The sequence below is a fragment of the Brachyistius frenatus genome, unplaced genomic scaffold, assembly GCF_029030835.1.
Source record: "Brachyistius frenatus isolate BFR_SWC_R1_liver_20210118 unplaced genomic scaffold, ASM2903083v1 Contig_4, whole genome shotgun sequence".
Lineage (NCBI taxonomy): Eukaryota > Metazoa > Chordata > Actinopteri > Embiotocidae > Brachyistius > Brachyistius frenatus.
Window position 1 is genome coordinate 4,958,998 of NW_027210603.1, and position 144,179 is coordinate 5,103,176.

Consider the following 144,179-nt stretch of genomic DNA (forward strand, 5'->3'; position numbering starts at 1 on the left):
TCTTTAATGAGGAAATTTGCATCTTCCATTAAACTGATGTATGTGTGCATACATCACATTATAGAATATTACATACGAGCTGGAGGAGTAAATTTGTGAAGTTCTGCCTCCCACATAAACTACTGCTCGGGAAGATCAATTGGTCTGCCTTGGGCCGTCTTTGGCATTTCCTCCTTTCTGAACATCACTTGAATAGTGCAGAAGTTATCACTCAGTTACAGTTAGTTGGTGTGTAAAATAGAAGCAAGTCATGTGAATCGGTTGGGTTATATTAGAAAATGTTGCTTCTTCATCGTCTCTCCGCCACATCACTACCATCATCATCAGCTAGTACAATGAGATAAAGAAAAGCCATATCAGGTAATGTATAAACCAGAGTACAAACAAGCTAGTAAACAGTGTGAATCTAATTAAAAGATAATGCCAGCCGTTTTGTCACAAATGTTTCCACTGCTATGGGCTCTCTATCTGTTGAGGACTGTTGCTCTCTGCTTGCAGGCTGTATCTTTAGTTACGCTGCTATCTCCACTTTCTCACCCCGGACTATATCTCCCTGACTTGGTGGTATTTCTGCTGGTCGTCATGCTTGACTGTGCTGACCTAGTATTTCTCTCTCTCGAAGATCAAATGCCCTGTTTAGTGTCTCGTACTGCACACGTTTCAGAATATTCATCTTGAAGCAAATGGGACCTAAAATTGGTCATATAGACTGAAGGTTTACATTCAGCAGGTTCGATGGAGATTTGGTTTACTGCTTTCCCCAGTGGGGGAAAAAATAACAAAATTGTATGTCTTTTTTTTCTTGCATAGTCTTCCTCAACATGGAAACTAGTGAGAGAAATACAGTACATTACAATTCTCTGTCTGGAAAGCCTGTGTTTTGCACCCCACTGAATATGCCTCCAGACTTTCATTCTCTTTGAGGATGGCTAGACTTTACGCAAACATGTCTTTGCTTGGAGGATGATATTTCTGACAGGAGGATTGACCAGCCCTATCTCCAGAGCTGCAACTGCACATTCAGAATGAACATCACCCCACAAACCGGCCACTGGAGGGAAACTTGAAAGAACAGGAGGGAGAGCACTGACGCACCTCTGAAGATGGTTTAGCATCGACCACTGACAGCCGACTTCAAAGAGCCAGTTATGAACATGACAGGCAGCCAGCGCAACAGCCTTTGAATCCAGTGCACATTTTTATCAAGAATTTATGGTCTATTTAGAGGTGATTTTTTTTTATTTTTTTTTGCAGCAGCACTGGGAATTTGATTTGATTGTACATTTCATCGCTGACACGGTAACTCTCGCAAGTCTCCTCTTGATGCTTATATATATATATATATATATATGGGACTTGCATTTTCTTGAGTGTGTGATGTTATTCCACATGGCAGCTGTTGATATTAGTGCTTTTGATTCCCAAAGAGTTCTAAAGAAGTGCTGCACAGAAAAACCCCCAAGGCACAAGTTGTTTATTTGCGCAGATATATATTAATCCAATCAATTTTCCTCAACTCACACCTTGTGGTGAATTGTAATGGAGCAGATGGGTACAGACTAAACTCAAAAAAACAAATCCAATGCTTCAAGACAAAATCTCGGTAAGTTCAATGGACAGACATGATTTGGTATTTATGCATTCAGAGTACCTGCAGTTTCATGGTGTGATGCTCATTTGCATTTCAGCATTGCTGATGAGGAAATGGTGGTGAAAATGATCAGTTCAGTAAAAGTCTAGTACATTAACACAGAGACCCCCAAACTTTTCAGGTGATGTGAAGCTGAGGACAAGATTTTCCCAAATACAACATCCCACCACAAAAGCTAAGTAACAACAACAAATGGCTACTGTTTCTACATCGAAGAATACATTTACATCTTATGCTAGAAGTGGCACCATTGGCAGCTCAGCTGCTGACTCAGGTATTGTCACTGTCCTCAACTGTTTTTTGGACCTTATAGCCATTTCAAAATTCCCCTCACTGCACTTGGTAAAATCAAAGTCCAAATCCGACCGAATCAAGCTAACGTTAGTGTTAGCTCTGTTAGATGTGAAGAGATGTCACCCTCCGTGATTAGGCACAGGCACAGGCACATTTTATTTATAATATATTTAAGTAATGAACAACACATTTTTTCATCACTGTAATGTTTGTATGTTAAAGAACTGTTGGAATGCAATTGTTGGGCATTTCAGCAAGACTCTTGCATACCAGCAGGTGTAGCACCGCATACCGCCAATCATACACAAACCACAATTTGGGAATCATGACATTAACATTTCAGCTGTAAAAAAAATATACACTAAATTGAATTTGAGTGACACATACCAAACATTTTGCCCAAAACTAAGTGGAGTAGGTAGAGAAATAGACTTAAAAGAAGAAAGGTGTACAATTATGTTTTCTTAGTACATATTTCATTTACTCCATATCCACATTTCATTTTGCTTATTGTTGATGACAAGTTAAACAATATACAATTAAAATACTGATGCAGAATATTGTGTAACCTTTACAATCAAGTTTCTGATTAATGTGTACTGTCCTCCTCAGACTAAAGTCACTCTCAAGATCACTGGTGGTGTATCAAATTCTTTCACTAAAAACTGAATATCAACCCCCAAGACATGGTCACACAGTCTTGTTTGTATGAGGAGGTGCTGATACGTCTGAGTGTGAGGCCATGCGTGAGTGCTTATGTGTGTGTGTGTGTGCTCAAGCATGTGCACTTTCGTGTGTTGTGGTGTCATCCCACCCTGGAAAATGACTTATTAAAATGAAATTACGCAGTGCCCTGACCCATGGCAAACGGCATGAGCCGCAATTTGTCTAGCAGTTGAGCTGTGAATAAAATCTGATTGGCAATAATTTGGCTTCGCTGTTGATGTAGCATCTCGTCCTCCACATCTTGTACCTCCCTCCTTCCCCCCCATCCTCTCACTGCCCCTCTTCGCCTTACCATAGTTGTGTTGATCTAAGGGTGAAATATTACTAATATAATGATCCCGGGTCATTGAGCAGAGCAGTGTGATGATGCCAAGTGGGTGATTGGGGGGTTAGGAAAGGGTTATATGAAGCAGGAAGAGCTGATGGTAATGCTAAATGCCAAGACTGACTACTGATCTCAAGTAAAAGGCTGACTGGCTGGCTGTGTGTGAGTGTGTGTGTGTGTGTGTGTGTGTGTGTGTGTGTGTGGGGGGGGTTGCTCAGAGTGTGTATGTGAGAATGGGAGTGTAAAGCTACACAGGCTGACCAGAGTGCACTTGGCTATTTAAGCAGTTGTCTTATCCCCTCTTTTTATGTCATATCATTGTGTGTTTTGTGAGTGCATTCGTAAGTGTGTGAATACACTTCATGCGTCTGCGTGTTGTTATGAGGACCGGCCCATTTGTTTTATAAAGGTTATTTGCTATGGTCATCTCTTTTAGCCTGAAATGGAAAACAATTATGGGCAGCACTTTCCAATTTATCTCATTTGTCCAGTTTAATAAATGTCTTTTTGTCCTTATGAAAATACACAAACATACTCAGAGGAAAATAGAACTCTGTCTATATGACAGAGGGAAGGATAGAGGTGTGTAATGGAGGCACGGTGTTAAAGACCTTGGTGCAGTGGTGGCCTTGGACAGGTTGATGTAGTTCCAGCAATGAGCAGCTCATAAAAAGTGCTATCCGTAGGCCTTAGGAAGATATTCTATCTCTCTGCTGCTAACGGCACAGCCTAAAATCACCTGCTCCATCAAAGTCAGGCCCCCCTCTACAACATAAAATGCACCAAGAAAACAGCAGGAGAAACAATAAGACTGTGTGTGTGTGCATACTGTATTTGTGGGGAGACATCAACTTTATTTAGCAGGAAGACTTGGATGCTCTGTACAAAGCAGGAGATTATGGAAGAACAGGAATTCTAGAAATTATTCAAATCCTTGATTTTCACGTCTGCACATTTTTGCGCCTCCTCACTCCAGTTGGGGGACTCGCAGAGCCCACCTCTGTATTTGTAAAAATAATAACTGTAATAGCAGCCCTATTTTTCAATTTGTTTTAATACATTTTTTCTCATCTGCTGATCTTTTTAAAAGCTAATCTGCAGAAAAGTATTGAAGTAGCAACCTTTGTCTTTGCCATAAATTTGTAATATGATCATAACGCATTGTTAATACACGAAAGTAAAAGTGTGTTACAAATATATATATACGCCAAAAAGTCAGTCATAGAGAAGGTGCCGTACAGGGAGATGATTTTCAAATATTTGAATAGTCATTAAAATATAAAAAAAAATGTATTAGTGTATGCAACCCTGGTTCCTGGTTATAATGTGTTACTCCTGTCAGCAGGTGGCGGTAATGCACCTAAAGCTGTCTGTGAACGGCCATTATTAAACCAGATAAGGCGAAGAAGAACCGTTCCTACCAAACTCCGGAGTTTTGAAGGTAAAACTGTGGTGCCGGGAGATTCGATACCACGATGCAAACAGGAGAAACATACAAGTACGTTTACAGGTGACAGAGAGGTCTTGGTGGAACAATTTAATTGAGATGCAGTTAAAACTCTACAGGTACAGTTAGTCTACCACAGCTAAGGTGTAAAGAGTGAAGCACCGAGCAGATGGTGATCATTACACTGATCAATAATCAATTGCTTCAAGAAATAAGTTTGATGTTGCATGTGCAGTGCAAACAACAGCCCTTACGAGAAAGATAAAACTAAAGGGGATAGTCGATTGATAGTTGATTAGTTCCTAACAAATAGTATTATCAAATAGTATTTTTGCTTTAAACGCCCATTTAAAGACTACTGTCAATGTTAGAGTTAATGTCTTTTTTATTTCACTGTATAGTACAGCTTATGTCAATAAGACCCCAAACAGAAGTAATGCCAGAAGTAGTGCGTTCTCTATACTTCTGAAATGCGTATCTCATCAGTAAAAAGCCATGAAGCCAATTCTTTTCAAATTACTAGAATTCATGAACAATTAAGAAAATAAAACAATGAAGTATTTTTTTTTTCATTTGCTGAGGAGCGTCACAGTCTCCCAGTCCTGTAAAATCACTGAATATATATATATAAAAAATAGGAGTCAAATTATATCATACCCCAGCACTAAAAGGGGAATCCCAATAAGAAAGACAAACACAAGCAAATCAGTAAAAGTAAATATGGAAAATTATGTCACAACAAGAACAACAAGCCAGCATTAGCACAGTGGTACATTCTGTAAATCCACAGATTCTCTGTTTATGTGGGCTCCTGAGAACGCTGTCAGACTAATGGTAACACATGGGCAGAAGTCCTACAGTACCAATTAAGTACGCAAAACATTAAAAGAAAAAAAGAAGAAGAAACCCTAAAGCAGTGTAGTGGAACATAAACCAACATAAATACAGACAGTAAATAAACACACACACACACACACACACACACACACACACACACACACACACACACACACACACACACACAGTCAGTACATAAACAACACAAATGCACAGAGATATATAGATATTTACATTTCACATGAATTCAGAGCAAAGCATCACCAATGTAGTTATCTATTATCAAATTCAGATATCCATGGACATTATCGAGCTTCAAAACAACATTCTTGGTCATACAACATGTATAAGCTTCTTTTCCTGCTTCTGTTTTAAGTTGAGATGTTTTATCTTTTTCTGGAATGCCTTTGGGCAACACAGCAGGAAGAGGAGAGAGCAGATGCATGCGGTTTACAACATCACCAACAATGAATTCACCAAAAACTGTTTTCCTTAGCCACTGTGTGCCCTGTTGTAAGAAAAATGATGCGCAGATGTAAATGTTGGTTGAAATCAAAGTGCTTAGTAACATTGTGACATCTCGGTGGAAAAAGTTCCTCCTACGTGCCTCCTAAAATGTTCTTTATCTTAATTCGGCACATTGGACAGGTTGGATCTAAGCAAAACTCAACCCACGTAACGACTCCTTTGATCGAGCCTCCTGAGAAGGGAGAAGAAATCATTTTGACCTGCGGTTAATTTCCGTGTCTCTATATATTGTGATGTTTGGAGAGGTTCATAACACTAATAGCTGTAAAAGCAACAGAATAATCACAGTGCATTATTATAACCATCACAATCATCACTGTCAAGTGGCAGTTACTCCTGGGAATAAACTTTCCCATCAACAGTTGATATCTCTGCTGACCTACATGCACAAATGACTTGTTTCAAAGCTCTGGAAACTCATCACCTTAAATTAACACATCATGTTCTTAAATGTCTTCTTTCTACTCTAGACCATTTTCACTGACAGTAACTATTTAGTGGTGAACCTCTTGACTTGCTTTAAGGTCGTGCTGTGTTCATCTGTCACATGACAATGGGAGTACTTTGTGTCTCCTCTTGAGTCTTCCTCCAGAGACGGAGAACTTAAATTCCCTCTCCGAGCTAATAGAAATTTAACTCTGCCCATAAGTCCACTGAGTCCCACAGGCTCGACACTAGGCAAGGCCCTGGAGGAAATATCTCCAGATGTCATTTACTTTACTGTTCTCTTCTTATCTCTTTCATTTCGGCCTCCTTCCCTGCTCCCATATCTTTTCATGATGTTTGCTGTCATTGGCAGTGGCTGGAGTGGCCACGTTGTGGAAATATTGATTCCCCCCCCCCCCCCCTTTTTTTTTTTTTTTTTTTTTTTTTTTCCCCTGCCACCTTCTTCTCCTTCCCTGTATACTGTATCTGAGTCTCTGGGTTGACACATGACCAACCCACTTCACTGGCAGCTCATCCTGCTTCATTCTTTAGCTCCTTCCCTGTTTTTGTTCTTCTGTCTCCTGATTCCCCCCCCCCCCCCGAGACTTGATTCCGACACTGTGTTGTGGCTTCACTGTCTTTGAAAGCGCTCTCCATTATGGGGTAGCTTAGAGTTGGAGGTGTAGCAGAGTTGGGAGGAGATTCTCTCTGCCATCACTTCACTGTATACTTTCCTATATCCATCAAAGCAGCAGAAGCCTGTGTTCAGGCACTTGGCTCTCTGTCGACCTCAGCCACTGACTGCTCATTCGCCCTGACAACACACAAACAACTATAAACTTTTACGATTAGTGAGGTCACTTCAAAGTGAAATGCCTTTTTTTTAGAGCATGTTGACACAGATCTCCTGTTTGCACGAGAAAACACCACAATTCCCAACCTTTGTTCCAAGTACTAAGCAACGGAAGCTTGTAGCAATCATTTTCTGCAAATATTGGCTGTGTGGAGTACCCTTCTGTACAATATGGCTTTTTATCACATATTAAAAAAAATACTCCTTGAAATTTAGGAATTGTAAGTAATGCAGGTAGTTTTGTGGCTTTACTTTTGGGTGAATGGTCTGATGAAGGCTAAAGAAGTCTGTAAACACCTGGTGGCACGTGTATGTGGGTGTAACCAACAATGCTACCAGCATTTTGCTGCTCTGCTCAGATAAAGCAGTGATCACAGGTCAGGTCAGGTCTTCTATTGACTCAGTCAGCAGAAAATGACCTCACATGTTGAAAGCTCTTAAAATGTTTTCCTGAGCACGTGTTATTTGTTCACAGCTTTTAGGATGTTTGGGAAGACGTGTGCACAGAACAGTATTGTTTGGTTGACTGAGGGTGTTTTCCACATTAATTATGTGAATAAATGTCCATTCGAGAACTTGCTACTGCAAATATTTGGAGACGTGGTTGTACGAGGCAAAACTGAAGAATGTAGTAATCCTCTTGACATGACAGGAAAGAAAATCGGATTCTCCAAACTGATTTTGAACATTTGAAATTGTTCCCATCAGATGAACATCTTAAGGGCAGCTGACTCACTCCAAATTTGATTGTTACATGTGCAATATTTGAGAACTGCTTTCTGGTTTGACATTTAGAAACTACAGAACATAACTGCTGCGTTAGAAGATCAAAAAACTTATTTAAGGTTCCTTTGCTGTGACATATGGACGTAAAATTATGCACAGTCGACATTCTACATGTGGGAAACTCATTTATCAAACAGACACACACTGGTGTTTCCTCTGATCTCCGGGTCGTCGGATTAGACGCGTGGATACGTTTTGTGACGCACATATCAATTCGTGGCATGTATATATATATATATATACTGTATATAGCAAGCTGAAAGGTAATTTTGAGTTTGAAGAGGTCTGAGTGAGCTCTGCCAACTAATGCCAAATAGTTGCTCTGCCTCTGTGTTTACGATAGTAGGCCGTTTTCAGACATTTCAGACATTTTGACTTGTGATTGTAGTGAAAGCACAGATGTTTGAATGATGGCTCAGTTCCATTAAGTGTCCCAGTAAGTCATGACAGGGCACCAACATGCACAGAAGCAGGACATCCCTCAGGTGGAATGCAGCCATTTTTAATACACCTTTGCGTTTCCTACAATAACAAGTCAAAATGTCGGCTATGTAAAAGGTCTACAGGTGATTTTAATGCGAATGCATTTTTGTGCATAAATGGGCACCAAGTGAGCCGACTGTAAATTACAGCTGTCAGTCAATGAACACTTTACAGACATAAAAAATGTGTACAGCCCTTCAAATCTTATACATACAAAAATCCTTTTCAAAAGGACCAAACCTACACTAATTAGAGTCATCAAATGCTGTGACTGTGACCAGAATGACTGTTTGAAAAAAAATCTCAACTAACTCTACACCTGCAGAGAAGAACCTTTTGAACAGGAGTCATTAGGAACTGGGGATTTTGAGGTTTTCAAGGTACTTCCGTGTTGGCTACCTCCTCAAGCCGCTTGTTCATGGGTAATGTAAGAGCTTTGGAACAGTGGTGTAAGGTCCACTTTACTGTCCGTTTTAAAAGTAGGACAAAAGGACGCTGGCAGCACGTTGTACGGTCTCTCACTGCCTGAACTAAATTATTTTATAACGCTACAGGCAAGATGAACAACATCATGTAGTTCACATGCAAAATAAAGAACGCTAGTCTAACCAAAGTAGACTTCGACTGTCGACACTTGGGCCAATGCAACCAACCTTTTCCATGCTTGAAGATACATATCAGTCGCTGTAACCGCTTTGTTTGATTACTAATGCATCGTGACAATAAAGGCTCCCCACCAAGCAGATGCCCATAGTCTGCTACTGAAGAGGACATTAGCATTGTAGCTTTACTAGCTCACATTAGCAGTAAACAAATGCACCTGTCTCTGTTTACCATCTCTGCTATATTGCCTCTGACAACACACCGACGCCAAGTCATAAACACAGAGGAGGAGCAATTCATCTTTATTGCTTGCAATCATTCTAAACATCCACACGGGCTATCCGTCCATGTAAGACAGGTAGGGTGGTAGCCAAATAATACGTTCCCCACCACCCCCCCTCCAGTGACTCGACTTCATCATTTCACTGGAGGGATCTCATTGGTCTGCAGTCGGAAAGTATGTCAAGTTTACCATGCAGGTTTGTAGTAGGGGTTTTGTCTTGCTGTCCAAGTTGGCGATGCATCTAATATGTTAACAGCAGGTGCTCTGCTACGTTAGTTACAGTACTTTTGTGATATATTGGCTTTTATTAGCAAGCATGATTAAAGTCAGCCAGGAGGGGGAGCGGGCAGGTGCTGGGCTGATGAGCAGAGTGACAGTGTTAATAGACTGAGGCTCCAGGGAGGTGGCCCCCGTTTGCAGCACCAATCCGTCTTGATTTCTGCACATTGCCTTCTTCAATTACACTAAGTGTTTAGCTCTAGTCACCGGCAACCTGGGCATGGCAAGACCGTCGCTGGGGATAGTGGAGCACACCGTACATTATGCACAGTACATTATGCATGAAAATTAGAAAAATACAAGCCAGTCGTGAGACTCTTTCGAAATATATACCAGGTCACGCTCAAACTTTTTTCTTGCTGGATTGTTAGTAGGTGTGACTACTGTTGCCTGATTGGATATGAAGTGCTCGCCTGTAATCTGTAGCTGCTGCTTCACTATCTCTAAGATGTGTCCGGCTCTTCGCTTTTCGCTCAGCGAGAGGAGAGATGATGCAGAGATAAGACATTGAGGGATACTCTCTCTTCACAGGAGCACAGAGGGAATTAAAGGTGTCCTCTCCCATCTGGAAAAAAACCCGTTATTATCTTCATCACCTAGCCCCTTCACCTGACACCACGCAGCACCTTAACTCAAGATAAGACCTAATCTGGACTCTTGCAATGTCTTTATTTATTTGTGTCAAGGTTATGAGCTACAGAACACATCGTCCCCATTCAATCAAAAACTGACAACACCGACTTGGATGAAAAGAAAAAAATAAATTGATGTTTTCGATGTATAATGTGTGTCTATAATAAGGTTCCTGTTCAAAAAGCAAACACCAACACGCTGTTTACTTTCAAAGAGCCTCTCGAATTCAGGTTATTGACTTTTGCAAAGTGAAAGCAAGGGGAATGCAACTGCACATTAATTGGGACATGCTGTAGGAGCCAAATTCTCCAGTGAAGCTAATGTAAATGAAGCTTATATTCTCCGGGAGACCGAATGAGGAAAAGCAAAGGGGCTTTTGATGATTCTTTGTTCAAAAAAACAAATGATGTCCCCGTGTTTGTCCTGAAACAACAAACAACAAGAGAGCAAGTGTGTGCGGAAACATACATTCTCCCAAGTAACGATACACATGAACTGAAATGGCCTAAGCAGCGCATCACATTCTTCCTGAGAGTGACTGTGTATTCCTCCTCAGGAGAGTGGCTTGTTATGGTGAATGCTGATGACAGGCAGTGAATCTAAATTCCTATAGATTGTTTCTGTAACCTTTCTCAACTGAGGAATAACAGAGACGTGATCCCAGCACCACTGCTCTTTAGATTGCTCCCTTGCTGTCGCTTGACACGAATAAGACAGTGGCGCCTGGGATGTGGCACAGCTTACCTCTGCATTGAGTAGGGAGGGGGTGGGGGCAGGGGTGCCATCTTTTGACCCCCTGATGCATTTCAGAAAAGGTCAAGCTGACAGTCGTCATCTCATCAATCCGCCGTTGTGACTCTGTCAATCTTCCTTGGGATCCCTTTTTGGAGGTGAGGAGACTTTGAGAACAAATTGCCCCATCCTGATTCTCCACCGCCCAGCCTCGGTTTGCCTTAGAGAAATAGCCCGTGGGGGTGTGTGGGTGTGTGGGTGACCTTCGTGACCACCTTATCTCGCGGAAAGGTCACAGCGAGGCCCCTTGAAAACCAGACGGGTGGGGAGGATCGATCTGGAGGCTTTCTTTTATTTATCTCGGTAGACACGCTGCTGCTGGTGTTCTTCCAGGCCAATGGTGAGGGGGAGAGATAACGATCTATTAGTGTTGCAGATATCCTCCTCCTTACCTCTCTCTCCCTGCAGCCCCCACTCTGTCCCTCGCTTTTCTTGTCAGACACCCTAACTCTATAGAAGCCCCTGGCCTCGGGCCAGAGGCATTTGGAAGGAAGGAAACTTGGAGGTCATCAGAATGGGGTGGTTGACATCCTGGGGTCAACATGATCAAACCATGTCGTTGCTTAATACAGTGTATGGACGGGTGAGAAATCAGGCCCCCCTCATAGAAACTGCAGAGCTATTAGAACTGAAGCAGCCAAAAGAGGTGGGGAGAGAGGAGAAGAGCATCACATACACTTTTCTATCCCGTCCCTTTGACTTTTGCGGTGCAGTGTATTAATGGCCTGCTCTTATCACCATTTATCATTTGAGCAGTGCAATATATAGGAAGTGGTTGCATCAGTAGAGGGAAAACAAAGGCGAGATAGAGACGTTCGGCGGTGAGATGAGTGTGTTGCTGAAAGCTCGGGATGATTTAATTAAAGAGTTTTCTCTCCAACTGTTTTCAGGTCTGTGCTCTGTTTAAAGATGGAGAATGAAACAAATGACTCATTGACATTGCTGCTGACTCACGCATAGCTCAAGATGTCGTAAGCCTCTAACGCTGATAGCGTTCATGCGGTAATCATGTTGTGCAGCACACGCATACAGACCCATAGCGAGTTGACTTTTATTTACCAAAACAGCGCTGTTGCACACAGCACTTCTGCGTGTCGTAAAATCGCCCCGCCCAAACATGCTTTGAATATTTCTCCATTACCCCACCATCATGGTCAATTAGGCCCCAACTTTCTCCGCCTTTTATCTCCATAACCAGGGTCCTCATCTGCGGCTTGTGTCACAGGGCCTGCAGATAAATAATTCAGCGGAAGGGAGGGAGGGGGACGGAAAATTTACAGCTCCCGTCTTAGCCAGCCAGGCTGTAAATTCTGAATGAGGGGGAACAGGAGAATATAGTAGGGGAGAAGAGAAAGGGGGGATAAGGGGGAGAGAGATGAGGGAGGAGAAGGGCTGTGGGGAAGTGGTCCCCCGGGGGCCATAGTCTCACACAGGCAACATCATAAAGTCACCATTAGAATGCTGTATTTATAACAGTGGGTTTGCCCCGGGCTGTGGCTGCGATACAGAGTCCCCCACCCCACCACACACACACACACACACACACACACACACACACACACACACACACACACACACACACACACACACACACACACACACACACACACACACACACACACACACACACACACACACACACACACACACACTCACTCACTTACTCTACACACACTCTACACAGCACCCATATCCACATGATAATGTCATTTTCCTCAGTATTAGTAGAGTCTCTCCATAAAACACACACTGTGTCCTTCTCCTGGCACCGCTGTCCCTATATATGGTGTTCAGCAGGGCGCCAGCATCACAGAATATCAATGGCTTAATGAGGCGAGGGCTCTTTCTGATGTGCCGCAACATTGACTCTTTGGGGGGAACACGGCGAGTGGAAACGACTCTGTGAAGAGATAACAACGCCCCCCGATGGACTGCTGGCCAGCTCGGAGCATGCTCAGTAGTGCCTGACATAATGGCCGCCTGTAATGATACAAAACATCTCAGTCAACAAAGATCCTTTCCCTCTTTTTTATACACTATTTTATAACATTTCAAAGGCTAATGAGCATTTTAGCTTCTTGTTGATGATCTCATAAATCTCACACATTTTAATAAAGAGAAAATGCCAGCGTTTACACTTCTTGGATCATTTATTGCGTCATTTTTGACTATTTGCATTATCCCTGGGCAATTTGCTGCTCTGTTACTATGATCTGAATCCGATCCATTAAGTAGACATTGTTAGGGACATGACCACTCATGAGTTCATGCAAAATATTCCTGAAAAAAATTGTCAGCCGATACACATGATAGAATATGTCCACAGTAATTGTCCATAGTAAGAATTATAGTGTTGTCAGCAAATTGACTTGTTTTTTTTATAAAGTCGGATTACTGCCCACAAAGTCCAAAGAGAACATTTGTAAAACAAAATGAAAGCTGATGGTTTGACTGATCGATTCCTGTATGTCCTCAAAGTGACATTGATGTCTCTCTATCGCATATCTAACTTTAATAAGCCTTTGTGACTTTGAATAATGGCTCTATGAACGGCGAGCCTTTAAACAGCACTATAGAGTCAGATGTTTCAGAGGAAAGCCAAAGGTGTAAGCAAAAATATTCAGTGGAACCAGTAAACACAGCACATTGAGCGCACCGACTCCCCTGTGCCTTTTCATAGTGTGTTGAAAAGCAATAAGAGGAGGTACAGTACCTTTTGTTTATCTGTCCCACTCATGCGTTTATTGTCAGACCTTGTTTAGGAATATAATTTCCTTTAACTGGCCTTTTGCTTTCCCGGCACCTTTCAGGCGCTTTCATGTCAGCGGTCTACAGTGGGGCCGCTGCCTCGGAATAAACTCCTTTTATTTAAAGCTAGCCAGAGGGGTCAGAGAGCCTGATCTGTCATTGGCAGTGTAATAAACAGAGTAAGAGAGTTCCACATAAACACCTCCAACCAATATGAACAGCCCACTACAGGAAATGAAAATGTGGCCATATGTGGCCATAGGACGTTAACCCTTTACCATTCTGGACGGTGGTGGAAAATGAGAATCCAGTGTCTCGCTGAATGCCTCCGTATCCTTTGTCTGGGTTACTGTATGGGGCATTTCCTGAGGGCGTCTGAACATGCATTAATTGGTTGTCATGGAGAGATACAGCTAAAAGTGGACGGGATGGCAGTGTCAAATCCCTTTTAATGAGAGAATAAAACAGTCTCCCATTGAAGGCAGATAGGGAGAACCGTATTGACCTGCGGTGGTGGTCCTGAATAACCAGTTGTCTCCCTCAATCGATCAGAACACAATGAGAGACAACACGGAAGGAAGCATGGCATGATTTGTGAGTGACTCAGAAGGTCAGAACACGTGTACAATGCAGTGACTCCTCCTTCGTCACATCTCTATCATTTTGTTTTTAATACCCCACACACGCACTCGACTCTTCAGTTTTCCCCGTCGTGACAGTGTCCTTTCTGTGGCATCGCTCCGGCCGTTCATCCATGCACGGTCATTAAGCTCAACGCCGCACGATTCTCAATGAGGCAGCGCCAGCAGCCGAGTTGACCCTTGGAGGGCACCGCTCTGACTTGCTCCTCTTTCTCCGTCGTCTTCTTCTGTTCTCACTCATCTTATTCCCCACAGTCTCCCTGTCAAAGGGCCAAAGCATTGGCTGCTTGTTGCGCATGCTAACACCCCAGTCTGAAAGATAGGACAGAGAGCTAGAGAGAGAAGGAGACAGACCGAGGCCGAGACGGTTATAGCTATGGCCGCCAACCACCGACAGACTTCGAGAGTTGAGTGAATAAATGCCCTGTCTATTTGGGACAGGGTGCACTCACTCTCGCAAACCAGCACGCATGCATAAAACCCAAAGGGGTCGGGGGCCGGGGAGCGGAGAAATCCTCTGCAGAGAGATTGATAACGCCCCCCGCTTCAAACAGCGGACAATCCAAGCAAGCCCAATGTGACTTTTAAAAACCCCAATGAATAGTGCATGGAGACGGGTCAAGGGCAAGATGGGTTGAGGGAGGGCGAAGGAGTTTTTCTTATCAATCAGGGAGTCATCGGGGGAATGCGAGAAGACAAGCGCCAAGCTGGGCTGCTTGGGGGTGGGGTGGTGGTGGTGGTGGTAGGATAAAGCTCCTTTGATAGCTGTGAAATGGAGAAACAGATGCAGAGAGGTGGAAAGAGCATTATAGCTGGGGATAGTAAATACCCTAGGGCAGGGGTGGGCAAACTACGGCCCGCGGGCCACATCCGGCCCGTTGGTCTTTTTAATCTGGCCCGCTGAAGATTGGTACAGAATTGCCCAAATCAAATCATATCATATCACAATTATGACTGCATTCATTTGACCTTGTCCTGTAATACCTGGCGGTCCACCAGGTGGCGCACTAGGCGCAGTGATACATTGACTTGATTTTGCGGAGGCCAGGCTGCTCTCTGTTGTTACTCTGCTGCTGCTCTGAACACATCTGCAACAATGAACGGGCCAAAGAAAAGAAAAGTCGACAGCGAGCGCCGAGTGTTTAATAAGGAACGGACGACTAAATACTTTTTCACTGAAGTCCGGTTGAAGGCTGTGTGTCTTATTTGCCAAGAAACCGTTGCAGTTTTAAAGGAATACAACATCAGCCGTCACTTTTCCACCAAGCATGCTAATTGCGCGAACAACCAGTCAACGCAAGAACGGACGGCGACCGCTCAGAGGTCGGCAGATAGTTTGCAGGATCAGCAAAACACCTTTAATAAAGAATCAAGCACGAAAGCAAGTTATTTGCTGGCATTCAAATCAGCATAGACCAGCAAGCCTATCTCCGAAGGGGAGTTTCTCAAAGAGTGCGTGGTAGAGACAGCAGGCATCTTGTGTCCTGAGAGCAAGAACAAATTAGAAAACATGAGCTCATCACGCAGGACGGTGACTCGCCGTCTTGAGCTGATTGACGAAGACTTGGCTAGCAAGCTAAACAAAAAAGCGGAGTCATGATATTCATGATATTCCTTGGCACTGGACGAAAGCAATGACATAAAGGACACCGTTCAGCTTTTAATTTTTATCAGAGGGATTAATGACAATTTTGAGATAACAGAGGAGTTTTTGGCCGTGGAACCCCTGAAGGGGAAAACGCGGGGAGAGGACTCGTATGACGGCGTGTCGGGGGTCATCGAGAGGCTCCAGCTACCTTGGAGTACGCTCGCCAACGTTACCACAGACGGATCGCCAAATCTGACTGGAAAAAACGTCGGGTTGCTGAAAAGAATCCAGGAGGGGTGAAAGAGGACAACCCTGAGCAGGAGGTCATTTTCTTACACTGCATAATCCACCAGGAAGCACTGTGTAAATCCGTCCTGCAGCTCGACCACGTAGTGAAGCCAGTTGTAAAAGTGGTTAACTTTATTGGAGCGAGGGGACTTCACCATCGTCAGGTTATTAAGTTTCTTGAAGAAAATGACGCTGATCACCAGGACTTGCTTCACCACTCCAATGTCCGCTGGTTAAGTTTGGGGAAAGTATGTCAACGAGTGTTGGAGCTCAAACAGGAGATTATCTCATTTTTGGAGCTACTTGAGAAAGCTGACGATTTTCCTGAGCTGAGTGACACAGATTGTCTTTGTGATTTATCTTTTGCTGAGGACGTACTGACACACATGAATGAGCTGAACGTGAAGCTACAAGGGAAAGACCAGTTTGTCCATGAAATGTACACAAACGTCAGAGCCTTCAAAACCAAGCTAGCTTTATTCTCAAAGCAAATGTCAAACAAGTCATTCGCTCATTTCCCCACGCTGGCTACGCTGAAAGACGTCCTCGACATGAAGACATACAGGAAATCACTGGACGACCTGCACGGAGAATTCTGCCATCGGTTCTCTGATTTTAGAAAAATTGACAAGTCCCTTCCGCTGGTGTCATGTCCCTTCAGCTGGTGTCCTGTCTCTTCAGCTGGTGTCGTGTCCCTTCACACAAGACCCTGAAACGGCGCCACAGGAGTTGCAGTTGGAACTGATTGATCTCCAATGTGACACCGTCTTAAAGGAGAAGTTCAACTCTCTTAAACTGGATGAGTTTTATGCTTCATTAAAGCAGCCAAATTTCCAAACATCCAGAAGATGGCACAGAAGATGCTGGTGTTGTTTGGCTCTACGTACGTGTGTGAACAGACTTTTAGTGTGATGAACACCAACAAAGCACCTCACAGATCCCAGTTGAGTGATGAACACCTCAGATCTGTTCTGAGAATTGCCACAACAAAACTAACACCAGACTTCGATGCTCTGGCAAAGAAGGGTGATCAACAACACTGTTCCCACTAAAAGTGAATGTAAGTATTAACACTGTAATGCCTTTTTTATGTTTCTGTTTGATATGTTTGATATGTATGCATCTGGTGCTGGCCCGGCCCGTCTGTCAAATTTTAAAAGTCAATGTGGCCCCTGAGCCAAAAAGTTTGCCCACCCCTGCCCTAGGGTATTGGGCCTTTTAGGTTTAGTTAATCTGTTTTTAGAGGTGAGGAAAAAGCAGAATGTATCATGTCTGAGGCCATTTATCAAATTCTGTCTAATGGATAGCTTGTTTTCAGTTCATGGGAGACAGTGGTCAGTGGGTTTTTTTCTTTTTTGTGGCTTAAAGATTGTACAAAATATTGCTGGTATCTCAGCATAGAGTTATATGCTTAGGTCTGGAAAGATTGCATGAAAAACATTCTATATATTTCAATATTCCTGGATACTGTTCCAACAGTTTTACAAGAGACATCCTATCCTGATGACCCATTGTGAAAAGAACAAACTTCTGAGCCACTGACTTTGATAAACGTGATTGAAAATTATGTCTTCTATTCATAGGACAGCTGAAAAGAATAACAGGTGGGAAGGGCTTTTATAATGGCAAATCAATATAGAGAATCTACAGCACAGTTCAGCCTAAATGCCACCCTGCACTTTGGCCCCTTATCAGCACCCAATCACAGGCAATCAAGTTCTTTTAAAGGCTGATTTAACCCTGATGAGCCCTAAGCTGGATGAACCTCACACACAGACAGCACCAGTCACTCTGACACACACACACACACACACACACACACACACACACACACACACACACACACACACACACACACACACACACACACACACACACACACACACACACACACACACACACACACACACACACACACACACACACACACACACACACACACACACACACGCGTGCACAACACTCCCTGCAATATTGCAGCAGAGATTAAAGCCACATGAAAGGGGTAGAGACAAAGGTGACGTCTCCTCTTTTGAAATGGCAAGAGGGTGGCTTGACATGAAGTGAGTGGGTGAGTGCCTGGGTGAACAAAAGGCTGGCGCTGTGTGAGAAAAGGGCAGAGGCGGGAGCAGGGCAGCAGTGGTGGGGGGGGCAGGCCTTTAATTAAAAGGATTATATTGAGGTGCACAGTGCTGCAGAGGAGCTGTCCACTGGGCCCAGATTGACTACAGTAATGGAACCTATCCCTGTCGGAGCAGAGAGAGAAAGAGAGAGAGCGAGAGAGGAAGAGAGGAGGTGGAAATGCGGCACCGAAAGGGGTCAAGAAATTATGGAAGAATGGTTTTAGAAAAAGTAAACATTAAGAATAAATGTGTGTAATGAGGGATCATCAACTGGAATTGGAAGATGGGAGCTTAAAGTCATAAATATACAAGGTCATAAAGAATAATAACAATGAATGAACTATGGCATTAAATTAGAAGTTCTCGTAGATTAAAGTCATTACAGATATGCTTCCGGCCAAGTGAGAGTTTCCCTCTTTAATGTAAATGAATGCTAAGTTTGGCATATCCATCCAGTGCCTCTGCTTCTCATTAATTTTTATCTCTGCAGATATAATGAAGTCATAATAGCGGGGAGTCTGATGAGTTGTCAATTAGAAACTTGAATGATCCCTGTACTGAAATAAAAAAAGAGAAGAGGTTATTGATTCTCCTCCTCTGTATAACTCAGTGCTAACCATCACCTGCCTGCTTTCACTCCTTCTCACGTGTCTGCCCTTCATTTACATTTTGATTATATGCTGCAAAGAGCAACTTTAAAAAAAAGCCCATGACATTAAAAATGGGTATAAACTTCCTATAACCGCGTTGTCAGTTTATATTGTGTAGCATCAGATTATAACATGCAATAAAAATCAACATAACAGAGCAGCTCGAGAATTGTATTGTCACACATGGCCACGTGCAAACTTTCCAGCGCGGAGATAAGTCCCCTGTGTCTGCCTCTGACTATATTTGTGTTATCATCCCAATCCGTTGTGTTGTGTGCAACTGCATGACTTCCCGCTGCTGCTGACCAAGATTAACATTATCTCTGACCACCCTGCCAGAAAACCAGACACTGCAGTAAATGAATTAGATAGAGGCAAGACAGAAAAAGTAGAACTTTTTGGCACCTGCTGTCTGTAACATTCCTAGGTTGGCTGTTTTCATAATGTTTATGCTGTATCTCACACACGTATAAACCATCAGCCTGACAAAGCAAAGTACACCAAGTTCATTACTGAAACTGTCATTTTCTTGTTGAGTTCAGTTCCACTAAACAAAACATACCAATGTTTTCCGTGTTTCAGCCTATTTTTATTTTTTTTATAATTAATGCACACCTTACATTACTGTTGACATTTATAATACATACGTACACATACAAAACATATCTTTATTACACAGTCTACAATCTGATACAAAAATTGCAGCTAAATGATGCAACATGAGGGAATTTGATACATTTGAATATTACATTGATCAGGATTTGAATTATTTTTTATTAAGCGCACTAAATCTGGAATGGTCCAGATTTTATGCCCACTAGGAAACACATGCAATTGCACATTGTATAACCACAAAAGGAAACTTTTTTTTAAACCTAAAATACAACTCAGGTATTGGCTTACCTTAATTGTCTTTGACTTATTATATTCAGTAAAACTGTAAGGGGACAGACACCTGTAAATAAAGCTAGATGTAGTCTTTTAGCAGTGATAGGACAGATTGTGTTTGGTGATTCCCACTCAAGTGTGAGTTGAATTAATTTATACATATTTAAAAAAAAATAATAATCATATTTGTATACATTTCCTGTACGAGTTCTTTAAGGAAGTGAGTTTGACGAGAGAAGGCAGAAAGAGTGATGAAGTTGCACTTGGACTATATGCTCCTTCTCTGTAAACAGTTTGTCTGTGTTTTTGCAGTGCTGTTTTCCCTGCACTTAAAATGAGAGCAATTCATATGCAGCATTATACCCAATAAAAATCTAGGACAGCATGTGCCATGATCTGCAGTGAAGTCAGAGGGAAGTGGGAAAGCAAGCTGTCTGTTTGTGGCAGATTTTGTGACAAAATTAAAGACTGTAAATGTAACGCAAACATTTCGGCCAGCGCTTTACATGGTAGTCCTGACGTTTTTTTAGGTCTTTGAATCTCAGAGTGGCCATATGCAGGTATGTGACTAGAAAGCTTAGTAAGGCACCATGAGTGGAGAGAATTCTACACTCAAGCAGACATATTATAAGTCCAGGAGATACAGATTTATCTTAAAAGATCAGTCTTTAAAAGCTGCATAATTTTTTTTTATCCCAATTTCATGCAGAATTTAGGTCAGACTTATGTTTGTTGTCCCAGAATCTCTGACTCTTGTTATTTTTTAGAAGTATCAGTAAATTTAAAAACCTCCTACAAACAAAGGTGTTTCAGAGTTTTTATTTTGGTCACCATTGGTTTCCACTCATTTCCTTCTGATACATAAGAAAATCAACCTTCTTTAAATAGTTTGTATAATTGTCTTTTTTATTGCCACCTAACAGAGGGGAAAAGAACTAATGTAAAAACAGCATTCATTAGTGAGATGACTCACAGAGTCTCAGTGAGTGCTTGGATAACGCTGTGATATGGGCAATATGTTATGATATATGTCAGCAGTAAATACATTGGCCTTAAGTGTTTTCCAAATTATGGTGTACAGCTAACATATTGTGGAGCCTTTTTTTATGGCAACATCACATCTGTGGCTCTCAGACTGGCATATTTTCACACTTTTCTTTAGTCAAACTGTGTATCTTATTACAGCAGTATCAATACAGAGCATGACACAAATAATGGGGTTTTGAATGGCTGAGGTGTTGTCCTGATAAAAGTTTTTCACCAGAGCCATAAATCCATTGAGTATTACATCTTTTGGCTTTTTCTATATAAAACTTCACAGAGTGGACTTTTTTTTTCCATTCAGTGTTGCAGCTGTGCGGCAGAGACTACAGCATACTGGCCATACAACAATAGTGACTTAATATCAAATTATGTGTAACATCTTTTATATTTTAAACGGTTGTATGCAAAAAGGCAAACCAGGCACAGACCGGAACATACTGTGCTATATCATTCATGAAAAGGTGTATAGATTTAACCGAGTTTACACCTGACCTGAAAATGTTCTCTTCATTTAAATTTTTTTTTCATTAAATTCAAATTAATTTAAGAAAAAGTGGAATATCTTTATGATTGACATGTTTTTATGTGCTGTGATATTTTATGGATAAATAAATACTCTTTATATGTTGTAGAAAATGAGTGGAGTAAGGATATTTTGTTGTCAGAGAATGAAGGAAGTGAATTCTAACTTCTAATGGGAGCATTATACAATCTGAAAAGTGCTCAAAAGTTGCTTATGTATTGGCCTAGCATTGCGGAAAAGGCACTCCTCGAGTGAGTGTGCCTGAAGACGTATGAAATGAATTTCATACCTTTTTCCCCTCCCTCATTTGCCCAGCGTTTTTTAGCCGGTCTCCTCTGCTCAAGCTATGTGTCTCACCATTACAGAGCTAATCCATCCATGACAATGTTCAATTTCCTCTGGGGAATATGGAGTGCGGTGGGGAAAATTTGCAACCCTGTGGCCCGTCTAAGTACCATTAACGACAGTGGCCACGTCCCTCTGAGCCCGAGCTTTGTCTGTCTCATTTGAATTGAGTGGTTTGATTTGGAAATCTGGCAACGCTGTTATACAATCTTCTATTACAGGCACTTTTTTTTTTTATATGATAAAGATAAGCAAAAAAACCTCACTGTTACCAAGACATTAGGAAGCATTTCCCATTTGCATTGTCACTGAAAGCATTTTTTGTTCCAAGGTAATTTAATGCTCATTGAAACCACACCTGGAAAATGTAGGGTTGCTTTTCTTTCCTACACTTTATATGCTTAGATATATGTAGAATTGAAGTGGTAAAAATAATTAGAACGTCCATGGTTTTAAAACTTTGTTTTGAAAGACATGTTGGGTTGGGAAGGCAATCCCTCCAGGATTTTTGTGAGTATTTTTGTGATTATTTTTGTGATTGTTGTGATTGAAAATGCTTGATTTTTCAGCAGCTTTTTTTTTTTTTTTTAAAAAAAGGTATTTAATTTTCAGAGTTTTGAGTCCATTTTTAGCAGTAGTCTCAGATACTAATCATCCATCCATCCATCCATTTTTCTCTGCTTATCCGGGATCGAGTCGCGGTGGCAGCAGGCCAAGCAAGTTAGCCCAGACTTCCCTCTCCTCTGCAACATTTTCCAGCTCATCCTTGGGGATTCCAGGGCGTTCCCAGGCCAGATGGGATATATAATCTCTCCAGTGTGTTCTGGGTCTGCACCCAGTTAGGTGTGCCGGAAAACCTCCACTGGGAGGCACCGAGGAGGATCCTGATCAGATGCCCGAACCACCTCAGCTGACTCCTTTCGACACAAAGAAGTAGCGGCTCTACTCTGAGCTCCATCCTGATGTCCAAGCTCCTTACCTCGTCTCTAAGGCTGAGCCCGGCCACCCAACGGAGGAAATCCATTTCAGCTGCTTGTAGCCGCGATCTCGTTCTATACTAATCAGTTTTTTATATTTGAATATTTAAATATCATAACCCATTCGAACTAAAATATATATTTTTACTTTTAACACAGTGGAAGTGGCTACTCTATCTTGGCATTTGAAGGGATTTGAACCCTCACATGATCCACAGCGTCCGCATCATTATCTGAGGTTTCATTAAGGTTTCATGACATTGATGTTGGAAAAAGATGCCACGGAAACTTATGAAGACACAAACGAAGCGCTCTCGGGGCGGTTCGGTGAATGCTTCTATAGTAACTTGTAGTTTCCTGGGTCTGTACCAGAAATGTAGTGAATGCTGTTGAGGTTTATAGTCGGCATCTCTTCAGGACTGGCACTGAACAGTTTGAGTGATATCAGCTTAGCTAGAGGAGACTGCTTTTAACAATCACTGCACATTACCTAAATGACATAAACAAAACCTGACCGCAGCGTACAGTAACTCAGCACCTGATTGGCAAATAATGGTTTGGTGTCAGAGGGCAGTGGGACGTCTGTGTATTTGATTGTACTGCTACTGGAGCAGGTTTAATCAGTGAAGTTATGTTGTTTTATGGTCATACCATGCATCTATGGTTTGTACATGCTGTATTCTCTGACCACTTGGAATGAGCTGCTCAAAAACGGTCCTGGTGGCTTGTGAGCAATGTCTTGGAGACCCCAGGTCTACAGCCCCAATCCTGTAGTGTTTTAGTGTTTTTATTGCCCTAATATAACGGCAATATTTCAAACCAATATAGTGCTGCCTTTCAATTGCTTCCAAAATGTGCATCTGTCTGGCCCTCGGTGTGTCTGCTCAATACACTATTGACAGACCAATCATTCCACAATCATGCTCAGCACACCATCTTTATTACTGATTATTGACCAGGTCATCAACGCCTGCATGTCACCTCACACTGACATTAGGTTCCAGGAGAGAAAGAGAGAACCTGCAGCGAGAGAGAAGCTGGGAATCTGTCAGCACTCTGATGAGCTGATCTACTGCTGGGTTTTGGATTGCTAAGCCACTGACCTACAGGTGGCAATTAAATGTCAAGACATTTGGATTCCAATTCTGGTCTGTTGCTGAGTCACGTAAGTCATGCGGTAAATTCAGATATGTGTCAAAAACGCTAGATAGTTTAGATCAGATCTAAGTTGTTGCCTGCATCAGGTCCCCAACCTGCCCTTTACTTATCTACCGCACAGTGGCCAAGAGACCGACTCCTGCAGTGAGAGGTACTTCAAGAAACTTTTTTGGCAGTGGACCCAGTCAGTATGTCTCTTTCACTGTTTGATGGGCAAATGTTTTAAAAATTCCCAACTGGAGAATTCACATTTTATTATAGATTACTGGACTTGGAGTTTATTAATAGATTTTCATTCCAATACGTAGAGTGCAGAAAACAGACATATTTGATGTTTTAAAATATTAGCTACCCCAAATCTTTAAAAAAACATGATTTTTTATTGATCCCTCATAGTACCTATCATTGAAAATAGCACATTATATGTGCTTCACAAGAGTATACATTATGATACTGGCCAGCTATTATCAATAACAGGTTTCATTTGGAATATCTGGCACTATTTTTTGGCCTAGTGAAAACCAACATAGAAAAATATGTTGGTGCTGATTTTTCTTTTCATTTTCTCAGTTGCTGTTTGCCAGCTCCATAAACTGTAATATAATTACAATTTATAGAATATAGTGTACTAATCTTTACAGAATAGGGATTCATGCAGTCAGTATACAAGGAATCAACATGCGTAGTCACTTCATAGTAACATGACATTATTTAAGGCATCAATCAAACCGTGACTTCAAACTAACATTGCCAATTAGAGTTCATAAGAAGACAGCAAAACATTGCATTGTCAACCAATGTGCACACAAAAATCAAGAAATTCAAGTTTCTCAGTCCTGGACAACAAAGTCCTGCTTTCTTCATTAATTTATTGCATTTTTTGATGTGATAATTAATTTATTATTATACCTAGGCTAGTTGAGCGCTCTCCAATTAAACAAAACTACCAAAACAAGGATAACCAGTTTTTATACATCTTCATTTATTGAACTGCTCCTTTAGGATAACTCTGTTAACTATAGTATGAGGTATTATACTTAAATCATACTTCAGTTAAAAGCGTTTCAGTGAATGTATGTTTTCAGGCCGTTATGAACAGTTTATTTTTGCAGTGTTGCTAATATAACACAGAATACCTCAGTGTTTACTGCAGTGTAGCACACGTGGCCATTAATTTGAATAAACAGACTTGGAAAACACACACACACACACACACACACACACACACACACACACACACACACACACACACACACACACACACACACACACACACACACACACACACAGGCATATTTCAGTTATTGATGTTGTGTGTTTTTCCATTCTCATCACATATCATTTGTGTGTTGTTGGTGATATAAGCTGAATGTCAATGAGAATGTGTGAGACATCCTGACATCTACAGCATCTCCAAGGTCAGTATCTGAATCAGCGGCCCACTTCAGTCAGAGTGAATCCATCAAGCCTCTTCTGGAAGGAAGATCCATGACACTACGTAACTATTTGTTTCTGTCAGTCAAACAAGGCACCTTTGAATCAATGTTCGCACACTAACCTTCCTTTAATTTACCTGCGTGACAGAGGAGTGTCTGTTCAAGAGATGTTTTGCACCAAATATTTTGAAGAGCACACTCTCATCCCCCGAAAGACTCAAAGGTGGCCTTTAAAGGTTGTAGTTTACTCCTTTTACTCCGTTTAAAGCTATTACAATTAGAGCCTGGCTGATATTTAAGCCGGCAGACTTTATCAACTGAGACTGGCCTATGACACATACAGTATCAGTGTCGGCGTACATGACACATGTATCTGTCTGCTCTTTGCATCGAACTTTCAAACTTTATCTGACCATTGATTATTGATCTATGGATGGACAGCCTGCTCTGTACTTGGCTCTTAAATCCCTGTGCATAGCAATAGGAGACTTCTGATATGCTTTACCTAGCAGAGTTTGCACTGAACCTGATTTTTGTTTATTTCTTGAAGTTGCACGCAGAACTTTTTTACCACTTTACTCGTGTTTGCATGTTTTACCTTTGCCTTTTGTTATTTATTGGTGGTTTACAAATAGCTTTTATGTACTTTACTGCCAGTAAAAAAACAAGGGAAATAAGGCAAGTAGATAGTAGCATAAACATTTATTTTTACTTTTATAAAAGTATGTATATAGATATCTATAGATATCTATAGATCTATAGATATAGATATATAGTGTGAAAAAGTGTTTGCCCCCTTCCTGATTTCCAATTTTTTTGCATGTCTGTCACACTTAAATGTTTCAGATCATCAAACAAATTTAAATATTAGTCAAAGATAACACAAGTAAACACAAAATGCAGTTCTTAAATGAAGGTTTTTATTATTAAGTGAGAAAAAAAATCCAAACCCACATGGCCCTGTGTGAAAAAGTGTTTGCCCCCTCCTGTTAAAACATAACTTAACTGTGGTTTGTCACACCTGAGTTCCATTTCTCTAGCCACACCCAGGCCTGATTACTGCCACACCTGTTCTCAATCAAGAAATCACTTAAATAGGACCTGCCTGACAAAGTGAAGTAGACCAAAAGATCCTCAAAAGATAGACACCATGCCGAGATCCAAAGAAATTCAGGAACAAATAAGAAAGAAAGTAATTGAGATATATAATTTTCCTGCTAGTCTGCTCTGCAGGAGGCGAATGCTTGATTCTAAAAAGATAGATTATTGGTTGAGTCTACCCAATGGGGTATTGAACATCTATAAAATAATTCATTTTTGGTGCATGTGAATTTTATTTTTAATATCAATGACTTTCATTGTAAATACTTCACATCTCCAGTGCAGAATACTAAAAAACAGCATGATCTGATCATTTATAAGACAAAGTGAGGGGATTTAATTATGAATTCAAACTGTAAGCAATGTGAAGTGATAAATGTAATGCACCGAATGGAAACTAAACGTTGGCTCCACATATACCATGGTGTGCACACTGTTTCTTTTCTATGATACTGCGTAGCTCATAAGTTAGAACATTTCTCCTGGAACTAAACAGCAGAGAGACAAACTGCACAATGATGTGGTGAAATGTGATGAGGTGTCTAGTAACAAATGGTAGATTGTGTCCAAGTGATTAATGGAGAAACTTTTCCAACAGCATGATGGCACCCATGGTGATCTTACTGGGAAATAGGGACATTTTCTAGTTCACAGCTGGACGGCCTGCGCTCATGTAAAACTCCTTTGGATGCTTCCTCAAACAAAAACTCTGCCAGCTCACTTAGATGCTTCATTCTTTGTGCATGCTGACAGTACTCTTTATCAATGTCGTACTGATATCAACGCCAACATTTTATATTAAGGTGGATTTTTACTGGAACATTGACGCTTGCCTTCAGCCTTTAATGACTAGAAGCTCTGTGAAAATCTGATGTGTTCAGTTGAAAGGAATTTAATCACTTTTGATTATCAAAAGATAATTTTGATAAAAATCTACACGCTACATGTACATCCAACTTGTAAATATTACAAGCCTCAGGGTTTGTAAAGACTGATATTTGATAGCAGTGAAGACTCTGTGGTCTCCTAGAAAGAAAAATAATGCTTTAAAAAAACCCCGTTAAAGCAGCATTCTACCCAAGATTGATGAAAATGGGTAGGCAGAGTTTGATGCCACCAAATAATGAGGAAAAAAAATGCATGCTGGCAACTACAACTAATTAGTGTGGAACACCAGGATTATGAGTGATATAAAATGCATTAAGTGCCAGCAGAGTAATTTGTGATGTAAGACAGTTTGCAACTTTAAGGCCTGCCTGTTGGGACCTGCTGGGGAATAAATGGAATGCATGTTTGCATACATTACTGTTGTAAAGTTTTAACGGCACAGTGCTGAACTGATTACACATTGGCTACTGCAAGAGAGCAGCCATTAGCATTGTTCTGCATCTGTCAGAAACTCTTATCCAAAAGCCAGCAGTCAGGTGGATACTTGTTCTTCAGATCCTCAGAGAGCCATCGCCAACCACTTTACTGTCTACACAGGTCATTGAATGTGTCACACAAGGCTTTAAGTTTTTGGCCTTGAAAGATGGTTGCGATCAATAAGGTGTCACCTGGTCGTTTAGGGAGGAGGGAGATCTGAATGTGAGAACCTGAACTTCTGGACGAGGCAAAGCCCTCTCCTCTCTTAATTCCTCTGCCACTACTGCTGGGTGCCAACATGTGTTGCTGCATACATTATCTCTGTGAAATATTCAGTGACAAATGGATTCTCAATCTGTGCTATTTGTATGAAGCCACAGATGAAGTCCACAATGGCTTTGACCTTGTGTCATGCTCGAGCCCCCCACACAGACTCCCTACTTTTTTGTTTACTGTATGCTCGACCGGAGGATTTACTGCAGGGGCAAAGAGTAATTGTGCATATAATGTCAAGGACTGTTGTCAGTGTCCATACATCATACCCACATATGGTATACCTGGCCATGTTAAATATACATGCTCCTATGAAATATACATGACCGTGTTATGCATACAAAGCCCAGGGCTGTAGCCGCGATGATTAGAAACCCCGAAAGCTGGAATTCACCTACAGAACCACGATGATAACATCTGTGACCGTCTTCATCCTTTTCACCTATTTCCATGCGACATTATCAAGCCTGATGTTACATGAAACAAAAATCCACCTGCTATAAATGTCATATACATTCAAAAAAAAAAAGTCATGCAAATCTACATTCAGTTTTCGTAGAGAAAAAAAAGGTAGTACCTACGGCTTCTTTTTTAGCTTATAAGGTCACCATTTGTATGAATTGATTTAAGCAAAGATTTTATGGAACAAAATGTTTTTAAATGTACGTTTAGAAAATGAACTTAAATGCCAGTGTTGTCATGGACAACGCCTGAGGACAAAAGCTACGGTTTGCAAAGAATCGTTAAAGGCAAAAAAAATGAAAAAAACAACAACAACAACAACAATACTGATTTATAATTTTTAGACTGTATTAAAACCTGAGAATCAGAATTTAAAGGTTGATGATCATGTTTCATTCTCTGTGTTTCTCCTGTGTCTGACACCTCAACACAAAGAGTTAATTTGTTGAGCAGCAGGGAATGTATGCGAGAGTGTTTGTGGAAAAAGGGTTCCCTATTATCGGAATGAGAGTGCTAATAAAACACAGGAGCTGCCGGGGTCCAGAGGTCAGATGCACATGTAATGAATGGAGAAATTTAACTCATCCAATTATAGGGAGCCAAGGCAAAAATCCATACTGTTACTCTGGGCAGAGTGCCCAAATGCAAAACTAATAATGTCAAGCAAAGCCCCAGCTTTGTGTAATGCGAGTGTGCGTGGACTGTAGGAGCGTGTGTGTGTGTGTGTGTGTGTGTGTGTGTGTGTGTGTGTGTGTGTGTGTGTGTGTGTGTGTGTGTGTGTGTGTGTGTGTGTGTGTGTGTGTGTGTGTGTGTGTGTGTGTGTGTGTGTGTGTGTGCAGAGTTCTCACATCGGGTGCTCGCATGCAGCAGTACAAAAGATTTACAATGAAGTGAGAGTGAGCAGGATGTGTGCAGCGGAGAGGTGAAGGTGTTTTATAGAATGTTTGTGTACGAGTGCATACACACCGACACTTGTATTTTTGTGAGTTCAATTTCTGCAGCAGCTGCTTAGAGGAGCTTCTCATTTGGATGCTTGAATTTGTCCTGTGGTACGGTGCAAACTAAACTCAGGTCAATAAGCAGGAGTGTAATAACAGCTGACGGGTTATCTTAGCTGCTGCAGAATTTGGCCGTAGCTGCCATGAAATTTAACTCACAGGCTCCATGAATCTTACAGTTTATGTAAAACTGGGGAAGATTATGACAATTCTGTTGACAGTTATCAATCTGTCTGTCAGGCATGTACAATTACTCATTCATCTAACTGTCAGATTAAAAATCTGATGCAAGTTCAGTTGATGCAAAACATGTTAGTAATTATGTTCTTTAGCTTTGTCTTGGTGCCAATGTTTTACATTCACAATACAGAGACGTGCGCAGACCTTTGACTGAATGACCGCCCATGTAAACAAAGGCTCAAAAAGGGCAAGCTCGTTATTGAGGAGACACTTTGATTAAATGAGCAGCCCGCTGATTAAATGATTACATTTCTTTGTCTTGAGAAGGAAAGGGGGGGAAGAGAGAGGAATTAAAATCACACTCTGATTCAGTTTTTCTCCCCATTTTTATTTTTATTTTTTTTAATTGGGAGCCATACCCCCTTGGAGGCAAAGTCATTAGGCCTTATACATAACCATCGCTGCCACATTAAAATCACATTACACAACAACGATAATCATTGCATTCAATTACACATGGTAATAAATACCCGACGCCATCTCCAGTAAATCCATTAGCCTGGGAGACCCACACACACACACACACACACACACACACACACACACACACACACACACACACACACACACACACACACACACACACACACACACACACACACACGCACGCACGCGCACAAACAGGGCAGGAGACGGCAGCCATTAGGACATCTCTGTGTTTTTGGACCCTTTGGTTCTCCGTTGTGACATCAGTTGTTTACACTGTGTGAACGGAGCATACGGTGTTGTCACAGAGATGTTTACAGTCACATTAGGCATTCATGGCACATACGCTGTCAGAGCCCTGCTTTTTCATAACACACAACACGGAGAAGAGTGTCAGAAATCGAATAATAAAAGACCTGATTCAACAAAGGTCAACAGCTGGAATTTAAGCGAAGTATACAACAGGCTTCAGTCCACTAATCCCTCAGGAGAACATCAGATAAGTATCATTTACTGCAGCTCCACAGCAAATTTCTGTTACATTACTCTCAGTATGTGCTGTACATCCATCAATCAAATGACAAGAGACGAAAACAACCACCTAACGCACATGGTTTTCGTTACAAGTCATTTACAGATGTGTAAATGTGAAGTGTGTGGAGTGCGGCGAACACACGTGGATGGTTGCTGTGCACATTTTTGCGTTTTTAGCAAGGAGAAACTGACACTGTTAGAATAGGAAAGCCTAACATGAGAAGCCTGTTGTACTGTCTATGTGGGGAAAAACACTTCAAAACACGCACACACAAACACACACACACGCTCTACTCGTTGCATTTCATTTTAATATCTCCTACCCTGAACCGCTCAATATTCTCCCTCCACCCCCTCGCCTTAACAAAGCTCATCCTACACCTCTGCACCGCTCTCTCTCCATCCCCTCTTTGCTTGATGGCAGCCTCACTTGTAATTAACTGTTATGTGGGGGATTGATTGCGGACAGCTTAGCATTGACCAGCTTCATTATGGAGTCCCTTCAAAGTGGGATTCTGGGCCTGCCAATACTCCTGAGTTTATTTCAGCAAAGGGATCAATAGCTAGCGCATTAAAAGCTTTATTTGGGCTTTGTCCGCCCCTTGAGTACCTTTGCCCTGGTTGCTCTGTGGATCTTTCTGGTACCACCATGATGGCTGCTTCGACCTTTCAGGGGCGGAAAGGCGGCATGACCAATGGCGGCTTATGCTGCATTATGTAGCAGGTGTGGAATCTCGGAGTGGGTGAAAATAAAAAAAATCTATCAAGCTTGCAGTTTGCTTGGCTTCATGTGCAGTGTGTGGTGTACTTTCTTTCGTGGATATTCAGGGGATTACTTTGATGTAGGCTGATAAACATTTCATCTGCAAGTCAGACAAAATCTCAGCTGAGAGTTATGTACTGTACTCTATAACTGCAGATATTTCGAAATAATTTTTTTGCACTTTTCCAGATGTTGCGATATGTGGCAGTTAGTCACTGCGGTGCAGACGCCCTGCAATGTTTCCACTCTGCCAGTGGAGTACAACGGCAGCAGCCCGGCACTCTGTTTCAAAGCTTACTCTACAAACAGCATGCTACAGCGCTCCTCCATGAAAGCATATACACATTGAGGTATCTGGGGACTTTCCCTCTGAGATGCACGCACAAACACACATGCAAACACACACACACACACACACACACACACACACACACACACACACACACACACACACACACACACACACACACACACACACACACACACACACACACACACACACACACACACACACACACACACGGGGTGGGCCTCTGATGAGATATTATTTTGTCATTTAGCATGCTGTGTTACAAGATGTATCTCCCCTGCCAAAGCGTCAGCAGCAACCCCAGCTCTGTCCTTGTCTGGTGTTTCCCTCAAGGCTACTACACACCGCCGAGGAGCCACACACCCTGGGAGATGGAGAGAGCATGGCTGCCATGTTATAAATGACTCCAAGAATCTTCTTTCTTCCTTGCTCTCTTGCTTGTACACTTGCTTTGTCCCCCCCCCCCCACACACACACACACACCCCTTGACATACACATACCACGCTGGCTGGCACGCAAACACCAACCCACCAGTTACACAGATATTCTCTGTGGGTGCCACGCAGATAGAAATGATGACCTTCCCCTGAAGCATTTGTTCTTTACCTCCCGACTCTCTGAAATGAATCTCACCAGTGAAATACCAGGTTTTCCTTGTCCTCTGCTTTACCCTGTGAAAATAATTCTCGCACAGCAGTATAGCTTGTGCCTCCATGACTGGATATTCTCTCATTAGGAGCTCTTCTTTCAGCTCCTGTTAAGTAACATTCTTTAGAAAGTGAGATATTGTGCCTTCTAAGTCCTACTGTAGCTCACCGCTGGTCCCTCTGTGCCTTTACAGAACTAATGGCCTGCAGACTCAGCAATGGGGCGGCAGAAAGATGAATAAAAAAAAAGAAAGAAAAGAAAACACAAACGTACCCCACTGATACTCTGAACAGCGGTGACACTTAAATAATAAGTAGTGCTTAGCGCTTTAAAGATATTTTTTCCTGGCTGCGTGGGGCTGAGGTCAACTCATTAGTAGTGGGAAAAACAAAGAGAGCACATAGACACCATTGCACACACAAACACAGGGACATGAAGCTCATAAGAAAGTGTCACTTTATTGCCTCGCCTATAATCTCAGATTACATGTTTAATTAAAATAAGTGTCACATTACGGCAGCAATTGCAATATGATGATTTTGTAATACTGTAATTTCTGTGGTTTATTTTTACAAGACTGTGGTTGTGAAAAATGTTGAAAACTTTAAAAAAAAAACAATAGTTAACGACAGTATGAATCTGCAGTGGAGAGTCCTGATGCTGTCAACTGCTTTTAAATCTTTACAAAGGCCACAGTATTACCTGACGTCCCCACAGAGCATCCTCTGCTGGGCTTAGAAGTGCATATCAAAAGGAAGGTATCCTTGGGAGGACGATATTAAAAACTCAAAAGAGAAAAGATCACTTAGATATGTGCAACAGTGTGCCGGAGGGCAGCCAGTGGGTTTTAGTTGTTAATGGTTTCTTCATGCTTGACACATTTCAAAACAAAACAACTAATGTTTCCCAGATCAGGCCAGCAGGACAACATTAGCAGGGAAAGATCTAACAGTCAGATAGGAAAGGAGATTAATTACAACATGCCCTCAACACGTACTGCGATGATTCACAAAACTGGATCAAAAAGTGTGCTTGCGAGGCCACCAAAGGGTATTTGTGGGTCCCTGCTCACTCGGAAGTACTGAAAGATAAATGCTTAAATAATAGCAGATTTTTGAAAATAATAGCACCGTGGGTTTTTAATTTGGAGTTTAGATATGCAGGAAAACCTGTAGACAGAATTTGATGAGGAGAACCATCTGTTCCAATAATCAGCAAGCCTTCACCACACGGTTCACCAAAATAGTAAAAAAGCAAAACAAGGCTCAGGAAAGCAGTGTTTGCCAAAAAGATATGCGCTTGGAAGATAATCAATCTTTAAAGTTTGTTTAATCAATTCAGACCTATACATACTTGATAGGCTGAAATAATTCAACACAAATCGCCCGTTTTCCGGACTGGAGAAGTGTCAATATTCATAAGCAGTCTGTTCTTGCTCTTATAAGATCTCGGGATGGGAGGAGGACTGTCAAAACACCCTCACGTCAAGATGAAACACAGAAAAGATTTCTATTCAATTCTGACGTTTCATTAATGAATAATTTTCCCCATGCATAAATATTAATAGATAAAATTAATTAGCTAAATCATTGATGTGGAGGAAAATCAACAGGGAAGCACTACAACTCAACTATGTGCATTCTGATCTCATTTAATGATATTCCTTACTAATTAATTTGAGCATTTTAACATGTTTGCACTGGTTTAGTGTTCAGACTTCTATACAGTAACGTACAATGAACATACTCTGTTCTGCTTTGTAGATGTGCAGTTTTTCTTGCTTAGTTGTCACTTTTAATAATTTTCATCAGTTAGTGTAAATAATCTATCACTGGAGAGAAATATGACCATGTTAGAAGTACAAAGGTCTAATCACACCATAAAGCAGCAAAGTGAAATGAATGTGTATATGTGCAAATAGCAGGTTCTGGAAGCTTGACGACATAATGACAACTCATATGGCTTGTTTAGCTGCTGTAGCTGCTGTAGCGGCTAAGTTCATAGCTGGCCAGGCTTTCTAGTCTTTCTGTTTTCTCTCTGCGGTTCCGTTGACTGCTCCCTGACATGTTGTTTTCCATCTTTCACTATTTTGTTCACTACTGCATGCCATTTTGTTCAATAAAAAAGTTATTAAAGAGGGAATATATAACTGAGATGGTTTATGGTCAACTTCCGTCTAATAAATGCTTAAAAACTATTACTCTCTTGTGGAGCAGTTAGTATTCAGACAGGAGCATTAGCACCACCAACTCTCTTGGCGACTCAGCCGATGTGACATATCCTCAGCACTGTGTAGAGGATTGTGGTTGAGAACAGCCAATAGAAGAATACTGAGCTGCATACTGCAAAATACCACTGGATGTAGCAGGATTTTTTTTTTGGACATGCTGCATTTAACATATTGGAGCATACTAAATCTTCTTCTGACATACTAAATAGTAGGGTAGCATGGATGTTGTAACGCACAGCTTGTAAGTGAACTACAGTGTCACGTTTTGCCTCACCCAGGCGTGAAAAGTACACGCATGCATAAAAAAACTAAAGTCGACATGGATTTCTTTTAAGTAGTGCAAGTAAGTTACTTATGTGATGTAATGTATTTAACCTACGACCTGTATGTTAAGTAACACACGTAATGTATGTAATGTTACTTACGGAAAAATATTTATTTTTACTCGAAGCATGTTTTTCCCTCAACCCTAACCACATGGTTTTGGTGCATACAATGAAGGAAATTGTGACAGTTTCACATTTAACCCACTCCATGATTTTTTTCCTAAACCGTTCCACATGTTTTTTGGGTGCCTAACTTCTCAGGCCTGAGTCGAGCAAAACGTGACACTGTCATTTTCCAGTAGACTGATGTGTGTAGTACATGCCTTGGTGTGATATCAGGTTGGTTTAGATGACTCGCTATTGATAAATGGTGCAAATTTGTGTCTCTAAACTTCACCAACATTTAGCTAAATGCAAAAAAATTCTCTTTGTCACAATTACTGTGGAGACTATTGACATTAAATATAACTGACACAACGTTTTGCCATTTTCAATCACAGTATGACCTCAAGAGCAGGAATGCATCACCTAAATTGGCTAAATCTTAATGCAACCAGTGTCTCTTATGAAGCTATTAAAAATATTACAATGTCACAGAACTGCTGACTGAGTTTGTCAAAGTATTTTACATAGATGAGCTTAGACACGCACCAAATGAGCTGTCGTCTCCCCCTAAAATTGCTAATAGGTCTATCATTAAAGACTACTCTGTTGACCTTTTAAAATGCTGGCTCCCAAGTCCTTATTTTAAATCCCCTGTTTATTGAATTGGCAGCTTCTTTTAAATGCCCCCTTAAAAGGAGCAGCACATAGATTTTTTTTGGCCTCTCACATCCTTTTCTCCTCCCCTTGGCTACCACTCACCCCTGAACTCAGCATTGGCACCATGGGAAATACTAGAGAATTAATGGTGTCCACAAATGAGGCAACCTGCCGTGTGTTACTATCCTGCTTGACATCCCAACACACAGTACAGTACATACACTTAAATTAATTCATGCAGGTGCCTGTATGTATTGTACAAACGCACACATAGAAGCTTCTGAAGACCTCAATGAGCTTTTGACCAAAAGCTCTTATACATTAAACAACAGTCTCTTTCATTGTTCTGCCTTCACCACCTCCCCCGCATCCTCTGATAAACACTGCTGAGGCTCAGTTGGAGGCTGAGGGCTCCACATATGACACTTGAAAATACAGAGGTGAGAGACATGTATATGTTATTGACAGAATAATGAAGTGCAGATAAATAGTTATATAAATGCGTCACGGACAAGAGAGTGTTTTCCACTGAAATGTTTTCACGATGAGTTGATGACGAGTAAAAATCAACCCATGACACCCTTATATACAGAAGGGTAAGATACAGCCTGCACAAACACACATGCACATGAATACATAGATTCCTGCCTGTAAATGCTTCTACACAACTAGACAAACATATAACCTTGTTCATGTTCTTCACATACTGCAAATTTTACAGCCTTCAATGGAAAAAAAGATAACAAATCTTAACCTATTTCATAGATTGACATACAGCATGGTACAGCCTGTTCTTTGGATGTCACTGTAGGCTTTGGTAAACACAGGATAATGATACCTTGCGTGTTCTGACACACATCCACCTGCCAGACAAGGGTTCACTTTTACTTGTGCACGCCCTTCCACCTGCCCATTTATCACGTCTCCCTGCACCGTGTGTCGACCGTTTCACTAATGATGCCAATTAATTGAAAACATCAGCGCATCGCAAAGATTAACACTCCCCAGTACGGGAGAGGATGTAGGGAGGAAGGGAAGGTGTGAGGCTCGGGCGTGGATATCAAAGCCTAAACAACAGATCCACAGTTTGCCTTCTTGTGATTAACAGCGAACATGGGTTAAACCGTGATGTGATCAAAGACTACAACTTTACTGTGTGCATCTACTTCTACTGTGTGTCTTCAGTACTTGGGGCTGTGATGTCTTGGGATTTGTCATGTTTCTCTAACATGTGAATTTCCTGTCATTTATGGAGCTGAGTTTCAAGCCTCCAAAACTTTCTCAAAAATGTAGCATTCCCTCAGATTACCCTTAAAATATATGCAGACCCACACTTACTGGAAACACACACACAGCATTACGGAGACAGAGAGAGGAAGCGAGAGGGCAGGCTCACTCCCAGGCTTGGCGGTGTGGCACATGCCTGGCAGACAGAGATGACGATAGCAGGGGAAGCTTCCAGCCTCCGAGCCTCCGTATCAGCCAGGTGTCCATGGAGGAGATATGGCGAGGGTGAGGCAGGAGTGGGAGGGGGACTGTCAGAGCCCTGGGAGGATACTGGGCGGTGGGAGATGAAGACGCCAGTTACAGAAACAGAAATGAACAGGCGCATATGCTGCTGCTGGATCTAGATGACAGCTTATGTCGAGGCTGCAAAATCAATCCTTTTAATAATATTAAAAACAGAGAATCCCAAACTTTTTCAGGCTAGACTTTTTTTTTTCCTGAAGCCTACACTGAGCACATCATAAATATAACATGAAAACTGTTGCAGAACATGTCTTTCTTTTTAAACCCTTCACAACGTTAGCTCTGTCTTTCTATTTGCAATGACAAGGCTTACAATGGCCCAACTGAATGTTCTATTAAAGCAAACGGTATTATTTCTACCCATCACTTAGGCCTATTTAATTTGTGTCATTTGTGATAACTTGCATTGACATTTTGGCATCAACGGCTTAATCTTTTAGCAAGAAGTTCTTCAGCAAATGGACAAGGAGTTAGAAGCATAGTTGAACCGTGTGCACTGATGTTTGGGGCATTCTTGAGTTCACACAGCTCTTCTTCATGTATATGTTGATGTATCCCCCACACTTCCATCGCAGAAGGTTTACGCCCATGCTCCAGTTGTTGAATTGTAGAAATATCTAACATTATAGTCTTCCGTTGCTGCTCTTAATTAAGGCAAAGTCAGTACAGCTGTAATCCTATTTTCTTTCCTAGTGTGATTGACATTGACTGATTAAGGCTGCCTTCAAAATATACCCTCGTTCCCTGTGTAGGCCACTACATAGGGCATCAGCCATTTTGTAGTGCTGTTCGAAATCTCAACGGTAAATTCCGTTCACTATATAGTGCACTTAAAGTATCCCACAATGCATCATGAAAAGTAGTGTCCATCCGATGGTCCCTCACCCAAGCGCTGAATCCCATCATGCACTGCGCTGAAAGAAACCCTGGAAGGCGGAGAGGAGCAGAGTGAGCTGTACTGATGTAAGTCAATCTTCTCTTTAACTTTCGTTGATATGTCGATCTGTTTTTTAATGGTTTCTTAGCTGTGTAATAAGTTGTGACTTTGTACGCATCTATGAAGGTGTGTTTATTACGACACAGCCGCTAACGTTAGCTAGCTCTGCTTAGTACAGCACCTGTTGGCAGCGCCGCTACGTTAAAACTAGATAGACCCCAATTTTTGTTTAATGTGTGCGTAGCGAAATTACAATAAACTGACACACGATGGAGAAATATCGACTGACGGTACATTTGAATCTCTTCAGGGACCGATGACGATGCGGCTAAACTGACTTACCTGAGGGAAGGAGGCAGCGTTTCTCCGGCAGCTGATCTGTCTCCGCAGCTGGATCGAAGTTCATGTAAAGGAGGATCTTATTTGAAATTGTTTAACTTACAGAAGTTACATTACATGTTATCTCTTGACTAAACCGCCGTGTGTCAACGTTGCTAATAATCCTGGCAGCCTTGTTGGTTGTTTTTCAGTCTACCTGTTGCTTGTTAATACATGAAGTAGAGCTGAAAGAGACGGAGCTCACAGGAGTGGTGAATCCTGTCAAAGCAGCCGAGGAGAAAACGTATAAAAGTTCTGTACACTGAGATGGTTGTTCACGCTGTAGTAAAGTTATTAAAACAGATACCGTGGTGTCATGATATGAAATATGTACTGAAACTATGTATTACACTGTTGTAATCAGTAGGTGACTGTAAAATGCCCCCCAGTTAAATATATTCTGGTCTGAATCATTGATCCTTTATCTGACTGCTTTGTGCCCTGACCACAGCTCTGACATATCAATAACATATTGATAAATAAAGTTATTATTATTGATGTATATTGATATCTCACATCTTATTGATTGGAATATTTCCCCTGTTTAAATCACCTACTGGTTGTCATAGTTTGTTGTATATGATGTGAAAACTATTATAAGATTATACAAATATTTCCGCTGGAGTAGAGTACACGTATAACAGGCATGAGACAAATCTACAATTTGTAGTGCAAAAATGTGTTTAACTGAAGCAGAACAGCGCATCATAACACAGCACACTACTTAAACAATCAGGGGAAATACACTCATTATAATATGTATTTATCACAGGAATGCATGCTGTTATTGATTTATTGTCTCATGGACGTTCCACCAGATGAGGTCGATCAGGTACGTTTTCATTGTGCAACCGTAATGACGTCATTAAAGGTGCGGCCAAATTGACCCATGTAGTGTCCGAAATTGTGTTTTTCAGTTGGTCAAGTCGCTCACTATATAGTGCCCCACATAGAAGTTACCTATGTAGGGAGTAGGGGTTTGGAACGAGTGTACATTTCGAACACAGCCTTAGTCTTTGTCATTTGTAGACTAAACTTAAATCACAGGTTTGTCACAGCGTATCATAATTTCTAATGGTTTAATGCTAGGGTGCTTTTTTGCACAAATGTGGATATTGTGGTTGTATGCACCCTAACCATTACTCTACCAGGCCACTCAATGGCCCACATCTTCTACAGTTCACCCTTTTTGCTCTTCATCAAGCAGCTGTTCCAGCAAAAATAAATGTATACATGCAGAGGAACATTGTTTCAAACTTGCTTGTGAACATCGCAAGCTTTGGGAAAAAAAAACTGTTTAGCTGATCAAACGATGCACCATACTTGCGACCTGTGAATGCACACGAGTTATCCTTCTAACTCAAAAATGTATCTGCAGTTTGCAATTGACAATCATTACTGATACTGGGGATTCTGGCACAATTTGCGATCTGCACAAAAGCCCAGTTCACAAACCATTCTTGTGAAATAGATCCAGAAACACAACTTCAAACTAAAGCTAAACTTACTCTTTACCTGCTGTCTACCTATAAATTGGCCATATACTATTTGCCATATTAACTTTGAGGTGATAATATGTCAGTGCTGTGCAGCTTTTTGTGCTGCCCCCCAAAAACTGTTATTCGTTTCAAATTGAACTAAATTCCTTTTGTTTTCTTCACAAGTCTAGCAGTATTTATTTAAAATATACTGTAGCTATTGCTGACACACTTCCATCAGTTTTGATTTTCATGTTTTGCTTTGATATATAGTGAAATAAATAAGAGAAAAGTTTTTCCTTTGGTAAAGAACGCTTTCACCAGTCCTCCAGTGTTCCAGCGTGCTGCATTGTTTACAAATCTTTTCTTGCCCAGCTTGCCAGCTGCTCCAACCAACCCAATTACTGAGTAAAACCCTGGCTTAGTCTTCCCAGAGTTCTGTACTGCATCCTGCATCCCATCTCAAACCCCAGAGAGCTTCCTCTCGGCTCTCCACCAATGTCATTTACACCTCCCGCTCCACCCTGGCTTAGGTTGCAGTCCCACTGCTATATAATGCCAACTACAGACCCCCTGCTGACCAGAAACACACGATACACAAGCAAAACTGGCTTCTTAGAAAATGGAGATGGCGAATATGACGCAGCAAGACATCTCATTAGAGCAGTAGAAGCTTTTCTGCTGGTGTTTACCTTGACTCAGATCATCAGACGAGGGGAGATTGCTTGAGCTGGGCTCCATCTTTTTTGCTGAACAGGAGGGGAGAGAGAATTGTAGAGGAAAAAAAAGGAGCGAAAACAGAAAGGAGGGAAGCTGGGTTGAGTGAGAGCAGACAGTGGAGCCAGGAGAGATCTGCAGAGAGGCACTGTAGTGGGGTCGACAGGAAATGAAGTTGCACCTGGAGCAAGGGAAGGAAGAAGTTAACGTGAAGATGGGTTAGGTGTGGGGGCAGGTGGGAGGTGACAAAGCCATTGAAGCTGAGCAGAGGTTGAGTGGGGTTGAAGCCACACTGTAAGCCCTTCTTTCCCCTGAGACAGGCAGAGGTAGAGGGCCGGGATGGGACTGGGTTGCAGGGAAGGACCCGGGGCCATTTCATTACAGAAAGTGTCTGTCCAGAAGATGGGAAAAGGATTATCCTCCAAACAGGATTTATTGGAGGGGATAATTCATTGGCTGAACCCACAGTGGGAAAGTGCCATATAGGTTGAGGTTACAATATCGCTTCATTCACAGCTCCCAACTGCCTGATTTTCAGCAATGTATGTGTTTGTGTGCGAGTTTGTTCAGAGACGAGTAAGAGCATTTGTGGAGAGGTGGATGAGTGGGTGTGTCAGCACGAGTTTGTTTGCGTGTGGTCAGCTCTGTGATCACGGTAATACAGAAGAGTTGAGTTGCCACTGTCACATGATGAGTTCTTCCTCTGACTGGTCACATTATGAGGCACCAAGAGACTGTTTTTGCTGATTTAACAGATAGTAGAAATAATGAAAGCAAAATACCTGTCACAATCACTTGGGCGCACATCCCAAATGCAAAGAAACAAAATGTACTTTTCTACATTCATGAGCAATATGTAAATTCCTATTGTATTCCTCCATTCACAGTCTGTTAGGAAACAGCTGAGGTGTGAAAAACTAGAAAACAAAATATGAATTGGGACTCATTTTCTGTCTTTGGGCCTGCAGGGCACTTGACAAAACAATGATGGAGACATGCAGGAACACCAGAGAGATTTGCATTTAACAAACTGATGTCTCCTGGCCTGTCATGTTATATTAATGCTGGAGGAAGATTGCCACATTCTGGCCCCTTTTAATGCGGTAATAAGACAACTGCCTCCACAAAGAAGTGCTTTCATTTGCTGGCTAACTGAAGAGGAGGACGGAAGATGACAGGTCTGAGCAGTCTGGCAGCTGGGAAAGACATCTTTACATCTCTATAATGGTCACATTTACAGCATGACCACTTCCGCCATCCTCGGTAATAGCGCTCGCTTTGTCCACCAGCAAACTGGATTGACCGGCAATGTTTTGTGCGATGTTTCCACTCCATTCACGCTCATGTGTGCATCACAAAACCAGGACATTTGCATTTTCCTCTTGCCCTTTCATATTTTTCTGAGGATTGCAAAAATGAGTCTGAAATCATTCCCTTAAAAGGCCGTTGATTGGGGTGCCGGGGTCTGTAATTTGCAATTAACGAACGGGCTCTGGAATTTGATTTGGGTCAAGGTCCTCATTTGCATACTTCCTGACTAGTAGAGAGACTTCAGGGGTGCTCTGTCTTGATGACAGTGTCTCGTTGTCTGATTTATGTTCAGCAGTCATGGTGGGGGGAAAAAAAAAAGCCAAGCAGTGCTGCCGAGCTCCGCATCAATGTGCTTCTTGTGACTCGTCACGCTCTTGCAGTTAATGAATTCTGAGCGCGAGCTGTGATTTCTATTGGTTCATCTCAATTGCCTGTTAATGGCAGGGTCATTAGGCCAGGGAAATAGCGAAGTCCACCTCCAGTCTCCAGGGGTGGTTACTGCAGGCAGACAGTGCTGTGAGGTGTGACCTGTTGAGATGGTTACCAGTGGGGATTATTTTGACCTGGGTGGTGGCGCAGGCACTGATGTCTTATGTTTATATAAGCAATGTGGTCCCAAGCCTGGTGCACTTGCTTTGACTTCTAATGTTACATTTACTCAACAGTAGAATAATAAAAAAAATTTTTAAAAAAATCACAATGTCCAACCAATGTTCAGTTACTTGTCTGTCTCTTTGTCTCTTTGATTTCAATTTAAACATTTAAAACCTATAAAATACTTACTGTAGTCTTTTTAATTTTTTCCCCACTATCATAATGAAATATGGACTTCACTTGACAGTCATGTTAGGTTTTTTTTGCTTGATAGTTAACACCCTAATGCTTCTGTGGTAGTTAACATACAATCATTTACCTTACAGACCCTTATGTATCTGTACAACCTGGTTGGGTCAGTGGTTAACTCTTCAAGGATTTAACTAAAACCCTCTTCTTTATTTCCTATTTACTGAATGTAAAATGTAACAGTTTGGTGCAATGCCTAGTTTAAGCCCCTTTTCCACTGCTGTTCCCATTTCGGCTCAACTCTAATCTCGCTTTTTTTGGTTCTCCATTAGGCATGAGTTGCGCATTGTACCTATTACTTGGTACCATTTTTTGTATTACCTCCGTTAAGGTTACATAAAAGGTGAAGTGAAAACACTGCCGGCCATTGATTGGTCAGAGACTCTTCACACTCCCTATGTCACTTTGGTCCTCCTGCAAAACCGCCCCATTATTAGACTTAGACTTAATTAATCCCACAGTGGGGAAATTTAGTCCTCACAGCAGCATAAAAACACAAAAAGGTGCACACAATAAGAAACAATTTCCAAATATGTCTACAGAAAATGAGATAGATAAAAATAATTATTTTAGAAAAAAATAAGAGCAATGAATAAATACACACACACACACACACACACACACACACACACACACACACACACACACACACACACACACACACACACACACACACACACACACACACACAATATATATACACGAAAACAAATTTGCTTGGCTTAACTAGCCAAGCGACAATATCATCCGTAACTTTTAAAATTCACCGGACTACTATTAATGGCAGCCTGCTACCCTTCAGCAGTCTTTGGTTTTGCTGCCTTCAGCCTCTTCTGAAACAAAATATGTCCTCTTCCTCTGACAAACATCCACATATGAACAGCATCGCCCTGCACATCCTCCATCGGTAATGTAAAAATGACGTCACGTCAGTTTAATGTGGCGTTGCTATCGTAACTGCGGCACATGGAGGGGATACTATCTGCATTAGAAAACATAATCCATAAAAGTACCTGATACCAAAAGTGACTGAAGCGAGTAGAGTGGATCAGAGTAGAACTAGTAGTGGTAAAGGGGCTTCAAACAAAGTGTGGGATGATGAAGACAGTCTGAAAGGGTAAGCATTTGCAGCTTAAACATATCATGAAAAATTTTCAACCAACTGTTACCTGTTCATCAGCACTGACTGTTGAACACCATGTAAATTTGCAGTAAAAATCACCAGTAGACATTTTGAGCTGTTCGCATGACAGCATGTTTTTTGACGCGCTCCTGCACACCCATCCACATTCTGCCATGCCCGTAAGCAAACTGTCAGGTGTAATTCTTCTTTGTGACAGAACTATGAAGTCTCGTGTCAAGATGCTTGAAGTAGAGCAGGTTAAAAGAGAGATCTGCTCCCATGCCGATAATCTATGGGCCTGTATTTGAAGTGCGCTCAGACCCTGCTGATGGAGTAAGTTGCTCACAGTAGGGGGTAGGACAGTAAGTTGCTGCCCTTGGGAACCACTGGCTTTCATACCGTTGACTGCCTGCTGCATTTATCTCCTACATCCCCTAGTTTCTTTTGAGAGATTAACAAAAAGGAAGAAAAACACAAGTTATGGCCTCAAAATTTGCATCTATATAGTATGTCGCATCTATATAGTATGTCGCATTAAAATACAGTTTGGGTCATCGCTTGTCTGCAGTGGGTGGGATTGAAAGGGTTTCTTACCAACACACCCCACAGTATTACATTGTTTTGCATTTCATATACTACTAATATTGAATTTGAATATTTTTAATTAGATTCTCGGACTAGGTTTTTTTTTCATAATTTGCTAATTTGAGATATTTTTCTTTTGTTCATTCAGTCCAAACTTAATAGACTTCTTCTTAAAAGTGCTTCTTCTTTACTGCAATTCTGTACAGCATTAACTCCTGTGACCTGGACAATAATTGCAGCTAAGATACTGTTAAAGTTTATACAGTAGCCGACTGCGTGTTGCTCTGGCTTTGGTATTTACAGCTCTATTTCCCCATAGTTCATTACTGCTCACTGTATCCGCGGAGTGTGTTTAGTCAGGGAGCCTGTGGCTTGACAGTCCCCAGGGTGGAGTGTGTTTGTTTAGGGCCACTGCTCTGCTCGGACACTGAGATGCAGATGGTGCGGGGAGCCGGCCCTGGAGTGCCTTTGGACACGCTCTGGCAGAGTGCAGGGTCATGTTCTCTCGCTGACTACAAGACAGGAAATCCATTTAATTACCTGTGAAGCAGAAGACGGGGTTGTGGGGGGCTGACAGAGGAGGACTGTGTACCCTGAGCACTCTGCCAGGGAGAGGGGGGGAGAAAACGAGGAGGGAGAGGGGGCGGGGAGGGGGGGTAGCAGTGGGGAAGGAAATGGAAACAAGGGAGCAGGGATACTGTAAAGAGAGCAAGGAGGGAAGAAAGCAAGCAGAATGGTAGTTACTTTCAAATTCCTCCAACATCCTCAGTAGTTAACCTAATTGATCCCTCTCCTCCTCTTCTCACCTACCCTTGCTTCCTTGAGCGCATCCTATATTGGACAGGCTCTGTCCATCTTCATCTATTTCTCGCATGCACCTTTTCACAACTCTTTTTCTCTTCTGTCCCATTAAGTCTTCCTGTCACCCGAAAATATCATTTATTTCAGCTTCTTTTTGTTTCCTCTCATTGTCCCTGGAAACTTCTACTCTTGTTTAATTTGTCCCCGGTCTCTTTCTTTCTCTCCTTAAGCCCATTTGCTTTGTCTTCCCTTATATGCCCTCCCGGGAACTAAATCATCCCCTGCAGCAGACATGTTTTCACATTTTTGCTGCCTTGTGGACCAGAGGCTCAATGCCCAATGGGATGATGCTTGCAAGATGAACTGTGGTGAGAGGAAACTATACACAGCCACTGTGCTGCTACACAAGGTCAACAATAAGATGTCTCGGGTAATAATGCTTGATCCAACTAGTTTAACATAGTGGAAGTAAACTGCTACAGCTACCGTTCGTAGCTAATAATCTTTGTTCATGCTGGTGTGCCATCACATTCAAGCAAAGGGTCACTGAACAGCTGTCATGTTGTGAACATACAACTTACTTCTGCAAAATATATGTTTGGATGTGAATGGAAAGGAAAGACGGGAGCAAATTCATGTAGACCGGGGGTCTCCAACCCGTAGCTCGCAAGCTACCAGTCGCTCGCAACACGTTTCTTAGAAGCTCACCAAAGGTTCGAACAATATGCAGTGTTTCCCACACATAGACCTACTTATGCGGTCTCTCCAGTTATATTGCCGGCCGTCGAAGTGTATTTGGCGATACATTTTGGCCTTTCTCCTTTATTTATTTTCATGAGCTGCAGAGATCAGAGGACAGAAATGCAGCAGAGACCCTCACACTTAGCTGAAAAGAAGCGAGTGTCATAAATTAGGTAAATGACAAATACAATATTTTTGGCTGGGGCCAGAGCTATGAAGCGAGTGTCTGAGTGAGTGAGCGATCAAAGTTACACCGCAGGCCAGCTGAATGCTCAACTTTTCAAATTAAAAGAAAGAAAAGACTGAATGCATAACATGCATGTGAACTGCAGACGATGAGAATGTGAAGGGAATAGATGTGATACAGTGATATGTGGACATTGTTTTGTTTGTAAGTGAGTAGTTTGATGACAAAAAAATAAAATGCATTCAGAAAAAAGCATGCACATGCTGTTGAATTTACATTGTTATGATACAAAATGTGTTTATCAATTTGGGACAGCACAGTGGTGCAGTGGTTGGCACTGTTGCCTCAGCGAGAATGTTCCGGGTTCAATCCCGGGCCTGGGCCTTTCTGTGTGGAGCATGTTCTCCCTGTGCCTGCGTGGCTTCTCTGGCTTCCTCCCACTATCTAAATACATGCATGTCAGGTTAATTGGTGATTCTGAAAAAAGAAAAGAAAATTGAGACTGTGAATGAGACTATTTCTGTCACTGATCAAAGATAGTATTGTTTGTATGCCTAAAAATAACAAGAGGCCTAAAGACAATTAACTTTTTGATTTTGAGTTTCAGCTTAGTGTGAATGGTCTTTGTTTCTGTTTGTCTCTGTGTTGGCCCTGTGATGGAATGGCGACCTGTTCAGGGTGAACCCTGCCTTTGCCCAAAGTGAGCTGGGATAGACTCTGTGACCCTGTTCAGGATAAAGTGGGTAATGGATGGAGTATCCATTTGTTATTGTTTACAAAAAAGAAGCGTATTTAGCTGGTTTGTGTGGTGCTCAGCTGTGAATAAATGTCACTAAACATGAGCAGCTCTCGGACACTTTCCTTTTGTCAAAGTAGCTCTCAGGAAAAAAGGAGACCCCTGTTATTGACAGTCAAAAGACAAAATAAAAGGACGCACATCCATATCTTCATTATTTGTATTGATCTAACCAAAAAGCTTTCAATGAACACTGTCCGTTAGTTTACTTCCTGCAGTACACAGTCTCACCAATTGCCTGGTTTGAATGTCTTCATGTTGTGGTGGCATCGTGACTGTCCAAGTAATATGTCGAGAATGGCAACACGAGGCTTTTCTGACCGAAGCCCAGACCTGTCACATTAGAGGAAGAGCTTGGCCCCAAGCCAAGTCCTGGAAAATTCACCGTGACACCCTCTTGACTGGTTCTATCCTCAGATCTGTCCCTCCAAATGGCAGAAGAGAGGCGTACGGTATCAGAAAACATTAATGTTCTCTTGCACATTTTCACACCAGGAAACTTGAAAATGACTGAATATATCTCTAACACCAAAGAAAGATGACGTAAAGTAGAAAAAAACAAAACAAAGTCCCTTCTGGCTTGAGAATTACACGACAAATCCATGAACAGATGAACAGAATTTTTTCTCACAAAGCAAATGACTGAAAATCCCTGCGAGGCTTTTCATATGAAAGTCTCAGCTAATGTTGGCAGGTTTGGATGAGCATGACTGCACCCATAAAGAAGAAAAATATATCAGCAGATGCTAAATTTTATGTACAAAAATGATGAAAATCCCTGAAAAACATTCCTGGTTTGTAATATTTTTGTGACTGATCAAAGATAGAATACGTTGTATGACTAAAAATAACAGGTGGTCTGATGGCAATTAACATTTTACAGTAATTTTCAGCTTTGTGTGAATTTTAAACATTACTGGAACATTGAATATTACACATATTTGAATAGTCACAGAATATGCATGGGAATGTTAAAGACATGCCAGTATGAGATATGACATAGAAGGAAGAAAATATATTTAAAATTTTTGAATCATTAATTGGTTTAATGTAACTTACTTAGTTAGACGGGAAGTCTGTATTTCTTTAAGTCCTTCATTGCATGACAAGAAAACGGTACAACATAGGTTTTACTTTCAAAGGTGTGGCCATCAGTTCTTTCAGCTAAAATAATATTATATTCAGAAAAGTATGAAAAATCACTAAAAATAGTTCTATAAACACAAGTGATCAAAGAATCATACAGGTTATAAGCAACCTTAGGAATTATACTTACTGCTTTGTTTGAAGGTAAAACTTCAAGTGAACTTGAAATAGTCTTGGACAGACGTACCACACAGAAGTGCAACAGGTCAGAGTTGAAATAAGAAGTTGGCAAACTGCACAGATGTATTACAAGAAGTGGATAACCACTTTGAATGAAACTAAAATGTTTCTCACCCATTTTTCCATGTGTGAATTACACAATGTGAAGCTGATTTCAGTGTATGTTGGTTTGTTTTTTACAACAGTGGTTTAGGGTCCATGTTTTCCAACCAAATTAAAGCTGTGGTGGCAGTTTTCTGGAGAAAGTGAAATACATCCCTCCTCCTGCAAGCCTCCCGTCTCTGTCCTAAGCCCCTCCTACTAGACGAGCATGGGCGCATTCACGTGCTTCTTTCACACAGACATGCTGTTCTTCGTCTCCAGATCCACGTTTGGTTGTGTGAAGTGGAGGTGTTGGTTTGGTCGTAGATTTTTTTCCCCCTCTCTCATCGATCCCTGTGTTGTTCTCTTCGTGGCTTTTGTGTGGGTCTTCCAAGATATGTGACGTCTGTCGCTCGGGCCTCCAGTTGTGTGGATGGAGGAGCCGTTAGCGTCTCTCTTGAATGACCTATGATTGGCCTAAACTCCCCGCCACTGGCTATGAATTACAGTGCTAAAGTCTAGTTTTCTCTTAGGCTACTTAAAATACAAGATGCTGAAAGGTTATGATGGATTTTTTTGACCAATGATGCCAAAACAACCTGATTGATTAAACAAAACGCCACATGCTAAAACCTTTGGAGCAATCAGGCTAGATCAAAACAAGATTCACGTTCATGTACTAAAGTTTTGGGATTCCACTTATTAACAGTTCAGGTAGAAGACAGACATCCATTAAGGGATGCTTTTGTAATATTCTTCTTCTCAATACCATTAAGATCAGCAATGAGAATACACAATACGTCCTTAGAAGAGATGGCAAAAGCATCAATGAAAAATCATCATGCTCCATTAGCTGTTATGCTCTGTGGAGCCATTCGACAGCTTGAGTGGGTGGGATGCAGCGTTCCACTGATCAGCCCATCTTCGTTATCCCCACTGAAGCACAAATAAAGACAAATTTGATTGATAATATGTTGCTGTAGCAGGTCTGAGCTACTGTGGGGTTCCGTTGAGACAGATGACACACTGAGGCAACACGTTTGGTCTATGCTTCTTTTATTTGGTAAATCACTCCTTCATAACCGGGGACGGCGCTCTCCTGTTCCGCCTCCAAGCATCTGGGTTCCGGGCTGCTTCTCCTCCCCTCTCACCAGGTCCTGCTTACTTATATAAGGGCAGACCCAATTTTCCCCGATTCAGAACAGCTGTGTCAATTATCCTCCTCCAGCACCGTTCCCTGAACCACTCCTCCCACTCTCTACCCCCTGCAGCTGAGCTAAACCACACCCCGCCACCACATACCCCCACCGCCCGACTTAGGCCGGGGTGCCATCCGGCCTAACCTGCTCCCCCCCTCCCTCCAGAGAGCGGGAGAGGAAGTCGGCCACAGTCATCTGCGCCCCCGGCCTATGGATCACCTTGAAGTTAAAAGGCTGTAACGCCAGATACCACCGAGTGATCTGGGCATTGGTATCCTTCATGCGGTGGAGCCACTGCAGCGGAGCGTGGTCCGAACAGAGGGTGAATGAGCGTCCCAGCAGGTAGTACCGCAGGAAGTCGACCGCCCACCGGATGGCCAGGCACTCCTTCTCCACTGTGCTGTACCTGGCCTCCCTCTCCGATAACTTCCAGCTGATGTACACAACAGGGCGGTCCACCCCCCGCACCTGCTGGGACAAAACGGCCCTCAGCCCTCTGTTCGACGCATCAGTCTGCAGAGTAAAGGGGAGAGAAAAGTTAGGGGTGTGGAGAAGTGGTCCACAGAGAGCCTGTTTTACCTTCTCAACCGCCCGCTGGCACTGGTCCGTCCACTGGACCGGATCTGAGGCACCTTTCCGGGTCAGGTTGGTCCAGGGGCTGGTCAGTTCCGCAAAGCCCGGGATAAACCGTCTGTAATACCCCGCCAGCCCCAAAAACCGCCTCACCTCTTTTTTTTTTTATCTTGGGCTGCGGACAGGCTGCGATAGCCGCCGTCTTGTCCACCCAAGTGGTACCCCAGATACCGTACCTCCCTCCGTCCAACTGCACATTTCCCTGGGTTGGCGGTGAGCCCAGCCTGCCTCAGGGACTCCAGCACTGCGCTCACCTGCTGCACATGCTCCGCTCAGGTGGTGCTGTGGATGATGACATCATCCAGGTAGGCGGCTGCATATGCAGCATGCGGACGCAGCACCCGGTCCATGAGGCGTTGGAAAGTGGCCGGGGCACCGAACAACCCAAAGGGAAGTGTGGTGAATTGGTATAATCCAAACGGAGTGGAGAAGGCCGTTTTTTCCTTGGACTCTGGCGAGAGAGGAATCTGCCAGTAGCCCTTGGTTAAATCCAGTGTCGTGAAGAAACGTGCAGTGCCCAGTCGGTCCAGGAGTTCGTCGACCCGGGGCATTGGGTACGCATCAAATTGTGACACATCATTCACCCTGCGATAGTCCACACAGAACCGTATAGATCCATCTTTCTTGACAACAAGAACAATGGGGCTACACCAGGCACTGTTGGACTCTTCTATTACCCCCATCTCCAGCATAGCAGCCAATTCCCTCTGAACAATTTTTCTCTTGTGTTCAGGTAACCTGTAGGGTCGTGACCGCACCGTCACGCCCGGAGACGTCTCAATGTTGTGCACTATGAGGTGCGTGCGTCCTGGCAGGAGGGAGAACACATCAGCAAACTGCTTCTGCAACTTGGCCACGTCTGTTCTCTGGGTCCCGGAGAGATGAGCGTCAAAAGGGAGCGAGGCAGGATTGGTGGACTTTGGAACCTCTGGCCCCAGCTCCTCTCTCTCAGATACTGCGGACACCAGAGAAACAGGCTCTGCCTCTCTCCATATTTTGAGGAGGTTGAGGTGGTAGAGCTGTGTAGCTCCGCCCCTGTCAGATCGCACCACTTCATAGTCGACATCCCCTACTCGTCGTGTGACCACAAAGGGCCCTTGCCACTTGGCGAGGAGTTTTGAGCTGGAAGAAGGAAGCAATACAAGTACCTTTTCTCCCGGTGTGAATTGCCTCAGCTTAGCCCCTCTGTTGTACAGCCGTCGTTGACGTTCCTGGGCCTGGAGCAAATTCTGACGTGACATCTGACCCAGTGTGTGGAGTTTTGCTCGCAGGTCCATGACGTACTGAATTTCATTTTTCCCTGGGCTCGGACCATCCTCCCAGTTTTCCTTAAGCAGGTCGAGCACCCCTCGTGGTTTCCTGCCAAACAACAGTTCAAAGGGAGAAAATCCCGTAGAGGCCTGGGGCACCTCCTGCACTGCAAACAACAGAGGATCAAGCCATTTATCCCAATTACGTCCATCGTCGTGTATAAATTTACGAATCATGGACTTAGTCTTATTCAGACGCTCCACAAGCCCGTCAGTCTGTGGGTGATAAACACTGGTCCGAATAGACTTAATACCCAGTAATCCATAAAGTTCTCTCAGTGTTCGTGACATGAACTGGGTTCTCTGGTCAGTCAGAATCTCTTTCGGGATTCCCACTCAGGAGATGACCTGAAACAGAGCCTGCGCAACACTTTTTGCCGAAATGCTGTGCAACGGCACTGCCTCGGGATATCGCATTGCGTAATCCACTAGGACTAACACAAAGCGATATCCGCGTGCGCTCTGGTGAAATGGCCCGATGAGGTCCATGCCAATATGGTCAAATGGGACCTCCATCAAGGGTAGCGGATGTAACGGCGCCCTCGGAATGGCCGGCTGGTTTACCAGCTGACACTCCGGGCAAGATGCACACCAACGGTGCACATCCCCCCCGGATGCCTGGCCAGTAAAACCGGGCCATTATTCGGTTCAGAGTTTTATCATATCCCATGTGGCCAGCCATCGGGTCATAGTGATCCGCCTGGAAAATCATTTCCCGACGGCTTTTTGGCACCAACAACTGGGTGTTTTCTTGACCTGTTTGAGTGTCACGACTCACTCTATACAGTCTGTCCCTAATCAATGAGAAGTGCGGGCATGACGGTGCTGCGTCAGGGCGCACCGGCTGACCATCAATCTTTATCACTTGGTCAAAGGCGAAGCGTAGAGTATCATCAAGTGGAAAATCCTCCATGGAGCGTAATTCAGGAACTGGGGGAGTCTCCACAGGAGTCTCCGCTGGTTCCCTCTCCCTTTCGGCAGCGTCGGACGACCTCGCGTCACCGCTGAGTGCAGCACACATCCTGCATGTCCCTGCCAGTCGTGAACGCACCCCCGTGCTCTGCCCCATTCACCTATGAAACCCAGGCCAATCCGTCCCCAAGATTAGGGGGTGCGTAAGGCGGGAGCTAACTGCTACCTTCACTTTATGCTTTTTTCCCCCCGTATCTAATTTCTACGGCCACCACCGGATAATCGTGAACATCCCCATGCACACACTTAATTCTTACTCATGATGCCTCCACCGATGCCCCGGGCCGAACCAGGATCTGGTGGATCAGCGACTGCCTGCAGCCCGAATCCACCATCGCCTAGTGTGTACCCTCCTGGATCCTTACCAGAACGCGATACGTCGCTCCTGGACTGGGGGAGGATGTTGGAGGCCCGGCAACCCGAACCGTCTGTCCCACCTCCATCAATGGGCACTCCCTCCAGTAGTGTCAGGGCTGCCCACACCTCCAACAGTCCTGCCCTGGCGGTTGAGACCTCTCCTGTAGGGAGAGAAGTGTGCCGGGGCTGGCTGCTCCCGAGGACTCGGGGAACCGGGGGGATGTTAGTGCCCGTGGCAGGACCCGGGCTGCCCCAGGCTGTGGGAGTCTCCTCCGTGGTGCAGGAATCGGTCGGGCTGCCGCCGGTGGCCGACCCCCATCCCCCTGCCCCCCGGGATGGACCGCGAGGTGGTCTTCGGCCAGGGTGATGGCGGCCTCCAGCGTCGCCGGGCGATGGCAGCGGACCCATGCCGCGGTCCGGGCCGGCAGCCCTTCCATGAATTGTTCAGTCACAATTTTGTCCACCACCGCCGGCGCTCCTCCAGCATTCTTTGGCTGCAGCCACCGGATCACCGAGTCCCTCAGCCGCTGAGCGTAGGCGAATGGCCGGTCTCCGGCCCCCAGCTTAGCTTCCCGGAAGTTCCTTCGATGGTCTTCAGGGGACAAGCCTAGCCGGTCCATAATGGCCCTCTTCACGTCCCCGTAGACATGTCTGGCCCCGGGTGGCAGCCCCAGGGCCGCCGTCTGCGCCTCCCCTGCCAGGAGAGGAAGGAGCCGCACTGCCCACTCTGCCTCCGCCGTTACCTCAAACATTTCGAGGAAGGACTGTACCTTGTCCACCGGCGTCATCTTATGCATCGCCACCCCCATAAATGGCACTGGCACTGATGGGCCCCCCGTAGCCCGGCCCGCGAGCTGTTTCCAGATGCGGGTCTGACGCTCCGCTTGTGCCTGCAGCGTCCCCAGCAGCTGCCGTTTTGCCTCCGCTTGATCGCGCTGCATCGCCGCAATCCCATTTAGCATTTGTCCCAGCGCTATGATCGGCTGCATCGGTGTCTCGCCCTGGTGTCCGCCTGTCTCCATGTCCCGGGTTTCGGCACCAGTGTAGCAGGTCTGAGCTACTGTGGGGTTCCGTTGAGACAGATGACACGCTGAGGCAACACGTTTGGTCTATGCTTCTTTTAGTTGGTAAATCACTCCTTCATAACCGGGGACGGCGCTCTCCTGTTCTGCCTCAGAGCATCTGGGCTGCTTCTCCTCCCCTCTCACCAGGTCCTGCTTACTTATATAAGGGCAGATCCAATTTTCCCCGATTCAGAACAGCTGTGTCAATTATCCTCCTCCAGGTTCCCTGAACCACTCCTCCCACTCTCTACCCCCTGCAGCTGAGCTAACCACACCCCGCCACCACAGTTGCCTTTGGAGAAGATGTAATAATTTGATATGAGTGACAGGCCGAACAGGCTTGTGATTCATTGTAAATGTGCTGCTCGTGTAATCTGAGCGTGATCACATACTCGAGTGGAGAAGCAGGGATATTCGTGGACGCTATTTGGGTTGTTGGTGATCGCAGACAATAGGTTGTTTATCTATGAGGAGGAAGAAGTGCGGAGCACGGAGGAACGAGGTGAAGCACTGAGCGAGCTGAGGAAATTTTATTTAGCAGTAGTCTGCATGCACTGGGGAGGTCACAACTCACTCTGTGTTTGGATAAGTGATTCGCCATGCAGTACCACAGACAGGGTGCACTACTGACAGCAGGGTGTATCGTGCTCTGAAGTAACCTTGTTGTTCGAAGCTCTCACCGTAGATGTAATGCACCTCTGTCCACCCCCTCCCTCCTTTCCTCCCTCCCGCCTCGCTCACCCCCTCCCAACCCTGCACCTCCCCTTATTCCTCTTGTCTTCTCTCCTCTAACCCTTCGTTCCTTTCCTCCTTCCTGGTGGGTCAGCCAGCTAACGATCTGGCCGACTAAAGATCCCCAGAGACTCAGTTCAGCTGCAGTTCAGGCCATGACTGGGTGAGAGAACGAATGACAGGAAGAGACAGAGTAAAGGAATGAAAAGTATTCATCAACCTCTGATGATTTGTCTTTCTGGCCTTTTGCGGTGTAATAGTTGTTTTCTTGCCAAATTGCAGAAAACGTTGTCTGTCAGCTCTGATGCTCCGTTCAAAGTTTGAAGCATTCATCTATGTTTTTTAACCTGAATATTTGCATCCTAAGATAAGATGAGAGCTCACTCCACCTTTTACAATTATTATTACACTGGCACGTCATCCTTCCTTCCCACCTAAAACATTTAGCGAGAATATAGTTGTAAACTATTAAAGGTAACTTTACCATTTCTGAGAAAACATAGGTGATATTAAAGTATTGATTTCAAACATTAGTACCATTCTGACTTCATCACAGTACACTTACTGACGTAGTTATTTTTATATGCCTCTAGGATCAACAGTGAAATTATGTGGCAGGTGCTCCACATGACATTACAATTTATTGGTAAATTAAAAAAAATATATAAATAAAACAAGCAGCTTTGTCCCTATGCCTATTTCCCTGCTTGTGAATCAAACAGCACGCGTTTCCTATCCGACGGTCTAAACAAAAGCTAAACATTCCGCTGGTGAGGTGCATTGTGGTCTATAAATCACTCACAGGGAGCACAGATACTATGCAAGGTGTTTGGAGATGATAGTTGGCTCGTGGGATCAGCAGAGCGTGAACCTGAGCTGGTGAGAGATGTGGAGTCGTGACACTCCTGTCCTCAGCCACCTCTGCGGATGTGGATATGTGCGTGTGTGTGTGTGTGTGTGTGTGTGTGTGTGTGTGTGTGTGTGTGTGTGTGTGTGTGTGTGTGTGTGTGTGTGTGTGTGTGTGTGTGTGTGTGTGTGTGTGTGTGTGTGTGTGTGTGTGTGTGTGTGTGTGTGTGTGTGTTCAGTGGTGGTGGTGTGTGTGTATGGTGTCGTGGCAGGTGGCTGGCTGCCTGTGGCAGGTGAGGAAACTGTTACCTCCAACTTTGCACTTCAGGCACTAGAGTATGCATCTCAATGTTTGCAAGTGCTTCTGTGGAAAGTACATAAGCTTTTCCGGGTGTCACAGGGCAGCAAAGTTCAGACAGCCAGACAGTCCAACCCACACTGTCTAATGACATTGTCTTAATACATGTATGTCTAAATATTACATAGAACATGCTTTTCGATATGAGGAATCCTTAATGCGGCACATGACCTTGCATATGTCTCAGTAACTTGACGGCTGGTTGGTGATAGTGTGTGTAAGACCTACCTAATGACACCGGGGATTGGAGAACTCTTTCTCCGTGTCGATCCAGAAGGAAGCCAGCCGAGCTCATCATGTTGAAAATAATTAATAATGCATTTAATAAATAGCTCCTGAGCCAGTGATGTACCCTCACCATCTGCTCCAGTATAATTCTCTCCCTTTATTAGTGCTAGGTAGCCATTAGATCACTGTGGAGATGACATAATAATGCATGGCATCATTCACATGCTATTTGTCTCTTCAAATTCCAATCTGGAGATTGTACTCTTTCCAGCTCTCTTATCAGCTGAGTGATTTGGAACAATTAGGAAAGAGCTCCAGTCACATATTTGTTAATCGAACCATTTTAATAGAGGTCCTGCAATTATACAGCGAGTTACTGTGAATATACAGAGAATGTTGTGCTTATTTGTATTGTATTGCTATTTGGTCAGATATGTTGATATAGAATGTAGCTCAGTATGTGTTAGTCTGAAGGTTATCTTGATGAAGCTGTCTGCCAAATAAATGTAATGTTCCTCAGATGTGCATCAGAATAAAGGTCCCCGCCGGCACAGTAATCCAATATGTTTTTGCTCAGCTAAAAGCATATTTTTGCAGCTCTGACAGAGCTACTTGATCTAACATGAATCATTTAATGTATGCACTTTGGTTTGAAGGCTAACATTGATTTTAAGTTCCCAGCAAAAGGCCAAAATGTGATTGAAAGTGAAACTTAGTGAGTAGTGTCGAGCTGCATCAGGGTGCTCAGTTTGCGTACTTAATGTGCTGCTCTTGTGGTTGTGTTTAATGTTGAATAACTGTCTCTGGGCACCTGCTGTCAGACTATATTCCTCTTATTAGCCTTGCTGGTCATTGTTGCCCTTTAAAGAGACAACACATATGACATTCTGCTTAATAAAAATCTTTGAATTATGTTTACCTAAGAGGATTTATTCAGAGATTTTCTGGAAAATAAATCTTTAAAAATGTGAAACATGCGGCTAAGGTCATATTTAAAGATGTGAAGCATGCGGCCGAGGTCATTGATTTTACTTTGCAGACATCGGCCTCCAATCTTGAACCTCAACATTTCCACAAGGCCATACATCCACAACTCAGCCCTGACAGCTTCACACAAACCTTGCCACTCCTGCTTGACGTAGAATTCCACAGAAACCAAGGTGTTGGCTGATGTCAGTTGAGCGAGGTGAACTTTTCTTCTTGAAAGTTGAGTGCCGACACAGTTTTGACTTGCATATCACAAGCGATGCCAATCAGTTCATCAGTGGGTTTTGCTTACTCCCTCAGAGCCTTTTGTTTCTGTCTTCGTGTTCGTGGTAAAAGCAGGAATCTGAAAGGTCTAGCTTGGTGCTCTCTGCATCAGGGAGCAGTCAGTCACTTTAGATTAGACTATGGATGGCAGGTCAAGGAGAACAAAAACTGTCTCTACAGGAGACCTAGAAGAATACATCGCACATGTATAAGCAGAGCTGCACAAGAGCCACAGGAAAATGGCTTTTCAATTAAAGTGGATAGATTCTTCCATACATGCTGTAAAGGTTGTAATAAACAGAAAACACATTTAATGGTTGAGTAAGAAAATATTTTAAGTAATGTTTACCTTTTTTGAACATTGAAGTCTTCTTTTAGATGAAAATTCCTCCGAATATTTTCTAAAAAATGTTTTTGATTAGGTTCATGGTAACTTCTGAGGCCACACTAAAACATGATTGGCAGTCAGCGGCCGTTGAAATAGAAGTTTATAGAAATGTAATAAGACGATTGGGGAAAAAAAAAATCACCTCTGACTTTCTACACCTCTTTGAAGTTCAGAAAATCAATGCGCTGGTGAAGCTGTGAATGCCGTGTTCTGGTGAATGATTTATATCATTTCTCAAACAAAGAAAGTGCTAGAATCCTCTTGCCAGCACTTCCTCTCTGCCTCTTTGAAAGCTTATGCCTTTGTAGCTTGTGCAACAATATGTGCGTCCAGAATATGTGTGCCATAAATTAAGGTTGACTGGACAAAGCTGGGATTCTGCCCTTGTGCTACAAAAGGGTATTATTGTGTGGCAGAGAGGCGGAGGAAAAGCGAAGTCATCTGCATCTGGATGGAGGAAGAGGGGGCTCTAGCATTCAGCCTGAGCCCCTCTGTGGCTGCTGAGGCCAGGCCTGCTGCTGCAGATAGACTTGTTCCAGCTTGTAGCCCTCCCTGGCTCCTTACCCTGCCTCAGCCCAGGAACAGATGGGGAGAGGAGAGCAAAGGAGGAGAGGGAGGGAAATAGCTCCCTTCTCCGAGCCTAGCACAAGCATTATGCATGCGTGTATACTGTTAGTTTACTGTACACCCAACACAGTTTAGTGTGATGGCCCTCATGTGGATGTGTTGAAGCTGATGGAGAATGAGAAAGGAGCTAAGACAGAGTCCAAGAAGGCTGCTCATGTTTCTGCAAAGAACGAGTTTGAAAATTTGGGAAATGCACTACTTACTCAGGATGAGAGTTTGATGAGAAAATCAATGCAACAGTCTTCTCTGTTACTGGCAGAATCTAGGCGGGTTATTCATCAGACTGTTTCAGCAGTTCTGTAAACTCTGGGCTCCAGGAGGATCAAGCTGGGACAGAGCTTTGCCATCCGTGGCAACTATTGGATTTTCTTCACTTCTTCTTGATGATTCTCGCTCCTATAGGAGGTCTACATTTACAAAAAAATCTTTCATTTGTTGTACAACCTTACTCTAGAGCAGGGGGTCCAGCTCGGCCTGCCGGATGACTTTGCTAAGTGTGAAAATTACAGAAAGACATAAATTGCATTTCTATGAGAATATGGAGGTTTATGAGTACAATTTTTTTAATCGATCCAGTAATTGCTTCAAAAACAGCGTAAATGTGACGTCTTTACTGGTCTGGCCCACTTGAGATCAAAGTGGGCAGTATGTGGCCCCTTAACTAAAATGAGTTTGACACCCCTGCTCTAGAGCATAACAACATTAATGCAAGAACTGACTTAACTGGAAATACATGTACTTGATCTGGTACAACCTAGTTCATTTTCCAAATTCTCAATTGCATCTCTGAATTGAGAAATTAGTGTGATTTCAACGTGCTGTAGGCAGGCGTGTTGTCATGATGTTGGAGAACCAAAGTGCCATCACGCCACAGTTCAGGTCATTTGTGCTCAATGTTTTCTCTCAGATGCCTCAGAACGTCACAGTTGAACTTAGTGTTCTCAGTCTGACCCTGTGGGATGAATTAATGGCGCACAACCCAACGCATGTTAAAGAAAACCCACCTGGTTGCGCTCCTGACCTGATGCGACTGATTTTAGTAGACTTTCTTTTGCATAACACACTATAACTTACCAAAATGGTATTTAAACATTAAAGTAACCTTCACGTTTGTAGCAGACAACAGAAGATGGAAAAAAAATACATAAACTTAAACATTTCCCATTTTTCATAAACACAACAAAATACTGTCTGGACTTGGTGGTTATATTCAGCCTTTTTGCCTCGTAATTAATCGTGAAATATTGTCGGCTTTTAAAACTCAGGTCCACTATATTGCATAATTTGATTAACATTAAAATGCTTCAAAATTGAAAACTGATTAATTTGCTCATTTAACATATTCAATAATAATAACTTATCAAGTTAACTGATTCTGTATTAAGTTTTGTGGCTACGGCGCAGAATGTGTGCCCTCTTTTGACCGGCCACCACTACCTGTAACACCATATAAAAGTACTGTGTATCATATTTACTCTTTTTTAACTTCTTAGATGATATAAATAAACAAGATATAAGATGTCAATCACTGATGTGTTGATTGTAGTTGACTTCTTTTATCCCTTGAGCAGAGCCTGTGTAGCTGTTTCCCATTGTTTCCATTGTTACTGCAGACATGAGATTTTTGTTTTGTTTTCATCTAACTCTTAGGATGTCCCAAACTACTGATCTTTTCCGTGAAGATTCTGCTAACAGTCAGTCATCCTAAAATTTGCCCCTCTTCCTTACATTCCTCATACTGGTCCCTTTTGTCTTGTTGTGACCACCTCTAATGGGCCAAATGACCTCTAGTTCTCCTAACTCTCCTTCATTACACTCAAGCTGCTGGTTATTGGACTGGGGAGAGCTCGAGATGGTAATGTGCCATGGCACAAGGGGCACAACTGATGACATTAAACTCTCAGATCAAACCCTTGTGAGCCTGTTGGAGCCAGAAATCATAAACAGAAAACCATTTGCATATTTGAAAACCATTTACATATTTGAAACTGAAAACCAATCACCAACACACGCCATTTTTCAGTCACCAATAAAACCTTCGGTAAATGAACTGTTTAACATCACAGCTTTTCAGTGTAATGGATGAAGTTCTGTGTTTGCTGCACATTTCAAGGCATGAAACTGTGGACATAATGAAGCCATAATGCAAAACTGAGGAGTCCAGGCACTCTGTCTGTGTCTAAGTTGATGTGCCATGGTGTGCTCAGGAATAATAATGATGTAAAGGGATAATCATTCATAATGCAGTTCAGAGACTACAAAGACTCGGTCCCTTTGGAAGAGTCATGAGCAGGGAAAGCTGGAAGGAAAAAAAACAGAGAGGAACAACACCACCTGGAGTTTTGCATGCGACCGAATGTGCTGCAAAGAGTTGCGCTGTGTCAGGTGAGAAAGCCAAAGAATGATGCATGTTGAAGCAAATTGATCGTATCTGAAAGGACTCTGAAAACTTTAGCCCAGATCAAAGCTCACACCAAGGCACTCAGATCACCTAGTGAAAAGGCAGAGCGGCAGGGGGGAGAAAGAAAAGAAGGGGAGTGTCTTGTCCTGTCTAATTATACATTTCAGACAGTTCGCCACCAATTATCTCCCCTTCAGTAGCATCTGCCCTTCGCATGACCGCAAAGCTAATGTGTGGCAAGTCCAGCGTTGGGTTGGAAACTCAAGCTTAATGTATGGTAAGCTGCTGGAATTTCCCCAATATCTGATGATGAGGTATTCAAGGTGAGCCTTAGTCTGTACACTTAATTGATGAAGTTTTATCATATCTACAAACACTAACAACTATGCCCTTTGTGATTCTGACAACCTCCAGCACTGTGTGGCTGTCAGAGGTGTTCTTCTCTCAAGGCCAATTTCATGTCACTTGCTACAGAAAGCAACAGTCCAGTCACAGGCTTCTGTTTGCCTCGTGGGGACGATCAGGTACATTAGTCTAGAGGTGGTGTGTTTCAGTCGTTGGAGTGACCACTGTTTTTGCTCAAGACTTTTGCTCTTTTCTGTGTTAGAGGCAGTGACGTAGTCCACTGCCTTCATGCAGGTTCCCCAAACTCCCTGCAGCTGTTTCAGAAGCTGCACATAACAAAACATCAAAACAAAGTTCTGGAAAACTGACAAAGCATTGCTAAAAATGTGACTGGTGTACATGGAGGTGTACAGATCTTAAATGTCATGATCAAATTGTGTGATTAGAACAATGGCTTTTGCAATTTGGATTGCTTAAACTACAAAACAAGTATTTCTTATTTTTGATCCACACTTCTGTTAGGAACCAGAATCTGCCAAAGGAGAAACAGCCGACAGGACAATGTGAGCAGTGACAAAAACACTCCACAACCGATCAGGGATCATGTTGATTTAAATGATTAGATGTCTGTTTATAACATAACTGAAAGAGCTCATTGCAATCAGACATATTGCTGGCTAAATAGTGGATTTTTGGCATCTTGATTTTCATTGTAATACAGTTACAACATAATTTTTTTCAAATATCAAAGTTATTCTGATACAAAAAACACAAACTTTGGCCAAAAAACCTCCACCCTCTGTACACAGCTTATTGCTTCTGTTTCGCTTATTTTAAAACTGCGTAGATGCCATGTGCTCCTTTTAATAACCTACAATCTCCCATGTCTTCCTTAATTTTGCAATGATTAGAATAAGTTTATTAGTGTCAGATAGCATTTTTATATCAGGTTGGATTTCCCTAAACCATATCTGAATACAGGTGAATCACACCTTGCAACCTTGGATGGGTGGATCACACAGAGATCTTTACTTTATCAGGTTATAGCTTCCAGCAGGTATCACAGTTGATTTAACTGACAAACAGTTTCTGGGTATACCAAAACTGCAAATAGTCTCCCAACTTTTTTTTCTTTTTAAACTTACTGCATCTTAATATCTCATGGCCTCCATTATAAACACATATCTTTTGTCTTTAATTCCTCATTCAGTGACCCACAATGATTGATTTAGTCTTTTATTGATATACTAAGTCATCCTTAATAAAAACACTGGTTAAAAACCAAATTCTTTTTGACAAATGTAACTGTGATATTAAGAAGTAAAAAAAACCTTCCTGCTAATGTCTTAGCACTGAGGATAAACAATTATAGACTGGAGTGTAGGAATGATTTTGCAACAACCTGAATAGTGCGACTCGCTGGCTTAGATAAATCATGCAATCGGGGGTCTGTGGGCTTCAGCAAAGTGAATCAGCCGGATGCAAAAGTGTGCGTGTGTGTGTATGTGTGTGTTTGTAAGTGCATGTGTATGTGTGTGTCCATGAAAGAGCAGACCTTTCCCACACGGCAAAAGGCTTCACTGGAGCAGACAATTGCAATGTAGCCATGTGAGAACAGGGCAAGATGGAGTCACTTTTGCTGACGGCTCATAGAAAACCCAACAATTTTGATATGGGAAGACACCATGCCAAAGGCTGGACAAACATTCAAAAATAAAAAGTCTCCACAAATGTTCACAACTGTTTGCTGCAGGGACGTATATGCAGCTACAATTTCATTAAAATGTGTGTGTGTGTGTGTGTGTGTGCACTGTGTGCATGGGTGTTAGTAAACATTAATGAGCGTGAATGATTGATGAGCTCACTACTAAATGAATATGACCGTCTTACCAGCACCGCGTTGGCTTCACAAATCTCAGCATTTGTAACAAATAGACTTAAAGTCTCTCAGTGTCACATTGAATTATACGGAAACATATATTAAAAGACATGAGTAGTCTTTAAACACCCAAAATACCTGTTTATAATATTCTTGTGATGTGATTCTGGTTTAGGGAAATGATACAAAATAAAACCAGTGTGATTTTCTGACATAAATGTGAAGCAAACCTAAAAGACATTAATGCCTTCTGATGTTTTATATCACAGCGAAACAGAAAAATAGTATTTAGTCACACTTCATATAGATCCAATGTCTCATAGAGTTTTAATGTTGTGAAGCTCTACTGTAAAACAGATTGGCAAGTGTTATTTTGTCCCTGAGGGTTTCTGCCATTTTCAGACGTATAGATCCAATGTGGAGGCACTGAGCCATGCTGTCAGCGCTAAGGGGGCGGCTTCCTCCCGCATGGCAGAGCTTATTGGTGGCATTATGTCTAATAGCCATCGGTGCAACCTTTTGTGCCTTCACTTACAGCAATCACAATGTGGCCTAACGATAACGTGAAAAGTCAATGTACAGGGAGAGCAATGGTAGGTATGTTGAAAAGGATTTGATGCTGAGCGGGGATGTGGTGATCGCCGTTCAAGCTTGTGCCCTGAATATATGTTTGAGGTTGAATATATAATGAAGCCAAAAACTGTTATGAAAGGATAAAGACCAAGCTTTATGGGGAAACATATTCTCCTTCAACACTTACACGTAGGTTTACGCAACATTATCATCATCGGCAACATCAGAAACACTTCAAACATGCACCGCTTCATGAAAATAACCTGCACATTTTCACTCCAACACCTTGGTTTTAATGCATATGAATATAAATCAGTGCACACTACATATTTTTTTTATACAGTCTTCAGTCCGCTCAACCATGCGGGGTGATGTATATATTTTCAAATCTTTACCGCAGGTTCACGTTGATATGTCAAGCGTGCTGTAATGGCTTCAAAGGACTAATAACGCAACTCACCCTGCCATTTCAGGCACAAATGTGACACAAATGATCTAGTGATTCACACTTACAGTAGCATGACAGTTGGAAATGTGTGTGTGCGTGCGTATGGGGGGGCGGGGGGGGTGGTGGGAGCACGTGTTGCCACAGGACGGTGTCATTCACACCAAAAATTTCATCACATCAAGTATGATAGAGGATTTAGGACCTGGAACTGTTGGTGGCTATCTTTGATGCTGTTGAGCTTGAACAGAAATACAGCAAACAATAAATACAGTCTGTGTTACTTACTTGGTTGTTGTTTTCCTCTTTTTCACGCTTGGCATCTTACCCATAATTCGTTTTTTTAATTTTTTTTTTAAACATATTAAATTTGCTTTCTGTAGTTTAAATATACGAACACAGTAATGTTTTACTAAAAACATTTTGCCTTCCTGTCCCTTTCTTCTCTCTCTTTCTCTCTCATCCTGTTTTCCCCTTCTCTCCCTCCAGCAGATAAAAGCCAATCTTGGGGCTGGCTCCTGCCACAAAACGTTCTGTAATAGTCTAATTGTGGCTAATGGTTTGTGCAGCTAATTAAAGTGTATGAATTACAATAATCAGTCAGCCGCATGGAGGCCATGCCGCCTCACGCTGTTCCTCCAAGCGGGGAAGGCCAAGACCAGAAAGAGGGGGTATCGTAGGGGGGTGTGGGGTACTGAGGAAAAAGGTTAGATGAAAGTGATGAAGAGGAGGGGAAAATGCTTGAAACAAAATCTCAAGGCCATTTGACCGTATCGAGATGAGTTTATGTACGCTAGAAAGAGCAGAGAAAGATGGAAGGGGCATTGTGGTCAAGGAAAAAAAGCGGAAAAAAGAATATATGAAATTAAAATGGATTTGTACATGTTTCAAATACCTGACTACATGTTTAAAGGCACAGTTTGACATTTTTCAAAATACACTGTACTTTTTTTCTGAGAGTTGGAGGAAGGGAACAGCACTATCATGTCAAATGTGAAGCAACGGCCAGGAGACTGTTAGCTTTGCTTAGCATAAAGACTGAAACCAGAGAAACAGTTATACATATTATTCAAAGGCAAAAACAATGATTTCCAGTGTGCAAAATACTCTTACAGTCGGCTGGGACATGGGCGGCGGAAACTGCTAGATCCAAGTCGATACACAAAGACAAGTGCTGGTCCGTTTTGCATGAGTCTACTTATTTCTATGTTCTGTGATACCATGACTGGTGAAGCATTTAAAAAACTCTTAAATTAAATTAAGGATTTTTATTTTGTATGCTGATTTGTTCACTTTTATGGACTTCATAAGTATTCAGAAAAGCAGAACAGAGATCAAATGCATTTTTACACAATTTTTGAAATGTTCTACATTTAATGTTCACTACTTGTGTACACAACTTAATTAAAGAAAAATAGATAAATTTTTGGGATCCTCCTAAATTTCTTTTTGACATTTTAAAGGGGACCCATGCCAAATAGGGGGTCCGTGACCTCTGAGGTACTTCTCACTTTTTAAACAGGAAGATTTGAATTTTTGTGGGTATATTATCATTACTGTGGGATGGGTACCAGTAAAGACTCACAGTGTCCAAAACAAAATATAGTCTGGTAATTGCTGGTTTTGTACATTTCACAAACAACATGTAAAGTGTTATGCAGTAAGCTTGAAAGGTTTTCCCTTTATATTGTCTTTATGCTAAGCTAACCATGCCCTAGTTGTAGCTAATTAGTTTAAAGACATGAAAGGAGCATCTATCTTCTCATCTAACCCTCTGCAAGAAAGTGAATGAGTTTATTTTCTAAACTGTAGAAATATTTTGTTACGATGACAAAGATAATGGTTTAATTAAAGGCTAAATAAGGCCAAGTAGGTTTAATAGTAATAACTCACCTGGCATGATCTGAATTCGTCTGGCATATTAAACCTGTCAACCAAGAAGAAATCCATAATGTGATGTATTGTTTCCAAATAGTATGGCTCTGCATTTGAAAGCCAATTATGAACACACTCTGGCTGTGTTTCCTTAACCGGAATAAACCACCTTGTATAAAGCTACAGGCGGCATCCCCTTCCATGGTTTAAGTGCACATAATGGCAGTAGTAAAGTTTTACAGGTCGGCTTGGAGATCATTACATTGTGCACAAAGTGTCTCCTTGTCAGTTGCATGTTAAACAAATAAGCACAGCAGTCATAAAGAATGCCCTTGTAAAATATACAAAAGCATGCACAAATGCATTTGGCACCCAGCTATTCACTGTATGATATAGACACAGCAAATACAGTATTGTTACAGAATAACCCGATGATTTATGTCTTCCATTTGGTTTTGAGAAATGAACTTGACAGTCACGGGCATTCTACAGATGCAGGGCAATGACAGAGAGACGTGAAGAAACCGAAAGCGACTGACGGCCAAAGTGCGCAAATGGAAAAACAGGAAGAAAGAAATAGAACATACAGAGTGAGAGGTGGTGACAGAGCACGGGATGGAGGAGAATTGTAAATCCTGATGGACACAGAACACAGAAGTGGGAAGAGAGCAAACCTGTGATGACAGATTTTATATGGAAAATTTCTGAGAATGAATGATAAAGGCTTACAGCCTTTGTTTTGTATTGTCAAATCAAATGGGCATTTTAGCAAGTTGTCCAAACAATGAATGTTGAAGAAGGAAAGGAATCAATTATTCATGATACAGAGAGCCACTTAATACAAGATAGTCAGATACACACACACACACACACACACACACACACACACACACACACACACACACACACACACACACACACACACACACACACACACACACACACACACACACACACACACACACACACACACCATTTCCTAGATGGTGAAATGACTTAGTAACCAGGCGATTTATTCCCTTTTAATAGGGTCTCAATTGCAGCAGCCACACTCAGACAAATGAGCAAACAAGTCAGAGAGTGACAGTGATATCCATTATGTGTTTAATTATCTTCAAAGTTCCAGCGAAGGGCATTTCTTTGGCTAATGGGGAGACGGTGCTAAGTGTCACAGCAAAGTGCTCCTCAAATGCTCCAACAAAACTGGCGAGCAGCTCCTTTTTGCAGCCTCTTATCTGAGTTTTGACAGGCGTCGTTACATTTAGCAAATTGGCACAATCAGTGTCCTCGTCAAAAATAACCAACATTTGTTGTTATTTGTTTCTTTTTCCCTTTCCAATTCAGAGTCAAATTTCCTCAGTGATAATTTGACCGAGTCCCATTAGCTGGCACTGAAACAAGGCATGCTGATTGGTATATTCAGGGTGAGATGATTGAGGCAAAGATTGGGGCCTGGACCGAAATGTCATTTCTGAGTGGGTCTGATTGCATTGTGGTGGTGCAGGAGTCTGTGATTTTTTTTTTCCTAATGCAATAATCACACTGAGATTAGCTGGAAATCTCTGCCAAAGATTCCCCGAAAGCCAACATGGTGCTGTGTGTGTGTGTGTGTGTGTGTGTGTGTGTGTGTGTGTGTGTGTGTGTGTGTGTGTGTGTGTGTGTGTGTGTGTGTGTGTGTGTGTGTGTGTGTGTGTGTGTGTGTGTGTGTGTGTGTGTGTGTGTGTGTGTGTGTGTGTGTGTGTGTGTGTTTGTATAGAAAAGAGACAGTTTGCCAAAGTGAATGTGAAACTACATTTTCTTGCTTGATTTATACAAACTCTCCAAAGACACACTTTTAACTGGGACTTATAAAACTAACATCAACCTTTATTTAAATGGAAAAGAACTAAAAATGCTGGAAAAAAGGAAAAGACCTATAAAACACTGGCATCAGTGGTGGCGACCTAACGACGACAACGACGTCCCAAACACTCAAACCGAGACTTCAGAATTACGGACACACCAGCTGACATGATGCTACCATTCATTAGCTGAGCACTGTGATACATTACACCTATTCCCCTCCCCCACACTCATCTTTCAACTCTACAGCTCCATGGCCCATCTGGGGGTTTGGCAATAAGTTACTGTGGAGGCCCAGAGTGACTGAGATGTAGCTAAATGTTCTTATTTATTCGCAGTCAGACATTAAACTGGGACTGAAAGCAATGAATGGGAGCATCTGTTGATGGGTTGTGCCATGGTGGTGACTGTCCCACAGCTGCTGAACATGGTCAGTCCTCCTGCAGTGCTTCATATTTTGGTGTGTGTGTGTGTGTGTGTGTGTGTGTGTGTGTGTGTGTGTGTGTGTGTGTGCGCGCGCGCGCGCGCGTGTGTGTGTGTGTGTGTGTGTACACAACGGTACAAATTGCAGTTAAAGGACCAGTAGTGGATGGAATCATATTGTTCACTGTGGCTGCAGGTCAACCTCTGCTACAAAAGCATGTAGATGATAAACCTGCTGGAGAGATGGCAATGCAGACATGGGTGGAACATGCAACTGATAAAATGAAGTGCAGACCACAGAGAAATTTTAATTGTCTTGATTTCTCATAAATCTGTGCGTGCCCAAAGCATCCTGTCTCCAACGTCTCTCATGAATTTTACTGCATAAACTGACAGGCTCAGTAAAGAAATTTAACTAACGAGTTCAGAAGAGCAGAGGTTATTGTTTGGTTCAGCTTGTGATATTTATCAAAATTACTATTGGTTCGGATGTGCATAACGACACTATGACCACTCAGATTGACAGCAAGAACACAGACGGCTGCCTTTAAATAGCTGTATAGAGTTAGTCAACAGAAAAAAAATGCTTCATGAATGAAAGCTTTTATAGAGAAATCGTGGTAACGATCAGATCTTAATCATCACAAATTACGGAATACATTTATGACAAATAATCTGAATATTAAAAAATGTGTTTGTTGGTCTTGAAACACTCTAACTCAACAAATTCAAGTGACAAAAATATCAAAGAACATTGGTGCACCATGCAGAGTGTTCAGATGATCTACTGTGATGTAAAAAAAAAAAAAAAGAACGAAAAAGGTTAATTTTGATGTTTTCGACATTTTGTGGTATGTTGCTACATACCACAAAATGTCAAAAACATCAGAATTAACCTTTTTCGTATCACGAATGCCCCTTCTTCTGCTGCTGCTCCTCATCCCACTGCGACATGTGAAAAGTCACCGAAACCATTGAAATGGAGCAGGCAATGAAAGAAGCCCACTCCGCACTTCAGGAAAATAAAATGTTGCACATACAGCTGAACAACAAAAGAGCCCAATCTGTAACTAAAAGCAGGAGTATCACCAGTATCTGATCTTCAAACTGTTGTCACTTTCACAATAACTGACAGATCACAGTTGAACTTGTTTCTGATGCTGGGAAATATTTGTCTACATAAACACCGAAGTACAACAGACTTACATCTGTATGTTTGGCTATTTGTTGTGAATGTAACCCAAATTTAAAAGATGTCATATATTAATGGATTGACAAATTCCATGCTGAGTAACACTTTTAACAATGTTATTAATCTGTGTCTAATGCCTCAGAAACCCAATCTATTGTTTTAAGATCACTTCCCAAACTATATATAACATTTCTTTTTTCTTTTCTTGTCATTGGTTAAATCAGGATGTTTGGAGCAGAACAGGGACAAGAGGGACATTTGAGAGGTGGGAAGGGACTATTCAAGTGGCTGCAGTTGATGTGAAGCATCAATCTTTCATATGCTTTGAGGCCACTTCAAATCAATTTCACCCCAGTCGCTTCCAGGCTAATCATGTGGCAGAGGGCAGGCAATGTGCCAAGTCTGTCTGAGTAGAGGAAGAGACAGACAGACACAGAGGCAAACAGGCACCCAGTCACACAGACAGATAAGCAGATAGACAGACAAACATCCCAAACCTGCATGAGGCCAGATATGGAAGAGGTTGATCCGAAATGACAGGCAGTCAACCATTCCTGCCTCAATAATATTTGCACTCTGTTTTGGTATACAAATTTATTCCACTATACAGTGGGTACGGAAAGTATTCAGACCCCTTTAAATTTTTCACTCTTTGTTTCATTGCAGCCATTTGCTAAAATCAAAAAAGTTCATTTTATTTCTCATTAATGTACACTCAGCACCCCATCTTGACAGAAAAAAACAGACATGTAGAAATTTGTGCAAATTTATTAAAAAAGATAAACTGAAATATCACATGGTCATAAGTATTCAGACCCTTTGCTGTGACACTCATATTTAACTCACATGCTGTCCATTTCTTCTGATCCTCCTTGAGATGGTTCTACTCCTTCATTGGAGTCCAGCTGTGTTTAATTAAACTGATTGGACTTGATTAGGAAAGGCACACACCTGTCTATATAAGACCTTACAGCTCACAGTGCATGTCAGAGCAAATGAGAATCATGAGGTCGAAGGAACTGTCCAAGGAGCTCAGAGACAGAATTGTGGCAAGGCACAGATCTGGCCAAGGTTACAAAATAATTGCTGCAGCACTCAAGGTTCCTAAGAGCACAGTGGCCTCCATAATCCTTAAATGGAAGAAGTTTGGGACGACCAGAACTCTTCCTAGACCTGGCCGTCCAGCCAAACTGAGCAATCGTGGGAGAAGAGCCTTGGTGAGAGAGGTAAAGAAGAACCCAAAGATCACTGTGGCTGAGCTCCAGAGATGCAGTAGGGAGATGGGAGAAAGTTCCACAAAGTCAACTATCACTGTAGCCCTCCACCAGTCGGGGCTTTATGGCAGAGTGGCCCGACGGAAGCCTCTCCTCAGTGCAAGACATATGAAAGCCCGCATAGAGTTTGCCAAAAAACACATGAAGGACTCCCAGACTATGAGAAATAAGATTCTCTGGTCTGATGAGACCAAGATTGAACTTTTTGGCGTTAATTCTAAGCGGTATGTGTGGAGAAAACCAGGCACTGCTCATCACCTGCCCAATACAATCCCAACAGTGAAACATGGTGGTGGCAGCATCATGCTATGGCTTTTTTTTTTCCAGCTGCAGGGACAGGACGACTGGTTGCAATTGAAGGAAAGATGAATGCGGCCAAGTACAGAGATATCCTGGAAGAAAACCTCTTCCAGAGTGCTCTGGACCTCAGACTGGGCTGAAGGTTCACCTTCCAACAAGACAATGACCCTGAGCACACAGCTAAAATAACAAAGGAGTGGCTTCGGAACAACTCTGTGACCATTCTTGACTGGCCCAGCCAGAGCCCTGACCTAAACCCAATTGAGCATCTCTGGAGAGACCTGAAAATGGCTGTCCACCAACGTTCACCATCCAACCTGACAGAACTGGAGAGGATCTGCAAGGAAGAATGGCAGAGGATCCCCAAATCCAGGTGTGAAAAGCTTGTTGCATCATTCCCAAGAAGACTCATGGCTGTACTAGCTCAAAAGGGTGCTTCTACTCAATACTGAGCAAAGGGTCTGAATACTTATGACCATGTGATATTTCAGTTTTTCTTTTTTAATAAATTTGCACAAATTTCTACATTTCTGTTTTTTTCTGTCAACATGGGGTGCTGAGTGTACAATAATGAGAAATAAAATGAACTTTTTTGATTTTAGCAAATGGCTGCAATGAAACAAAGAGTGAAAAATTTAAAGGGGTCTGAATACTTTATATATATAACACTGTATATACTGGTGTATTCTGAGTATTGGAAAACTTCTGTTCCAAGGGCAAGGAAGCAGCACCCATAAACATATCAGGTGAATAGTTTTAAAAAGCCGGCACAATCCACTTTTCTATTAGTTTAAAAAACAAACCAAATCTTACTCAGTTACCTTTGTGAATACATAAAACCATTCAAAAGCTTGTTATAAATGCAAATTTGCACACACAGGTGGAATGGTTCATTATGTGTAATCCCAGCAGCTATTAGCTCATAAGCAGTGCATGCATATGCAGGGGTGACTCACAATGCTGGACACTACCCATGCTGTGCTGTTGAGTTAGTGGTGCATATGTACACTGAGCACGCTGGCTTTGTTTATTCTATTGACTTATTTGTTCTGTCCATCGACTGTGTTCCCCGTAGCCAAGCCTCGCTTTTCTCCCCTTAAATCACCACCTCCTAATTATCTGTCACATTTTCTCCTATCCCATGCCAAAGACACACAATGGCCGATAATGACCCCGTAGACAGCATCTATCAGGCGCTCTGCCATTGATTCCTCTCTCTTTTTTTCTCGCTCTCTTATTTTCTCCCTGTTTCCTCTCCTGTTTCCTTTGTACTCTTTTTCTTGTTCAGCCATTCCCCTCCCTTCCTCTCACTTTGTTTCTTTGTCACTCTGTGTCAACCGCCATGACACCACAGACCTAATGCTGGATGCCCGGAGCAGAAATGCATCATCCTAATGTATTGTTTTATGGAAATGTCGCTCATCTTTCTTCCCTTTTGTTCTCGATCAATAAAAATATGTCAACACCATTTTTTAAAAGTGGCCAAGAATTGTGCAAACGTACTCAAATACATATTAGAGGCTGTGTGTGGCAGTGTAGGTTTGAGTCAGAAGTTGCCACATTAAAGTCTGGAATAGTGCCTGAAGTAGACGCTGTTTAACTGCTGTTGCTGGCTGACTGAACAGACAGCGGGGAGTGAAAGTGGGTGATGGCCAATGTGTGGCCAGAATGGACTCCTATATGACAGTAATGTCGTTGGAGTGTTAGCTGCCCAAGGGCTGGAGAGAAACTCGTTCCCCTCCCACAGTTTCAGCTGGCATCTGTCCCCGTTGTATGCCTCTCCCCGCCCCCCCTCCTTCCCCCCACGCACACACACACTCTCACCCGTCCCTAAAAGCTTCACCCTGCCGAGAGCGCAGGGGCTCAGGTCATTATAGCGAACTGTCACGGCTAACTGTCACACGGCCCAGGATGCAGCATCACCGTCTTCGTGTCCTGAAGAGCTATGCTTGTTTCTGGTACAAACATAGCATCCATCTTCACACCCACGCGTCTGACACGCCGAGCACCGGTCTGAGAGAAGTCGACTTATTTACCTAGTGAATGGGCGCACACCGAAAGGCCAAGAAGTGCAAAAAATACTCAAAGAAAACCACAAAAGCCATATTTCCCCTAATGGTATCTAGCCAAGCACATAGTTATCTGACTTTTGAATTGTCGCCTCCACTTGATGTTTTTTTGTTATACTAAATGAAATGGAAACCTCTGTGTAATTAATGTCCTGACTGCTCGGGATGAACCACAGTCCCACACACTGTTAATAGATTCATAGTAGTTGGACAGAAGACAGAGGTCTCAGAGATAGATATTATAAATAACATTAACCCAAAACAATCTGCATTATTAGCCCAATTTTTCAGTGAAATGATTGAATTTCTCAACAATCAAACATCTTTCCAAACTATTTTCTTTCAAAATGTTTTCAGTCGGGCTTTTGACCACACCTCAACGCTGAGACTGCTCGTGTTAAAAGCGTCAGTCTTGGTATTGTTGGATCATAATATTAGACAATCTGGAAAAGAGGGCGGGACTTTCTGGCACAGTGCTCAACTGTTCTTAATCCTATTTGAATGAGGGGGATCACTTTGTGTTGACTTTAAATTACTCATGAGCGCATAAAAATGATGTGATCTTCCATAAAGGCTCCATTCTTGGTCTTCTGTTGATCAACATTTACAGTGCTTGTTCCCACCAGCTCAGATTAGAGAGTAACAAAATGTCTTACCATGATTATGCAGACGAGACTCGTACAAGCACTGGAACCAAAAATAATTGAATTGGCCAAAATTCCTTACAGTGAAACAAAGAACCAATTAATCAGTTATTATTTTGGACCCAGTGCTCAGCTACAGTACATGTTGGTGCACACAAACCAGGCCAGAAGTCTTGACGTAGTCATGGACTCAAACCTACATTTTAATCGCCACATTAAGAATCTATAATCATCATCTTGTGAATATATCAAAGTCCATACATTCATCCTCAGTAGGCTGCCCTGCTGTAATGCTGTCTTTATGGCTCTCTAAAAGTTGGAGCAAATAGAGTATATAACTGAGCAGAATCACATTTTTATGCACCAACAAACTCAGCAAACCTCTGATATTTGCTTCAGTCTTGTACACAAACATCTACTGCATTGTCATTTTTATCCTCTTGTTTAATCTCACTTTTTCTGCTTTTGCTTGTTTTTATCTATTTTATTTTAATGTAATGCCTTAGGTTTTCTTTTGTATTTGTGTCTTACGTTCATATCTTATTCACTTTCTTTGTATTGGCTCTGTTGTTGAAAGATGCTACACAATATATAATTTGCCCTGATGTTTTTGTCGTACCTTCCATTCATTCACATATAAATTATATAACACATAAAATGTGAGGGGGCTGATTAGGCAAAATAAATGGCAAAAAAAAATGATGAAACATCTAAATGTTGACAGAATTCAGGACCTAAGTGAGTCACTGGTCCCTATTTTTTTTATTTTCTAAAATTTGCCTCCAACTATCCATTTTCATTCAAAACTGCTCTTGATGCAGAAATCTTCCTCCCACGCTATCTGTTTGGATGAATTTGAGTCATTGATGGCTGTTAATCGGAGAAAAAAAAAAAAAAAAAAACACTGCCGGGAAGTAATGCCTGACAGCCTGAAACAGGAAGAGAGAAGTGTTGTTTTATTACTAGAGGGGTAATAACAGCGCAGATAGCATCTATCAGCAGGGTGCTGAGGAGAGGCACAAGATAAACTGTGGAGCACCTGAGCACAGATGATGCTTGACACTTCAGAGGAGAAGAGGCGCGGACCGCTGACAGGGTTAGTGACGTGCCCCCCCATCACATCGGAGGCAGATGCAGCAAGGGGAGACAAGAAAATATCAAACACACCCTAAACTGAACAACAACTGTTTGTTGTGTGTGTGTGCGCATGTGTGAATGTGCGTGTGCATGTACGTGTGCGTGTACAGTATGCACATGTTTACAAGGCCTTATAGGAAGCCCGCAGCACTGAAATATTGCTGCAACAAATGTAAAATGTTTTTGACAATAATGCAGTGTTTTCTGAATTTTTCAGTATGTGACCAGGGTTTTGTTATACACAGAATTTGCACTGTAGTGTGTGTGTGTGTGTGTGTGTGTGTGTATGTGTGTTTATGTGTGTGTGTGTGTGTGTGTGTGTGTGTGTGTGTGTGTGTGTGTGTGTGTGTGTGTGTGTGTGTGTGTGTGTGTGTGTGTGTGTGTGTGTGTGTGTGTGTGTGTGTGTGTGTGTGTGTGTGTGTGTGTGTGTGTGTGTGTGTGTGTGTGTGTGTGTGTGTGTGTGTGTGTGTGTGTGTGTGTGTGTGTGTGTGTGTGTGCCTAGTCAGCTCCCTGGGGCCCTCTCTCTGGGTGAGTCAGTCTGGTTGCTGTAATCACTCTGCTCACCACCTTCCACTCCAAACCTGATTTGTCCAGATTGTTTCGTTTTCTCTTTCCTGGGTCCTGCCCCCAATCCTCCCTGTCTCTCCCTCCAACCTGTCTCTCTACCCTCCTTCTTCTTGCTCTGTCCTCTTTCTCTCCATCCCTCTCTTAAACACCACCCCAGTCCATTCTGTTCTTTTTTACCTCTTCCACCGTCATTCCCCTCCTCCCTTCTTCCTTCCCCTTTGTGGTAATGGCAGCTGATTGATGGAGTTTGTTTTGCTTTAATTACACTGCAGGTGAGTGGCCAGGCCTGTTCACGCCAGTGAAGCAGAAAACTCAACTTGGTTAGGTTAGAAATTGGATTTCCCAAAGTGAAAACCTTGTAGAGGGGAAAGGTCCTCAGACTATTGTATTTCATTACTGTTTGGTAGTTTTTGTTCCTCTCTCAACGTTTTCCTGTTCATCGTTGGAGCTCATTAGACAAATATACTCTGCATTTCTACTCAACAAAACATTCAAGATTTCTAATAATTTTTCTTTTTACCTTGCCATTTACTTAGTATTTACCATTTCATAATTTTCTCCCACTCACTCTGAGCTACCACAATCAGGTGACTGTGGTCACACAGCTGTTGTGTTTATGATATTCATGCATCAATGCATTACAATGCATTACCTATGCATGTAAAACATGCATGTACAACATGCATAGATGTAGCCCGACACACTGGAATTGTACCCTGCCAATTATTTCTCCAAGTAAGGAAATAACATGTTTACATTTTTTATGATCTGGTTGAAATTCATTTACATTTTCTAAGTGCTTGAAGATACAATCATCCAATCTAAAGTGTATTTCATGCAACAGAGCCAATAAAAACAAATGGGATGGTCAAAATTATCATATTGATATTCAAGGTTTATTGATTGATTGTATTGACATCCTTGTTTTGATCCGCTACCGTTTGCCCTGTTAAAGTTACTGCATTGTGCATTAATACAAATTCAACCCTTCCTGTATCCATTTCAAATTAAAAGCCCAGCAGCATTTCAGTAGACAGAAACCATTCAGTTGTTAATAAGACTTTTATTCTTAGATCCTATAGGGAGCTCCCTGAAGAGCGTAACCGTATAACCATTTGCATAAAATAGTATACCTCCTTATCAGTATGTTTCCAGTGGAACTACTTGTCAAATATATGAGGGTTTTCCCATTCACTTAATTAAATCCAGATTTGTATCACTCAGTGGAAGGAATACAATCTGTGTCCGCAGTATTCAAGTTTAAGAATATGAAGTGTATTTCTAAAGTGTAGGACAATTATTTACCACTCATAGAACGTAGTTGACTTGATTGAGATGTCCAACATGATATAGCAAAGTCGGGACAATATTCTGGAACAGAAGCACAACCGTTTCTAAGCTTGAGTGTCCAACTCTACTCATCCTCTCACATCCTGTCACTGTTGAAAACAATTTTGCTTTTCACTACAATCACTCCCACGTATGGTGTCTAATATTAATAATGATAATAATATTTTGTCCAGAGAGACCTATCTCTGCAGGACTCTCACCATTGATATCATTGCTCAAAAACAGTCTACAAACTTACTCCACAGTTCCTCCACTTCATGTTTATTCCAAACACTTCTGATGGAGGGATATTTTTTTCGGATAGAGATTTAAATTGTTTTTGTTTTCCTGATCTACATGATTGGCCAATTTAGATTACGTTTACTAAGATATGGCATTATCTGCATTCTTAAAGATAACATTAAAGTAATATGCAATATAATTCTGATATTCAAAAGGGGCATTATTTGAATTTAAAACTGCCAGTTGGCTTGTACAAGCAGCTTGTGCTTTAATAACCATAACAATTGTAAACCTACGCCTGACCCTAATAATAACTCCTGACTCAAAGTGAAACTGTTGGAAGCTCTTCTTTAACTACTTTATCTTCAAATTATGGAGTTATAAATTCATACTCTATCCTCAAAAACTGTCGAACTGTTGGCTCCCTACCTAAAACTAAAGTGAGATGATCACCTTAAATTTGTATATGTTAAAAGACTGGAGCCACAAGTAAGCATTAATATGGAGTATAGATACTGGCGACAAATGGGGCACTTTCTTTACTTGTAAAAAAGAGAGAAGAGCACTTAAGTAACTTCTCTAACAGCAAAAGTCACCCCAAGCCTACACAGATCTTGTTTTCCTTAAAAGCCCTTTTTAAGGAAACATCTAGCCCACTGATTGGTACTTGCTCTTCCAGCCATCCTCCTACCTTATAGGACACAGAGCACTTACCAAACAATTTCCTGCCCTCTTTCTCTCAATAGTGGAGCATTTCTGGACCATGGACAGAGCCCGTGGCTGGCAGTCTAAGGAAAAAGATTATTCTGGCAACGTAGAATCTCACAGTGTCAGCTTGTTAGCATTATTTGTATTCCTCATTTCAAATGAATGTGTGCAACAAACTCTCCGCTACAACAGATTGCGCCTTGGGGAATGAAAGGATGCATGCACAAACCTTTTCCCATAATGTGACAATTGTATAGTTAGAAATTCAACACACCAGGGCACTTCTGCAACCACTAACACTTACCACCCTTCCACACCACTAATTATTGTTTGCCATAATGGACCAAGATGTAGTTGACGTTCACACTGCATGAGCAGTGAATGGCTTGATTTACTTGAAGCTGATAATTACCATGTAATTATCATTCTATATGCATTGCTGTGTTGCATTTGGAGCGTTCAAATTACTGAGCAAATCCTAGAGTAATCATCCATTACCAGGCTCAGTCTCATTAGTAAAGCAAAAAGGCTGAATTTACAGTTAAAATCGAAAGAAGAGCAGACTGAGGGATGAAAGAAAAATGAAAAAGAAGGAGAGCGATTTTGTAGAGTGAGATGACTACATGATGTTTAGTTATAGAGAGGGTTTCTGAGCCATACCTGAATCAAAAGGGGCGGGTTATCAGGTGAAGTACGCTCATATCCACATTTTACTTGAAAAGTTGAGGATATGACTGACATGACACCTGTCATGAACATGGACGAGTCTTTATAAATGTTTATGGCTGTCGTCATTAAGTGTCATTCAGGCAGTTATGTCCTTTATCCAAAACCTGAATTGTATGATGTTGTTTTTATGACAAGTAACATAATCTAGACAATATAACATTTAATCCTAACCGTAATTTTCACCATTCTACTTGAAGTCAAGAAAATGATCCATCTCACTGTTAGTAGTAGTGTAGCTGTCATAACAAAGAAATTTACAGTTTATGTTGTTTTGCTTAATGTCAATGTTCCTTGACCCTATATAAACATATAAATATATGAACGTTACTACAGGTGGAACTGAAAATAAGGACATTTGAAGCTGTTAATAGACTTCTTAATTATTTTTTTTAACAATAACCTATAAGCGTGGATGTTCTTGGCTGCAGTTCAATTTACAAATTTTGATAAATGAAAATTTTGAAAAATACAATCCGATGTAGATTATTAAAAGCTAAACTTCATATGAAACAGTCTTTCAAGAATGAAAAGAACAACATACGACAGAAAGCACAAACTCAATAATTTGAAGCGTGAATATTAGCTGAACATTAGGAGAAAAATATAAGACATATTTATCTCTGTGCAAGAGATTAAAATTTAATTCTGTGACTTTGATGAAAGTGTAAATTTAATCAAGATAACACGACTTAATTTTATTTGGTAACATGAGAAGATGATTAAGTGAGGACATTTTAAATAATAAAAAACTCATGAAAGGATTTTTTTTTTTTTTTACTTTCCATATTTACAACACATACGTCCTGTGTCTGTTATCCCATTTGGTTGTAAATTCCATTTAAATATTTATCTGGCATCCAGTCATATGAATTAATCATTTCCACTGCCTAGTAAGAATAACATTTCATCGAGCTTCACAGGGTTCCCTCCACATATCTCTTCTGATAGCTCGGATTGCAGCAAACCTATGAGTGCTCAGATAATACCTGATGGTTCGATTATGAACAGCAGGGTTTCAAACCCTAACTACACAGTCAAGGACTAGACACATGCCAGTTTAAAAAGGCTGGCTATAAATAAACCAATATCTGTAACTGATTTTCTTTTGACAATAACTCTACCTAACACTCGGGCCTAAGAGTCTAAGAGTGCAAATGTACCACGAACAAAATCCATATCAACAAAAACCGCCTAATATTTGCAATGCTTTGTCATCTTAATTTTTTTTTTTATCACCAAATACATTTTTCTGAGTCTTGCATGCATTTTCTTCATATCCAGTCAATTCTCAGCAAGAACGACAACATCATTGACAAACAGCATTGGACTAAATATATTTTGTCACACTTAAAATCAGTTTGACAATTTAACTGTATTTCCAAATAGCTTATCACAGTGGTGCAGTGGTTAGCATTGTCGCCTCACAGCAAAAAGGTTCCGGGTTCGAATCTGGTCCTGGGCCTTTCTGTGCGGAGTTTGCATGTTCTCCCTGTGCTTGCGTGGGTTCTCTCCGGGTTCTCCGGCTTCCTCCCATCACCCAAAAACATGCACCTCAGGTTGGTTGGCGCCGCGGTCGTGGCAGCCTGTTGCAGCAGCTCCCCCTCGGGATTCTGCTGTAGCGAAAGAATTTCCCCTCGGGGATTAATAGAGTACAATAAAATAAAAAAAGAGACAAAACACCTGCTTGTTTTAAATACGAGAGGGTTTGCAACAGTTTTAAACCATTTCAACAATTTAAATGCTAGAAAACCTGTCCATAAAAAAATTCTGTAAAATAAACAAAACAAGCAAATGGCAACTGGTTTTCTTATATTCTGTTTCTTACTTCTGTCTACAGTGTATAAATGTATAAAGTCTGATATAGTTGACTACAGCTTATAAAAAGTTAGTAATTAACTTATTCTTCTGTAGTTAAGGGGCACCCTTGGGTCTTTCTTCTTGACTTGGGGGGTTAGACAAAAAAATATACCTAAGCCTAACTGACAGTATTTTGCCAATTTCAAAACATCTGCTAAACAAACAATATAGAATATAAATGAACTAAAGGGATTTTAAGAGTTCATTAGGCAGAGTTTTTATACCAGTAGCTTTTCCCAATTTTGCCTCATAGATAGCAATCTAAGTCAAAAGTCTCGTAATTATAATACCATGCCAGCATAGTTTAATTTTTGTTTTCTTGAGGCAAATTTCCCAATAACGAGCATAAACGTGGATACAGTATGAAATATAAAATGTAAAACCTTTTTCCCATTCATGAATAACTTGTTTAGGCATAAAAAGTAAGTCCAGGGTGTCATGGCATTGATTTTCGGCAGTTTGGGTGGTTTTTCAAAACACATCTCTTTCCGCACATAAGGTTTGAGATCAGAACTTTTTTTTCCTGTGGAGGCTAATAGAAGATTGTGAGTTGTTAAACCTTGTCAGGTCTCCTGTTCCCACTGGTACTTACAGTAGATATGTACCCCACCATTAGCCAAACCCCACAGCAACCAGAAAGAGAGCTTGCCTCCTGATTGCTGTCATCAGCACTGAATGATCATTGACTTCTCCCTTGTCGGACTCGCACACCAGCCATATCTTGATACACTCATAACTTTCTATTAAGTTTGTGAAGGCTGAGTGTGCTGTGTTCCACTTATTTATTATCAGCTCTTCGCCTGCATTCATTATTCTCTGCTGATAACAGTGGACATGTTTGGGCATCGCATCTCATATGGCTCCACCCTTATTGTTTACACCTTTCCAACTTGATTAAAAAGGATGTGCACAGAGAGCATGTGTTAGGGGCTTTGCTCCATCCTGACTTGTGGCAATGATAAATACCTTTGCAGAGATATGGTAAACATCACATACATGCCGTATACTGTACTTAATATTCATTGGTAACCTGGTGTTATGCAAAAAGGAACAGTAATATCTTCATATCATATCGTATCACTCATTCCTTCACCATTTACTGGAATAAATAGAGGATATGATCAATGCAGCTGAGGAGCCCATAGTTAGAATTAATGAGCACTGCCCGGCTCATGCAATTTGTCTGCTGCGCTATTGAGTCCTCTTATTTCAATGTCTAATTTGTTATTGCTCCAAACATCTCTTTCCCTGGGGCGATTTGAAGCGTCTCCTTGTGAGCCATCGCCAGTTGGCCGATAAACACCTTTGTGAATGTCTCGGTCTTTTTGTGGGAATGTAGTGTGCAGTGTGATTTTCTCATCTAAATGCGGTGACAGTAAGATGATTCCCCACTCTTTGACTGATGGATTGCTCTTGATTATTCATGAAAGTCAGTATGTAACAAAATGTGAGCGTAGATATCCACTATGGTGTGATATACAATAGAGGCTGTGGTGTTCGTTGTGTAAATCAATAAAAGCAGTGTTCAGGCGTGCATGGGGGTCGCGGTCAAAATATGTTATTTAGAAGAATACAGAGAGCATTATCATGAACAAATCATCATGTACCGTTTATGATTGAAACCATTTCTCCATTTTTGTTGAAATATTACGAAGTATCTTCAAGTGCTACAGCTTCAGAACAGCATTACAGGAAAACACACCGACTGTTTTTTTAAGACTGCATCAGCCTGATAGGAAAATTAAAGTGTGTAAAATATTTCTTGTTAATTGTCAAAAATAAATGAGCAAGTCATTCTCGTTTGAAAGGAATACCTGCAACAGGCACATCTTAATATTGGACAGCTGCGATAGTCTCACCACTGTCATGGAGCTGGATATTACTCCGCTTGATAGAAGCATTATTGGTAAATGTATCATCATTAGACCGTCTCAGTCAACATCTTTGGTAATTTTGTAAGCAGGCAGGTATCACAAAACCCAGGCCCAAATAAATCTAAGACAACAATATTCCCCATAAATCATCTGGGGCAGAAATCTTTGCGATTAAAAACAAAGCAAAAGGATGAGAGGATCGGGCTCTTTGTGCAAGACTGAAACACAGATTCCTCTGGTGTGGAGCTCTGAGCGTTTTTCAAACATTTATAAAAGCCATACAAATCCTGGTTGTTTGTAGTCACCATTAAAGGCCTGACAGGCATTCTGTTTGGAATGTACTAACAGCACGACTCCTCCAAATACACTGGGAATGAGTCTGTTTCAGTATGCGAAATGGACACAAGCTACCAGGACTTTATACTGGACCTCAAAGAAAGTCTTCCAAACGTACGCAATAATATCAGCTTGGTGTACACAAAATAAATTACCCTTCTTCTCAGTCAGAAGCAGAGCACAACACTGGGGCATAGTAATAAGAGGAAAGCAGAAATTCATACAGACAGACGAAGAGGGGTGGACTCGGCAATCACAGAGGGGCTCCTCAACTGGAGAACCGGGCAAACGAAAACACACATAAACAAAGACCCTTTTGATCTTCTGAGAAGCAAAAATATTGATTGGAGCTCTATGTGGTCAGTTAGATTTTGCATTCAGAAATATAGTAGAGCATGGTGGTGGGCTTTGGAGGGAGGCAGCTCAGTCAAAAAAAGAACCTCAGGCTACTTTGTGTGTGTGTGTGTGTGTGTGTGTGTGTGTGTGTGTGTGTGTGTGTGTGTGTGTGTGTGTGTGTGTGTGTGTGTGTGTGTGTGTGTGTGTGTGTGTGTGTGTGTGTGTGTGTGTGTGTGTGTGTGTGTGTGTGTGTCAGTCAGAGGCATCATGGGCAGAAGTGCCAACAGGTGGCCACTGTGCTTCGGGGTAGAGACTCACCTGGTGGATGCTGCGCCACAACCCCCACCAAGACAAATGAAGTGTTTGATCTCCAGCAAAAGGCTTTAGGGAGAATTCAGAGAAACACAAATACAGTCCTGCAGGTAGAAAGTTGAGATTTTATAATTCAAGTGCTGCTCACTGGCTGACTTAATAGCGAACACTTTTTGTAATCATTTTTTTTACTACAGAGTAGTGAAACGTAACTTCCAAAAGTAAAGTTCAAACATTGCAGGCCCAAGTATGCTGCAAAGAAATAGGTTGTATGAATTAGGTTTATGTTCAAGCATTTTGAAATCTGTTCTGAGAGAAACTTAATTGCTGTATGAGTTGTTTCATGGCAAAGTATTTTTGGAAGGGGAGAGTGGAGGGAATACAAAGTGCAGGAATTAGAGCCTGGTGTTGAAGGAACATGTGAGAGTTGTTGATCACAAAAAAACAAAAACAAAAATTGGTCTGTAACATCATTTAAAATGATGGTTTTCTGAAAAGTGGACCTTTTTATCTCTGCTCTTTCCTTTTGTATTTAATTACATGCTACTCCTATGTATTGCAGTGTTAAGTCATTTCATGTATTTCTTTAAGGCTGGGAATTGGACACTGGAGAGTCTCATGTGAGGTAGTGACAATAACTATTTTTAATAGCCTGCTCTAAGATTTACTAGATGATGTCACATGCCAATTTGCATATTTATGATGTCATTACATAAGGATCTACTTAGAACATTTTTGACAAAGAGAAACGTTTTATTGTTTCAGCTGCAACAACGTGTGCTAATTACGTTGATAAAAACGGCCATTATGTACCTTTGAAAACATTTCTGCTGTGTATAAATAAGCTGATATATTTCTAAGAGTAGTTCATTGTTGTCAAAGCAACGAAGGATCATACTTAAAAATGTTGCAAATAGCTTTCTGTCATGAGCTCCTGTTGCTGTTACCCTACAATAATTATGAATCATTTCTGTGTCTTTACAGTATCAATATAATGAATTACACAAATGGAGATAAACATGTATAAATATAGAAATTCTCCTACTTATATTAGTCTGTGGACATGTGATGGTTGATGCTCCACTGACCTGTTGCATTGTATAGTAGATGTGTTGAAAGTCACAAACATTGTTAGATTTAAAAAGGGGAGTTCAGACACTCTTAGATGATCCAACATGTACTTTGGTTTTCTGACATCGCCTGTGTGCGATGCTCTGTGTGAGAGACACAGAATGATGGAAGACATTCATAAACAGCTGAGTGAAATTTCTCCTCCCAGTGCCAAGGCTATGAAAATATAATTGCTGCTGTTAATGTTTGCAAAATCCTCCCATAATTCAATCTCATCACCTTTGATATCTCTTTTAACGTGTTTATGATCAATTGGGGATAACAACATTTGTATTTATTATTATTCTGTGGGGCATGAAGGGGCAAGAAACAGCTTTAATTCCAATTGCAGTAAGTAATTTTCATTAAATGTCAATTTGTTATTAATTCAGAGCAACGCTGAAATCAAATAGTGTTCATTAATCACTGTACCGTCCGGCGGGCTGCTAATTAAAATGTTGGGGGCGAGCTCGTTATTCACTGGCAGACCTGATTGTTAATGTCGACTCATTGTCCTCCTCCACCACGCTATCATTTATTTTCTTTGGTTTTCTTGTAAACTCTTGTTAATTATTAAATTGCTTTTTTGGACCCCTTGTGACACTTTTCAGATAGTCATCTAAGAGCTGCCACCGAGAGGAAGTTGTCCTCTGGTCTGGGACAGTGCACTGCAGGTAACCGTATAACAAGGTGAACAATTAAATCTTGACTTGTAGAATTCTCTTAAAATCGTATTCAGCATTTTAAAAAGTGTAACATATCTGCAATAAGCCATTGAAAATATTAAACAAACATAAAACAAATAGAGAAATGCATTTTACATTTGTAAAAGTATAATAATTTACAGATATTTCACAATGTTTGTGTGCTAAACGACAGCGCTCATGTTGAATTTCTCAGAGATAAATGGTCAGTGTTCAGGCTTTTTTCACTGTGTAGTTTGACATGATTGAATAATTAGCACGAGGCGTTCAAACAGAGGTCTACTCCCGCAGCAGTGGGCACAGAGGACCAAGGTCAGTGTCTTCAACTCTCACCACACACACACACACACGCACGCACGCACGCACGCACGCACGCACGCACACACACGCATGCACACCCACGCACACACACACGCACACCCACGCACACCCACGCACACCCACACACCCCCCAGCCGGGGATATAACCTGTTTTCTTACCCCTCAATTATGCATGTTATCCAGCAGCAGCCATATGTCTCTGTCAATACCTTTTCCCAGCATTCAGTGGCGGTCTGTGTGGGATTTGTGTGCCTTAAATAATGCAGTACTGAAAGGTCAGGAGGGAGACGAGGAGGGGGTCAATACTTTGGTGAGTTGCGCATGGGGGGGTTGGAGCTGAGGCTCCAAGAAGCTGCCGTTAATTTCCAGGTCAGTTCCAATAATGAAATGCATACGGTAAATGTCAAACAGCACCCGTTGACGAGTAATCCACCTCAGCTGGGAAATAATGAATGGCTTTCTTTAAGACCCCAACTAACTCCTTGGAACAGAGAAATCAGCATGCAGTTGAATTATGTTTAGGCACAACCAGCCTTGTCTCTGTCTTCCCAATACTTTAAAAAAAAGTTTAACACGGCCTGACTGTTTGAAGCACAGATATGTCAGTAGACTGATCTACATAAGGAAATGCAGGATCTGAAGGAAATTAGGTAGGTAGGTAGGCAGGTAGGTATATACTTTATTAATCCCCGAGGGGAAATTTTTTTGCCACAGCAGCATACATACAGAAGCAATAATAGAAACAATAGAATAAAATAATAATAGAATAGAATAATATAATAGAAAAGCAATAAAATAAAAAATATAAATATAAAATGCACAGTACATACAGTATATATACAGTACATTAAATATCTATATATATTATATACAACAAACCAATAAACACAGTCAACATATATATATATATATATATATATATATATATATATATATATATATATATATATACAGTATATATCTATATATATATAATATACATATAATATACAAGCAACCAAGAAACACAGTCAACAGTGTTATTGTACTGTGATGGATTTTGCCAGAGGTGAGTTATTGTAAAGTCTTATGGCAGTGGGCAGGAATGATCTCCTGTATCTGTCCTTGTGACAGCGGAGCTGGAGGAACCTGTTAGAGAAAGTGCTCCGCTGTCCCTGCAGCAGGTGGTTGAGAGGGTGGACAGGATTATCCAAGATGGACAATAGTTTGTTCAGCGTCCTCCTCTCCACCACCTTTTCCAGACTATCTAGGTTGTAGCCGATGATGGAGCCCTGTACTCATCCTCCCGTCCGTCCCTTATACATCCCACCACTGCAGAGTCATCAGAAAACTTCTGCAGATGGCAGGACTCTGAGTTGTACTGGAAGTCAGTGGTGTATAAGGTGAACAGAAAGGGGGACAGAACAGTCCCCTGTGGAGCTCCAGTACCACTGACCACCGTATCAGACAGCACACTGCCCAGACGGACAAACTGTGGTCTGTCTGTCAGGTAGTCATTGATCCAGGAGACGGTGGGCGCATCCACCCCCACCACCCGCAGCTTCTCACTCAGTAGCAGTGGTTGGATGGTGTTGAATGCACTGGAGAAATCAAAGAAAGTGATTCTCACAGAGTCACCGGTTCCATCCAGGTGAGACTGAGCTCGTTGCAGCAGGTAGATGATGGCGTCGTCCACTCCCACACGAGGCTGGTACGCAAATTGCAGAGGGTCCAGAGAAGATTTCACCAGCGGCCTGAGGTGGGCCAAGACCAGCCTCTCCAGCACCTTCATCACATGAGATGTGAGGGCAACCGGACGGTAGTCGTTGAGGCCAGATGGAGTCTTCTTCTTGGGGACAGGAACCAGACAGGACGTCTTCCACAGCACCGGGACCTCCTCCTGCTTCAGGCTCAGGTTGAAGAGGTGTTGTAGGACCTCAGCCAGCTGGGCGGCGCAGGTCTTCAGGACCACGGGGCTGATGCCGTCAGGTCCTGCAGCCTTGCGCTGGTGGATTCTCTCCAGCTGTCTCCTAACCTGGCCAGTCGTCACAGAGAGGGGGGTGAGGGGTGAGGGGGGGTGGATGGAGGAAGAGCCCTTTGAGATTGAGGGCTCTATGCAGTTCACCAGGGGGCGCAGAGGGGGAGGGGGAGGCAGCAGAGGTGTTTTGGAGGTGTGAGGTGTGGAGGAGACAGATGAGGGTGGTGAACTAAACCTGTTGAAGAAACAGTTTAGTTCATTTGACCTCTCCAGGGAGCCCCCTGGTTGTCTCTCTCGCCCCTTGAACCCAGTAATCTCCTTCATACCGGTCCACAACTCCCTCACGTTGTTCTGCTGGAGTTTGGCCTCCAGCTTCCTCCTGTAGGAGTCCTTGCACTCCCTCATCTTCTCCTTCAGGTGGCGCTGCACTCTCCTGAGCTCCTCCCTGTCCCCAGACCTGAAGGCTGCTTTCTTGTTATTAAGAAGAACTTTCAGGTCACTGGTGATCCACGGTTTATTGTTGGGGAAGCATTTTACAGTCCGGGATGGTACGGTGGTGTGTTCACAGAATTTGATGTATTCTGTGATACAGTCCGTTATGCTGTTGATGTCCTCCCCATGTGGTCCAAACAGCACATTCCAGTCCGTGGACCCAAAGCAGTCCTGCAGGGCATCTTTGGCCTCCTGTGTCCACCTCCTCACAGTCCTGGTGGTTACAGGCTGCCTCTGCACCAGGGGGACATACCTGGGAGTCAGCAGGACCAGGTCGTGGTCTGATCTACCAAGGGGGGGGAGGGCAGTAGTACTGTATGCATCCATGGCATTAGCATACAGTAAGTCCAGAGTTTTATTGTTCCTTGTGGGGCAGTTCACATACTGGTGCAAAGTTGGCAGTACTTTATCCAGACTGGTGTGGTTAAAGTCTCCAGTAACTGCCAAAAATGCACCGGGATGCTGAGTCTGTAGTTTAGCCACAGTGGAGTGGATGGTGTCCACTGCTGCCTCTGCATCGGCTGATGGAGGAATGTAAACAACGATAACAATGGCGGACGTGAACTCCCTTGGTAAATAATAAGGGCGCATCCCCACGGCTAGCAGTTCAATGTCCGGGCTACAAAAACGTTCCTTCACACACACATGGTCGGGATTGCACCACCTCTCGTTCACATAGACTGCAATCCCTCCACCTTTCTTCTTGCCGCTCTGCACAACGTCTCTGTCCGCCCGAACAGTCCTGAAGCCGGGTACGGCTGCGCTGTGGTCCGGGAAATGTGAGTGCAGCCATGTCTCGGTGAAACACATGATGCTGCACTCCCGGTACTCTCTCTGGGTCTTTACCAGCGCGCCGAGCTCGTCCGTCTTGTTGGCCAACGACCTCACGTTCCCCATTAAGATCGCCGGTACCGCTGGTTTGTATTTCCTCCTTTCCTCCTTTAGCTTAGCTGTTGTTTTAAAATGTTAAAATGTAATTATTAACCATTGCAAAGTTCATGACTTATTTTATATTGAGATACATGATTACACAGTAGCAGGGCAACATAAATTCCTGGTTAAGGTACTGCTAACAGGAAGACCACCGCTCCACCCGACTAAATCTTTGTTCGAGTGTCGGAAACATGAATGAGTACAAACTAGACATAGTGTAAGAAATGTAGTGTTTCACTTCATTCTGAGCTTTCACACCTTCATCAAAACATAAATTTGATAGCATACAGAAGCATGCTTTACGAAGGTCTGATTGACTGAAAGCTAAACTCTGCATAGATCAAACTGTATAGAAACCTCTTATGTTTAGTTTAGCTATAGTTGTGCTAAAAAAGTTAAAATACCCAATTTATTTTGTATAAAAACCACCAGAGAAAGTGCAATTAACGCTGCTGTCAGGTGTCTTCCCGAGTGCAGAGTAGGTATTTAACTGGGGGCTGCGAGGTTGTGTGATTAGCTGTGTTCATACACAAAACAAGCAAGCAGAGACAAAGTGAGAGATGACAGAACAGAGCTTTACCCTAAAAACTAAGTGGAGCATCAACCATGTTGGGGGAACACTCTCCGCCTTTAAAGATGGTAAATTGAATATATTTGGTAACCTCTGTTCGGCTAAGCTTTGGTGAACTAAACCAGAAAGACACTAGCTTGGATACAAATCTCATGTCAGTTTGTTTTGAATGGCTCGAGAGGCAATCAGTTTTGCTTACTGTAACTCAAAGCAGTTAGAAATAGTCTATTTATGTCCAAAGTTAATAAATCCTACCACCAGCACCTCTAAAGGTCACCAATTAACACGTTGATTGGTGTTTGTTAAATGTGTACACAAACTGAAATGCTAAAAGAACAGTTAGTGGGTTGAAGGAAAGCTACATGCTGTAAATGTTGGCAACCAGCAGGCGGGGCTGCAGTGACTTCCTGGAGTGTGCGATGTTTGCTTGGCTCATGGTGAAGACAAAACAAAACAAAAATTTCCCTTTTACATTTCTGTCTGTTTATGGGTAAAAAGTAAAAAACAACATTAATGAGTGAGTTTTAGAGGCTCATTTTTTAACTTTGGATAAGCAAAGCTGGCTGTTTCACTCAGTTCCCATTCTTTCACAAACTAGATGCTGTTCCTAGGATAATACTTTGTGCACATACTTGACATTGACATAAATTGTATTGTGTAGAAAGTGTATTTCACAGAATTTCAAACTGTTCCAACATGTCCATCTGACAGCACCAGCAAAAGATTATAAAAATTAACAAATACTTTAATTTGTAACTTTATTAACCTCGAATTTGAGCATTAAATCGTCACTTTTGATATTCTTCTCCTTTACTATGAAATTCAAATAGAACATTTTGACCCACAAACCGAGCTACTGTAAGTGCCTTCTGATATTTCACCAACACGTCGACTCTTTGTTTCTAAAAGGTAGAAGACAAAAAAACATCCACTTTAAAATACTGTCACGGCTCTTCATTGTGGTGAAGTGTGAAGACGCTTCGCCTCTTATCAACAACAATATGCAGAGCACACCTCTCTTAGTTTCATTGTCATAAATTATTGAAGTGATTGTTGGGAAGAGAACAACAACACAGCTACCTTTAGTGCAAGACGAAAGCTGTAATGAAAGGGGGAGAGGACTCAAGGTGAGCGTGACTCACAGACTACATTATCTTTTGGTTGCTCCGTTCCAATGTCAGCGGCAAAGACAGATTCTCCTTTCATCTGTGCCCTTGTTCTCTTTTCTCGTGTGTGCGTATGTATAAAATATGCTGGAATTTGTGGGTATGCTGTTATGTGTGTGCAAAAGTGAGGGAAATCACTGGAGAAGCATCAGTTAGTTTGAGAGGCGTTGGGAGGGCGGGCTGGTAGGGGAGGGTGGAAATGACTAACGGCCTTTTGTGTAATTAATGAGGACAGCGTTGATTTCCGCCGATAATTTAGCATGGTTGCCAGCGCTTGACTTCTGATCCCCATTTACCCTGGCTCTGTCTCTATTTAGATCATCCTAGTGTGGGAGGAGTGTGTTAACCTTGGAGAATAGACACAAATCACAGGCAGATGCACGGAAACACACAAAGCCTTATCCACGTCCGCACACAGGACCCCCCCTGAAGTCGCCCACACGAACACACACAAACATTTATACCCCCTTCATCTTTTTTTGCTCCGTCTCCCATTTCACACACATACATCAGCCACGTGCGCACACATGCAAACAAGGAAAAGGCATTTGAACACGCACGCGCACACACACAAACACCCACAAGCACCTGAGGCAATGGAATAAATGCATCTTTAATGATAGCAGATAAGGACTTCCAACCAGGCCTGTAGTCATAGCTCAGTGATTTGGCTAGCAGGGAAAGGGATTGTGGGAATGAAAAACAAGCCAGTGGAAACTTCTGGGCCTCCAGGAGTCAGCAACCAAAAACCCACAGTCAGTCAGTCGGACAGAGCGGAAAAGCTCCGAGCTACTCTTTCAATATGCTGTCGGATGCTAAACGGAAAGTCTATTGAAACAACAGAATGGTTGTGGTTTCAAACATGCTAGCGAGAATCAGCCCACGCTTCACTGATGAATTATACACAAAGTACTAGTATATTTGTAAGTGGACATCTTGGTAATGCATTGTTAGTGTGGTTTCTTCTGTTTAATTGCTCCTGTTAATTAAATTGCTAATCACTTTCTGCTGTGACATGTTGATGCTGACAGATGTGTGAATGTTGACATGATGAGAGACGCATTGATCAAAGTGCTTAACGTCCATCTGTATTATTATTTTGGGGGCTTGTTGTATATGAGCAACATATGTTGGCTTAAGGCTCGCCATGTTCAGGGTCCTGTAAAGCCCTGATTGACATGCAAGTGCCGGCATTCTTTATTCATTCACTTCTATCCAAACATCAATGGCACCAGGCTGTATCACAAGCCAGAGCTTAAACAAATGGCACGCTTCTCCCTCAGGCCTCACAGCTGACATTTCCTGGATTTATTATGCATGTGGATGGGCTGCAGGGAATTCAGGTGCAACTAGATAATACTTGTGCTATAATAGTGGGTTTTGTATGTCTTGCAACAACACAAATGCCCATATGGCACAGGGGAACTTAGACGTGTTGCCGTTCAATATTCAAGGACTCCCGGTGACAGAAACGCATGCCCTTACATATTTTAACTTCTTAATTTCACTCTTGCTTATTCTGAAGTCTGCTCTGTTTTCATGCTTTTCCTTAAAAAAAAAAAAAAAAAAAAAAAAAAAGAGAAAGAAATGGATGCATAAATGCAAGCATCAAGTTTTGAATAATAACCATAACAGTAAATTCACACACACACTTGTCTGGTGTGGCTTTCCTTAATTTACTGTCATCCTTGACTGATGATTTTATTGGAAACTGATTCAAACCAAGTGTGTTTTTCAGCCTGAGTCACTAAGACCACCTGTCAGGGCATCCATCACTGAGGCTGGCTAGTTCTCCGGAATTAAGCCTTATGCACACTAGTGTTACGTGAGAGACCCTCGACTGTGATAAATTATGCATGATGTAGGCATGTTTTCAGGTTCTTTTTACAAAGGAAGTCAGAGCTCCAACTTTGGTATAAAAAAATTATATAAAACTAAAAGAAATCTCTCTGCTGGGCATTGCCACGCTGCCCACGCTGCCCACGCTCACACACCCACCTCTGGCCATTCCCAGCCTGCAATGCTACAAATGATAAGCTTCTTATTCATATGTAAAACAGGGGCAGTCAGGTCGCCCAAATGATCCTACTGCCGGACTACTTCTGACGAGAGCGGCTCAAAATGCCACATGAAACTCATTAATCAGGGACAAGCTGATGCGGCTGCTGTTGGTGAATGCGGCTCAAGTCCTGGCTTGGAGGTTAAATATGCTTTCAAAAGTCTGACATGTTGTTGCTCTCGAATGCAGGGGAATATTTACTGTCACTGAATGTCAGGCTGAACTTCTCTGCACTTTGAGCAAAGCATACATTATAGCCACAAACACCGCACCAACCCCATGAATCTTTAACACAGTGAGACATCTTCACTTCCCGTTTTCGGCAAAAAGTTTTATTAGGAACAGAGTGTGATCCCACTACAATGTTGTCAACATCCCTGAGATTGAAAACAAAAGCATTGTTCCCGATCGTTGTTTAAATTTATGCTCAGAGTCATATAGGTGACATTTATCACACAAGAATGTGTCAACCATCACATTCTCTATCAAATCTGCAATTATAAATCACTGCTACCAATGATATGGAACTTTGAGAGGTAAAGAGATGGATCATCACCAAAAGCAGGAACAGGACAAAAAAGAAATCCTGTCAAGGGTATTATGGAAGTGTCTGAGAAGGAAGGCCATAGATCAAAGTGTGGGACGGCCATTTGTTCCTCAGGAATAATAGCTGTGATGTGTGTCGGACCCGCTGACCCGCTGGAACAATAAAGCCGAGTTGCGGCTGCCTAAGAGCAATGACCTTGTGTGTTTGAAACCTGCCTGAAACAGGGGGAAAAAGAGAGATGGATGGGAAGAGAGACGCATGACCAGAGAGAAACAATTACAATCTATATAAAGGCTGATTCCTGTCCTACACTGCCACTCACACTGCCGGAAGAAGATTGTCCTCGGCTTTCTCTTAACAGTACAGTGAGGAAAAGGGAGACTTTTAGAAGGGATGAAGGTTGAACAGGTGCTTTTGAGGCAAGCCACCTCAAATGTCAAAAGTCCTCAAATATAGCACCCTACCTCAAGCAAAACTGCTGGTCTATTTTAGACTCTTTTTGTTTTTCTTTCACATTTTGAGTGCGCCTCAAAATATACATTTACACCACTGAGTTACTGTAACCAACTTTCTAATGCAAGTAAATGTCTGTACAACAAAATATGATTCCGTGCATGATATATTCATTTTGTTTATGACTTTAATAAAGGTGTACAAGACCAAATTTTGGTCTTGAACTTTGTCAAAAAATAAGTGAGGTGTCAAAAAGCCAGGCCAGAGGATTACTTTGTCACATCTGAAAAGCACGTGAGAGAAATATCTGGTGTGAAGGAAAAATAGCAAGGTACAAATCAAAGGAAGACGCCATTCAGCCACCTCGAAGATAGGTAACAAAAGGCTTTCCACGAGCTGTGGGCTTCTCAACAGATAAAAGTCTGTCTGGGAGACAGGGCGACAGACTGGTGTTCATTGTGCTACCAGGGGAAGGTGCAGACAGTGGTGTGAAAGGAGCCATCAAGGTTGAATGGGTGAGAAAAGGGGATCTGTGGGAGCAAATGAAAAGGACCTGGATCAAGCATGCCATTGGCCTCAATAGAATGAAATGAGAGCACCGTGTCTGTATCTCAACATGTGACCACCGGCAACCGTGTAATCACAATGCCAGGGAGTGGAGAGCAGAAACATCTGTATTGGCTCTATTTTAATCGCCCACAAAACTAATAATTGTGTTATGGAAATGGGTTTTGCCTACTAAAACGTATGTCTTCATTTTGTCTTGTTTGTGGCAGAGTTAGAAAGGTGTCACAATTGTATAACCATTAATAGGTCAAATATTAAGATTGTGATATTCCACTAAAATGCTTAACTCTGGCTTTCATGAACTACATGTATTAGAGAATAAAACTGCTTTTTTGGAAAGAGGAATCTTTGAACCCAACAACATCTTAAAGGCCTGGTCACACCTGAAAGTGGCAAAACCAAATATGTCCAAGTGTCCTCAAAAAAACAAAGTGGTTCAAGAAGCTTGGTGATGGAGTGACTTCTCGCAGAGCTTCATGGTAAACTAATGTAGCTGGCGAGCTACCCGGTAACATATTAGCCAGACAGGAAAATGCCAGCTCTTCTGTCACCAGCTTTTTTTTTTTGTATTATTACCTGGCATTTTTCTCTAAGGATTATGTGTTATTTTAGTCAATAAAAAGGTGCAGAAAGGAGAAGACTATCTCCTCAAAGCGAGAATTCTCAACTTGCAGCTCTCAAGATCGCTAACTTGATCAGTAATGTGGCAATAAAGCTGAATCAACTCCTTTCTGATAGTTATCTGCTAACCATTCTTCTTTTGTGGAGCCGTTTTCCAGAAGAGGTTTAAAAAAGTGGATGGTGCAACACAGCTAACAAGCCAACTTAGCTTACTCCACTTTGGCCTATCCAGTTCTTCACTCCGTCTAAGGCCAGCACTGTTAAGACAGGGCAAAGTTTTGGTTTAAGTTCATCAAAGTTAAAGCCAAAAAGTTGTGAACATGTATTTAGCCAAATCCACTGATTTCAGCAATCCCATTGAAATAAATAGATTTTGCTGCATGTAACCACAAAAATCTGTTTCACCCTGACAGTCTGCACACGGTCAGGGCTGTTGTTGATGGAAACTGGCCAGCTGATGTGCACTTTGTACTCTAATTGAACTCTAAATCATGTTCTAGTTGCAGTACAAATGGATGCTTGATGTGACCACTGCAGCCACATGAAGAAATGTAATTTTTTTTTTTTTTAAAACCCATAAACCCATCCTCAAGGCTTCTTTGCACATGTTGTTTTGCCCTTTTACATTTTTTTTTTCCTTTCAATAATATTTTTCTTTTGTTCAAATCATTTAGTCATGGTGCTCAATATAAAAATTGAGCACACCAAATTTTCAATGAATCCCACTGAATTTCTCAACGGCTGTTTTTCAGTAGCAGATAGTCAACTGTCAAAAAACAACTCAGCACATGACTTAAATCTTAGCAGCTTTGCAAGATGAAATGACTCCATCACTCCACTCATAAGTCTCACAAATCACTTTGAGCCTCTATAATGATCAGCTAAACAAGAATAGGTCTGTAACAATTCACACTGTCAATGAGGATTTCAAAAAATTAAGCTAATTTGAAGTGGGCGGGTCAGGATTTGTCATAGAGCGTGAATGAAAAAGGTTGTGTCAAAACCATGTGAAAACCTCCTAATCATATCAGTCTACGTTTAAACTCTCGGGGTAAATGATTCATAAATCACTGGCGCATTTGTCACGAGTACGGTTTTCGGCCTAAATGTGAAACCACAAACCTCCCACTGGGAAGGACTGTGGTGATTCACGCTCCTGGGGACACGCTCTCTCCCCTGGCACGTTCCCCCGTCTCCAGACACCAGGTGGTGTCACAGCAGTCTGCTGGAATGCAAATGTGTCCTCAACAACGCCTCAACTGTTACAATTCCCCCATTTGTCACAGGATATGTTCATTACCCACAGCTTTGGGCCCAAAATTAGTGTCGTTACAAGACATCCCGGCTGTGTGATGAATCCACCCGCTGCCTGCCTTGTCACCCCCCCATTTCAGATCGAAGGGTCTTCTTCCTCCCCCTTCCTCCCTCCTTTGCTCCTACACGTCCTTCACATCTCTATGCCTCTGTTCTTGATTTTTCACAAAGAATTATTAGTCAACAAGGCTGTGCGCAGCAAGGGCCCAAACCACGACTCCGGAGGACGTCACATTACCCTTCCAGATGGTGCGCTAATGTTGCAGTGGATATCAAGGTGTTCCAACTCATCATAATAAGAGGGATCCATTGGCGTCAACTGTCATTGAGTTATAACCTTGCAACAATACGTGGCGTCTTAGCCGAGAAGAGTCACTGTAATGCTATGGTAACCTTGTCATGAGGACAACAAAGTGACACATGTTGATAGATGGAACGGACTAAATGGTTTCATGCATGTTGTGGGTAGTCAGTAACTGCGCGGAGAGGTCAGGCATAGTAATTACGTGCCACCTCATCTGTAGAGCCATTATTATTCCCATGCTAGAATTATTTGCATGACAGGATTGGGGTCAAGTCATGTCTCAGTTGAGAAAATTAATGCAAATTTATTGTGTGTTATTTCGGCAGATCTTTGGAGTGTCGGAAGGTTTGCGGTGTGTAATCATGTACTTGTGTTGCAGACATGTCTCGTTTTTATTCGGGCCAACTCGTCCACCTCTCCTTTGGTGGCACAGAGCACCTACCAAAGGAAGGACAAAGAGACAAACAAGAACGGGATGTCTTCATGTCTTCCACTATGCCTCAAGAACAGACACTGCTACATTTTATGCCACGCCACCCCTGTCATGTATTTATGATGAGCGTTGCGACGTTCTCCCATCATAATGAATGCAAAGCCGTCATGCAGACATTCAGTCATGACAGAAGGACAGAAGCCCTGCCTTACCGTTGGAGAAGACAACAGCGTACGTCCCACTTTCACTTCCCCCTTCCCCTCCTCCCTCACTGTGGTAATGGTTTTTCTGACCTCTGTCTCCCCATTACTGTACGCTTCACCCAACATCAACCGTCAGGCAGCATCACTCATCAACACACATCAGACATCATGAACACACCAGCGCCGCCGCCCATTGCCTGATGCCCGCCGCATCAGCTGGTGACAGCCGGTGTTTGTAGGATGATCGAGATGAAGGGAACTGTGTTTGAGATGGCAGTGATGACCCTGATGATGACCTAATTAGTGGAGTGTTTGGCAGAGCTGCACTGCAGAAGAGTAATAGAAGGGTAGAAGTAAAGATTATGAGGAGAGGATCATATGGTCGCTGTATGTAAACATATGAATCGCGAACACTTGACATTTTATCATGCAACAGTTGTAGACGAGCATTGATTGGTCATTCAGATTGTGCCTATGGACAATCAGTCAATGATTCCCTATTTTCTCTGCTTGGCTTTGATTTATTTTTTTATCTGTTGCAATATTTCTGATGACTACAGTTCATACACTGGCAAACTTATTGTTTGTCTTTGTTTGTAAGAGGCAGCATAAAGGTTGTCTATGAGGCTGCCAGCTTCACAGCACATGTTTACTCCATGGGACATTTGATTCATGGCCCAGCAGCCTTTCACACTGTGTCTATGAGGCATGCTTACATAGATATGACAAATCTCTGCTAAACAAGAACACAGCCTGTACAATACTATGGTGCAACAGGAAACGTGACTGGAAAGAAAGCAGAAAGGCGGAACAGTTGAAAAAGACTAACGTCAGTGTTCATATTCCTGCTATAGCTTAAAGCTCCTTCTGACTTTTTGTATTTGTCTTCTCTTTTGCCACAAATTGTGAGTCAAACCTCCTTCTGTTGAGCCATTAAAACGTTCCATCTTGTTTCTTTTTAGCGCCAATCTAGAGAACTCTGAATACGTTAAAAATAAAACGACTACTAAGCAAATTTATAGTTTTTCATTCATTTTCACCTAAATATTTTCTCACCACATGTAAATATGGGGCAAACATGATTTGTAATTTAAAGTACTGTGAACCAGAATAAACCAGTGCATAGCTTAATAGATAATGCTTTTTAGTTTGGAGACTTAACATATGACTTCACCTCTATGCACTGCATTCCCATCAGCAAGATTCATGAACTGAGGGAATAACTGTACAAGCCTGTGGTTTAACTGATGTCAGTCTCCTCACTTTGACTGTGTGTGGTAGAGCTCACAGACAGAAACCAAGTGAAGAAAAAAACTTTCCTTCTGTTCTTTTCTTCTTAATCAATATTACTTTTCCTCAGGGGAGGATTAAGAAAAAGGTTTTCGTGATAGTCGTACAAATTCAATTTCGAATTGAATTGTTCTTCTTGCGGGCAGGTGCGTTTTGTCACATGTTAACATTTTATCACTGATGCCATCTTGACAGTCTCCCTTGGCAATGCTCAGATGGTAGGTTATTAACACACGCTGAGAGGGAAGAAAATCCATATTCCACAACTTGTTGTTTGTCAGTTTGACAGTCGTCAGCATTAACAACATAGTCAGCCTGCAGCAAACGTTGCAATTACTTCTAGACTCTCAATTAATGAGCTTTATGAAAATGTTATTATTACTGTTACAGACTCTTATCAGACCTCACCAGGCTCTTCTCTTCCCTCCTTCTTTAAAAGACACAGAGTCGAGTGCATGATATATTTGTTTAAGCTCTGAGATTTTTTTTCATCTGTTTTCTCCTCAAAATTTCTCCACACAATGTTTGTGTGCCTTCCTCCAAAAAAATGGCTACTTTTAAATTGGGTGCTTTCTGTGTTAAAGTGCTGATTAAAAGTAAGCTTAAAATATATACCAAATGTAGTCAGGGCTGGGAAAAAAAATTGAAATATAACAACTAAATGAAATAAGTGCTTCATGGAAATATTCAGGTAAGGGCTGTTTATTTAACAGAGACAGTCTAGAAGGTACAACTTCTATTTTAGCAATTGATTTTAATAATGAAATAGGATTTAAGATTTACCAAAAGAAATAAAGACACAAATGATTCTGGTGACTCTGTATTTTTCTTGTGGTCAAAAGATCCCATGGAAAAAAACATGGACCACAGCCCACTGGTCAAGACACTATTAACTCTGCACACTCGGCGTGGTACATTGTATTACATTACATCACAGAACAACATTTGACTGCTCACCTTTGCATTGTTCACTTCATCTTCTGTCCTTGAGTTTGAAGTTTAAAGTGATTGCCTGTTTTAAACAAACAGAGTGGTAATAGAGATGAATTGTGAAAACATTTTATTTAAATAGATTTTAAGCTTAAACACATAGCTTTCAGTTACATAAATGAACTCCTCCATAGAATTAACGGTGTCAAAACAAAATCCCCCTGGTTGTGTTTCTGATGTGCCACGCTTTTTTTCTGACTTGGACAGTGACTCTCTGCCCCTCTGAAGCACAAACATCATTTGAAACACTTCTCCAGACTCACTTGCTTCTTTGCTGTAGGCTTTCTGAAGCCTTTACAGGGTCTCCATCGCTGATCTTTTCAGAGTTTGACACAAAGTTTGCTGTGTGCCCTTTGCTCATTCCCATGGCAAATTCACCAATGGTCACTAAAACATGTGTAACTCAGATCCTGTTGTTGATCAAGCAACAAACGTGGATTTCTACAGATGCGTCTCAGTCCCAAAGCTCTGCTGGCTCAGATCGGATTTCTTGGATCACTCACAATGCAACACATGGTGAAAACGTCAGATAGAGTGAGCAGAATCTTTGCTACCACTAACAAAGCGCTATCAGAAAGTGTCAATTTTTGCGCTGTTGTGGACAACGTCCTAAAACTGATTTGAGAAAGAAAACAAGATTTGCCTTCAGTGTAAACATAGTGTATCACTTGTGTTAGCACATACAGTCAAGCTAGCCAACATTGACCTGCCACAGACTGCTAGCCTACTAATTAGCAGATTGCAGGGACAAGACACTCATTAACTGAGGGTGCAAGAGAAGTCCCCAAGACAGAGGGGGGGTACTTTAACCTGCTGGTTAAATGACTGATTTTGTAATGGCAGCTAATTAATATAACCTGACCAATAGAGTTTACTGTATGGAGAACTCAGTTTTGTTTCATCAGTGCTTGTCTCTCACCTCCACAATAGCTTTCCAGTCGTGGCTTGATATGGCTGTGAAAATCGGAAAAGTTACACAACATGTCTGACGTTGGAAAGGTGTGAGGAGAGGGAGTTTCCAACATTGTTCGACCTTTCAGCACACAGTTTGGACAGAACATAAATCTTGCTTAACAGTGATAAAATTGTGGTTATGTAACATCTCTTTAGCGCTTTAACCCCAAATACATTTATGTCTTAACCCGCCCCCCAGCACCAAGTGCGCAAGCCTTTTTTTTCTCCACCTTTTATCTGCAATCTTTTACCAGACTGCCTGTCTGGCATAATTCAGAGTAGGCAAAATACCAGTCCTATAAAATGGTTTCCCCACATCTGCTGCTTCATATTCCTGGCTCACATTTGTGGGTCTAGAGCCAATGTCAGTGTCAGCATCTGAGGACCACAGGTCTCCCATCACCCTCCTCCCACCACAAGCCATCCTCCTCACTGAAACAGGCCCCAGATGGAAATGGTGTAAGACTGTGAAAGAATCTTGTTGACAGAATTCAGGACCCAGTTAAAGGTCTCACTTTGACAAGACGAATCCTAGCCTCAGGCTTCCTTCTGTCTCTACATCCAATTCTCTCTCTTTCCTTCTCGCTCGTACTTTCTCTCTCTTCTCTTCCCTGTGTCTCTTTGAGCACGGGCATTGGCAAAATTTCAGGGCTTCTTATTTATTTATCAACTCATTATGATTCCCCCTCGCACATCAGTCCCGCAGAGGACTTTCTGGGGGAAGAGATTCCTAAAACAGCCCTTATCTGAAGTCTCCTTTGTCCCCAAGTTCTTAGGAATTGTTTAACAGTATTATTAGTGAGGTTACACAATCCATTATACATTCAGTCGGAAGTGGGAGAGTGATTTACATTAAGAATGAATTTCTTTCCCCTGTCTACTTCATTTCTGACGTAACTCGGTGCAGAAATGACCTCCACTCAAAGCGTAGAGGGATAAGCCTCGGTTGGTACATTATAAGAATTAATTTGACATTTGTTCAGATAAAGAAAAAAAAAAGAAAAGCTTTAGGGATGTGGATGTATTAGACAGAGAGCATGTTTTCCAGGATCTGTATATACGTGTTTAGCTGGTAAAAGGTAAAATACCATGAAGTGAATGAATAGCATGGCACTATCACATATCTTTGTCTGTATGAACAATGGAAGATGAAAGATTATGAGTAATATAATATGCAAATACCTTTCATGCTTGAGTGCCAAAACATACAACGCAACATGATCTCCTTGAAAAACAACAAATCTAAAGATCTATTTGTTCCATGGTAAACAAGAGAGTTAAACTCTTGAGGAATTTGTTTGACAAGTGAGGGATGAAGGTACAAGAGAGAAATCACTGTAAAGGACTGTGGGTTTTTTTCCAGGTTTGCCGGGTCTGCTGCTTAGTGATGCACATGTAATTGCAGCTAAAACTGACATAGCGTAATGTATTCTGGTAGAAGATTAAATTTTCACGTTTTGCAGATATACGCTCTGCAACTGAAGCCCAATTAACTAAACTGATCAATGCTGGAAAAGCTTTCTGCACCACTGATAACGAGGATAATGCAAAAGAGTGAAATCAACAGAACGTGCGCGTAAAGACGAACAGTATTCAGGCCTTTCCAGCAGTTTTGTGTTGTGGCGTGCAATGGTACTTGAGACAGTGCGAGAGACTCTTTGCAATGGAAGCAGCTTCCCCCACCATGTGGTAAATGGTTTGTGACTGGTATTGAGTGATGCCCCCGCTCTAGGATACCCAGCGCTAATGTGTTCCGCACAGTGTTTCATGCTGCATAGCGACAGAGGATCATTCAGAAAATGCCTTTGTGTGTGTGTGTGTGTGTGTGTGTGTGTGTGTGTGTGTGTGTGTGTGTGTGTGTGTGTGTGTGTGTGTGTGTGTGTGTGTGTGTGTGTGTGTGTGTGTGTGAGCGCAAAGGATCACACTAAGGCACAAAAAGAAACACAAAAATGTTTGAAATAGTTTGTGTGATTTGACTTTACACCATCTGTGCTGTACGAAATAGCCGCAGATCAAAATGAGGATGAGCTACAATGTGTGACTTCAAACATGCATCCAGAGCAGTGAATGAATAAAAATGTATTTTAACTCACAAATTAAAACTGCTTGAATGGCTCTTGAAAGTGCTGTCTAATGGCTTTGCAAAAGCACTGACAACACTAAGTAAAAGCACCGTTCTAATCTCAGCTTGCTGCATGACATATTAATAGCTTGTTTTGAAGATGACACACAGTTTTTAGTGTAGTGCACCTATCAAAGCCTCCCAGGTCTCTGTGTTCTCACTTCCTGGTGTCTTTAGCTGCTGTTTGACTCCCATGACCTCGCTTGCATACAATAGAGCGGCATTATGCGATCAGTTATCTCTGGCAGGCCTTTGACAACTGTTTTCATCTTCATGCCCTCATATTGATGAGTTAATGTGCTCTTTTAGCTTTTCATTTGAGCCAGCTGCCTGGCAAGGTGAATCTCCCTGAGGCTTTAATGGCCTGCTGTACAGAAGAGAGTCAATCCTACCACAGACTGAAAGATAAATCACACAGAGAGGGAGCGATGGAATGAGGGCTGAAGGTGTATGTAGAGCACCTGACTGTGGGTAGACTGCAGGTACTTTTGTACTTGTGTATTATCTGAGTAAAGAGAGGAAGCCCACTCCTTGACTCCGTTTTCATAAAATTAGACAAAAGAAGACTCACCGATGCATGTTGGGAGAAACAAGATTGAAACGTGCGATGATAGCCACTCCATTTGGCAGAAAAATTGACTCCGACATCCTCATTCCCTCTTCCAATGGCTTCAAGACCCCATCACATTTTTGAATAAATTAATGTACATCTTTGAAACTGTCACTCCGCCCAGAGATGTTGGCGATTCTGTCAAATACGACTGTCCTCTTCTGCTGATTAATTTGATTGAAGTGTTGTGAGAGAATGAAAATAGGAACATTTGACAGACTATTCCATCCATCTAACCGTGTTTTTTAAAGATGTCGTCCTTTTTTTTTTTTCCTTTTTTCTCCGCTTATGTTTGACCAAAATGAAGTACATTCCTACACAGAACCGTGCACTTGACAATTTTATCCTTGGGAAAAAACGTAGTCCTCTGTTTCGAATGACCCTCCTTGATAGTGACACTCTGCTGTGTCTCATCAAATTAATTAACTGTCTGATGGATCATAAATCAGCCAACACATTAATGGGGCCTGGTATTTTATGCTGATTCAAGCCTTTCTACACAACATTGTAGAAAGTATATGGTACAAACCCTCCTGTGATCAGTAATACATCACAATGGGCCACTTAGTCTACTGTCAGCTACGTCAGATCTATAAAAAAAATTCATTTAAATCCACACGTGCAGAGTTTCGCAGTTTGGACATCAGATGGTTTTAAAAAGAGGCATGCAGAAGTAAACAGTTTAACAAAAAAGTCTGAATCAAGTGTTACTGTGAAAATGGAAAATGCTCATTTTTCCACAATAATCATAATTAGAGTGATTTCATAGTAAGGCAAAATAAACTCTCCAGGCTAAACCTTTTATTTCAAACTCCAGATGGTGTTTGGTTCATGCAGTGTGTGTGTGTGTGTGTGTGTGTGTGTGTGTGTGTGTGTGTGTGTGTGCGTGCGTGCGTGCGTGCGTGCGTGCGTGTGTGTGTGTGGGTGAGACTACATGATGTGGTCAAGACACTGACCTCCTGACAGCGTCTTTTCGCACACAGCTGTGAATCAAATGCTTCATTGGTTTTCAAAATGTTTTCATAACCAGATCCTTGGATTCTTTGGCAGTTCAATGGAGATTATGTTTAAAGGCGAGTGGTGTTGTTTTCATAGATGTTCAGACATTCAAGTGTGTGTATGAGACCTGAGAGTGTCCTCATAAGTCAATGTATCATTTCAAGACTGTGACATTTATAGTAAAGCATAAAACACAGGACTTTATGCTACATCACGGCCCACGTGGACACACACACACCAAAGCACACTCATGCAAGCATGACAAAAACCCAAACATGCACACACACGAACTGTCAAGTTTCAATCCTTTAAAAAAATAAAAGTTAGTTCCTGGAAATGTCCTTTAGTTTAAAATAATATGAATCTGATTAATTAGTGTTTATTTCAGGTTAAGTTCATTGCAATCACTAGCAATAATAAAGATCATAATCTGATTGTCTGCATTTTAATATGTACAGTATATAGTTCTCTTGTTGCAACACCTTATTTGAGCAACTGTCTGCTTTCACTGACTAAAGTATGTTTAATGGCAGAAATTCCATTTGGATAGAAATATCCAAGGTGACTTTGCATGATTTCATTGATCATTTCTCTGTAATTAAGCCTGACATATTTGGTACCTTTGTCGAAATTAAGATCTTGGGTGGAGTTGAAAAGAAAGTGCTATGTTAGTTTGTCAGCATCTGAATTCAGCCTAAAACAAACAGTTGTCTGTAACAAACACACATTCATGTGTAGTCAGAGGCACAGTACAAATGTGAGTGATATTTGCCTTCAGTGGGTCAGTGGTTCACTTAATGAATAAACGCTTTCCCTCGGTGAGGGAGCCTTCAATCCTTTTGCAGTCTGTACATGAGACAAGTAATTAGGGTTCGTATCAAGTTTGCAATGGCAAGTCAAGAACCTCTTTAGCCGAGGTGTTAAGTTTGTTCAGCTTTGAATCCATCTAAATGGTGACAGACAGTCTAATGTTACTTGAAGCGAGCCTCGATCAAAGTCAATGTTACTTTAAGCAGCTATGGAAGGTGAGTTACCTTACAATGAATTAATTGTACTGTATATATAAAATGAGAATGGGGTATTTTCCGTGATCAAAGTCCAGAGCATGTCATGATGATGTTGATTTTGGATTTTTGTGTGAGCATGTGTGTGTACAGTGATTTAAATTAGAATATCAGCCCTCCCAACGCAAATAATTTAGTGGTTATGCTTCCTGCCTGTCAGATGACGAGTGAAAGAAGTCATAGTGAAGAGTGAAGAGACCACAGTCAGTAAGACTAGTTCCTCTTAGCTCAGTGATGCGTTTTAGCCTCTTTCATCTTATTGTTTTGGTTTCACAGCCCCTAACTTTACTGTTTTATTTCAGCTCCGATCAACTTTGTGTCATTATGCAGGATGCTGTCAGAATAACTCACATAAACCCACTGTACACTTCCATCTCGGCACCAAATAGACAGAACAATTTTGAAAGGCAGGTGGATCAGCATGTCATTAGGATGATAGAGCACAAGTAATGTTACAGGAAATGTCCCTATTTGATATCAGGGTTATTATTACATTTTTTTTTTACGTTCTTTCTGATGGAAAAGTCAAATAAAGGGCAAGTGCATATAGTCTTCAAGTGTCAGAGCTGCAGGAGAAGGAAACGGATCTCAAATAGATCAGACGTTTTATCAGATGGATATTGCTGAATTCATGTGATGAGCTGCTCAACATGGCAATTCTCCTTTCAGATTCAAAGCCCGGTGAGCCACTTATCACAAACCCTGCAGTCAAACACACCTGATCTTGAACTACATTGAATTTTACAACTATTTCAGGAGGTGACTGCCGTTGTATCTGTGTTATTGAATTACTTTTTTCTACAATAGGAAAGCGATGCCAAGTATGAGACAAGGTATTAGGGACTTCAAAGAAGTGAGAAAAGTGTCAGACAAATCATGAGGGACTAATGGGCTCATGCCAACTCCACCTCCAGCGGGATGTTGTCCTAATCCTGGAGTGTTTTGGGGGATAAGCCCCAATGTTGGCTCACAGAGACAATTCTTTCAGTCTCGATCTCATCAATTTCTCAGTGAAGGGTCCCCATCCAATGTTCTCCCCTTTTGTTGTGCTGTGACTTGTGTCATCTCCCAATTTATCGCACTGTGAGCGGGTAGTTTTTATCATGAAAGGCTTCTCTCTGCCTCTTTCACTCTCCCAATCCTGCTCCTTCGCTCCCACTGTCGTTTTCCCTCCTCTCTGTTCTGCTCTGTTTGCTGCTGCTGAAGTCTTATGGCAAGATCACTGCATTGACACAATGTGGTCACAATTCACAAGACTGATTATCTTCCTCCCCCATTTATAATGTACTGAAACCTATTTCTGTCAACTCCCTCAACTGAACGTTGAGCTTGACAGATTTCTGTTATTTCTGTGTCGGTCCTGTTTGATAAGAGCTAATATTAAATCTAAACATAGTCAGTAGGAAATTATGAAGCGTCTTCTACAGCAACAGCAAATATGCATGAATCTAATTTGCATAAATGTAATCTAATTTAATGAATTTAATACTAAACTGTTGGTCCCGAAACACTTAAGGCCCCAAACAGGATCAACAAACAACTGGATAAAGAAACTTAATAACAAGTAGACAACAACAAAAGGCTTGTTAACAACAAAATCGCTTTGAAGTTGCAGTCATGGATTACAGTCTCCTAAACTGTGTGGAAATCAGTCACAGCCAAATACTCTCCCCGCTTTCGTACCCCATTTCCACCCATCCAAAAAGGTAAAATGACTACCATCTTAAAGACCACTCATGAGTGATGAATATTCATAGCTCCCTGGTAATGGCCGTTCATATAATCAGCAGAGATGGGGTTGGAGATGGATCTGGGTTAATTAGCAAGAGCAGTTTTAATTGCATTCTTCTTCACTACAATGATGTTAGCAAATTAGCAAGTCTCCAAGTCTCCGGTTTTCTTTGTGTATATGTGTGTGTGTGTGTGTGTGTGTGTGTGTGTGTGTGTGTGTGTGTGTGTGTGTGTGTGTGTGTGTGTGTGTGTGTGTGTGTGTGTGTGTGTGTGTGTGTGTGTGTGTGTGTGTGTGTAAGTCGGTTACCCCAGCTGATTTGGAGAATGGAACTCTGAATGTTTTTTTTTTACTGCTTCCCCAACTTCAGTGGATAAGAATTTTATGCCAAGCTGGAGCGGACTGCAGGGCCTGAGAGAGGTCTGCGGAGATGCCTGCAGAAGTAAAGATAGCGGAAAACATGCTCCTAATTCTTCCCAGGGTCTCCCCCTCTTAACCCCTCCATTGTTCTGAAGGCTTCAGCGTTTCCTTGTGAGCGCCGGAGTCCCTACGCTGGGATACTGGGTCCACTTGTAACTGTTAGCGGTGATGAGGAGGGTTATATGTTCAGACAGGTTTCTGCAACATTAGGCGCTTCAGTTTGAGGAAGAATTTGGAGTCTTAAACCAATTTGGTTTACCACAGATTTTAAAGATAAGCATGCATTCATTCACGTGGTAAATATTTTCATATTTAACTGCAGAAGACAGGAATAAAGCATGCATCATATATGTTTCCTTTTTTTACCCAAATTACAATTTGCTAAATCTCTTGCTTGTACAGCTATTATCCAACCTTTGCTTACCAACTGTAACTAGGCACAGCAGGACAAGCAAGCTCTGAATTTCTCCACATGCAAAGCAGAAGGCAGGAGGCTGTACTTGGAAAATTACTCTGTGTCAGAAGGTGACATTGTAACCTGCATCTGAAAACTGTCCTAATCAGATGCAAAACACAGTAACACAGTATGTTTCTGTTTCCTCATCTAAGCTGTTCTGGTTACCGAGGTCCCTTGGCCTCGTCCTTTCCAATAGTCTTCCTCTCTATAAATTCGAAAACCCTTAAACCACCTTCAGCAGTACATCCATGCCAGATTTTGTATATACAGTATACAACAACTTTTTCCCTTTGTTACTGTCATTATTTTTCCCACAGCTGAGAAAAACCTCTCCGCTGCAGCGTCTTTGCAGGGCTTTTGAAATGAGACAGATTTGAAAGCTTTAGTTTTTCTCTTCGCAGCACCTGAGTTGGTCAAAACTTTTGTAAAGTGTAGCAGGACGTGTTGGTCAGCAGATCTCGTTGTTGGTGCTTTAGTTTAGTGCTTTGCTCCACAAAATGACACAACTTCATGTTGCAAACCAACATTTTTAAGTCATTCACTTCTAAATCGTGACTAAATATGTTAGCCAAGCAGCTAAACAGCATTACGTTCAAATGAAAAACAAGTCTGATCTTAAATTTTTATTTCATATTCAGAATTAATTAGCTCTACACTGCAGTACAATAACTATTCTGTTCCTTTACATCCATGTCCACATGGATCATCAGATGGCAAGGATGCTGACTTCTTTAGATGTGACTTTTGATTTAGTCTTTTAACATTATTCTGTATCCTATATGCAGCCATGAATTGCATGTTTGTAACCAATTACACATTTTTATTCAGCCAGAGTCCAACCCATGAAGCTAACCCTTGCTTTAATTAGCAAGCTGCAGAAACAGATACTGTACAGTTACAGCTAGAAACCAATTAATTCCCAGGAATGTTGTATTGTAAACCTGCTGCTGTATCTTGACACACATATCAACATACACTGAGGGAGGCGGGACTTAGCCAGCAGATGAAACTATGGACAAAAATGTAGTTTAAAGTACATGCTGCATTTCACTTTAGTAGGTTGACAAAAGCGGCTGCATCTCCACCAGCGGCTCTCTGGAGCTTAACTCAAGTGTCTCATCCAACAACATTGTCGGCCATTGATGACAAAAACGTCAGGGTGTGATAAATAGGACCATTTTAGTTGGATGAGGAGAGGTATAAGCTCCTTCAAACAGGGATCAGGTGGTAAAGAGGATAAGAAGTGGTGAGGTTCAGGAAAAGTACCACAACCCGAGGATTCTCCAGACGCTCACATTTATGACAAGGGTGGTTTTCCCTCGTCTTTCTCCATAGATTCGCTGGCTCTTCCTCATGGGGCATCAATCACCGAGCCCCTCATCCCCACAAACCATTCATGTAGCCTGCCCCGTGCCCCAAAAAAGAATGGCCTGTCATTTCTATGGTTAAATTCAATCCCATCCACTTGAACATGCATCGACAGGGATCCGTCAGGACGAGAGCGTCATTCATCACGCCTCAGCTGCTGTTGTTGCTGTGCATAGTGGTTTACGTGTGTGTGCATGGCAGCAGCCCAGATTTGTCTTGGAGACGCCGGGGAAAGATGATAGGCGCGCAACGTGATCGGCAAAGCAATAGAGCATTTAAGCTTGCATCAGACAGCGTGAGATTATGATTTTTTTCCCCTCTTCTTCTGTCTCTGCGAGGCAAGAACAGAGCACAGCTGTAGCTGTCTCGTCTTTTAGCCCCCCCCCCCTCGACTCTTACTCACCCCACTGAGCTTCAATATTGGCAATTTTAGGGTCACAATGGGTCCCAGCAGTAGGTAAAATGGATGAGAGGTCAGGCCGTATGCCTGTAAATCCCCATCCGTGTTTTCATTTCTCTGTAATCGTTTAAGACAGCAAGCGAGGACGTAGATTTTAAGGTGAGGCGAACTGTGGCTCTATTTTATGCAGTTTTGTTTTCCTTGAGTCCCCATTCATTTTGCTGGAATGTCGAGAAATGGTGTCCCCATTGTGCCCCTACTGTTCATCATGTCTGAGGACGACACATACAAATACTGTAGCGCAATACTGGACAGAAGAATTCACTTTTAATTTTTCACAAATCTTGTTTTCTTAAAGTAACATCAATGGACCAAATGTTTGAATTACTTTTGCAGGATTGTGTCTGAAGTTTAAGATAATTTAGAGTTCATACATATTCATAAGACTTGTAGAGCATCTCACAATGTAACTCAGAACCAATTATAAAAACTAAATGTGTCAGCAATGCAAATTTAGCTTACTGTCACTTTTTTTTTTCTTCCATTCAAGTGCGGTTTGATGTACGCCGAACAATTCTCAGAACAGTTCAGAAAATTCATAATTCATTGTCCTTGTCATGTTTTCAAAACAAAACAAAGTGAATGACATTGATAATGATGCTAATCGTCCCTCTCAATTTAGGCCCATTGTTTTGTCGGTTGCAGTGTTTCCACGGCGAGTCCATCTGAATACCCCCCGCTCCATCATCATCTTCCTAATGAGTAACTTGTCTGCTGCTGGCATTTAAAGTAATGCCAAGAGATGGCATCCATTCTGATTGCTGCTGTTTGTTTCCAGACCCCTTTTTTGTCGTCCTGTGCAAATGCGTCATTGCAATGCTGCCCACAATGCAACAATTTCCTTGACTGTTCTGTCTTATTGGTTATGAGCTGGTGTGAGTGTTAAACGCCACAAAGCATTTACCGATAAAAGAGTTCAATAAACTCACTTCCTTTTCATTTTGTTTACAAGCATGAGCCCGCATTGTAGCTATACCTATTTGATCCCAGTGCGGGAAATAAAAAAGGAAGAAAAGAATGTCTTCAAAGATTTTAGTACATATATATTCTGTATCCGTATCCACCAATTATTTAACACATAACCAGGGCCTGATTAAGTTGCACAGAAAAAAAGCCACACAATTCTTCAGTTTTTCTCCCGTTCAGGGATTTAAACTTCTCAATACTTGATGCTGCTTTTCAAAAAGACATGGTACCGCCGGCTCTGCTCGTCTGAGGCCCAGCAGGTGGATGCCATTCATCAGGCCACTCTCAGTGTCTCCTCTGCCAGCTGATGGGGGAATAGTCCCTCCTGCTAAAGTGTTTGGTCCCTCAGGGGAAGCCAGGCACAAACAGTTATGCAGCTTTATTGGAATTATATATCTGTTTTATGTATCAGCGGGCACATAGCTGTGAAATATTTACATTATTCTAGACACAGGCGAGGAGAGTTCGCAAAGTGCCGCAATCTAAAAACAATAAAGAGCAGTCTATCTCTTTATCGCTGCCATTTTATGAAATGACTTGAGGCAGGAGATGATTTTATTGCTGGAATGTGGAGAGTCCGGAGCTTTCCGCTTCTTTCTGAGAGTCCTTTAAGGTGCCTGCTTTTATAAAGTGCATTTTAATACTGCACCACAATGGAGGCACTGACTATTTTAGGATAAGCAAGGCTGTCCCATACTGTTCTACTAATAAATCATTCACTGCTATGGGGCTTTTTTTTTTTTTTTTTTTAAGTTTTATGTTATGGAATAGCCTAACTCCTTGAATGACACATCCACAACTACAGTGTCTCTTCTGTACTTAAAGTTTAGTTTCTTCTCATTTTAACTTGCTTTCTTTTGTTGTTTTTATCAAACTTCACCGATCAGGAGACTTTGCTTGCAGTTTTTTTTTTATTTTGGCATTTTCAGTGCCAACAGACAATGATGCATTTTTAATGAACAAAGTTTAAGTTCAATTTCTTTTCTGTCGGGTTAACAGCTGGAGATGACGGTGAATCTTTTTGTTGTTAAGATTCTTATGTAAATAAAGTAGCACAGTTATAGAAGCATTTTACTGGGCTTCTCACTTCATATAAAACGTTCATTGAACTTCAAGATTTCTTTATAGCACATTGCATTGTGTGAAAAATAACAAAGTAAAAAGGACAAAATAACAAGGTAGAAAGAAGGTCAAATTAAAAAAAAGCAATACTGTCCATCGTCTGATGTGTGATGGAGCTATAATAACAGCAACTAATGTTTTATTTTTTTAATTTTTGGATTTCTCTGTAGTTTTGCATTGTTCGCTGCTGTCTATGCATTATGGGTCTTGTTGGGATTTTGTAGGTTGACTCCACTCCTTCCCACCACAAATCTTTTTTTTTTTTTGGTTATGAGTTACGATATTCATGTACTCTAAACCTTCCAATACCTTTCTAATTATCTTTTACACTTCAGACATGGTATACATCTTGCTGCTTAGTGACTGCTATTCCTGTTTGGATCTGACCTTATCTCAGGGTTCACTCTGGTGTGACCCTTGAACAGCTTGGTCCGCCATACACACATATGCCTTCCTCTGAAGAAGCAGGCCAGACTGCCCAACAGCTGCTGCTCTCCTGAACAGACCAACTGCACACACTCATCATGCAACATGCTGCAGGGGCAGTTGGACTACACTGACTAAGGTCATATAGCACATACTGTATGCCTGCCTCCTATACTTTACATGCACACACAAAGCCACGGCACTGTAGATGAGACACATGCACATGAGAGCATTACAACTGCCCTTTCTAATTCCCTGTACTGAAGATTACTGGATGGCCAGATGAGTGAAGTTTACACAGAGAAATACTAATTGTGAGGAAAACAGAAAGCCACACATTTAGTTTGACAAGACAAGTGCAAACCATTTACACATTCCACATTTTTCTCTTTGTTGTGTGCAATCATGTCAGCTGAACCATGAGGAAACAGTTCAGTGTGTGAGCAAATCAAGAATCAATGTAATGATATGGCCCATTAAGTTATGAAATGAGGTTCTTCACAAATTGTTTTGCTTCTAGTAGATTTCTCCAAACAGGTTCTTCTGTAATGGGCTGGAAAGACAAACACCTCTATCAGCAAGTCAACTTCCGCCTCAGTACTGCTCTCTGTTTTTGTGGTTATTACTTAAAGCATGTGGTGATTGTTTCCTGTGAGTGGACCAAGGATTGATCTTTTATGCAGCTTCAAAAAATCTGATGTGCAGATCTGATATGTCATCACATTGTACAGGGCATTGTCTGTTGTTTTATCATTTGCATTAATCCACACTTCAATATGACATTTTTGAATATATAAGTATTGACAACAACTTTGGCCTCCACTGAAACCATTAACCTCCAAAATGTCACAGAGGCAGAGATATTCTGAACATTTTGTCATATGTAAACCCTACATCATATTTTTCAACTGGCCATACTCATTTTCTGATCTTAATTTCATCAACAGTGAATAAGGTAATGTGCTGTGACGGTTGTAATTATAAACATAATATGGAATGCAACCACCCCATTATGACTGGGGACACATGGGAATCAGTAAGCAATCATGTATGCCGCCTGATATTTTAAGCCTTGTTTGGACAGCCCATTTCAGCAAGGTGTTAGCACCTTGTCGCCACTCATCAAATTAAAATTTTGAACCTGAACAACATGAACAATGCTGCTGAATACCAAATTAGAAAGAGGAAAAGTCCCTCTTAAAACACTGTCTCTCAATACGGTCAGAAACATCACAATATACAGCATGCAGTGTGGAAGCATTGTGGTTGAGTCTATTATTTGTTATATTTGCTGTGAAAAGCATTTTGATTCATATTGCTGAATGCAAATAAAATGTCACCAGTGTGTGCTTTCTACCACTTAACATGTTCGTTTCAACAGTTGCACATAGCAGCCCTCACCGCTTTGATAAATACATTCATTTATATGCTCCGGTATTTAAGAAGTGAGAGTGCCCTCAGCATCAGATATGCATAATAATATACAGTACATGAAAATCACCACATCTGCTCCATAATGAAAAGGCCTTTGCAAAGCGGAAAAAAGACGGCAACTCTATTTGAATTTATAAAATCCCAAACACCATTTGTGGAGGGCGGAAAATGCAAATGCAAATGCATTGTTAATATTCCACAAGAAAGGGACACATTAGTCACAAATTATATAATTCAAATTAAAGTGTTTTTGTATCTGGTAATATTTGTAAGAGAAACTAAGGGACAGTAAATAGGTTGAGCTCAGCACTTTCTGAACACTGAGTTAAAAGTTATAGTTGGTAAAAAGATAATGTGCTATTTAATATTGAAGTGTGGGTTAATGTAAATGCTGACGACAACTGCCAGAGGATTTATCTATAAGAATATTTGTATATGCCTTAGCCACACCTGAACCTGCTGGAGTCTTGGCTTTAAATAAGGAGAAGAACAGACATGCATTGTCCATTTGTATTATACTATATTAATTACAATAACAAGCTATAGGTCTGTCTTTACCAGAAGAACAATCACTTGGCAGCGCTTGTAATGTCACCTCAAGTTACTGAGATTTAAAGCAACATCTTCTCTGAAATATGCTTCCTATCATGTCAGTGCAATTGTGACACAGTGGGCTTGATTTTAGGCAGCGGGGATGTTTTAAAGCCTTTATGCGGTGACATATTGCTGCCCTCCACCTACATTGTATCTGAAAGTGTTTTATGGCTCAAATAGAAGAAAAGCAATAATGTTTTTAGTCATGGAGGTTAGTGGATCCTTCCATTAAGGTCCGGTGATGGCATGCTGAACTCAGTCCAGGGTAAAAAAAAAAGAAAGAAAGAAAAATCCTTCCAGTGTTCACAACACCTCCCCTTACATTGATTGGCAATTAAGACCCACTGTCCAGAACATAAGTCCACATTACTAGGAGAATGAAAAAAATGACATGTCCATTAAGGGTTCACTTGAAGCCACAATTCTCTCCCAGGGTTGTAGCATGGGGCTTAATAATAAAGTTAGCGGCTGTCATAATATACACCCGGTGGATCAGAGTTCATTAATGCAGCTGCGGCCTTACAAGAGTAAGGGCCTGAGTGGTGGCACTGTATTGATTACAAATCCACCCCCCACCCCACCAGTATACACATATAGACATGCACACTCACAGGCACACACCCTGCACCTGACCCATGTCAGCCTTGTATATAGTGTGGCCTTGTGTGATGATTCAGCACTTTTACCACAGCAGCAGAGTTGAGTTAAATGCAGGACATGAGGGGAGGAGGATGAGGAGGAGGAAGGTGCATGGTGGCATCCAGCCAACCCATCAGAGTGGAGAATGTGGGGTGGGTGGAAGGGTAAGAGTTGCAGGATGGGGGTCGGTGGTGATGTCATCTGATGCTTGGAGTGATGGATAACCTTACCAGGAAGACAGGGGAACGCGCACGCGCGCGCACACACACACACACACACACACACACACACACACACACACACACACACACACACACACACACACACACACACACACACACACACACACACACACACACAAGCATTTCAACTTAAGCATTTACAGTAGAAGCAAATGATGTGTCTTACACTTGCAGGGATAAAGTGTGTGCACACGTCTGAATATTAAACTGGAACACGTGTGCACGAATACACAAACTAAACAATGCAGATCCACATTTTTTTAACCACACATAGAGATGAAGGCATCCACCCACGTACGGGACCAGAGTTTTCTCTTGGTATTAAAGCACTTCTTTGGCTCTGATGTCTTGTCACTTATCTTAAGCACTGGGAAGATGCATGCAGCTGGGGGAGGGTGGAGAGAGAGAGAGAGAGAGATGACACACAAGCCAGCTTCATTCTGCTGACTGCTCAACTTTAGGCGTTAGTGAGTACAGATTAACAATGACGGGATGTACTAACATCCATCCAGAGTAAACGGTGATTCATTGTTACTTTTTTCACAGTCCACATTCAAAGTCATCTCAAGTTAGATCACATCTGACATAGAGCCATCAGGCCTTTGATGTTTATATACATTATATGATCAATGAAATCTTGTGCAGTCTGGTGTGTTTTACAGAGAGACTTTACAAGGTGCCAATGATGATCACTTTGGAAATAATTCAACTGTTCTTGTCTTAGACTAGTGATTTTGCTGTTGGAGCTACAATGTACAAACATGTTTTAGAAAGCAGTTTTGTAACATTTGAAAGGATTTCCAGAAATGGGCCAGGAATTCCATCTAAAATCTTTATCCGATCACACTGACTTACTTCTAATCTACATTATACTTATTGCACAGATTGTGTTACGTTGTCACTAAAAGAATAAGTACAGTACATGAAGGTTTTAGCCATGTGTCTGTCATCCGTGCTACATCTCTGCTGCTTGCACCTGTCCCCATTTACTTTCCTGGAAAACAGGCTCATTCCCCTCACCTGAAATATTAATTTCCTTCACCATCTCCATTTCAAACTCACAGATGTGTGTGTTTGTTTCCTTTGAGGACTAGTTTGGTGCAGAGGTAGGATTTTGTTTCTCCCTCTGACTTTCTTTCTTTCTTCCACCCTTTGTCTTTTTCTGTCTCTGTCACACTCTCTCGCTCCTTTATGAGCTTTCATTCCCTCTCACTCCTTTGTCAACCTCCTCTTGCAAAGAGACTGAATGTCTATTTTAAGCAATGTGTCATGCACCAACCACCCCCACACAGACACAGCCTCACAGAAGACTGGCACAACTCAAGCATGTTGACTGAGTATCCATGTGTGTGTGTGAAGTGTGCTGAAAAGAGCATACTCCCTTATCCATAACTGTAACAATACACAGCCTGAAAGAGAAGCATCAGTCCTGTTGCCACACTTTGCACTATCTTACCTGAACAAGCTTCCTTTTAAAAGTACTACTCAGTACTCAGGTTGTCCTCTCAAATGCTCCCAGGCAGAACAAGGCTAACACTGCCTCTTTTTTATTTTGTATTTAATAATGTTTTACACAAGCATAATATTTAGAAATGGAAAGTTATTAAAGATAAAAAAATTACATAAAATTGGTAACAAAGTCAATATATGTTTGCACAGACAACAGTGAGAAAAATTGCATCATCCTCATTCATTGGATGTGTTGGGGCTCATAAAGGAAATGCAGGGTCATCTGGCAAAAAAGCTAAATCTGGTTAACCTATTGTTATCATATTATTAAGCAAGAAACTGCAAACGGTAAATCAAACCTCTTCAAGTGCAGATTGTTGATCGATTTCTTGATAAAGTGATAACTTTACAACATTAGAAAGTTGTAAAATCCTGCTTAAGAGTTAAATAAAATGATGTGCAGTGATTGGTAATAAATCTTTGGCTAATATTTCTGTTATTTATTCTGACGCTCTGAGGTAATGTTTTATTGTGTTAGCAATAACTGAAACAACATCTCCAGACATTGCATGCCATCCATTCATAAGTTTTTTTCTGCTTATCTGGGCTTGGGTTGCGGTGGCTTCAGTTTGAGGCCTCTGCTAAATACTAACTGAATACTCTGTCACATTCATCACCAGTCCCTAAAAGTTACAAAGTGTAATTTACCCCATGTAGATTAAACAAGATATATCAGTTCGCCATAGATTTCAGGCCATCATGTTGACCGCCATGTTGACACCCAGGAAGACAAAGGTTTAAAGGAAATGGTTTCACTCTGTCCTTTTGTCTGTGAATAACACAAAGCAGCTAAGGCTGTGATGCATTTAAAGTACCTTGTTGGTTCAGTGGTGACACACTTCAGCGATGTTACACATGCATACATAATATGCAGCCTTTTATCTGCAGTGAGTTGATGTGTATATGAGGCAGCCTACAGTATGTAAAATACCTGTGAACTGAGTAAATCTTTCTGCATTATTCAAATGTATGAACATCCTGCTTCTTATATTTCTAGTTTGTACAAATGTGTGCTTTCAGCCGTTTTGTCTCTTGTCTCCCAAACATCTCACCTCATTCTGCTCCTTTTCTCTCGCGCTCTCTCTCTTTCTCTGATAGCTGAGTGTGAGATGACTCCCGGGACGAGGCAAAGCACCGGGCACACACAGCTCTCAGGTAATGAGAAATGATGTTGGTGTCAACGGTGGAATCGTCCAAATCATCCCTGAGCTGAGTTACATAATTCAAATATCATTCTTTTACTCCCCCTCCTCTTTTATCCGTTATCACTGCCTTGTCCTCTGGCGCACTCTCCCTCGCTCACTCTCAGTTCAAACAGATTTGATTTCTATTCCTCTATGTTCCACTGACATCGCCGCTCCTCCGAGAGGCGTTTGCTGGGATTGGAACGAGGATCAAGTCACCCATCACAGCAAAGCATTCAGGGAGAGGCCAGGAGGTGGAGAGTCGGTCTGTGTGTGCCTGTATGTTGGAGTATGTATTAGCTTTTATCTCTCTATTTTACTCTTTTCATTAGTCTGTTTGGTGTTCGTGTTTGTTTTGTCTTGCTGTATTTTTTTATGTGTCTGTTTTTGACTATATCTTTATGAGTCTCTTTGAGTGTTTTTTTACAGTTACCTTTTAAAATCTCTGATCTCATCAGGAGTACCTGATAAAACAAATAATTCAACATTTTGGGAAATAAGCTTATTATCTCTGTCTTGCTAAGAGTTGATACTGAGTTGATTGATACCACTATCAACATTTCTTTAGGCTATGTTAGATCTACAGCTACAGATTAATTTACAGCTTGGTGCTGGTTAGCTTAGTTTAGCACAAAGACTGGAAACAACAGGAAACAGCAGCTACAAATTTTTATTTATTTATATCTCTATGTCTATATATGTTTAATCTGTGTGGAAAAAGACTATTCCTCAATGATGTAGGTTTTTGAACAGCGTAATAAGCATCTCAGAAAGTGTCACAGTACACACTGCTTTGTAAATAATAGAATTAATATTATCATTATCAGTCACAGCGAAGAAAAACAGACGTTTTCTTTGTTTGAACAAATCCTTTATTGTAGTTGAAATTCAAAATGTTTTTGTTATAATTGAAGTGTGTGTTCCCCTTTTGAAAATACATAAAATGCACTACAATAAAACAGGATTTTACTGATGTAGTTGTTTGAGGTGGATCTTTTTTTTTTTTTAAATATTTTGTATCCAACTGCAACTAATGATTTTTTACATTGTGGATTAATCTACTCATAATTTTCTCAATGAATTGATTGATTGTAAAATTCCCAGAAATAGTGGGAAATTCTGTCACAAACGTTGCAAACGATTGTCAAATTAGTTTCCAATTTACTGTAAATGTGCGACATGCAGCCTGTCTTGACCATTAACTCACTCACTTGTGTCCGCCACACGACCCGGGAAGGTTTGTCTGTATGTTTCTTTGAGGGGTCAGCCTGGGGTCTGTGAAGGTACCGGACTGACTGTACACTCAGATTTGACAGACATAGTAACTTACTGGAGTCTTTGCTGGTTGCCTGGTTGCCTGGTTGCCTGAACCTCTGTAAAACCACAACCAGCTATTTTTACAAAGTGATTGTTGTATAGATAAAACAACCAAGATATCAGGTGGTTGTTAATAAGATTTTGTGGTGTTTAAGTGGCTGTTGTTAACCGTAGATAGAGGCAGGCTGTCTGAGTGGACCATGATCAAAGCCTCTATTGTGGACGCGGCCGCTAGGAGTTATGGTTGAAGGTCATCGGTGCATGTCGTGGCGTCAGCCCGAGAACCTGGTGGTGGACACCGGGAGTGAGGGAAGCTGTCAAACTGAAGAAGGAGACCTTTTGGGTCTGGTTGGCTCAGGGGTCTCCTGAAGCAGCTGAGAGGTACCGGCAGGCCAGAAGGGCTGCAGCTGCGGTGGTTGTGATGCTAAAACTTGGGCATGGGAGGAGTTCGGGGAGGCCATGGTAAAGGACTTTCAGTTGGCCTCAAGGAAGTTCTGGCAAACCATCCGACGACTCAGGAAGGGAAAGCAGGGCTCCAACTATCGGGGTATCACACTACTCAGCCTCCCGGGCAAAGCTTATGCCAGGGTGCTGAAAAGGAGGCTGTGACCGTTTGTCGAACCTCAGATTCGAGAAAAGCAGTGTGGATTCTGTCCTGGTCGTGGAACAGTGGACCGGCTCTTTACCCTCGCAAGACTACTGGAGTTTGTCCTGGGAGTTTGCCCATCCAGTGGGGACGGAGTACCTGCCCCAAGCGAAGGAGTTTAAGTATCTCGGGTCTTGTTCACGAGCGAGGGTAGGATGGAGCGGGAGATCGACAGGCGGATCGGGGCTGCTGCAGCAGTAAAACAGGCACTGCACCGGACCGTGTTGGTGAAGAGGGACCTGAGCCGGAAGACGAAGCTTTCCATTTACCGGTTGATGTACGTTTCGACCCTCACCTATGGTCACGAGCTCTGTGTCTGAGGTCGCAGCTACAACCGGGTGAAATGAGTTTCCCCTGCAGGGTGGCCGGGCTCAGTCTTAGAGATGGTAGAGATGGTAAGGAGCTCGGACATCAGGAGGGAACTCGGAGTAGAGCCGCTACTCTTTCGCGTCGAAAGGAGTCAGCTGAGGTGGTTCGGGCATCTGATCAGGATGCCTCCTGGGCGCCTCCCACTGGAGGTCTTTCGGGCACGCCCTACTGGCAGGAGACCCCGGGGAGGACCCAGAACACACTTCAGGGATTATATATCCCAGCTGGCCTGGGAACGCCTCAGGATCCCCCAGCATTAGCTGGAAAATGTTGCCGGGCAGAGGGAAGTCTGGGCCAACGTGCTTGGCCTGCTGCCACCGTGACCCGATCCCAAATAAGAGGAAGAAAATGGATGGATGGAGAAGTAGGCTGTGTCCACATGGCTCCAGTTCTTCTGCTAAGTTAAGCTAAACCACTGCTGGTAATAGCTTCATATTTTCCCAATAACAGTCGTATTGATCAATTCATCTTCTCATCTCTTGGTAAACAAAAAAAAGAAACATTTTCCTAAAATGTCGAATTCCCTTAAATAAAGGGGTTTGTTTCTTGTGTTTCTATCTGTTGATCTTTCAAGGTAGAAATAGAAGAGAATATGTGACCGCAATAATTATCTTTTGTCTCTGACGATGTGATTTAACAACTACATTTCACTGTTGAGTTTAGAGTGTTTAGATGGGAACAAAGGCGTTAAAAAAAAGTTAGTCCTCCCTAAAGAAGCCTTTCAGGGGCCGCTGTATGCAGTGTATTGATGCCACACATTGAACTCACCTGCAACTGAGTGCTGTTTGTCGTCAGTTGCTGGGAACAGAAATGAGGTTCACCAGATTGTTTTTTTTGGAATCTGAATGGGAAAACTTTCTGGGGCTCCAGTGTGTACTGGCCAGATTGAGGTGAGATAGAGTGGAGAATATGAGAAGAGAGATGAAGTTGACCCCAACCTTTTTTTCATCCCGCTGCCGTTCCGTGCTCAGACTAGCAGGCGCCTCCATGGCAAGGTAAAGGAAAATATACTGTTAACTGTGGGCACGGAGTCACTCCAGCTTCTGTCTCTCTTTATTTTCACCCACTTGTATTCACTGTGATTCATTGTTCCTTTGCACTGGCTGTCTGGAGTACCGCGCTCGCACTTCCTGTCTCTTTTTGCACATGCAAGCATGTTGCACGCGCACACACACCCCGAATCTCACACATTTTTCACTTTCATCTACTCTTCTATTTTCCTCTACTTGTCCGTTCGCTTCCTTTTCTTCTCTCCAGCGGTGGTTGAATTCTTGGATGTATAGGCATGTCTCCTTTCATCACCCCACCATTTGTGAGGAGGATCGAGGAGAGTGTACAGACCTGGGCGAGTGTGTGTTGAGGCGTAAAGGACCCTCTCAGCCCTAAGCCAAGTCCTGTCCATCCAACGGAGAGCCCAGACGGTGTGATTCAGCCCTCCTGAAGCCTGGCCAAGTCTTACTCACACACAAACACACACACACACACACACACACACACACACACACACACACACACACACACACACACACACACACACACACACACACACACACACACACACACACACACACACACACACACACACAGATGCACATACTCAGAGGCACTCAAAGAGAAAGTCACAGACATCCTCTCTTCGCTCTTAAGTCACCACATTGAGGCTGTACTGGGGGAGCGGCAGGCAGAGGAGATGCGGAGGGGTAACTCTGCAGTTCTCAATCCTCAGGGCAAGGTCACCTTCGCCTGGCTAGAAGCAGAAGTGATCCGAGGAATGACGAGGTAACAGGTTAAGTCTGACTTCTAACAAACTTCCCTCAAATCAGATTCAACTCCCCGTAGGGCAAACACATAAATTGATGTATGGGTATGGGGCAACTCGCATGTTTTTCGACTTGCATGCATGATTTAGTGGGAGAGAGGGCTGAATGATGGAGAGGGTCATAAGCATGAATCTATAAGCCATGGGGACTTTGACTTGGATATTTGTGCATTTGTATGATTGCATGAACCCCAAACTTAATATAATTCTGGGGGTGTGGTACAAATGTGTGCTGTGTAGCAAGGAAATCTCATTCAGAATTTTTTTTGGAGTGCAAATGAAGGTTGTTTTGACCTACTTTTCTGCCATAAATGATTTTGAATTATATATAATTATATATATAAAAAAAAATAGGCAGAAAAGTGAATTTAATAACATTTTTAACTTTGGAACTCCTGACTAAATTTAAACTTTTAATGCTTATCATTAAAATCAGCTAGAATTGCGGGGGTTGAATAGCGAGATATACTGTAACCATGTTACAGTGGGCTCAAAAGGCAATCTTTTCATCAAGTGTACCCATCATCTCACTGAATTTATTGCAGCACCATGCCCGATTTTCATCAGACATGGTGCCACATGTAGACTTGTGTTCCTTATTACAGCCCAGACTCGCTACATTGTGTCCTTTTATGTCCTGTGAGCCAACAGGATGTCCACTGGCCTCATTATGTCCAGGTAGGTTAGCATTATGGCAACGGTGTTGCCGTGGACTCCTTGAAGGACCAGGGGATCATCTCCACCTGGCATTGTATACACCCTCCCCCTACTTCCAGTGGGAAGAAACAATGAAAGGCTGACCCTCCACGCGGTTCACTCTAGTTCATCCACATCGAGGCCTGGAGGCGCTGGGAGCGGCTCGATACACCCACACTGTTATCTTTAAGTTATATATATATATATATATATATATATATCACAAGAAGAAATATATTATAATACGACAGTAGGTACAAGAAGAGAGAAAAGTATGAGTGTTCATGCAAGGAGGACCTTGTGAATATTATCTGTTGCAAGAGTAGGACCAAATATTGTATTGTATATATGTATTTGAAACCACTCATGGACCAACGTAGAGAAGGAAAAGTGAGAGTAAAGAAGAGGAGAGAGGAAATAGAGAGAGAGAGAGAGAGAGAGAGAGAGAGAGAGAGAGAGAGAGAGAGAGAGAGAGAGAGAGAGGGTGAGTGTGACAAGCGCCATAACGTCCTCTGAGATGCATTTGGACAGAGTGAGCATCTGTCAAAACAAGGCAGCCTCAACGGCCGCCTCACTAATGGCTATGGACGTGAGCGACAGAGGGGGAGGAAAGATTGGGGGCGGGGAGTGTGGTGGGACACACAAGATTGCTGCTGCACGTGCACACACACACACACACACACACACACACACACACACACACACACACACACACACACACACACACACACACACACACACACACACACACACACACACACACACACACACACACACACACAACAGCTGCAAGTCTTTTTTTGCTCGAGGCAAATCCCACCAATCATTTGATACCAAATTTCTACAAAGCTACACTGTAATAGCTATTGAACTATTTTCACGTTTGTTTGTGTGTGTGTGTGTGTGTGTGTGTGTGTGTGTGTGTGTGTGTGTGTGTGTGTGTGTGTGTGTGTGTGTGTGTGTGTGTGTGTGTGTGTGTGTGTGTGTGTGTATTTATGCATCCAAGTATGTCGGTGTCTGTGTGCAAGCGCTGTGTGTGCATGTTTACCTTCCAACTGTGTTTTTGGTTGTCAGATACTTTCCACCATCTCTCATTGTGATGAATTGGGTGCTGTGTCAATCACTCATCTGAATTGTTTTTTTTTCTACTTCATTTTTTTTTTCAAGGCAATTTGGGCAGAGTTGTGTTTTCTCCCTCTCTGTCTCTCTCTGTCTCTCTCTCTCTCTCTTCAAAAAATGAGCAATCATCCTTGGGTTTAAATCATGGTGTTTGAAGGAAATGTGACTCTGTATGGCCGTTATAACAATTACATTGTCCACACAAACAATATCATAATTACGATGACTTCCCAAATCACCTTAATGCAAACACACTCCCTTCTTTACAATTGACATTGCCATGTATGTTTTTGGAGATATGTAGAAAATTCAATAATAGGAAATTTAAAGTAATATTAGACTTATTTCCTATTGCCCCCAGGTCTGTGGATAAAGTGTGCAGAAAAAAAATACGACAATGTTACCCAGATTTTAACTGCCTAAGGCAGGATAACTGTGCACACAGCAGAAACCCATGCAAAAAGATGGTACCATTAGACACACAAACTAAATTGCTAGAGAAAAGTTTTGATTATTTTGTAATCTTTATCATTCATATTTGAGAAACTGCTTCTGTTTTTAGCAAATATTTTTACAACAATTCTTTGAGCCAAAATGACATACTGTATATGTAGTCTGTGTGTTGGACTGACCTGCTGCAGAGGTTGCTACAAACACTGCGGTCCCGTCAACAGAATCTAAAACGCTACAAACACAACCTTCTGCAATGGGAAAACATCTTTGATGGTGTACCACTACTACAATCTGAGAGTTTGTTTAATGTCACCAGTAATACAGCTTGTACAGTGAGTCATTGTAACCTCGTGAATGCTTGTTAGCTGCACTATTATCTAATTAGGCCCTGCTGGAACAATGTTTAATCAGGTCATCTTTAAAATGCCCTTACGTAAGAGCTTCGGTCAGCAACTTTCTCGAGCCGTTCTGCAGGACTCTGGTATCAAACACATGTATGCTGTTTGTGTTCAGAGGCTCCTCGGCTTTATGCAACAAAAGATTTGAACTGTGGTATTTGTGAGAGATAGTAACAGTTGAGCCATGCTGTGTCTCCTCAGATATTGAAGTATTTTCAATATTGCAATTTTTCGACCACGTCGAAGCATTCTTACAACCCAGTAAGATAATCGTTCTTCTTTTGAAATTTGAGACCTGCCTACGTGTTATTGGGGCATTAATATGCATTTCTATTAAGATGAATACTAATCTCATCTCTGTGCGTTAAAGTACCGAGCTGCAGCGGGAGGTGATATGTTTAGTTCTCGCATAAAGACTCAAAGCACATGAAAACAACTAGATCATTTCTTTTTAAAGTTTAGAATCGGCCCTACTAGGGTATCCCGTTTGTTGACCCTTTCTGAACAAATTACAATTTGTGTTTCCAGGCAACCAGCAAAGACAATGAAGTGCTTGGGGAATGGAAAAATGGTTTGTGTTTTTGTCTGGATCGCAACAGCGAAGTCAGCCTTATAAACAAGAATATCTGTCCCTGACTGAGTGATTGACTGATCATAGTTTCACCATCGGTTGGCCGAATGCTCCAGTTATCCATTTCAAATGAAAAAGCTCATCTTAGGGGCAATAGTGAAGACAGAATCCCAAACGCAACTTACTCCAGCTGGTCCCGGGGATCCTGAGCAGCTCCGCTCACTTATTCTTTTGAGCATTACCCAGAGTTCATGACCATAGGCGAGGATAGGTGTGTTGGCTGACCAGTGTGTAAAGAGCTTTGCCTTACAGCTCAGTTCCCTCTCCACTGCTACAGCCATGTACAGCGACCACATTGCTGTTGCCACTTCTCCAAGTGCAATGAACTGAGAAGCCTTTGCTTCCAATCTGAAGCCCTCTTGCATTTCATACATGGCCCAGCCGTGTGCTAGGTTTTGACCTACTCTTGTTAACTGCTTCTCCCTTCCTCCACTCTTTATGGTAAGCTAACTGCATCCTGGTTGCAGCTCTATATTTTACTCATAGACACACAGAGAGTGGTTCTGATCTTTCTTATCGGTTGTAATCACCACTTTGATGTTGACATGGACAGAATTTACAGATCATATAATGTCACCTGCAAGTGTTACCATGGTTTCCTGCAACCTAGTGTTCTATTTAATGATAGTAACCAGGCCAGCTAATGGCCTGAAAATGGCTGTAGCCGTTGCTGCTGTCAGTTAAGTTGTGATGCAGGAAATGGCTCATTTCATGTCTCTAAGTGCTGCTGTTCAAACAGGTTTTAAGTCTGTTTATCATCTGGGTTCTTGACTATCTATGCTGTCGTTGTTGCACAATTTTTTGCCTTATGCCAAGCTGCACATATTCTTGGTTGAACCTCACTAATTCTATATTAACAGAAGCCTCAGTTAAGTTATGCTAGAGCTAAAGAGTTGTTTATATCTTAGGTGATCTTTTCCTCAACTCACAATTCTGTGCAACATTTTTCTGGCCTGACCCTACTGGTAGGATTTTGACAGATTTAAACAACAAGCAACAACAAAAAAGACTCAGCCGGTGACCAACCAAACAAGCAAGAAAACCTACCTACTGCTCGCCCACATACGGCACTATGGTTAAGTCTGGAGAAAATTGATTTGATTTGAGTGACAGCTCTTGTTTTAAGATCCCATAAGTTAAACACATGAACTTTACCTCTTTTTCTGTTTGTCACACACACACACACACACACAAGGAGCATTGCATGGTGTGTTTTTGTTGGGATTTTGACAAACAACAACAGTGACCTTTAAGGGAAGCGAGGCAGCATGGCTGTGATCACAGGGAATGGAAACGGAGCCAGAGTGAAATGTCAACCGTCCCTGTGGTCTTAGCACTGACGCAAAACTGCCAGAAAAGGGAGAGAGGGAGTGTAATGTGTGTGTGTGTGTGTGTGTGTGTGTGTGTGTGTGTGTGTGTGTGTGTGTGTGTGTGTGTGTGTGTGTGTGTGTGTGTGTGTGTGTGTGTGTGTGTGTGTGTGTGTGTTAATCTTGTGGGGGGCTGCTCTGTGTATGTGTGTATATTTGTGTCTATCAGTGTGTGAAAATGCATCATCGTGCATGTGTGTGGCAAAGGAGTGCAGAAGAGCAGAGGACACACATAGCTGACACCCTCTGAGATTCATATCAGTCATTGAACTGGTAAAATTACAAAAGGAAATCATTGCACATAGCTGATGCACTGTCACTTGTGAGTGTCAGGGAAGTTGCATGGCAGTCAGAGATATTATTAGTCATGAGTTATTATAGTCACATGATTGATGTCTGTAATGGGATGAAAGGTTTCAGGTAGGACGGTTCTGCCCCCTCACATTGTCCCGATGATGATGCCCTTACAGCAGGTTGTGAATGGGAATAATCTAGCATGTGGGACAACTGCCGAGCTGCAGATGTTCATCACAGCATTATAAGTAGCCGAAAAACTTCCACCAGTCATGCAAATGTATCCCAAGTCAAACCCTGCATAATGATTACTGCTGTACGGACAGTTTGGGGATTTCAAAACTTCTGCAGCATTTTAAATGTATGCCTTCTCCCATGTGACTATTACATGCTACAAATCACACGGAGGTGGACATTAGTGAGTGGCAAAATATTTTAAACTAAACATTTGAATCCTTTTAATTACTTGATCGGGACTTGATTTTTTGAGCACTTGTTCAAACTTTAAAGATTTCTAATCAAGCAATAATAATCCAGTTGGTGGGTTGGTGGGTTAATGAATTAACCCACCAACTGTGTTAATGAATTAACCCATCAACTGTGTTAGCTTTATTTATTAATCAGTTAGTGACCACATTTATGAGAAAAATAAAAAATAACTGCCATGCCATCTTTAAGAACCCATTTAATGCACAAAAATCTATTTTAAACCTTGTCTCAAGATACAACTTTACATAAATGACAACATTTTCAAGATATTGAATATCCTATTCGTAAATGTCAAAATTAATAGACAAATATAACTTCACTGATATTTTAAGCTTGCTTTTACATTTTATTGTGTTATTTAATATAAGACTGCTTCTCCCTTTCCATTGTATGCAGCTTTTCTGGGCTTTATAAAACAGCCTACAACAAACATTGTAACTCTTTCCAGTTTAAAAGCCCACTATTGCGGTGTTCCAGGACAGGACGTATCATTATTAATATAGATGTGATGACTTAAGGAAACAAAATCGGAATTGAGGGAATAAGGAGATAATAATGCAGGAATTTGTACTGTACAGTAGGTATTTTGTAACAAAGTGGTACCAATTCTAATATTACAGGTTGCAGTACGGCGTACTGAGCAACAATCTGGTGTTTATGTGGAACTTGTACTGAAAGGGTTTTTAACAGACGGGTAGTTCATATATGCAGGTATATGCCGTATATCCATCTAAGCATCGGGATTTGCTGTATAGCTTACCTGAAAATATCCACAGGTATGTTTTAGTGCTCTCATGTGACAGTGGTTAAGACTGAAATGTTTGTTCTGCTACTTCAGTGTTTGAGGCAGTTCTTCTTCCCAGGCAACACATGTACTGTGGTAAAACCGCACATAGTCTGGGGAGAAGCTCTGTCTTAAGGACAAATTCAGGAAACAAAAGTAGCTCCTCCTGTTGTTTGATAACCTAAAAACGTTCATAGCTCACACAAATATAAATGTGAACGCATTGATGTACTTTTAAACATAGTCAACGAGAGAAAAACATCTGCCAACGCTTACACCGATGATTGCCACAAGAACAAGGAAGACCATTTGGAGACCCTCATTAAGTAGCCTTAATAGGTAGCCATTACCAGCTAAAGGTAGCAACCATACATGATGGGTACTCCTTATTCTTTAATTTCATATCTTGTCTCATGTTTTATTAGTGCACGTGGAAGGATTACACTGTACACTGTAATCTAAAGTGGTTCAATTTATGATTTTGATTTAGATCCTCAGCTGTTATGTTGACAATATTGTGTGTCATCAGCTCTCAGTGAAGATCCAGTTTAGTTATCTTTTACCATTGTATTTTCCACTTTGACCTTGTGAGTATTTAGATAATAGGAAAAAAGCATTTTTAAAGGTTAAAGCTGCTGTAATTTAGAGATGTGTTCAGATTAAACTTGTTTATTCTGGAATATAACGCCAAACCTTTCTGTTGTGTACAGTAAACCAGTTACAAAGTACTTTTTACTTTTGAAATATCAAAGTGAAGGTTTTTCCCTCAAGAATGGTTTCAAAAGCAAAAAGATACATTTTTAAATCTTTCCATTCAAGCTTCACTGAGTAATAAAAACCAGCCCCGCAATCAATATGATAACCTCCTGTGCTTTGCAAGAGGGGAACTCAGGAGAGACCAATTTCTGACTTTTTCATGTAATGTTTGTGGAACAGAGACCAAAAAAATTGCAACAAGCAATATTCCAGCGGCTGGTCCTTCAGTCATTTTTTTCAAAAGCTTCAGGCGGTCATTATACCCAGGTTGCTCTGTTGGCTTGGTTTGTCATGCTTTAATCACCACAATGGTGATATTTCAGTGAAGTCTTTTTAAAGACTAGTGCACTCTTACCCATGAGGCAGAATAATTAAGCTTGAGCTAACCCTTATTATTATTCAAATAAAATGCAAGATGTGCATAATAAGGGGGGGTTTAGTTGTTCCTGGATACCCCAAAGGTGCTCTTAATCTAGGTTCCACTTGATGCACAACTGTGACACCAGGGTCTCTGCATTTCGGTAGAGCAGAAGGATGCATAACCTGTGTAGATCTGCCACAGTTGGAAGTCAGGAGCTCGTCTGTTGTAGCAGTATGGATCCTGTAGAAATGTGCCAGCTGAAAGAAAGTCACAGACTAGTGGGAGGGTGTCACCGTGGGGGCTATACACCATTTGAAACACCAAGAGCTGTAACTAACCTGCACACACGCGCGCACATGCACACACGCGCACCCACACGCACACGCACACACACACACACACACACACACACACACACACACACACACACACACACACACACACACACACACACACACACACACACACACACACACACACACACACACACACACACGCACGCACACACATGTGGAACAATTGCATGCTCTCTTTTCCACTGTGGGAGACATACATTAATCAAAGGAAATTAGATTGCAGACTTTACTTGGGTATGCGGGCCCCATGGACAAGTAATCAGATTGTATCGTACTGTATCACACATTGTAGTGTATCATATTGTGTTGTGGTCTATAATATTGTATCATACCATGTCATATCATGTTACTGTATTGCATTGTATTGCATTTAATTTCGTCATATATTTGATTTAGTTTAGTTTTTTTTTTTTTTTAATACATCCTATTGTTTCCACAGTAATATTTGCTGTGCAGCATGAGGGCACATTGTGATGGTATGTAGTCTCTGAGAGGAACAAAGGAACATCCAAAACACATTTGATACTGACATATAGAGGATAAATTGTACCTTTTTATGCCCGTGGTTATTTATTGTTGTGTTTTTTTTTTATTGCTATTTATTGGTCTTGATTAGCAGAGTCTTTGAGTACTTCTTGTCTTGTCCTGTTGTGTTTGAATATTGTCAGTATTGTTTTTACATGTTTCTCAAGACAAATGCCCTCTCTTTTTCACTGCAAAACAAATCTACCTGTGGGCAGAAATAAAGTAACCTGAACCTGAACCTGATATGTTTGGACTTTGAAATAGTATAATGTTAGAAAGGGTTATTTTTAACTTGATTGTTGAGGCTTGCCAAGCCATATGACATCCATCCATCCATTATCTATACCCACATTATCCTGAACAGGGTCACAGGGGGGCTGGAGCCTATCCCAGCTCACTTTGGGCGAAGGCAGGGTACACCCTGGAGAGGTTGCCAGTCCATCACAGGGCCAACACAAATAGACAGACAGAAACAAACACCATTTGTAGAATCACCAATGAACCTGACAAGCATGTCTTTGGATGGTGGGAGGAAGCCAGAGTACCCGGAGAGAACCTACGCAGGCACATGAAGAATATGCAAATGCCACACAGAAAGGCCCAGGCCCGGGATGGAACCCGGAACCTTCTCACTGTGAGGCGCCAGTGCACTGCACCACTGTACCACCCGCGATATGACATACCAAGTTGATAGGTTGAGGAAAAGATCTTTGTTTATGGTCAAAATATGTAATTTTACTTAAGTAACTGTGGGTACGTTACATGAGTTCCTTAATAGACCTTATGTAAGTTAAATATGTTATGTAAGTAACTTACTTACGTTACTTTAAAAAAATATATGTTGACTTTTGGTTCCTTATGAACTCAAACACCAGTTATCTGGGTGAATGTCCTGTTTGTTTTTTCCAGTCACCGCTGACTTCCTCTCTACGTGGACTGTTGGTTATCCCTCACTCATGACCTCCTTCTTTAACATGGGCTGAGAACAGACTGGTCATACTTTACGTGCATGTACTTTTCATGCCTGGGTGAAGCAATATGTAACATTGACAGTGTGTCTTCTACTGGACAGACTAGTGTATTACAAGTTGTAGTGTAACACCAAGCTGCACAACTCTAACTGAATTTGTTGTGTGTTTTCAGTGGGTACATTAAGACAAGTTTATTTGCAGAGACATACATGCACACAGCCATTATTTTTGAAACTCAGTAAGGTAAAACAGGTTGTAGCTTTGTGGATGTCAACGCAAATGTTTTGGTGTTAAATTTTGTGTAACTTTGCTTGTGCTGCTGGTGCGTTGAAGAAGCTGAAAAGTTGTATGCACTTGGTCAAGTCGATTGGACTTCATGAATGCAAGTTGATGTGGGTTGTGTTTTAAAGACAGTTGACCCACAAGTGAAAGGAAGAGGACGTAGGCGGAAAGTGTGAAGCACAAGCATGTGAGCGTGTGCATTCATTTGTGTGCATAAATGAGTGAGTGAGCTCCTGGGCTTTATTGGTTTTTTGAAACGTGATTGACAGGAGAGAAGTCTATTAGGTGAGATTGTTAACAGAGTTGAGTCTGTTATCTGCTCCAGGCAGCTGTGAAAGGGAACGGCTGATTCACAAGGAAACTATTGAGAATTTCAAAGGTGTTGTCTGACTGATTTGGGCCCAGACCGATGTCACAGAGCCAGCAAGCAAAGTTGTTCGTGAATTCACACTGATCAATGTGCTCTCACATCCTCCTTCCTTCACTTCATTTCTTTGCTGCATTTTCTAAAAAAGTTTTTCTCTTCTCACATTTCTTCAAGCATTTTAAGTCTCCTTTTGTTTCTTCTTTGCTAACTTTGCATTTCCCTTAGTTGTGATACAAATTAGGTCTTCTCCACTGTGCAGCATTTTTCAACACACCAGAAAGTTTGCTTATACTGAACAGAACTTAATCCGCACAATTAAGCATATACAGACAACTAATCAAGCTAAAGTTTTGCAGCGGCGAGCCCAAAAGCAAATAAAGTTAGTTGATTTGCTTACACTGTACTTCCAATCCTTGTTTTAGCTGCATGAATATTTTATATCCTTTTTGTGTATGGTGCTTCTGAGCATTAGTCGAACAGCCATCTCCACCCCATGAATTTCTTTGAATACCAAATACAGTTAACAGAGTGAAAACTCTATTCTCAGTGGCTGAATAGGATCTAAAAAATTTGACTGCAGGGGCTACAGACTGTTCGACCAAGTAGAAATATGGAAATAATAGGCAGGAAATGTATGTGTCAGTGTAGTTTTGTCTGAATTTGTTGGGTGCATGTGGGCACACTGAACTCTGTTTGACCTTGGTTTTGATTCACCAAACATTGCCACGGGGATGCAATGAATTCATGCGCATGTGTCTGTATGTGTAAATGCTTGTGCGAATGCGTGTGTGGCAGCGTGCAAGGTTATCCATTGGCTAAGGCAAACAAAATATGACATCGAGCCACACATCCTGTCCAGAGCAGCGCAACATATACACACACACACACATTCACAAACACACTTTAAAGGCCTGTGTGTATTTTCTGAACTGTGGGCAAAAGACCCAAGAGGCTGTCTACTGGGCTCATTGGGCCCAGATTTAAGAGATGTGATTAACCAATTGAGAGAGAGCTGAGGGGAGAAGCAGGAGGAGAGCCGCAGGGATCTGGTCCAATAGGATTTGTACCCAAAAGAGTTTCTTTTTTTCAGATCTAGAAGTGTTTTTGTATTATTGATAAAGTTCTGTTGAATGAAAGTTGTAGCATGTGTTACATAAAATGCTGATTGTAGTCCAGTTACAAACAAATCCAATTTCAGTCATATCTTAAAAAAAAAAAAAAAAAAAAAAAAAAGGTTCTTGTAAATATTTTCAGAAACCATGTACACCATTGTTGTAATGAAAGTGAAGGCTATTTCTAGTAGAAATGTGTTGTTATGGGAAACAGTTTATTAAAAAGGGCCCAAAGGCAAAAGCCACATCTGAATTTGGCTGCTGATGTGTCTCTGTTGTCTGCCTTGGCACTCAAAATATATCAGTGACAAATGAGTGACAGTAATGTAGGTGGCTGTAAGAAAATAACTACAGTGAACCCTCGTTTTTCGCGGGGGTTACGTTCCAAATAGAAACCGTGATAGGCGAAATCCGTGAAGTAGTAACCTTTATTTTACAATTGAAATAGATAGAACTGGACATTAAATATATCTATGTTACATATAGTCGTAATGTGATTTCAATGCACGATGCAAATCCGTGAAGCAGCGAGACCGTGAAAGGTGAACCGCGTTATAGCGAGGGTTCACTGTACAAGGTTTGTCAATCAACGAAGCTGTATACGGTCACTTTTCTATGCAATAAAATAAAAATCATAAAGTGAGTGCTTTGTATTATGTTTTACCATTTATCTGTAAATAACCACGAGGTCTCTGAAAAAAGAAACAAACCATATCTGACAGTAACTATAGACAGCATGAGTCAAAAGATGTGCAGTGATTTCACCTGAAGTGTTTTGTAAAGTCAAGAGTTTTAAAATTATGAAATTAATCAGTGCGGCAACATCACTGCTGTGCTGCATTTCACTATTGTTGCATCACACCTTAACCTTCAAACATGGCTGAAACATATAGTTGGAAAGCTAGAAGCTGCCGGAGGTTTTGGGAAAATCTGAGTTAAATAGACTCAAAGGATTTGTTTAAATGTTTAATGTTTTATTAATTTAAAAATAGTTCTCGTTTACTGTCCAATTTTTGGTGACAAAAGCAGCATGATGAGCACAACTTCCTCCAGCTCTGAAAGGCGCGACAACTGGAAAACCCTTGTTTGACCGATGGTTACAGGCCTTAAATAGTTACATGCTGCTTTTTGTTGTGGCCTATAGACATCAAACCATGTATATATGTGTAAGTCTGACTGTTTTGGTTGGTCACTATTTGGATAATAAGTGATGCATTGAACAGTATAGCACAGACTAATTGCTTTGATAGAGGATACAAAAATAATCCTTAAATCTCACTATTGATGTTGTTTATTACTAATTCTTTATTACCTAAATCTTGACCTGACCATTTAAGATGATGTGTTTCATGAAGATAACAGCGATTTACTGTGGAGTGTTAACTCCTTCTGTCTAAATGGTAAATGGAGAGTAGTACAAAGCACTTTACAATGGTTTCCCTTCACCTACGCTTGTACATAAAGAATCGATGAGTTGCTGTGATGCAAAGATTTGACATATGCAGTTTAATGTCTCGTTTAAACAAACATCAACAAGGTTTTAAACCACCTACCCTACAATAAATACTTGCCAAAATGAGGCTATAGTTGTTTTGTTTGTTGCTCTAGTTAAGCAAAGTGGATCATACATAGATGGAGGAAAAAAGATGTAACAAACATATAAAGGAGCAAACTAATGTAGTCAAAACCACCTTTGAAGTGTTGCTAAACTGTTTGACCGTTTTATTGTTTACCACACCTCTGTGAGTGTGAGCCAAGCCAACATATAATTGATTGTATTTACATCTCAATGACTTACATCACATAAAATAAATTTAAGATAATAACTCGTGAATTTCAGGTAGCATTATTTGGTCTTCTTGTGTTCTACATTGTTTCTATAGTCAATAGTCAAAACATTTTTCTGAAAGCAGCCTAATAAATTATATTGAAAGTGATGAATACAAGTGATTAGACATTGTTTCTGAACATATTTACACATAGCTAACAGTCGGTCTTTCCTCCCTCATACTGGCAGCTCCTGCACCGGCACAATCGCCACAGTAGCAATTTTCTAACTCTATTGAAAATGTAGCCGAAAGAGTTCCCGCATCGGTTCTTTGATTGCTCCCCTACCACTTCACTCAGCGGCTGGCCAGGGGATTTGTTTCTCTGTGTGATTCACAAACAAGCAAAGAGAAATTGTTGGGAGAGTTGCACTTACCCCACTTTCATAAGGTCACGGCAAAAAATCTCTCATTGTGGTCAGAAAATGATGCTGGAATATGAATATACAGCAACAAACAGACTTTAACACAGAGTCCAGTAACTCGTATGGACACAGTTAGATGTGTGATGAAACATTGTGTTAATTACTTTGTTTTGGAAATACAAAGTTGGAAGCTATTTCAAATTTTGTTTCATATTATATATTTTTAATATACAGACAATAGTAATGGATATTTCACATGTTTATCTTCATTTGTTTTTCCATATAATGAGGTTTAGACAACATGACAAAGCTGCAGATTTGTTTACATCCTGTCAGGTTGTTTGACTGCATATTTGCTTGCTCCGCTGGGCTCTGTTTTATGGCTGTATATAACTGTGTTACTGCACATCCAGATTTCAGCAGGTGCTATAATAAACCTGTAGGTTCTGAGTCAAAACATTCAAACAGTGTTGTTTCACCAAAACCATTTCACCAAATTGTTAGTGCAGCAGCACTTGTCACATTCATTTCTTTAAATGAACTCGCACTGTAGATTCAGATCAGTCCAGATAAATGAGAGCAAAGTCAAATGATGGCTGGCAACAGCCGGTAGTCACCTGATCTTTTGGTTTACAGAGTATATCACAATACTAATTAATTTTGGTCAAAACCAGTGTTTTATTTTCTTGTTTGACCTCTTTGGGCGAAGTTGAACACACAGTTGTACCCAGTGCTGTTAGATTCTGTAACTAGGACAACAGATGAAAAAAAACAGACAGTTGCAGGAGTGACTTAAAAGTCCTGTGTTGGTTCTTGCTTTATGAGTGCTGATTTCCTCAGAGGCATGGGATAGATGAACACATCAAGGTGTGAAATAAATAACACATGATGGGAAGAGTGTAAATACTGCATTCTCTCGACCTCCCCACACACACTCCCCCGCACACACGAGCACGGCATGTCCCCGGGATGAAAGCGGTAACTGGCATCTGAGATAAGCACATGCCTTTGAGCAGCGTCCCTCACATCCACGCCGATGCATTATTGATCGTGACTTCTCATAGTACGGGGATTTTACCCTCGCTGGTGGATGCCCCTTGGTGAGCACCGCCAGATGAGCTACTGGTTGCGTTTCATTTGTGTAAGTTGCTAAATGTTTATAGGATTACTGAGTAGAGGAAGGTAATGGTGAATGTATGTAGCGGTATTACACATAAACATCCTGCTGCCTATATAGCCATAATATGAACAGGCGTCCAGATTTGCAGTAACACTGATGCAGAAAAAGACATACATTTAATGTGGGGACACTTAAGAAAAACATGGACAGCTCTAATAAGTACGACAGTTCACACCTGGTATTTCATGCTGACCATTTGTGAACGGATCTCATTTCCCCACTCTGTATGCAAATGACCACATACACGAGGTAAGTAAACAAGTAAATAAGCACCTGAATAGAAACAAGCAACAGGCATTTAACAAAATTACATCTTTGCTCACTGGAGCCTAATTTTAATGTGTCTATTCAAAATGTATGACGTATTTCACGTTTGTAGATGTCTAAACATTCTGTAGTTTAGTGAGTTTGTAATATACTGTACAACCGTTGTTTGACCTGATTGGTTCAGGGTCAGATTATTTTGTGTTTGAGAGGGTTGGGGTCTGTGCTACATTGGATAATTTAAAAAATTTCCCCTCGGGGATTAATAAAGTAACTACATAACCTAACCTAACCGAATTGAGCTGTGCAAGCGGGCGGCGAATTTTACACAGTTGTGGGTTTGATGTGTGTTGGAAATTACATAAGATAAACTGAAAGAAAAAAATAAGTTGAAACCAGAGGAGGCTTTGGTAAAACAAGCGTTACGTACATCCTGTGTTTTTGATCACCAAACAGCTGCATCATAGCTGTGAGTTCACAGGTATTTGCTCGTATTGCAGGTATCAGTTCAGCTGTGTTCGGTAGAATCTCTCAGGAGACCGTTTCTAGTAACGAAAAATGAAAGAGCAGGAAGAATGTTCCGATGTAAGGACTGTTTCAGTGGAGGGGGAAAAAAACTATTCTAAACTACAAAACATGCTGTAATGTGACAGTCAAACATGGAAGCACCAGGTCAGATACGAACACAGGAACATGGCACCGATATTTTTTATTGCTTATTCGGTTGACTTGTTGGTCTTTTAATGTGGCCCAGGATGCATTTGCATTTACATTGCTAAAACACTGTGATCATACACGTCCTAGTCCATCTCCGAATGTGGTCTGAGCAGATCGGATCTCATTGCGTCCTCAATGTGAACCCGGTGCATTCACATCTGCACTTTTAGCTGACCACTTGTGATCCGATCAGGCAGAACGGATGTTAATACCAAATGTGAACAGTATCAAAGAGATGCCGACTTCGCAAGCAAATAATATTAAGCAACATGTAATTTGAAAGACTTTTACATGGCAGTGTTGGCATGGCAACAAACAAACTTATCCTTCTATTGGCGAATCAGAATGTGAGTTGGTGTATTTCCTAAAATATTGAATACTCGCTTTAATTTAGTAATTTATTTCTCTAAACTAATTAATATATACAAATTTAAAAAAAATTGATTTATTGCCTCTTCATTACAGGTTTTTGTTAACTGGCTTGTCCTTTTGACTTTTAATTGCTGGGTTGAATTGTAGTTAATTATCTTCAGTTCTCTCTCTCTCTCTCTCTCTCTCTCTCTCTCTCTCTCTTTCACACACACATTTAGAGACCACACAAATACACTCTCTCTCTCTCTCCCTCTGTCTTTGTTTACAGGTTGAGAGTACTTCATTGCCATGGTCTCCCAATGCTCGGAGGGCTGAATTTGCCTGTTCTCGTTAGCTTGGCTAAATAGTCCTGGCTATGCTTTAATTAGTGTGCAAAGATCAATGATGAAAAAAGGACAGAGAAGGGTTTCGTTTAACTCCTTACTGTCCATAGTTGCTCAGTATTTTTTTAAATTAAGACAGAAGAAAATTCAGTGTGCTTTTTGTCATCAACCTTTTAAATTACTTGAGTAATTTTGGAAAATCTTAAAAAGCTAAATCAACCACACACTTTTATTTCAAATACAGAACTGATCCCATCTTTTAAATTTAAACATTTATGGTTCAAACGTTTGAATGCCTGAAGGTACCATTAGCAATAACTAGACAATGACTCATAGCTTTATGAAGAGATTCTGAATACTGCATGTCTACGGTTGGTAAGAAAGAACAGAATAAAAAATGTACCTCAGATAAAGGAAAACCCCGACAAGATTAATGCTACTTTTGAAACAGAAATGTAGAGGGAGGTATAATAAAGGTGTAGTGTATACTAAGAGTATAAAAATACAACAAGTAATATTGGCAGAATCAATTGCTGTCAAGTAGAGATGCCATTTAAAGGACAATTTTTCACATCAGTAATGCAAACTAAATCAATGAGTCAAATTGTAGCAATTTCTACAGAACTGAGATGATCAATATTTGGATTGCTGTGATATGTGAATGATATAAAAAATATTGACCAATTCTAAAGCTGAAGTAAACTCCGTGCATGTTGGCTTTCATTGAAATGAAGGCCTACTATGATGGTATTGTTATTACACTCCCTAATGTTCTTGGGATTTATTTATTTGTATTATTCATATTTTTCTTCTTAGTAATAATGTTTAAAATGGCCACTTTTTAATAAAGATAATGCAGTAAAAATGATGCCGTTTAGACCTTATGTGCCAAGCACTTAAGCACCTGTTATATGTATTTTCAGCATCAGACATAAAAATGAAGTCAAACCCATCAAAAAACCCTTGTTTTCTTATACTAAAAACAAGGTTGCATAGGTAAAGTCTCACTGAATTCATTCTTCTGCCTCAGAGTCTTTTCACAAGATCCTCATCTCCCACTTTCTGCCTACTGCCTCAATAGTAGACTCCTCCTCTTCCCCAGTCTTATCCCCTCCTGTAGCCCAGCTCCTTCTCCTGTGCTCTTATCTGGGCTGAAGCCCCCAATCCCCCCCCCCATCCCCACCCCTTCCAGCTTGTTGCTATCTCTACCAGTCGGGGTAATCCACTCCTCCCTATGTGTCTGATGCCTGCTCCACTCAGCGGTGCCCGGGATTATCTCCCCACAGCCCCCACGGCCCAGTGCCACAGCTAAAGGGGAACCCGGCACACTCGCTGCTCAGGCTGGTTAGCTAGGTCCATTCAGGACATTCACAGTTGGCACAGCCGTCTGTGTTTTACTGTCTGTGCAGATGGGAGTGAGTCCTGTATTCCAAGACTATACTCCTTATGAGTTCTTGATTGAAGACGGGGTGATGCAGCTGTTTAACATAAAATATTTGTGGCTTTAAATTATCAAATCAGCTGCTGTGTGATGGGGCCAAATTCTTAAACCAAAGCTGCCCTTATACTGTTTCAGTTCAGAAAACTCTTTATTGTGAAGTCCCCCATTTAATACCAAAATATTTTCTGTAAAAAATGTAGGTCTTAATGTGACACCATATATATTATAGGTGTGCAGTATTCTATGTTGTGTATTGGTAATAATGCAAAGAGTATTGGTAAATAAATGTGTTCAAATTCTAATTCAAATGTCAGTATAAAGATTTTGGCAGTAGGGAGTACTGCAGTTTGTGTAATATATACACCCCATTATATTTATATAATATAATATACTGTATAATATTATCAGCACATGCTGATCAACACTGAATATTTCAATATGTATTTTGTGCTTGAATATGATATCACCTACTTTAGTTCCAGTTTATCAACTCGGCTCAATGCCACACAGAAGTATTATGTTTGTCACCAAGGTAATGTGGCTCTCACATTGCAAAATGGGCCCCTATACTGCACAATTGCATTTTTATACAATGTCATTTTATGTAACCGTAAATGATGGTGCCATAAATTCAGCCTGAATGGTTGAGCTTGTGAATTATAGTAGTAATTATTATGAGAGTGTATAATGTTATGTGCATAACCATAGGTTCTCGAGTGAGAAAAGAGGAAGAGGAAATATTCCTCTGCTGGTGTAGTTTTAGCCTACAGGCTGCAGTAGATTCACAGTCCATTCTGGGCTATATCTGATTTCTAATCCATATATTCCACTTGCTGCCTTCTTATTCAACCCCCTCTCCCCAAGACACTTTCCCATCCAATTTTCTCCCTTTCTCTCCCATCCGCTCCAGTCTCCCCTCCCCTCCCACCCCTTGCTGTTCAGTTTAGATTCGGGGATGGAAAGCTTCATAAACAATTTTCTCCCATTGCTGTTGAGCCACTTTTACCCAGGCACTGTGTGAACGCCATGCCAATTTCCTGAATCCATACTTCACAGCCACCCCTTGCTCCCCTCTACTTTCTTCCTCTCTCACTCCTCACTCCCTCTGTCCATCGAAACAATGTCCATGTCAAGACAATTATACCCAGTCTCTGCCACACACACTAACTTGGTGTGTTTACCACCGAAGGGCTGGTGGCAGCAAAGCAATTTCCTCCTGATGTGAATGCTGTATCTCTCTCTCTCCCCTTCTCGCTCACTGTCTCTCTCTCGCTCTCATTCACAGTCTCTCATGGCTCCTCGAGCCCTGCAGACATCTGATCTCATAAGCGATATATCTGCTGTTATAGCCACTGGCACCTCCTCGCATCCAGCCACCAGCTCTGCCAGCGCTGGTTATTTCTGCTGGGAGGTGGCGGAAACGTGACAAGCGCAGCGGCAGCACATAACCGAGGGCCGCCAGCTCGCCGCTCTGGGCTAGGTGTGCGCTGAGATTATCACCAAACCTGCAGGCTCTACCAGCTCCACTCTGCCACCGCACTTGGTCTCTCTCAGCGTGTTGCCATCTTGGTTTCACAAGTCACATACATTCTTCTTGCCTCTTCCACTCCGGGCCTAGTTACGGAAAAGAACAGCCTCAGTCACAACTTTATGACACCGTCCATCATGGCTTCGTGTTGTGTATCCGCTCTGGGGAGACTCTGCTTTGTAGCTGCTTTGTGTGTTTGGAATAGGTGGATGCAGGACATGAGTTGGCCTGGTAGAGATGAGAGAATATTAAAAAGTAAAGAGGTTAGAAGCTATGGCCTCCCTGTGGTGTGTATGGAGGGATATGGTAGAATAATGCAAACACATCCACAGAGTCTTCGTGGAGCTATGAGGCATTAAAACACTCAAATGCAGAGGCACATAAGGTGTGTAAATACAGATAATCTAGTGAATTTCTTTGTTTGTCCTGGGGGATTAAAAAAAAAAAAAGTATTTGTATATATATATATTTGTTTGTGTCAGTTTGATTCCAGCTAACAGTGTTGAAGAGGAGAGCCATCAATAAATGTGGATTCCACCTTATTACAAGGAAATACAGATGCAGATGCTTTACCTGATCATACTTTGAAGGTGTTTAATGAGGACAAAGTGGAAAAAGAGTTCAATAACCTCTTTAGGGACATATGGACAGTATATTTCAACATATGATCGCATTCACTTACAGTCTCACATTTTCTTGGATGATATTTAGTATTATTGGGTCTCTAATTGCTGTTGAATCTTTATGCATTTTAATGTTTGTAATTAATTCATGAAATGGTCGCTGCTTTTATGATTGTGAATCCTAAATCTTAACTGAGAGCTTAAGACGAGGAGAGGACGTTGAGACATTGTGTCCATGTTAGGGACGTGTTTGCACGCTGAAGCTTGTGGTCGGCAAATGAGTTTGGTCTCTGCTGACAGCTCCTGAGAATTCCTCATGCTTGGGTCACATGCATTTTTCTCTGGGCTATCCCAGGCGGCAGCAGGAAGTATTTGTGATTCATGCTCTAATCTCCCCCTTCACAGATGTCATATTGAGAACCAGATTGGAGTCAAGCATTTATGGGTGCAGCTTTCCACCATGAAAGCTTGGTAGTAACTTTACCTCTTACACAAACCATGTTTCATCACGGGAATATAATGAAAGTCGAATCTTAAACCTCAAATATCCACAATGGAGGCAATATGTGTTGAAATGATTCCTTTCTGTAATTGTCTTCCATGTGTTTTATTCTCATTTTAAAGTGATTTTTATAAATATTTTATGTGAAATATGTTAACAATAATGATGATAATTATAATGATATTAATGATATACTGATTTATCTGTTGGGAGTACAAGGGTCCGTGGCCACCCGTGTTCTATTGATTCCTCTGAGCTTGTTGCTTGCAGTAAAATACAGCATCACTTTATGGAGTTTAGCACAAGTTCAATCAGGAAGACTTCCCTCTTAAATCTTCCACCCCGACTCTTTCATTCTCCAATCAGTTAAGCTACACCTTGTGGCTTTGTCCCATAAATTATTCTGCATTTCTCATTGTCAGTCACTTTATAATTCAAGGGGCACTCCGTCTTGGTTTGTATCATACAATCATGTATGCTTGGCTCTGTCTTCTTTTACCCACATTTAAGCCAATTACTAATCAGGGCCCTTGTTTATTTTCCCAAATTAGCTTCTTCTGTATGTTCTTTTATGTAAAACTGTTGTCTAGTCTCTTATTTGGCAGCAAAGTTTCATGCATGTTGCTTTAGAAAGATAAAGTAAAATAATTATGTGTTTATCCTCCTTTACTGCACCTTCACTCTAACATTTATAAGCAAAGAATAATGGTCTCAATTCACCCCACAATCCCTCCATCTTTACCCGCTGTCGCCAGTGAGACCTGTGGCGCTCCCGCTGAAGCGCTGTCATCATATGTAATACTGGAAGTCTTTGCCAAATGATTCAATCTTTGCTTAGCAATAATGCACCAAATATAGAATTTATTGCTCCCCCCCAAAAAATCTGTAAGTTTGCACTGTAATTTTTACTCCAACACTGAGGACCAGTCGCTTAAAAAGAACTGGAAACATCATTCCTGCTCGCTTACAAAGAGTTCTGCTTTGTAACAAGTTTATTCCATGTTCTAATATAATTATTAACATCAAGAGTTATTTGTAGCCATTAATTGTGTGTCTCTTGTGTGTGCTGCCTGTCTGGCTGTTGCTGTTGAGTTTGAATACCGCTGGACCATGAAACTATTGAAACTATATCAGGGCAGTTTCTGGTTGCAGTTTAGACCTCAAAGAAAGTCTATACTAGACTTTGATTGACAAGTACGTTAAATCTATGAAACTTTGAGTTCATTTATAGTCTCTTCTTATAGGAACATTGTAACAGTGGCAGATGGAGTTATGGGGTAATATAATATTAACTATCTCGTCTTTTAATGCTGCAGGTGAACTCAAACCCAATAAGTTCCTGGTCACCCATCACACTCGCACTGAAATGACGGGTTACAAATTTACTGCTTTCAAGAAGGCTGTCATGCTATTTGCTTATGCATTGAGATGTTACTGTTTCTATTTATGCTACTTCGGTGAGTTAGTATTGAGTTACTGTTTTTTCTTCCTGTATAAAGTACACTGAAAAATAAACTGTTCACTCAAATGACCTTGTTAGAAGTTCACAGGCTTTCTTACTAAGAAATGGTACGAAAATATTTTTTCATTAGAACAGAAGTAAGTACAAAAGCACAAGAGACGTTTTTACAGACTGTCAAGTACTATTCATCATCAACCTCCTTTCAAAGAAGGTCTGTGCTGTAAGTGCAAGGTTGCAGAACAAAGTGGTCTTTTCTCTACCACTTGGTCTGTGGCCTCACTCACTGAATGAGAACTTTCAGAAACTAATTACAGAGAAACCATCTTCATCACATTGCCATTATAGGGGAGAGGGGACGGGCCTGCTGACTCCCTTGGCTCCTGCAGAGAGCAAGGCTCTGATACACTTAGCCGTAGCCCTGCTTTAATTGTGCAGAAAATGTGATTTGTGCCCCAGCTTCACTTTCTAGGGAAAGTGGTGTTCACAGTCGGGGGTGTTCCAGTCGCATGAATAGCTCTGCTATTTAACCACCAAAGGAACCTTGCTTGAGTGTATGCGTATGTGTGCATGCATGCCAGTTTTTATGTGTTTGTCTTCCTGTGTGCTTGAAGTCAGTTCCACATATCCTGTTTGTCCTTCTTCAGTAAACAAGATTTCCACAATGTGATTACCCATTAAATGCTGGAAAAAGAAATTGCAAAGAGAAAAATAAAAAATAAATGAATGTTCTGTGCATTATTTCCTTAATCAAAAATCGTAATATTTAGTCATAGACACTTTTTTACAGATAGTAAGAACAGGTTAGTATACCACAATGTATAAATGGTCTTTTGAGTGCCCGAAACAT